Here is a 143099-nt window from a genome sequence, read left to right on the forward strand (position 1 = left end):
GGGTCAGGTGATCATCTTGACAGATGAGGAAACCAAGTCTCAGCAGGGTTAAGTCACTTTCCCAGGGGTATCGTGGAGGTCTATTTTGAGCTTCAAGCACTCTGACTCTAGACTCCACACCTTTACTACCTTGTTTAAACGGACCAAGGATTTAAAGAATAAAGAATGAACAAATGAATAAGTGGATGATTCACCTGAAAATCCTGCAGGCGGAAGAGACTCCAAATCTGCCTATTTCTTACCGTATCTTCTTCTACCTCACTTGGTCCACCATCATCACTCACTATGGCCCACAAGGACCTGCTCAGTCTGGTCCCTGCTAACCTCTCTGACCCCATCTCCTGCCACAAGCCCCCCTTGCTCACTTTGTTTCAGCCACACTGGCACCTCTTTCTAGCACATTCTTTTTTAAAAAAAAAATGCATAGATCACAAAGTGAACATGGCCTTTTGGGAATGAATTGGAGGTCTTGGATTCCTTCATCTGTAAAATGGGTATGTTTCCCACCCCATAGTATTGTTGTAAGGGTTGGATGAAACAATACACCTAAACAGCTTAGTTGGGTGCTGTCAACAAATGATTGTTTTTAAATGGATTCATGCTTTCATTGTAGTCAAGATCTTACAGGAGCTGGCAGGATGGCTTCCACAGCCCCCCTCTGCCTGGACTATAAAGGTCATTTGCTCATGTGGCAAACATTATTTGGCACCTACTGTGTGCATACCCTAGGATGGGTCTGCCTCTGTCTGTGGAAAGTTCTCCGGTGCAGGGGAGACAGCCATGGGCACTGATATCAGGTGGTTATGGTGGGTTTTGGCTTATCCAGGGCAGAGCAATGGGGGCATACAGACTGAGTGTGTGTGTAGGGCCCTGGGGGCGCGGGGGGGGAACGGAGATGGACATACATCAGGTCTGGAGTTCAGGGAATGGGTCTGTGTGGCAGATCTAGGTTTATCATGATCGTCTGTGGGTATGTGATTTGTCTGGGTGTGCATGTTCGTGTGAGTTTCCTTGGGTCTCTGTGTGTAAGTGTGGTGCCTGTGTGTGTATGTGTAGGCATATATGCATGCATGCCCATGTGTGTTACCCTGGGCTTGTGTATGTCTGTATAGATACCTAGATCAGAGTGTTCTCCGTCTGTACGTGCCTCCATGTGTTTCTTTACTTTTGTGTGTGTCTATATGTATCTCCACGTGTGTGTCATTCCTGTGTGCCTCCAGGCCCCAGCAACCCAGGACAAGCGTGTGTACCCCACCCAAGTGTTCAAGTCTGCCTGTCTGATGCCGTCTATGCCACCCCAGCACCCTCTCTCTGCCTAGCTGAGCCCATATAGATATAGGAAATTGATCTCCCCTCACAGGGTACTGCTTGTGACCCCCATCTGTCGCGGTGAGGATGTTATTTCTCCACTTTTGAGTCTCTGCGTGTGCCTCCATTCCCCCCCACCCCCCCACATGCCTTCTGTGGTAAATATCAACACTGGAAACTGAGTATCTGCAGAGAATCCTGCGTGTGGGTGCGACTGGGTGTGAAGACCAGAATGAGGCGGGGTGGGGGTCTTGCCTGACCACTCACCCCGACCCTCCCGACAAGTATCTACCCCGCCCCCACTCCCCAAATTGCGCATCCCCAATCGGACGAGGGGGAGGGGAAATAGGCTGCGGCGTGGCGCGTGCGCACTGCTGCTTTCAGCACCACGGACAGCTCTTTCGCCCCCGCCTGCCGGCGCGTGCCACCGCCTCCCCAGCACTGAAGGCGCGCTGACGTCACTCGCCGTTCCTCCCCAAACTCCCCTTCCCGGTCGCCTTGGTCGCGTCCGCGCCGCCGCCGGCCCAGCTGGACAGCACCACGAAGGGCGTGAGATAGGGGGGTACGGGCGCGACCATCCGCGCTGCGGCGGCGGCGACTCAGCGCTGCCTCAGTCTGCAGCGGGCAACCGAAGAGTCGCGTCGTGCCCGAGAGCGCAGCAGTGCTCCTGGGCCCCGCGCGGTCCGCCCCCGCGGCTCCTGACCCGACTGCTCCTAGGACCCCCTGCCCCGCGCCGCAGCCATGAACTACCTGCGGCGCCGCCTGTCGGACAGCAACTTCATGGCCAATCTGCCAAATGGGTACATGACAGACCTGCAGCGCCCGCAGCCACCCCCGCCGCCGCCTGCTGCCCCCAGCCCCGGAGCCACGCCTGGTCCCGCGACTGCCACTGCCGAGAGGGCCTCCGCGTCCGCCCCTGTGGCCTCTCCGGCTGCCCCTAGTCCCGGGTCTTCGGGGGGGGGTGGCTTCTTCTCGTCGCTGTCCAACGCGGTCAAGCAGACCACGGCGGCCGCGGCGGCCACCTTCAGCGAGCAGGTGGGCGGAGGCTCTGGGGGCGCAGGTCGTGGGGGCGCTGCCGCCAGGGTGCTGCTGGTCATCGACGAGCCCCACACCGACTGGTAAGCCACTGCCGCGGACGTCTTCCCGCGGGCCTGGGTCCCCAGATCGTTCCACGACGAGCACTTACCAAGCACCGCTTGTGCGCCAGGCACCTGGCCCCCTAGCCCAAACCCTTTTCCTTTAAATTATTATGCTGGGTGCTTCCTGTGTGCCCCGCCCTTGCCCCACACCCAGCCTTCTCGATCCATACAGGGAGCAGTTATCGGGCGCCTGCTGTGTACCTCCTTCCCAAAAGCCTTGGCTTCCGTATATCCTGTGAGCATTCGGGAGCCTAATGTGCCTTGCCCCCCCCCCAACCCTCACCCCAAAGGCCTTGTCCTTTAATGGATCTTGTGAGCATTTATCAAGTACCTAAAATGTGCCTTGTCCGGGAGCCCTTCCCCAAAGCCTTTGGCTTCCATGAATTTTGTGAACATTCATTGAGAGCTTGCTATGTGTCTTGTCCCCCTCAAACCTTGTCCTAAGGCCTTCTCTCTAACAGATCTTGTGAACATGTACCCAGGGTGTGGTATGTGCCCCATCCCAACCCTCCCCCAAAAGACCCTTTAAGCTATTCAGAGAACATTGATTGCCTGCTACGTAGCTCTTCTCACTGAAAGTGTTGCCTTTAATGGATCCTGTGAGCCTTTATTGAATGCCTTCTGTGTGTCCCAACTCTAAGTTCCCTCTCCAAGGGCTTATTTCTCTAAAGGATCTAGAAAGCATTTATTAAATGCCTGGCGTATGCCCTACCTCCAAACCCCTTTCCAAACATATTTTGCTCAAATGAGTCCCATGAGCATTTTTTAACCTTCTGTGTGTGACTCATCTTCAGACTCTCCCCAAAATCCTTTTCCTCCAGTGGATCTAGAAAGCATTTATTGACTGCCTCATTTGTCCTCCATTCTCAAGCTACTTCAAAGACCTTTCCTTTGGTAAACCCACCTAGCATTTATCACCTGCCTGCTGTGTGAGCCTTCTCTAAAGCTTCTTTCCTCCAGTGTATTGAGCAAGCATTTATTGTGTGCCTGCTATTTGCCCCATCCCCAAACCCTTTCCCCAGTGGCTTCAGTCTGCATGTGTTGAACACCTTCTGCATGACCCAAGGTGTTCAACACATGCATAGACCTTAGACCTTCTCCATAAAGGCTTGCCTCCAGTTAATACAGTGGTCAAATATCTAACACTTGTTGTGTGCACCATTTCAGTCCTCTTTCCAAAGGCCTTTTCTTTTTAATCACCCCTTGGAGCATTCGTGGAGCACCACCGTGTGACTGATTCTATGCCCTCTCCACAAAAGCCTTTCCTTTCATTGATGGAGAATCAAGCTTACATAGATCAAACTTCTGCATCCCCATTCCCCTTCCCCGAAGACGTTTCCTCCAATGGATCCAATGATTTTATGCCCACCCCTAGCTCCCCCCGCCCCAGAAAGACCTTTCCTTTTAATGGATCCAGTGAGCATTTATTTATGTATTGTATGCCAGGTGCTCAATTCTAATCACCTTCCCCCAAAGGCCTTTTCCTCCAGTGGCTCCTGTGAGCATTTATGGAGTGCCGTCTGTGTGCTCTATGTTCACACCTTCTTCCCAAAGTCTTTTTCTTTTAGTGGATCCGGTAAGCATATATGCAGTGCCTGCTGTGTGGAGGGAGTAGACACCCCTTCCTTACCCCTAGAAGAAACTGTGCTGGTCATAAAGCCTCTCCCTAGGGTCCTTTCTTTTGATAAATCTAGAGCCCAATTTATAAAGATTACCCCTTTTCCACTCCCCTCAGTTTCCCAGGATTCCCTCTCCCAATCTTAAGTCCGTACCCCAAAATGTCTTTCTTCTACTTAAGCCAGTGAACACTTACTGAGTTCCTACTATATAAGAGCCATTCTCAACATCTTCTTTCCAAGTCTGAAAGTTGCTGCCCCGTCTCAAGACCTCTCTCTCCAGGGGTCTATTTCAGCCTAAATTTATTGAGTACCAGCTTTTTACTGGTTAGATCACCCCTCCCCCCAGGAGCCTTTATCCAGCAGCCTTTCTCTATTCAGAGCCATTTATTCATTCTACAGGTATTTATTGCATAGTTTCCATGTGTCAGAGTGTGGGAGGCATCCATTTAGCATTACTATATACTAGGAAGAACCCTCCTTCAGTTCCCCTTCCTTCTAACCCCAACCACCAGCTGGATTCTCTATACATTTTCTCCATTCAACCCCACAATCGTTTAATAAGCAGTTATTGTATACTAAGGACCCCATATTCAATGCCTCTTTCTCTCTCACTCTTGAAGCCCTGATTCCCCTTCGACCATCTCCATCTGACCTTTGACACTACGCAATCTGGAAAGCTCACAATGTGCACCTACTGGATTCTGGCTAGGTCCCCTCCCGTACTTCATAGCCATCTTTCCAACTGCTTCCCCCCCACACACAATTAATCCAAAGAGCATTTATTAATCTCTGACTATATTCTTTTCAAACAACCACATCCCTCTTTTCTCCATCAATCCATAAAGCAGTTCTTGAACACGTACTATAATTCCTCCACCAACACCCACCCACACAGGAGCCATCTTCTTAGCTAAATTTGCTCATTGAAGTCAACAAACCTTAATGGGGCCCCTGCTGTATATTGGTAACCACTCTCCTTTAGACTTCACTTCTCCACTCCTATACTCCAGGAAGTTTCTTTGCTGCGTTTTCCTTTGTTCCATCAAACATTTATTAATCATCTACCAAATACTGACAAGACCCTCCCCCTTTCCATAATTACAACTCCAGTGTTTTCCATTTTTTCTAAGTTGTCCAGCAAACATTTATTGAGCTCCTGTTAAATTCAGTGAAAGATTCTTCCCTTTCCCTTCTGCATCTCAGAAACGCCCCCCCCCCTTATCCCAGCAGCTGCTCTAGTCTTTTCTTCTAGTCAATCTAGCAAATGTTTATTTAGTGTCTACTATAGATGGGGTGGGATGGACAAAGGGAGAGGGCCTGTGTATGCACACTAGGCTCAGCGTGGGGAAGAGAGACCTCTACATCACCTGCCTGCAGATATTGCAAGTACCAGCCGAGCTTTGGGGATTTCAGCCTAGAATAAAGGAGCGTTGTGCAAACTCCGTAATGGACTGTACACCTAGATAGAGTCTGACACCTTTTCCATCAAACTTCACCACTCTCACTCTTTCCTGGGTCTCAAGTCCTCTGTGGCTCACGGTTGCAAACTCTGAGCTGAGAATCATCTCCCCTTTTTAGAGATAATTTAGCCCACTGGGAGGGTGGGTCACCTATAGGCTTGTGACCAGCACTTCATTTTCTTTATGCAGTAGTATAAATTAAAATAGAATCTAACAAGAATATATTACACATAGTAAGTGGAATTATTACTATTTAGTGGAACTGTTACTCCAAGAAATAGAATCAGCAATGTATGCCATATATTATATATGACATATGCTGTATCATGTATTTGCTATATAATAGGTTTATAGTATATAATACATATATATGTGTATGTTTTTCTTCATGAAATGGGATAAAATAGAACAGGAAATATTAGACTCCATTGCACATAGTAAAGGTAATCATTTACTGAAACTTTCATTCCAATTATATATGTATGTTTATATACCTTCTAGGTACATATACACTTAGTATGTAATATGCAATATATGGTATGTTACATAAGCCATACTATATTATATTTGCTGTATAACATTAGAGGTGTCATGTATATATTACATATATAGGGTAGGTTATTGTGTATCTATGTATATAGTGGGTTATATAAACTATATCTCTTCTTGTGGCTTCTTTTCTTAGACTTCCCTGGAAGCAGGCCCTGAGACTCTGAGGTTTGTGTGCAGATTTATTGGGGAGAGCTCTTGGGAACACCACCTGTTGCGGGGGAGGAGTGAGGGAAGCAGGATTTAGCAGAGGGAAAGGTTGAGCTATGATGCAGCCACAACAGAAGCCTCAGCCCATCCTCTGGGGGAGCTCTGGAGCTAGGATGACCCTTCAGAGTTACCTCCATTGAGGCGGGGTATCCAGGCTTCTGTATTCTTACATCAGTCAATCCTTAGGTGCAGGCTACCCCCTGGAAGGAGGCATAGTCTTGGGGAAGGCAAATCCTTGCAGCAGAGGGCAATTCCCAATGAGGGACAGCACCGTGAGCCTTCAGCAGCAAATCTCCCCAGAAGCTGGGAACTAGATGTGAAGGCCTGAAGGTGAGCGGGGGTGGGGGGGGGGGAGGTGAGGATCTGAGGGGAGCACAGAGTCCACTCCTTGTACTGCTCAGATTCACTTACTTCTTAGAGTAAGTTCGCCCCATCTGGGCACAGCATTTCTGGGATTGTAATTGGTCTGGTTTTCCAGGGGAAGCTTGAAAGAGCACGGTTAGTGGGATGGACCGTAGACTCTACTGCTGCCGTTAATAAAAGTGGCAGAAATAAATGAGAAGCATTGTCTCCTTCCTTCTACTATACATTCCAGGTTCCCCTCACCCTCAGCTAGCGCCTCTCTTGGTCTCAGTGGCTTACCTGATGAGTGACTCATTCCCTCATCCTTGAGGGATCCCTGAGCCCTTGGTCCCCATGCCCTTCCCAGGCTGTGGTTGCTGTCCTTGTTCATTTCCCTGCAGAGTTGTGCAAGGAGTACTCACAGACAGCCAAGTGGATCGCCTGGGTGCCAAACTTATCCCCCCCCACCCCCACTCCTGCCTTGTAAGAGCAGCCCCACCTCCTCCTGATGTTCAGGGTCACATACCCCTGCGAAGACAGTGATTCATTCCTCTTCATATCCATCGGCATGTGAAACCTAGGTGTCCAGATGGCATCCGTAGCTTAGAATGTAATAGGATTCTTGCTGTGTTCCCTGGTAGCAGTGTTCCCCCTTGGAGAACCAGGACCTCTAACCTTGCAGAGCCTTAAGGGGATGAGAAGCACACATTCCAAAAGTGGATCACTGGGATTGATGGTAAGCTGGGCCTCTCCTACTTTCACCTCCAAGTTCCCAGACCCATGTGTTCTACCTACTGGGAACACAGCACAAAGAATGGGCCGTCGATGTAGGGTGTTTTGGAGGATGGTGCCCCATTCTTTCATGGTATCATGTCCAAGCTAGGATCTTAGCTGTGGCTAGTTGTTCAAGGCCAGCAGCTTCTGGGTGGTGTGGTATATAACATCATCAGTTGACTCCATGGTCATGGGCCCACTCTGGCACCTCCTTTGCTGTCAAGTGTGTCCTTCCGTTTGATGCAGTGTTATGAGGGATCTCATACTGGTGGGTCAAACATTGTGTAAGCCCTTGGGCAGCGATACTGGCTATGGCCCTGCAGTCAGGAAAGGCAAACCCACATGTAGAATATTCCGGTCAAAATGAGTCATCCGTCTTTCCAGGGTGGAAAGGGCCCAATGGAGTCAGCTTGCCACAAAGTGGCTAGTTGGGCTTCTTAAGGGATGGTGCCATGTCACAGGCTTAATGTTGGTCTCTGCTGCTGGAAGATTGGATATTCAGCAATAATGCCATAGGTTCCACTTAGAGCCTCTTATCTCTGCTCCTCTTGCTACTTCATTCATGTGCCCATCTGCTAGCGCTGGGGTGGCTGACTTGAGAGGCTGGCTGACATCATCGGGCTGACTCATTCTGTCTACCTGGTTGTTTAGTGCCGCTTCCATTGTGGATGCTGTCTGGTGGGTGTTAACACACAATGCACAGATCTTCACTCCTCACTTTTTGCCCACTCCCATGTCCACCCACATTTCTGTGTCCCAGACCTCCTTGTCCTGATCTTCTTTTTTTAAGTTTTTATTTAAATTCCAGCTAGGTCATACACAGTGTAATATTAGTTTCAGGTCTACAATATAGTGATTCAACACTTCCGTACATCACCCGGTGCCCATCACCTATTTCCCCCATCTCCCCGCCCCTCCTCTGGCAATCATCAGTTTGTTCTCTATAGTTAAGATTCTGTTTCTTGGTTTGCCTCTCTCTCTTTTTCATTTTGCTCATTTGTTTTGTTTCTTAAATTCCACATGTGAGTGAAATCACGTGATATTTGTCTTTCTCCGACTGACTTATTTCGCTTAGCATAATACTCCTTGTCCTGATCTCCTAATATTTTTCCTTCAAGGCCTCTGATCAGCCAAGCCACCCATCACTGCCCATCAGTGAGTATATATTCTAATCTTGGGCCATTTCCCTTTCCCTGTTAAGTAAATTACCGGGGGCATAGCCCGAAGCTCTGCCCATTGGGAGCTCTGCCACTGTCTTTCAGGACCACTCCGAGTGGGGCTATAGTACAGCCCCTGTCCCTTTTTTGCTTCTCCCCACATACCAAGCCAGTCCATTTGTGACCCAAGCTTACGCTTTTTCTTCCTTCCTTCATCCACCGATTGTAAGGAGTCCCCTTGGTGAGCTGAGGGAGTCGCTAGGGCACCAGCGTGGATGATACGGGCATCGAGATTACCTGCTCAGGCAGCTTGCTCAGTCTGGCTTGAGCCTGATCCCAGCCGCGGGGCCCATCTGATGTTATTACTTGGTGGGCCCGCAGGACCCAGCTCACGATGGGGCACCTGGAGGTACAGTCACTTGGTGCCCCATAGTCAAGCATTCTGTCTCTTCTGGAGCCCAGGAAGTGTTTCTCAAGAGTCATGTAATTCTCTGCTGCAGATGGCCTGGCCTTGCCCCAGAACCCCAAGGGCCTCCCACTCAATCTTCCCGTAAGCTCCCACACTGCATCTTTTCCCACTACTGACTTATCCGGTATCATAGGATCTGCCAGGTCATATGGCCTAAGTGGAAAGACTGCTGGCACCATAGTCTGGATCTGCTGCTGAGCCCTTTCTGCTCTGGCTCCCATTCAGGGATGGCAGCCTTAGGTTGCACCTGAAAATGAATCAGAGCAGTATCTCCAGGTGTAGAATATGTTGCCTCTAGAACCTGAAGACACCTACCAAGTGTTGTGCGTTTTTTCTCATGGTGGGAGGTGTGAGATGCAATGCTTTGCCCTATTATTTGTGGTGGGGGGTTGTCCTGGGCCTGCATTAGACCACTGTACCCCTAGAACTTTTACTAACGCGGCAGGCCCCTGAGTCTTTGTAGGGTTGATCACCTACCCTCTGGAGTGCATGCGTCTTACCAAGACAATGTGCTACTCATCTCTTGCTCATCTTGCCCAATCAATGTGATGTCACTGATACAGTGGTCCAGTGTGACATTCTGTGGGATGTCCAGATGGCCCAGTGCCTTTGGACCATATGATGACCCAGGGTGAGAAAGACAGCATAGGCCCGTGGCAAGACCATCAACAAATGTTCTTGTCAGTCTCATGTGAACATGAAATGTCGCAGATCCTCTTTTCTGATTAGAACAGAAAAGAGTGCATTCAGGAAGTCAGCGGCCACCTGCCGGACCTGAGGTCTGCTCTGGCAAAGTACAGCTGCTTCCCTCGGGGATACTGCTTGGTCGAGCTTGCAGGAGTCTACAAACATTCTCCAGGAGCCAAACTGGTCAATTCAGTGGGAGATATGATGGGACTAACACCCCTGCAATCCTTTAGATCTTTCAAAGTAGCGCTAGTTTCCACCATCACCCTTGGGACAGATATAATATTAGCTTGGATTTGCTGACTTGATCAGGGGAGGGGTGTGCAGTTCCAGAGACACCCATTTGGACCTCCCCACTACAATAGCTCTTACCCCACAAGACAAGGAACCCACGTAGGGGTTCTGACAACTACAGATATGTCCAGTTTAATTAGGCATTCACGGACTGGGGAAGTGACCACGGGGTGGACCTGTAGACCCAGTGGACTCACTTCAAATAGGACCTGGGACAGGACTTCATTTACCACCTTTCCACTACTGTGCTTCTCAGCATGGCTGGTGCCACTCTTACCAACATATTCCTTATTGATTTTGTAAGTTGGGTAGATCCTCTGGGCCTTCCCATAGAACAGTCAGCTGATGAGTTTCCTAGACTTACATAGTATGTCTTTTCTAACATGTCTGCTTCGTTGAGTCCTTTGATCCTTTTTTCCACAGTCTGCCATGGAAGATCTGGCATTTCCGCCAGTGTGGACCACTGTTTTCTCCAAGCTTCCACAAGTCATCCAACAGTGTATCGGCAACATCTCCTAGAGTCCTTGCCAGGGTTTTAAGTTCTGCGTCCTGGGAGAGTGCTCCAACGTCATGTTCCACCTCTCTGGTCCATTGTCCTTAGGAACCAATTTCATGCATACTTTTACAGCTCTTGTCAGTACATATTGGCCAGATTTTTCAGCTTCTGTGTATTATTTCTTTCCTTCCTTTGCAAGCTTAGAACCTCTCCAATCAGGTGTGCTAGGATTTGACTCTGCTTATTGATCTGGTTGCTAAGAGGGGAAGGGGGTAGGTTCTGAAAGGGGCAAGCATTGTTTTATAAGGCACCTGCTTCATTTAAGGCCTCTGTATTACCTTCAAGCAGAGGAAAGGTCTACATTCTAACAAGGAGGAGGGAGCTGCTTCTGCAGGCCCAGTGGGTTCAGGTGAATCAATAAGTTTGAGATGTTACATGCATCTTCCCGGATATCCCTACCCCAAGTCTAAAGGCTTCACTTGTCCTTTTAGGGCCCTGATCATGGCATAGGAGATGTGCTAGGCCTGAGAACTCAACCTTCTCTGAGGTCTTGCTACACTTATGATTATGCCCTAACCTCCTGGGTCCCCCCCTCTGTCTGCCCTCCAGTTGCAGAAGATTGGGGTTTCCTTAAATGTAGCCAAGGGGGTCCTCTGGCTTTCACATTTTGCTTTGGATTAGCGATTACTCACCCTGAACATGTCACATATTTCTTCAGCTAATCGATGGTGTTTAGCAAATAGTCACTGGAGTCTGCTTACCATTTCCCTCACGCCTCTCAAGTGCCAGGGATATTTCACCAACTGGTGCATTCCCTTCCACCAGTATCTCATTACAGTTCACTCTCAGTAAAAGTTGCTGCTACCCCCAAACCCCAGGGGCCCACCCTGTAATTCTCACACTCATGAGAATGAACTGCGCACTGCCTCTTTTCCCACTACTGACACGTCCAGTATCATGGAATCTGCCAGATCATATGGTGCAAGTGGCATCCTGCCAGCACCACAGCCCAGACCCGCTACAGGGTGCTTTATATTGCTACAGCATGTTAGGGGCTATCCGTGCTCCCCCCTCCCCGACAAATGATGGTTCCTCATTGCCTGCTGGCTGCTGGGTGACCCAATTCCAGAATGGCGTTAGAGTCTTTTTTTTTTGTACTTTGACATCTCTGGCACACTGGTTTAGGTTGGGTTCTCAGGAAACAGATTTTGAGGCAGGCGTTTGTATGCAGGAGGCTTGCTGGGGAGTGCCTTTAGGATCAATGCCTGTAAGGAGGGCAGGGTTGGGCAGAGGGGGACGCTGGTCCACAATGCAGCTGCATCAGAGGCCTCAGCCGATCCTCGGGGGACCTCTGGGGGTGGATGGTCCTTCAGAGTCAGCCTATACTGAGGCAAAGAGGCCAGCCTTTGTACGGACTCATAGACCAGATATAAGACATGGGCGGCCTGAAGTAGGTATAACCTTGGCTAAAGCAGTCCTCTATGAGAGAAGACAGATCCCAGTGGGACATAGCCCTCAGCTGTCAAGAGCTGATATTCAGCGTGCATTGGCCATGAAAAGGACATCTGAGCAGAGCACCACAGTATTCACTACACTTATGGTCAAAAAAGTTTGAAATATGGAGCGCCTGGGTGGCTCAGTCGGTTAAGCGTCTGCCTTCGGCTTAGGTCATGATCCCAGGGTCCTGGGATCGAGTCCTGCACCGGGCTCTCTTCTCAGTGGGGAGTCTGCTTCTCTCTCCCTCTGCCAGCCTTTCCCCCTGCTTGCTCACGTGCTCTCTCCCTCTGTCAAATAAATAAATAAAATCTTTTTTAAAAAGTTTGAAATACAGTGATATAACCTACACTCATCATTATTTTATAAGTGAAAAATGTGCAGGTCTCAGAGAAATTCTCTTCCAACACTTGTGAGAGGACAGTGTCAGTAATGGAGTGTGTGTGTGAGAGAAAGGCGGCGGGGGGGGGGGGTAGGGAGGGAGAGAGAGGGAGAGGAGAAAATGGCTGTGCTTGGGGTCTTTGGGGTTGGTCAGTGAAGTCTCCAGGGCCTGTCTGTGCTGTCTGTGTCAAAGGCAAGCCTGGGAGTGGCTCCTTTCGTCATCCTTCTTGCGTGTGACACCTGACTGGAGATGAGCTTCCGTGTGTAGAGAAGCCTGTTGGGTCGGAATCCTGGGCCTGGGGGAGGATGCCACTGGAAACCAAGCCCAGCCGGTTGGGCCCAGGGAGAGTGACATGGCAGTTCACACTGCATCCGCTGTTGCTCCTACCCGTCTTCCCTCCTGTGGCTTCCCCTCGCCCTCAGCCGCATCCCTCCCCGCGCCCATCATTGCTGGCCGGGGGCTTCCATCCCTAGACCCACCGCCAGCCTGCCCCCCTTGGTCTGCTCCTCCTTTTTTATATAGCTGCCCACCCACAGTTGGGCCCCTCACAGCGCACAGCCACACACGGACAAGTGTGATCCCCCATGGGAAAGGGCCAGAGAGCAGAGAGATGCTTCAGGCCGCACAAGCAGACACAGGCAACTGAGGCATGCCCGGGCACACTTCATATACACATATTCTCTACGGGTTTGTTTTGCCATTTACGAACCTCCATGCAATTCCAAAGTACATTAACGGCTTATGAAGCCCTCCACCTTTGGCAAAGCTTTTCAAAAACATTTCTGGTAGCGGTGTGATGAGCAGACCACGCTCTGGGGAATGCCTGCCTGCCGGCTGTGATTTGAGGACTTAGTTTAGAGTTCACAATGTCCTCTGACATTTACACACCTCCATGAGCGATCACAACAGACTTTATGGTACCCAAAGCACTGTTGAGCTTGGCAAAGTGTTTCAAAAATCACGAAGCACTTTATGGCTCTGAAGGGGCAACAGGGTCAAAGGACTGGCCTGGGTTTTGTCTTCCTGAGATTGACGGCTGCGCTCTGCTTTTCCTCTCCAGGGCAAAATACTTCAAAGGGAAAAAGATCCATGGAGAAATTGACATTAAAGTAGAACAGGTTAGTTGGGGCAGATGGACCTGGGGGTCAGCTGTCCAGACCGAAAACTGGATGGTTGTTTTTGTGTGATGTGGGTGAATCACGGATTTTTTTTTTTCTCCTTCCTAGGCTGAATTCTCTGATCTCAACCTCGTGGCTCACGCCAATGGTGGATTCTCTGTGGACATGGAAGTTCTTCGGAATGGGGTGAAGGTCGTGCGGTAAGTAGAGAAAGGTTAACTTGGTGTTATGGGAGAGGAACAAGGACTCCCTTAGAGCTGAGGGAGAGCCCCCACTTCCCCATCCATCCTTCTGTGAGCAAGAACTTAGGTATTTTACAATAGCCAAGATATGGAAACAATGTAAGTGCCCATTAGTGAATGAATGGATAAAGAAGATGTGGTGTGTATACACTATGAAATATTATTCAGCTACGAGAGAGAAGGAAATCCTGCCATTTGCAACAACATGAATGGACCTTGAGGACATTATGCTAAGTAAGATAAATCAGACAGAGAAAGACAAATACTGTATGATATCTCTTGTCTATGGAATCTAAAAAAGCCAAACTCAAAAACAGAGTGAAATGGTGGTTACCAGGGGCTGAGGGGTGGTAGAATAGAAGAGATATTTAGGGGCGCCTGGGTGGCTCGGTCGGTTAAGCTTCTGCCTTCGGCTCAGGTCATGATCCCAGGGTCCTGGGATTGAGCCCCGCATCGAGCTGCATATCGAGAGTATCGGGCTCTCTGCTCAGCGGGGACTCTGCTTGTCCTTCCCCCTCTCCCTCTGCCCCTCCCCCTGCTCATGATCTCTCTGTCTCTCTCTCAAAATAAAAAATAAAATCTTAAAAAAAAATAGAAGAAATGTTTAAGGGTATAAACTTGCAACTGGTAGATAAGTAAGTCCTGGAGATCTAATGCACAGTATAGTGAATATAGATAACGTTATTGTATCATAATTATCAAACTTACTAAGAGACCAGATCTTAATTATTCCCACCACAAAAAGGAAATGATAATTATGTGACACGATAGAAGTGCTAAATAACGCTACAATGGCAATCCTATTACAATTTATAAGTGTGTCTAATCGATGTGTTTTACGCCTTAAACTTACACAATGTTATATGTCAATTTAAAAAGAAATTGGGGGGGCGCCTTCTTTCTCTCCTTCTGCTGCTCCCCCTGCTTCTGCTCTCTCTCTCTCTCTCCGTCAAATAAATAAAATCTTAAAAAAAAAATAAAATTAGTTACAGAATGTGGGAAAATAGCTTCTCTTCTGCAGAGCCAAGAATCCTAGCAGACCACAAGCCAAACTTTTTTTTTTTAAGATTTTATTTTATTTATTTGAGAGAGAGAATGAAAGAGAGAGAGCACAAGAGGGGGGAGGGTCAGAGGGAGAAGCAGACTCCCCGCTGAGCAGGGAGCCCGATGTGGGACTCGATCCCGGGACTCCAGGATCATGACCTGAGCTGAAGGCAGTCGCTTAACCAACTGAGCCACCCAGGCGCCCTAAACTTTTTTTTTTTTAAGAGCTTTTTGGGTAACTTTTTTTTAAAGATTTTTATTTATTTATTTATTTGTTTGTTTGACAGAGAGAGACACAGCGAGAGAGGGAACACAAGCAGGGGCAGAGGGAGAGGGAGAAGCAGGCTTCCCGCTGAGCAGGGAGTCCGACGCTCGGCTCGATCCCAGGACCCCGGGATCAGGACCTGAGCCGAAGGCTGACGCTTAACGACTGAGCCACCCAGGCGCCCCAAGCCAAACTTTTTAGTTATTAAATCGGCAAATATTTCTTGAGAATCTACTGTATGCCAGGTGCTGCCCTCAGCATTTTATATTCAGCAAATATTTATTGAGCTCCTATTGTGCACCAGGACCTCTTGTATATGCTGAGGACCTGGCAGTTAACAAAACCGACCCCCAAAAAGAGCCCCCACCCCCCCAAAAACCCCTCTTCCCTCATGAAGCTTATATTCTACTGTGGGATACATACAATAAACAAATCAGAAAACATAAAGGTGCTAAGAAAAAATATATAGCAGCAAAAGGATATAGGAATCGTTGGATGGTGGAGGGGTCTACAGTTTGGATGAGGAAGGCCAATATTGTGACAGACATTTTTTTAAAGGTTTTATTTATTTATTTATTTGAGAGAGAGAGAGAGAGAGAGCACAGCAGGGGGAGTGGCAGTGGGAGAGGGAGAAGCAGGCTTCCCGCTGAGCAGGGAGCCCGATGGGGCTCAATGCAGGGCTCGATCCCAGGACCCTGGGATCACCAGATGGGGAAAGTGTGGAAAGGATGCTGGTGTGGGAGGAAACAGCTTGTGTGTGTGTGCTGAGCTGAGCAACCACTTCGCAATTTCTAGGAGCTGCGGAGATTTAGAAACCTGTTTTTTTTTTTTTATTAAGATTTTATTTATTTATTTGACAGAGAGAGAGAGAGGCAGGCAGAGGGAGAGTGAGAAGCAGGCTCCCCACTAAGCAGGGAGCCCGACGTGGGGCTCGATCCCAGGAAGGCAGACGCTTAACTGACTGAGCCACTCAGGTGCCCCCGTAGAAACCTGGTTTTTGTTCTAAGGGTGGTGGGGAGCTCTGGGGGCATATCCTTGACACCTCTTCCCCTGCCACCACAGGTCTCTGAAGCCGGACTTTGTGCTGATCCGCCAGCACGCCTTCAGCATGGCACGGAACGGGGACTACCGCAGTTTGGTCATTGGGCTGCAGTATGCTGGGATACCCAGCGTCAACTCTTTGCATTCTGTCTACAACTTCTGTGACAAGCCCTGGGTGGTAAGTGACAGGAAGGGCGCTGCTGGCGAGGGACTGTCTCGTGCATGCATGCATGTGGGAGCTCAACATCGCTGTGATTTGGGGGAGCTGAGAAAGCCTGAAGCTCGGAATCCCAGCTTGGAGACTCTGTCCCGGTGAAGGGCATGCTGACCCATCTCTCCTGGCTCTCCTAGTTCGCCCAGATGGTTCGACTGCACAAGAAACTGGGGACCGAGGAATTCCCTCTTATCGATCAGACCTTCTACCCCAATCACAAAGAGATGGTGAGTCTGGGGGACGTAGGTTGGGCAGGAGGGAAGAGCATCGTGTGTACTGCGACCTTACTGCGAGTGGATGCGTTAGCAATGGCAACACTGTCAGGGAGTGCAGCCGCTGTGTGCTGTGGAGGGTGAAGTTGCTTCGCGACAGGGTTTATTAATACCATGGATTTACTGATGAGCTTACAGGTGTGATTTCAGTCACTCATCCCGTTTCTTATAGTATCTTTTCTCAGCAGTATTAAAAATCGGCTTCTACTGTAAATAAACAGATGTAATGTAATGAATCAGACTATATTACATATAGAAATCAAGTCATCGTTACTAATATTAGCAAATATTCTTCCTGTAGAAATGTCACCAATGTTGCAAATTAGGACTGGCAATGAAAATCATCAGTAGCGATGTTATAAATTAAATTGCTTACCAATAGCAATTGAATTGTGGGTTACTATTGTAATAAAATATAATCACCAATATTACAACTTCTCACTAATACTACAAATTACTGTTATTGGTGTAAATTATGAGTACCCGTGTTATGAATCAGATTGCAGTTCCTAACAAATTGAATAATCATTACTAGTGTCATTGAAGATTATTAACTATTATTACAAATTATGCTCTAATATAAATTATAAGTCTCTGTTTTGAGTTATATTATACTTAATAGAAGTTGCATTATCATTACTAATATCATCAAATATTATAACTAATATTACAAATTATTGCCAATGTTACAAATTAAGATTACTAAGATAAATTATGAGTAACTATGTTTTGAATTATCTGATAGCTTCTAATAGAAATCATCATTAATATGGTTAACACTCCAGTTTATATTATGAATAATTACTAATATTAAAGTTATGATTACTAATATAAATTATGAGTACCACAGTTATGAATCAAATTTTAGTTGCAAATAGAAATTGAATCACCATTACTGATGTCATCAAATTTTACAACTAATTTTATACATTTTTAACAATGTTATATATTATGTTTGCTTATATAAATGATCATCACCACTTTTGTGAGTTAAATTACAGTTAAATGTCCATATTGACCCAATGTTACCAACTTGGTTAAATAAACATTGATATTAATATTAAAAATTCTTACCAGCATTACAAATTATGGTCACTGATATAAGTTAACAGTGCTATGAATTAAGTTTACTTACAGATGAAGATCAAATCATTAGTTCTTAGGAAACCCAATTTGGTTATCATTATTATTATCCCACATTCTTTGAGAGACAGAATAGCTGATTGTGGTTGAGAGCATGGACTCTAGCCAGAATTTCCATATTCTAGCATATTATATATACTATATTCTATATAGTCCTAGCATATTACTTAATGCTCTGTGCCTCAGTTTATCCACCTGCAAAATGTGGGTAATAATAGTTCCTGCCTCACAGAGTTGGTGTGAGAATTAAATTACTTAATGAATGTAAAGTGGTTAGAACAGTGCATCTGGTATATATTAACTGCTCCCTAAGTGTTAACAAAGTTCCCTTCTGTTCTTAATTTGTTGAGTGTTTTTATCATGAAAGGATGTTGAACTTTGTCAAATGTTTTTTCTATATTTATTGATATGATCATGTGGGTTTTTTTCCTTTATTCTATGAATATGCTGTATTACATTACTTGAGTTCCATGCAAGTTGAGCCGCATTTGCTTAACTGGGCCAACTCTCGCTTGGTCTGGTGTATAATCCCTTTTAGGATTCAGTTTTTAGTATTTTGTTGAGAATTATGGTATCTATCATCAGAAAGGATATTGATCTATTGTTTTCTTATGATGTCTTTGGTTTTGGTATCAGGGTAATAGTAGCCTCACAGAATGAGATGGATAGTGGTCCTTTCTCTTCTATTTTGGGGGAGAGTTGTGAAAGATTAGTGTTAATTCTTTTTAAATACTTGTAGTATGCACTGGTAAAGACATCAACATCTAGTCCTGAGCATTTCTTTTCTTTTTTTAAGATTTTATTTACTTATTTGATAGAGAAAGAGATAGCATAAATAGGACAGAAGGGCAGAGGGAGAGGGAGAAGCAGGCTCCCCGCTGAGCTGAAGGCAGACGCTTAACCGACTGAGCCACCCAGGCACCCCCTTCCTGGGCATTTCTTTGTAGGACATTTATTATTATTATTATTACTAATCTAATGTCTTCATTTATTATAGTATTATTCAGATCTTCTGGTTCTTCTTGAGTCAGTTTTGGTAGTTTGTGTCTTTCTAGGAATTTGTCCCCTTCATCTAGGTTTTCTAATTTATTAACATAACAGTTGTTATAGTAGTCTCTTAAATTTCTTTTCATTTCTGTAAGGTTAGTAGTTAGGTCCCCTCTTTCATTCCTTATTTTAATAATTAGTTTTCTCTCTTTTCTTTCTTAATCTAAAGGTTTATCAATTTTGTTGATCTTTTCAAAGAACCAACTTGTGGTTTTGTTGATTTTCTCTATTGTTTTTCAGTTCTCTATTTCATTTATTTCCACTCTAATCTTTATTACTTATTTTTTATTGAAGTATAATTAACATGCAGTGTTAGATGTTAGTTTCAGATGTGCAGTATAATGATTCAGCAATTCTGTACCTCTCTCAATGCTCATCCAAGATAAGTGTACTCTTCATCCCCTTTATCTATTTCGTCCACCCCCCCACCCATCTCCCCTCTGGCAACCACCAGTTTGTTCTCTGTATTTAAGAGTCTAGGGGTTTGTCTCTTTTATTCTTTTTGTTTCTTATTTTAATTTAAAATCGATTAATGAACATATAGTGTATTACTAGTTTCAGGGGTAGAGCTTAGTGATTCATCAGTTGCATACAACACCCAGTGCTCATCCCATCAAGTGCCCTCCTTAATGCCCATCACCCAGTTCCCCCATCCCCCCACCCCCCTCCCCTCCAGCAACCCTCAGTTTGTTTCCTAGAGTTAAGAGTCTCTTATGGTTTGTCTCCCTCTCTGATTTCGTCTTTTCCCCTATGTTCATCTGTTTTGTTTTTTAAATCCCACATACGAGTGAAATCATATGGTATTTGTCTTTCTCTGACTTATTTCACTTAGCATTAACCTCTCTAGCTCTGTCCATGTCTTTGCAAATGGCAAGATTCCATTCTTTTCTATGGCTGAGTAATATTCCATTGTAAATATATACCACATCTTCTTTATCCATTCATCTATCGATAGACACTTGGGTTGCTTCCATATCTTGGCTATTGTAAATAATGCTGCAGTAAGCATAGGGGTGCATATATCTTTTTGAATTAGTGTTTTTGTTTTCTTTGGGTAAATACCCAGTAGTGGAGTTACTGGATCACATGATAATTCTATTTTTAATTTTTGAAGAGCCTCCATACTATTTTCCACAGTGACTGCACCAATTTGCATTCCCACCAACAGTACATGTGAGTGTTCCTTTTTCTTCACATTCTTGTCAACACTTGTTATTTCTTGTGTTTTTGATTTTAGCCATCCTGACAGGTGTAAAGTGATATCTCATTCTGGTTTTAATTTGCATTTCCCTGATGATTAATGATGTTGAGCATCTTTTCATGTGTCTGTTGGCCATCTGTTATGTTTTCTTTGGAAAAATGTCTATTCAAGTCCTCTGCCCATTTTTAATTGGATTATTTGTGGGCTCTTTAGTGTTGAGTTGTCTGAGTTCTTTGTATATTTTGGATATAAACCCCTTATCAGATTAACCCCTACTGATCTGAAAATATCTTCTCCCATTCAGTAGGTTGCCTTTTTGTTTAATTGGTGGTTTCTTTTGATGTACAAACGCTTTTTATTTTGGTGTAGTCCCAATACTTTAATTTTGCTTTTGTTTCCCTTGCCTGGGGAGACATACCTACAAAAACATTTCTATGGCAGATGTCAAAGAAATTATTGCCAGTGTTTGCTTCTAGGAATTTTATGGTTTCAGGACTCACATTTAGGTCTTTAATCCACTTTGAGTTTATTTTTGTGCATGGTGTAAGAAAGTGATCCAGTTTCATTCTTTTGCATGTAGCTGTCCAGTTTTGCCAATACCATTTGTTGAAGAGATTGTCTTTTCCCATTGTATATTCTTGCCTCCTTTCTCACAGATTAATTGACCGTGTAGGTGTGGGTTTATTTCTGGACTCTCTATTCTTTTCCATTAATCTACATGTCTATTTTTGTGCCGGTACCATACTGTTTGGATTACTACAGCTTTGTAATATATCTTCAAATCTGGGATTGTGATACTATCAGTTTTGTTCTTTTTCAAAATTGCTTTGGCTATTTGGGGTCTTTTGTGGTTCCATAGAAATGTTAGGATTATCTGTTCTAGTTCTGTGAAAAATGCTTTTGGTATTTTGATAGAGATTACATTAAATCTGTAGATTGCTTAGGGTTGTATGGACATTTTAACAATAATTGTTCTCCCAATCCATGAGCATGAAATACCTTTCCATTTGTTTGTGTCATTTTCAATTTCTTTCATTAGTGTTTTATAGTTTTCAGAGTATAGGTCTTCCACTTCCTTGGTTAAGTTTATTCCTAGGTATTTTATTATTTTTGGTGCAATTGTAAATGTGATTGTTTATTTCTCTTAATTAGTTTCTTAGTTTCTCTTTCTGCTACTTCATTTTTAGTGTATAAAAATGCAACAGATTTCTATATATTAATTTTGTATCCTGTGACTTTTCTGAATTCAGCTATCAGTTCTAGTAGTTTTTTTGGTGGAGTCTTTAGGGCTTTTTATATATAGTATCATTTCATCTGCAAACAGTGAAAGTTGTACTTCTTCCCTACTAATTCGGATGCCTTTTATTTCTTTTTCTTGTCTGATTACTGTGGCTAGGACTTCCAGTATGTTGAATAAAAGTGGTGAGAGTGGACATCCCTGTCTTGTTCCTGATCTTAGGGGAAAAACTGAGTATGTTGTTAGCTGTGGGCTTTTCATATATGGCCTTAGTTATGTTGAGGTATGTTCCCTCTAAACCTACTTTGCTGAGAGTTTTTATCATGAATGAGTGTTGTAGTTTGTCAGATACTCTTTCTGCATCTATTGAGATGATCATATGGTTTTTATCCTTTCTCTTGTTAATGTGATGTATCACATTGATCGATTTGGGAATACTGAACCACCTTGCATCCCTGGAATCAATCCCACTTGATTGAGGCACATGATTTTGTTAATGTATTGTTAAATTCGGTCTGCTAATATTTTGTGGAGAATTAATGCATCTATGTTCATCAGAGATACTGGCCTGTAGTTTTCTTTTTTGTTGTGTCTTTATCTGGTTTTGGTATCAGGATAATGCCAGTCTCATAGGATGAATTTGGAAGCTTCCCTTCTTCTATTTTTTGGAATAGCTTGACAAGAATAGGTATTAATCTTTATTCCTTCTTTCCTTCTGCTTGCTCTGGGCTTAATTTGCTCTTCTTTTTCTAATTTCTGAAGATGGAAGAACAGGTTATTGATTTGATATCTCTCTTCTTTTTAAAAATACACATTTATAACTATGAAATTCCCTATAAGCATCACTTCAGCTGCATACCTTATATTTTCATATGTTGTGTTTTTTTAATCATTCATCTCAAAGTATCTTCTAATTTCCCTAGTGGTTTCTTCTTTGACCCATTGGTTATTTATGAACATATTTACTTTCCACGTATTTGTGGAACTCCCCGTTTTTTTTTTTTCTGTTTATACTTTCTAATTTCATTCAGCTGTGGTCAGAGAACATACTTTGTATGATTTCAGTACTTTTACATTTATTGGGACTTGTTTTCTGGCTTTGTGCACTTGAGAAGAATGTGTATTCTGCTGTTGTAGGGTGGACTGTTCTATAGATGTCAGTTAGGTTTAGTTAGTTTATAGTGTTATTCAGGTCTTCTCTTTCTTTGTTGATCCTCTGTCTAGCTGTTTTCTCCATCATTTAAAGTGAGGCATTGAAGTCTCCAACTAGGGGCGCCTGGGTGGCTCAGTTGTTAGGCATTGAAGTCTCCAGCTATTATTGTTGAATTGTTTACTTCTCCCTTCGGTTCTGTCTTTTTGTTTCATTTATTTTGGGGCTCTGTTCTTAGGTACATATGTTTTTATCATTGTTATGTCTCCTTGATAGATTAAACTTTTTATCAATTTAGAATGTCCTACTTTACCTCCAGTAGCAATTTCTGTTTTAAAGTCTATTTTATCTGATGTTGTATGGCTACGTCTCTTTTGGTTACTATTTGCGTGGCAAATCTTTTTCCATCCATTTACTTTCACCTTATTCATGTCTTTGAATCTAAAGTGTGTCTCTTGTAGACAGCATATAATCAAGTGACATTTTTCATCCATTCTGTCTATATCTGCCTTTTATGCTCAATATTTTATTTAGCTGTTCAATATTTTTTATTTTTTTATTTTTATTTTTTTTTAAGATTTTATTTATTTTATTTTGACAGAGAGAGACACAGCGAGAGAGGGAACACAAGCAGGGGGAGTGGGAGAGAGAGAAGCAGGCTTCCTGCTGAGCAGGGAGCCCGATGTGGGGCTCGATCCCAGGACCCCAGGATCATGACCTGAGCCGAAGGCAGACGCTTAATGACTGAGCCACCCAGGTGCCCCTGTTCAATATTTTTTAAAGATTTATTTATTTATGTTAGAGAGAGAGAATATGAACACGGGGCGAGGGGCAGAGGGAGAGGGAGAGAGAATCTCAAGCAGACTCCCCGCTGATCACGGAGACCAACACAGGGCTTGATCTCACAACCCTGAGATCATTGAGCCAAAACCAAGAGTCAGATGCTTAACCCACTGTGCCACCCAGGCACCCTAGATATGGAGTTCTTATATGATGGTCTTTTTCTTTCAGGGCTTTGAATATGTTGTCCCATTGCCTTCTGGCCTCCAAGGTTTCTGATGAGAAATCAGTTATTAATCTTACTGAGGATCACTTGTATGTGATGAGTCACTTTCCTCTTACTACTTTCAAGATTCTCTCTTTGTCTTTGACTTTCATAAGTTTGTTTATGATGTGTCTAGATGTAGCTCTCTATAAGTTTATCCTATTTGAAGTTCAGTGAGTTTCTTGGATGTATAGATTAATATTTTCCATCAAATTTGGGAGATTTTCAGCCATTATTCCTTTCAATATTCTTTATTGCACCTTTCTCTCTACTCTGTCCTTTTGGGACTCCCATTATGTGTGTGTTGATATGTTTGATGGTGTTTCACAGGCCTCTGAAACTCTGTTCATTTGTTTATTTTTTTTTCTTTCAGTTCCTCACAATGGGTTATTTTGGTTGACCTACCTTCAAATTCATTGATTCTTTCCTCTGGTAGCTCAAATCTACTGTTGAGTCCCTCTAGTGAATTTTTAATTTCAGTTATTGTGTTTACAATTCTGGAATTCTATTATTTTATCATTTCTATCTCTTTATTGAAAGTCTTTATTTGTTAGAATACCATTCTCATACTTTCGGTTAGTTCTTTAGACATGATTTCTTTTAGTTTTTTGAAAATATTTTCAATAGCTGACTTATAGTCTGTCTGTTAATCCCAGTATCTGGGCTTCCTCAGGGACAAGTCTATTGGCTACTTCATTTTTCTGTTTGGGTCATACTTTAATATTTCTTTTCATGTCTCATAATTTTTTGTTGAAAACTTAACATTGTAGATAATATTACATGGCAGTTCTGGAAATCAGATTCTCTCCCCCATTCTGGGCTTATTTTTCTTGCTCTTTGTTTTTTTAGTGACATTCCTAAACTAATTCTGTAAAGATTGTATTCTTTGTCCTATATGGCCACTGAGTCTCTGCTTCATTAGATTTGTGGTCAGGTAATGAATGGCAGATATTTCTTTAAACACCTAGAACCATTAAGTCTCCAAGCTTTTGCTGATGGGCCCTGTGCACCTGTTGGAGCATGCCTTCAATGCTCTGGCAGGCTGTTTACAACTTTGACATAGCCTTTACTTCCTGGTTTTGCAGAGCCTCGAGGTCAGCCAGAGATCCTGAGCATGCACACAGCCTTATGCATATTTGTGGTTTTCTAGATTCCTAGGAATTTGTCAGTGCTTTTCAAAGCCTCCTATGAAGATATCCTTACCCAACTTTTCCTGTTAGGTTTTTCGTTCAACTTGTAATGTTTGTCCTAACTATAATCACTGCCTCAAGCACTTGCTATGTTAAACAATTGCTACTGATTGTTTTTGAAAAAAAAACCCCAGGGAAAGCTGTTCACACTAGGTGAACTCTGAGTCAAATCAAATAGACAAGGCCTGTGAATGGAGTTTTCTAGGAAAGTGCCAGACCGGTCAAATAAAGATAGCTCTCCAGGAATGGGACTTTGGAGGAAACTCCAACCCTGTTCTACTTCCCCTTCTGGCTGCTAGGCTGCTGGTTTTCATCAGGATTACAAGGCTGTTGATTTTCAAGGCTGTTGTGGAGGTAGGGAGAAGGGGATGGAAACAGGGAAAGTTCAAATGCCACAAAGCATACTGTTCTTACTGAGATTCAGCCATTTTTCTTGAATAGACGCTTCCTGAATTGTTATAAGCCTTTGGTCAATGTCTAGAGTTCTGAAAAAAGTTAATTTTGACAATTTTTGCCAGTATTCTCATTGCTTTTATGGAAGAGAAGATTTTTAAAGGCCCTTACTCTGGCATTTCCCCTGACATGGCTTCCAGACATATCTTCCTCTTTCCCAGCCCCAGCCCTAAGATAATAGTATTTCAAAGCCAGGGTATGGGAGCTAGATGTACTCATTGATACTAGAATATCTTTACCTCCAGGCCCTCTCGTTATATAAAGCTAAGAAATTTATATATATGGAATTTCATGTGTTCACACTGATACCTCTAATTCTAATCCAACACATCACAGGGTTCTGTCTAGCTTTCCCCCATTCTATACTTCTATTTTTCTTCTATAACAGTGAGAACCCTAGCCTCCAGTATCATCAGTGTGTTTACTCATTTGCTCAGTCCTACAATACATAGAATGTATTTTTAGAATTTCAACCTCCACACTACTATGAAAAACAAACTTAGCAAGGTAGAGCTAGAGATTTGTTTGCCCTTTTTAGGTCTTTAGATGAGGATATTTGGTCAAAGTACTGTATTCAAAAGTTTCTTGGTTTATTTTATTTTTCGTTCAACATGATTACATTATTCATTTTATTTCAAATATAATTAGTTTATCTTTGTATTAAATTTTAGTCTTTTCCCTATCTATGGCTTAATTATATATTTTTTCATGTAAGACATTAGCATGATTCCAGAAGTCAAAACATAAAAAGGCATACACGGATAAAATTTAAAACCTAGATAAAATGGATAATTTCCTAGAGAAACACAGTTTACCAAATTGACCCCATTAGAGCTTAACAGACCTGTTTCCATAAAACAAAAGAGAAAGTGAGTAAGAAACTACCTCATAAAAAAGCACCGGGCCCAGATGGTTTCACAGGAGAATTCTCCAAACTTACAGAGTAGTTAATCCCAATGCCAAATAAATTATTCCAGAGAACAGAAAATGAAAAGAAATTTCCACATGGTTTTTCTAAAGCAATTATAACATTGATTGCACTCAGAAAAGCATGGACTATTTTCACTCATGAATAGCAATGCAATAATCCTAAATGAAATTTTAGCAAATGAATTCAGAACTACATTAAGAAAATGATGTAGCATGACCAAGTAAGTGAGTTTCCTTCTGGGAATAAGGATGGTTCTTTATAGGTAATATGTTAATATAATACAACATAATAATAGATCTAAGGAGAAAATCATATGATCATTTCCATAGATATTATAAAAGACTTTGGCAGAATTCTGATATGATCATTCAAAAATAGAAGTCAACTGATAACTTCTTAACATGATAAAATTTGTATACCTCAATCCTAAAGTTATCATCAACTTAATGGAACACCATGGAAGGTATTTCCACTAAGATCAGAAACAAGGCAATACCCTGTCTCCACTCCTTTCCAACATTGTACTTGGAGGTATTAGGCCAATGCAGTTAGACAAGGAAAAAAAATTATAGATGTAAGATTGGGTAAAGAAGACACAAAAATATCTCTATTTTTTTAAAAGATTTTATTTATTTATTTGAGAGAGAAAGAGAGCACGAGAAGGGGGAGGGTCAGAGGGAGAAGCAGACTCCCCCAAGCAGGGAGCCCAATGTGGGACTTGATCCTGGGACTCCAGGATCATGACTTTTTTTTTTTTAAGATTTTATTTATTTATTTGAGAGAGAGAGAGAATGAGAGATAGAGAGCACGAAAGGGAAGAGGGTCAGAGGGAGAAGCAGACTCCCCGCCGAGCAGGGAGCCCGATGTGGGACTCGATCCCAGGACTCCAGGATCATGACCTGAGCTGAAGGCAGTCGCTTAACCAACTGAGCCACCCAGGCACCCCAGGATCATGACTTAACCGACTGAGCCACCCAGGCGCCCCAAAAATATCTCTATTTAAGACAATATCCATAGTATACCTGGAAATTCCCAAGACAACCAATAACAAAGCTAATTCAAACAGTAAAGTATTCAGTAATCTAGCAGAATATAAAACCAACATATAGAAATTAGTTTTCATACATTCAAAGAACCAGATATAACATATAATAGAAGAGAAAACCCCATTTATGATAACAAAAAAGGATAAGATCCGTCAGGAGAAAGTCAACAAGGGGTAATGCAAACTTATGTGAGGAAAAGTTTAAAACACTCTTGAAAGACACAAAGGTAGACTTACACAAAAACAAAGACATTCCTTGTTCTTGAGTAGGATGAATTAGTATCATAAGGGTGTCAGTTTCCCTTCTCAAGTCTTCATTTGTAAATGCAATGTGATCCCCAAAAATATACCTATAAGCTTTTATCTGCAACTGATAAAAGTTGATAGTGAACTTCACATGAAAATGCAAACGTGGAAGAATATCCATAAAAAAAAGAAAAGCTATAATGGGGGGTGGGATTAGTCCTAAGCCTCTGCCAGCGAACATTTTATGAAGGTTTTCTAATTTAAACAGTATGATGCTGACACATGAATAGGCAGTCTGACAGACTATAGAAAGAAAAATTAAAAGTCCAGATATAGATCCATGTACATATGGAAATTTAGTGGATGGTAAAAGTGGCAAGCTTTGTTTTTGACATTTAAATTCTTCATCTGAAATGGATTTTTTCTCTTTTTTTAGCACTCTTACAGACATCTTTATTACATGTGTTCTTGAACACTTCTCTACATGCATTACAGAATGGCTGTCACATCCATTCACTTATGTAACACTGTGCTTAACATAACCAACAAGTAGCACTCTCACAAATGTCTATTACATGTGTTCTTTGGAATTGATTTTCATCTACAGTGGGAAGTAGGGGGAGACCCAGTTTCATAATTTTCCTTTTCTCCCCACCAATGTGGTCAGTATGCCACCTCTGTCATGTACTAAAATCTCATGTACTTATGGGGGCAAGTTCTGGACTCTGTTCCAGTCCATCGGTCACTTTCTTTATACCTGTACTGAGGCAGTACTAGCTTAATAACTATATTTTCTCATTAACTACTGATATCTAGTAGGGCAGTCACACCTCCTGGCTGTTCTGTAGCTGTAGAGAGGCAGAAAGAACAGGACCGAAGAGGCCGGAAAGAAGACAGAGCTAATGGGAAGCAATGGTGGCAGCTAGATGGCAGAGGCATTAGACTTCCTACAGGTCAGCTTGCCACTCACATTTCCTCTTTTGTCCCCCCACCCCACTGTGCAGCATGGAGGACCATAAGCTAGGCCTGGATTTGTGGAAGTGGTCTTCCCCCACCCTGTACTTTGAAGCTCTGGTGGGAAGGTTGCCCAGCCTCCATCATGTGGTGGGAGGCACATATGGAGACTCTCTGGCTCTGCTACCCTATCTATTCCCATCCAGGCTGCAGGCCACCAGGAATCCTCAAGGCTGCTTGGCTCAGCATGTCTAAATAGTCACCAGTCAGGGATGGGTCACATGGGAGGACTCTGTTAAGCACAATCTGACTTCTTTTCACCCCAACTTCCCTATAACATGGTGATCTGCTTACATCAACCTGATCGTGCAGACCTAGGGGTGGGGGCTGCTGCAGGACTAGGGACTTCCCCTCCCTTGCTTCCTACACTCTAGGCGATTTATGGCTCAGCAAATATTTATAGAGGGTTCACAATGGAGCAGGTGGAGTCTGACTCCAAGGCCTCTCAGGATCCAGTCCCTTCTCCAGAATTCATGGTCCCTGTGCCGTGGGGAAAGAGAGGGTGCTTGGGAGTGAGAATCAACAGAGTTGGGGATGTGGGGATTGTGTGAAAAAAGAGAGGGTGGGAGTAAATAAGGAAGTGAAGGAAGGAGCATAGGAGATGTGTCAACAGGGTGGGGAGTCTTCTTTTGAGGGACCAATTTCATGGAGATATAACAAGTCCAGGAAAGAGGACATATCACAAGTGTGCAGCTCCCTACATTTGCACAAAGTGAACATATTCCTGTTGCTTGCATCCAGATCAAGGAACACAACATGACCAGATAGATCCCCAGCACAGTTAGAAGTTGATGGTCTGGGCGCCTGGGTGGCTCAGTTGGTTAAGCGACTGCCTTCGGCTCAGGTCATGATCCTGGAGTCCCGGGATCGAGTCCCACATTGGGCTCCCTGCTCAGCAGGGAGTCTGCTTCTCCCTCTGACCCTCCCCACTCTCACGTGCTCTCTCTCTCTCAAATAAATAAATAAAGTCTTTAAAAAAAAAAAGAAGTTGATGGTCTTTGGGAGGCTTGAGGGGCCAGTTGTGGGAAGTTGGTGGGCTTGAGGAGACTGAGAAAGGTGGAGAGTCCCCGACTCACTGTGGCTGAGTAGAAGTCCCGGTCCAAGGCAGGAGGCTGTTGTATATGAGGATTCAAGAGCAGATATTGAGTGACCAGGGAAGGCAGCCAAGTTCATGGCTTCGTGTTCTTTTTTTTTTTTAAGATTTTATTTATTTATTTGAGAGAGGGAGAGAGAGAGAGGGAGAGAGAGAGAGAGAGAGCACGAGCAGGGGGAGGGGCAGAGGGAGAGGGAGAAGCAGGCTCCCAGTTGAGCAGGGAGCCCAACGCGGGGCTCGATCCCAGGGTCCTGGGATCGTGATCTGAGCTGAAGGCAGATGCTTAACCGACTGAGCCACCCAGGCGCCCCTCATGGCTTCCTGTTCTCGCCCATGCTCAGATTCAGATAAGCAGGTGTCCCTCCATGGACACTGTGCGAGGTTGGGATTTAGGTATGTGGTTTTGTGGGGGGTGGCAGGAAGGCACTTAGAAGTGGTTGGGCAGAACACCACTCCATATACTTCTCATAGCTTTTGCTCCAAGGAGAGTAGGGTGGCGGGCACTAAGGATGGGCAGAGGGGCCAGGGAAGATTGAAAGGGCATAGCTCATGGTGAGGAAACAGGGAGAAGCAAGGAGCAGGGTGGAAAGAAGGGAGCAAGGAGAGGGAGCAGGAGCAGGGAGAGGGATGGGGAACATGGAGGAAGAGCAGGGGCAGGGGATGGGGAACAGGGCGAAGGAGCGGGGGTTGGGGAGGAAGGAGCAGGGCGCAGAAAGAAGAGGGAAGAGTGGCACTGTGACCACACATACCTGAGAGGCACACTCAACGCCCGGGGCACCTTTTCCTATAGATATTCAGGAAGCCTCCCTGATAGGCTCCTCTCAGAGCCCCTTCCAAGGATACACCACTCATTTCCTGAAGTGCAAGTTCCCATCTCTCAAAAAGCCTAGAGAGGACAGATGCCATGCCTGACTCCTGGAGATCAGTAAAGTGTGACCAGATGTCCCTTGGCTAGGACCGTGATCTGCAAGTGCTCAATCCCAAAGATTCAGAACACTATGGTTTGGGGACAGAATTTGGTGTGATTGGCCTAAACTGGGGGCACAGTATCCTGGGGGGTGGGGCACTTGTAAGAAAATACCCTGGTGAGGGGAGAAGCCTGAGGATGAGGAGTCCGTGCAGGGTAGAGACTCTCCTCATGGATGTCCCCACAGCTGTTCTTGGTGGGCATATAGATAGATAGAACCACATTGCTCTTTATATTTGGGTACTCCTGTGAACCAGAGGTTCAAGATCCCTTTAGGAATCTTGAGTGTCTGTGAAACAAGGAAAGGGAGAGGTACACAGAGGCTGAAGAGCATTTATGGGATGAGGGACTGAGGTCTTAGTATCACATCAAGATTTCCCCCATCCCTAAGACTCCTGAAAAAAGTTTGCAGAGCACCTCCCCTCCAATTTCTACCACCTCAGGGGGCTTTACCTATCCTTCTGGAACCTCACTGTGAGCCCCTGTGTCGGAAGCCTCTCCGAGGTCTGCCCAGACTTATGCATGTCTGAGTTACTACAAATAGCGTGGGTTTGTGGATGGTAACATCCAAAGGCTTGCTCAAGGGTGGTCACGGACAGAGCCAGGAGCAAAGCAAGGACCAGCAGAAAGGTGGGGCTCATGGCGAGGGCCTGAGAGACATGGGTAGTGGGGAGAGTTGAAAAATGGCCTTTCTCTGGCCTAGCTCACCCCTAATCAGGAGAGGATTCAGGGAGCATCTAACACTACTGCTTTCCAGGGGCCTGGGGTCAGGGGGAGGCCCCCATTGTGAGGGGAAAGGACACTGAGTCTGGGCCTCTGGCCAATGACCCCACCTCCATCCATCAGAGCTGTAGCTCTCCACAAAGTTTCAGCAAGAGGCCCAAGCTCAGTGGTAGATAAATAGTCAACAAGAGGGAGGTGCGGTATCAGCATTCCTGCTCATGTGAACCCTCCATTTTATTCTTTCAAGAGCGCATACCTCCAGCCTTCTATGGGACTGGGGATTAGGAGTTGGGCAGTGTATCTGAGGTTCTAATGGCTTCTTTTTTTTTTTCTAACAGCTTCTTATACACACTTTCAACCTATATTCTTTATTTAAAAAAGCTCCACCTTCACTCCCACACTGAAAGACAACTTGTGCCTAATTGTTTCCTTTGGTGGGAGCTCTACAGTGTGATAAGAGTTGGTCCTCAGATTTTCACTACTATTGTATAGGAGGTGTCCAGGGCTGGATAGTGAGACAGAGGTGTCAGCCACTATGGAGAAAAAGAAAGGACTGGTCTTATTAGAGAAATCTGCCTCTTCATCTGGGGCACCTGGCTGGCTCAGTCATGCAGTCAGTGGAGTGTTGTGCGGCTCCTGATCTCGGGGTTGTGAGTTCAAGCCCCAGGTTGGGTGTAGAGATTACTTAAAAAATTTTTTAAAAATCAAAAGAAAAAGAGAAAGAAATCTACTTCTTCATCTGTCATTGATGGGGTGGGGAGAGATGTTTCAACATATATGGTAATATGGTAATACATTGGGAGCTGTTCTAGCAAGGAGGTTTTTCCAACTGGAGATATCTAAGGATGGGGAAATGTCAATGGGGGTCGATCAATAGGGGACTATATGGAAGGCTGGGGTTCAATGAATGGAAAGATTTTCAAACGGACTTATCAATGAGATGGATATCAGTGGTGGGTATTTCTGAATGGGAAGATTTGACGAGGGGGGTTATCAATGGGAGCATTTTGATGGGCATGTCTGAATGAGGAGATATGTCAGTGGGTAGAGATACAGGAATAGGGTGATTTGTCAATAAAGATTGTCAGTGGGGGATGGTGGCTGGCTGGCTCAATAGATGAAACATGCATCATTTGATCTCGGGTTTGTAAGTTCAAGCTCCAGGTTGGGTGTAGAGGCTAATTACTTTTTTAAAAAAAGATTTTATTTAGGGGCACCTGGGTGGCTCATTCGGTTAAGTGTCTGCGTTCGGCTCAGGTCATGATCCCAGGGTCTTGGAATCAAGCCCCCTTTCAGGCTCCTTGCTCCGTAGAGAGCCTGCTTTTCCCTCTCCCTCTGCTGCTCCCCCTGCTTGTGCTCTCTCTGTCAAAAATAAATAAATAAAATCTTTTTTAAATATTTATAAAATATAAATTTTTTATTTTTTATATTTATAAAAATTTTTATATTTCTAAAAATTATTTTTAAATTATTTAAAATTTATAAAAATTATTAATTTTTATATTTATAAAAATTATAAATTTTTTATATTTATAAAATATTTTATAATAAAATAAATAAAATATTTTTGAGAGAGAGAGAAAGAGAGAGCGTGGGCAGGAGCGGAAGGGGAGGGGCAGAGGGAGAAGCAGACTCCCCGCTGAGCAAGGAGCCTGATGTGGGACTTGATCCCAGGACCCTGGGATCATGACCTGAGCCTAAGGCACTTAACTGACTGAGCCACCCAGGCGTCCCAAAATAAAATCTTTTAAAAAAGATTGTCAATGGGAATTATGTCATAAATAGGGAATATCTAATTTATAAATAGATTTGTCACCTGGGTGGTCAGTAGGGGATATGCAAGCGGTGGGTAATTATGAAGAGAGATATTTGTCACTGGGATCCATCAATGGGTGATGGATTGCTGCCAGGTATTTGTAAACGGGGAGATTTGTCAATGGGGGTCATCAATGGGGATATGTCAATGAGATATTTATAAATAAGGCTCAACAGAGGTATTTGTTATGGGGGATTTGTGAAAGAGGGGATTTGTACAGTGATGAGAGGGAACTTTTCCAAGGAGAGATTTACCAAAGACTTAGAAATTTGTCACCTGCAGTCTTGGCAACAGAAGAGATTTGTAAGTGTGGTGATTCGTCATGCACAGTGAGGACTTCATAGTGGGGAACATTATCACTGGGGGGAGGGGTTCCCATAGAAGTCTTTGAAAATGTTGATGTTTTTCAGTTGGGGAGACTTGCACACTGGGAAAAAATATACAAGTTTCAGGATAATAAGAACATCACAAATGAGCATACTAAATATTTGTAACGTCTCTGGGGGTAGCTTATCAGGATCACAAATTAAACCAAGGTTTTCAGAGTGCATTAAATTATTACTACTGATATCATACATTATTTCCTTACTCTAAATAATCGTTACTGATACGAATTATCGCTACTAAAGTTACACATTAAATTATATTTCTCATACTGCTACTAGTCATAGTAACCAATACTTGTAAGTGCTATGTTTCCATGCACTGTTCCAGGCATTAGACATGTATGACCTCATTTATTGCTCACGTTGTCCCTGCGAGTTAGGCATTCTTTTTATCCCTATTTTACAGATGTGGAAACTGAGGCACAAAGAGGTAATGTGATTTCCTCAAGGACACAGAGCTAGTACATGGAAAGGGCAGGACTTGAATGCAAATGACGTTCTCCAGCGTTCATGTTCTTAACCGTTACACGTCGCCTGTCTAGAAATTAAGCCACTGTTAGTAATATTACCCGTGAATTTCTTATTTATGAGCGTTTCGTGTTCTGGCCTGAAAAAATACCCAAGGGACGAACACACCCATTAATCATCCTCCAACCCTAGCACGGACCTCAGAAGGATTCTAGGTAGGGACTGTGAGGCCCAGTTTTAGGGAGAAGTATTGAGACTCAGGTGAGGGAAGGGCCGGCCACTAAGCCACCCATTGAGCTGAACTCCCCTCCCCCCCCCCCCCCCCCCCCGGTGCTGCACACTTCACAGGGCTCTCCCCCCGCATGTGCTTCCTCTCAGCCGGATCACGCAGAGATTCACACCCAGACACATGGAATGCTGGGGCGGGGGAGGGGGGGGCGGTACTCACTTCACTCACTTGAGTAGATTTTCTAGAAGAGCGATGGGGAGAATGTAGTGACCCCAGGATGACAGAAATCCTGCCTGGACCTCCTGCCGGGGTCTGTGGGAGGCGGCCTTGTATGCTGTTCTGGCCTCCATGGGGCCTGGTGGTCAGCCCTGGCCTTGAAGCACTGATGTCTCGAACCAGGGCACCACCTGCTGGTGGGCAGGTCGGCAGGAGCGCGGCCCGCACACTGGGCTCCATCCTTTTCCACTGCCTCGGTCTACCTCCACTTCCTCCTAGGAATTAAAATAGCTGAGGGCTCAGAGAATGGGCCCCGCGGTCAGGCAACAACAGCGTAAGAATGCAGGGAGCTGCTACTAGGGTTTGGTGACCTGTTAGGAGCAGCTGAGCCAAGAGCAACAAGGCCACCAGGGCCCTTATGGTCATACCCATGAGCGAAGGTGGCCATTTTCCCCTTTTAGTGGACGGGGTTTAGATCCTGCCAAGGCATAACCAAGGTCTAGATGTTGACATAGAAATTGTCGCTGCAGGGGCGCCTGGGTGGCTCAGTCGTTCAGCGGCTGCCTGCGGCTCAGGTCATGTTCCCAGGGTCCTGGGATCGAGCCCCGCGTCGGGCTCCCTGCTCAGTGGGAGGCCCTCTCCCTCTCTACCTGCAGCTCCCCCTGCTTCTGCGTGTGTTCTCTCTCTCTCTGTGTAAATAGATAAATAAAATCTTAAAAAAAAAAAAAGAAATTGTCGCTGCAGATTCAGGTCAAGGGGACGCTCAAGTGTTCTGTGGAATGTGTGCACCAGTCTGAGGTTCTGGTTCCCAGGGGTTCACTTGAGTCAGGATCTTTGGGGTGTAAGGGACAGAAGCCAGGGACTGGGAAGGGCCCAGCTGGGGAACAAGAAGGCCTGAGGAAGGGAGTGTTTGGAGGATCTGTCACTCAGGTATTTTTTTTTTAAGATTTTATTTATTTATTTATTTGACAGAGAGAGAGAGACAGTGAGAGAGGGAACACAAGCAGGGGGAGTGGGAGAGGGAGAAGCAGGCTTCCCGCCGAGCAGGGAGCCCGATGCGGGGCTCGATCCCAGGACCCTGGGATCATGACCTGAGCCGAAGGCAGACGCTTAACGACTGAGCCACTCAGGTGCCCCTGTCACTCAGGTTTTATGGGGTAAGATGAACCAGAAAGGTGGGGCTTGGGTCTAGAGGCCCCAGTTTGGGTAAGTGAACAGCTGAATAGGAGGTACATGGGCGGTGTAGGCTGACATACCTGGCTGGTCCTGATTTTGAACCCTACCTACACTTCACTGCTGTATTGCCTTCAGTGTTAGTCAAAGGAGTGAGGGGAGGGCCACCTGGGTGGCTTGGTCGGTTAAGCGTCTGCCCTCCGCTCAGGTCATGATTGGGACGGAGCCCCGCGTTGGTCTCCCTGCTCAGAGGGGAGTCTGCTTTTCCCTCTCCCTCTGCTTCTCCTCCCTGCTCTTGCTCTCTCTCTCTCTCTCTCAAATAAATAAGTAAAGCTTAAAAAAAAAAAAAAAGAGTGAGGGGAGGAGAGGTAGGGGAAGGGGGAGAAGGGCAGAGCTTGGGGATTTCCAGATCACACCTTCCCTTCACCCCTCCTATTCCCCAAATGGCCAGTTCCGAGGAATCTCCCACAGGCCATGGGTGGGGAGCCGGGGCTACCCCTTCTTTCAGAGGCCCTGGCTGGGTTATGTGGTGGGAGGGGAGGGGGGCGCCCTGAGCACCCCCCTCCCCCGAGCTTTCCCTTTTCACTCAAGTCAGACTCGCGGTACAAAAGCTAAGGGTGGGGATGGTAACACCCACAGATGCGGATAGAGCAGGACATGCTCCTGGATGACAGCAGGACAGTGCCCAGGGGAAGAGGGCTGTTTGCCGATCTCGATAAGACATTTATTTGTCAACGAGCTTGTCAGCTGGAGGGATTTGTGAATGGAGGGATTTGCCAGTAGTGGGATCATTTTCTAGAGAGGGCTATGCAAATAGGAATCATCAATTAGTCTGGTAAAAGGTTTTAAAGTATCGGGCAGAGAGATTAGCTGATACGTTGTGGTGGATAATGCAGGTTAAATGGCCCTCGCTGATGTGGCGGATCACCAATGCTAATGCCGACGTGGAGAATGATTACCAATGCCTGAAATTATAGGTGAAATACAAAAAAGCCAACATTTTGCATCCCTCACCCCCCTCGGCCTCGGTCCCCGGGTGTGCCCACCAGGTCAACAGCGACATGGGTTTGTTCCCGGACATGACACAGGGACACTGCCTGCTGGATGGTAGTTCTTTTATTTCATTGTCTCGTGGGATAAAGAAAGACAGGAGCGGGAAGTGGGGTGAACACTGTGCAGGCTTCAGCTTCCGCCGGGGGTAGGATTTAGGCCATCCGGGGCCGCAGGGACTGCCAGGTGCACAGCCCCGGCTCTCTGGGCAGGCAGGCTAGATGGCGGCTCTGGAAACCCTTGTCTGAGCCTGTGAGGAACTGGTCCGTCCACAAGCAATGAGTGTCACTCTGCAGTTTGCAGGGGATGGATGAGCAGGCAAACACCTACGGGAGGGGAGAGAGGCACGTCTCTGAGGGCTTCTCCCCCTGCCCCTACCTCCCCTACACAGTGGAACCTTCCCCTCCTCAGTTTTCAACATGGAGCTGCTGGGGAGACCTGGTGTTGCCCCATCTGGGGAGGGACTCAAGAGCAGCCCCTCCCACTGGAGGAACAGTCACTGGGCTTGGCAAGGTGACCGCAATCCAGCAAACTGTGATCGGTTACCTGGAATGCTGGTTGGGGAACAGTCATGGGGGGGTGGGGGGGCCAGGCAGGCTTCCAGGGGAACTATCCGGAAAGATAGGGAACAAGTAGCAGTAGCGGGGAACAGCTGGTGGGGCGGGGGGCGGGGCGGGGGACGGACTTGGGCATAGGAAAGAGCCATGGGGCTCAGACACAGCCCCTGGGATCAGAGGACATTCAGGGCCATCAGGAGACAGCCTTGAACTAGTCAGAAGGTGTGAGGCAGGCAGAGCAAGAATCGGATGAGCTGGGTTGGGGGAGCAGCACTTTGGGTTCTTGGAGAACATTCTACGGAAGCAAGACACAGTCCCTAGGCGGGGCGGGGTTGGGGGGGGCGGTCAGGAATAGACAGAGGGACTAGAAAATAGTCACAAGGGGGATTTAGAGGGAAAAGAAGCAGCCTGACAGTCCAGGGAACGGCGGAATCAGACACAGAGCTAAGAACAACCAGAATTTCCAGGGAACAGTGTCAGCTTCGGGGGAACAGCAAGAGAGATCAGGGACAGCCCTAGGGTTCGGGGAGCAGCCCTACGTACAGGCAATGGCCAGAGGGAGCAAGAAACAAGCCACGGTTTGGGGAAGAGCCCGAGGACCGCTCCCCAGGCGGCGGGGAGCCCCCCCCCGCACTCACTGTGCACTCCTCACACCCGGCAGCATAGGTCTTGGTGAAGCCCCGGCGCTGGGCGCTACTCAGACTGTTCCAGGGAGCCACGAAACTGCAGGCGTTGATCTGCAAGTGTCCGTTCCGCAGGTTTCCTGGGGCGGGGGTGGGAGGGGGGGCAACAGGCAGCAGCTGATGGGCTGGGCCGGCGTGGCGGGGGGCAGGGCGGCGCCTGATTGGCGTCCCGGGCGCACAGACCCCCACTCTGGGCAAAGCTCCCGGCTTTCCCCTTTCCCGATGGGCTGAAATCAGGGCGGTCCCCCATTTCAACGGGGACCAGCCCCTCGGAGCCTCGCCCGCTCCCGGCTGCCGGGCAGCGGTCGGAGGGACGGGGCGAGGGGGCGGGGCCTCACCGGCAACGAGAAACTCCTCGCTGCGGTTCTGGGACCTGTGCACGTATCCGCAGACGCTCTCCAGGGCGGGGGTGTCGACGAACCGGATGTCAGAGGCATTCCCCAAGGCGTTGAACCCTTTGAACATCTGTCGACGGATGAGGGCAAGAGTCTCGTTTACTGACACAGCCCTCCCACTCCACGCTCTTCCCTGAAGTCCTCTTTAGCATCCTGACATCACAGCTAACTTCCTCGACTTTGACGGGAAGGCAGATGTTAGGCAGTGCTGGGGAAAGGGCAGGAGGGATACCTTGGTCATCTTGATCTCGTAACGCCGGTTTAAGTCAGTCTGGTTGACTTCTGCGGTCCCCACGAACTTGGCCCTGATGACTGCAGGAGGGAGGGGTGGGGGGAAAGACGAGTCAAATGGACTGCACGAGCCAAAAAAATAAAATAATCACCGTACTCACACCGGCGAATCACATATTTCAATAGGGAGCGCCGGAATGCCAGCCGGCTAGCTAAGGGATGGACACACTGGGTAATTGAATAATCTGTACGCTGAGTGACTACTCTTTGTCAGGAGCTGCTTTAAGCCTTTCTCATATACTCATCGTGTGTTCCTTCGCTCAACCAATATTTCAGAGCCCGCTGTGTGCCAGGCACTGTTCTGGGTGTTAGGAACACAACAGTGAACAAAAAACACAGAAGCCCGCCCCCCTGTGGAGCTCACATTCTAGCCAGAAGACTCAATAGAAGCAAAATAAGTAAATGTATGGCTGGTATTCGGTGGGATGAGGAATTTTAGGGCTGGGGATCAGGAGTACTAGGGGATTTCGAACAGGGTGTTCGAGGAAGACCGGCCCGACATCCGAGGCCGCCCCCCATGTGAATACCTGCGGGGAAGGGTGTACCAGGCAGAGGAAGCCGCCGGTACAAAGGCCCTGAGGTGGGACTGGGCCTGGAGTAATCGGGGAAGACTGAGCATGCCAGTGCAGCTAAAAGAGTCAGGGCAGGGCTGAGTGGGACTGTCCTAGAGGTAGGCGCCGCTGTGAACCCCGCGGGACTGAGGGGAAACCAAAGCACAGGGTGCAGGGGGTAGAGTGGGGTACACTCACCCATCTGGGAGCTGCAGAAGGCTGTCTGTGGGTGGGGTGGGGCACAGGTACAGGCCCTGCTGGGGGCTGTCAGCCACAGCAACAACAGGATGCAGGAGGCCAGGGGCGCAAAGGGTGCCATGGTGGGTGCTGCGGGGCGGGGAGGAGGGGTCAGTGGTCCTCTGCGGACGTGGGCAGCGCCCCCCCCCACCGCCGCCGCCAGCTTGGAAGGGGATTAAGCCACTGCACTCTGGGCTTGAGGGGTTGGGGAGTATGGAGATTTTAAAGGGGGGGGTGGGGATTTGGAAGCCCAGAGGAGCTGAGAGGGCTGGGGGTTGGGAGAGTCTGGGAGTTGAGCAATTTCAGGGACTGGGTGAGTGGGGGGCCATGAGACTGTGGTGTTTGAAGAATAAGGGGGCAGAGGGGTTGCGGGATTTAGGGGCGTTGGAAAGTTGGAAGGTCGAGAAGCTGGGGGTGAAGAATTTGGGGTCTGGGGAGCTGGAGGGGTTTGGGGTTTCGGGGTTGTGCATATTGAGATGGGGAGTGGAGAGACGCTGAGGAATTGGGAGGAGCTTGGGGGTTCAGGGAGTTTGGGGACTTAAGGGGGCGGGGTGCCTGAGGGATTTGGGAGCAGAGGAAGTTGTGGAGTTGGGGATTTAGGAGTCTGGAGGGTTGGGGGGCAGAATTTAGGGGAGTTGGCGGCCTGGAAGGCAGCTGTGATATTAGGGGCTCCTGGGTTCAGAGGAGTCGGGCATAGATGTCGGGGTTCCAAGGAGTTTGGAGTGTGGGAATCGGGGGAGCCGGTCCAGCACCCTCCCGCCCTCCTCTCCAGGGTCCTGGAACCCGCCGGCCAGGCTGAGCAGCCAAGGGGTCTGGCAGGAAGGCTCCAGCCCGGCTCCAGGCCCCGCGGGGCCACCCGGGGCCCCAGCCTACCTGCGGTGTATCTCTCGGGGCGCTGGGTCTGCGGCGATGGCGGCAGGGCCTGAGCAGCGGGGGATAAATGTCCACGCGAGGGGCGGGGTGGCAGTGGTGCGGAACCGCAGGCCTCCAGGCTTCCTGGATGCATTACTCATCCGCCCACCCTCGGTGGAGGCCAAGGGGCGGGCCGAGGGCTGCCGAAAAGGAGATGCACCCTCCTCCTCTCCCTCCTTCTGGGCCTCGCCCTGGCCGCCCACCCCCATCTCCACATCAGTCACCAGTCCTTCCAGGCAGCCTCTGTGGAGGGCTTCGAGGCAGGACTACCCCCCCCCCCCCCGCAGGGCAGTTCCCTAAAGTCTCCAAACTTTCTCCAAAGTCTATCCAAAACACCCGCAGCCCCCACCCCCACCCCAGCTCCCCATGGCTGAAGCCCGGATGAGTTCGTCCCTTTAATAAACATTGCTCGTGCACCTAGTGTGTGCCAAGCACACGCAGGAATCCCTCTCCTGGGAGATCTGACAGTCTGGCGAAGGGTGAGCGAGGCAGGGAGGAAACAAACTGAGTAGAAGCAGTGAAGAGAGACAAGGCAGAGAGCCTGGATCTTAACCCCTCTCAAAAACACAGGCAGGGACTCCTGGCTGGCTCAGTCCGTGGAGCTGCCTCTTGATCTCGGGGTGGTGAGTTCCAGCCCCATGGTGGGTGTAGAGATTACTTAGAATAAAATCTTTAAGAAAACACACACACACACACAGGCAAACCGTCAGCATCTATATAGCACCAACTGCGTACCAGGCACTCAGCATAACTTTCTTACTTAAAGCACACAGTTAAACCTCTGAGATGGGTACCGGTATTAGGCCCATTCTACAAACGAGGAAATAGGAGCATAGAGGGATTGAAGAACTTTCCCAGGATCACAGGGCATGGCTGGGATTAGAACGCAGGCTAACTGGTGCCAGGATCTTACCCCAGGCATGGCAGAGCCCTGGCAAGTGGGGAATGTGCCAGTGAATTAGTGAGCACTGGGGTGGGGGGGGCAGTTCACTGGCGGGGAAAGAGGGCAGTGAGTCAGTAGAAAACAGATCTCCTCCCATCCTGCCCTGCCCCTTCCCCACCAAGCCTCCCACTCCTCTGGGGGGAGGGCGGTGGTGAGGCAATCCCTGCCCACCAGCTTCCAGATGCTGCCTGAATCTTCGCTGGGGTCCTGAGAAAGGGCTCTAAGGGCTCATTAACATCCTTTGTTAGTCAGGGAGGGCCGACCAATAATAATAGTGATGGGAGCGACGCTCTAGCAGCCGCTTACTGAGCACTTACTGCCGTGCCCTATATTCTTTGTGTAAATTCTCCCATTCGGGCTTCATTACCCCTCACTCCCGAAGCTTGCTGAACTCAGGGAGGTAAGCTCGGTGAACACCACCAGCAGCAGCTATTATGGGTATCAAATCCTGCTCTAAGATCTTTGTGAGGGCTTTCATCTCTCAGCCAAGCCCAACAGCCTCCTTGTTAATTAACGTTGGCTGCCTGTCCCCCCCCCCCCGCCCCGTACTGATAACGGTGCCGCACACTTTTTGAGGATGGAGACTTCCTGTGTGCCAGATACTCGCTAAGCACCTTCCCTGAAATAACTAACCTGTCCTCCCAACTTCCCTGGTAGCGAGAGACTTGGCGTATCTCCTTATGCAGATGAGGGAACTGCGACACACACCAAGGGGTCAAGAGCCACCAACCCAGGAGTGAGAATGAAGAAATGACCCTGTTGGCCGGGGGGGGGGGGGGGGGGGGGGGGGAGTAAACCAGGTATTTGGGGAAGCCGGTTGTGAAAGCGGGGAGGGAGAGTGAATGAGGCAGGGGCTGAGTAAGTCCACGCTGGGCCGGAGGGAGCCTCGCAGGAAGGGAAAGCCCCTCACGGACCCTGCTTCTGAGGCCAGCAGAGTCCGCAGCCTGAGTCAGCACCGAGTTGGGCGGACGGTCTACACGTGAGGGGTTCTGTGCATCTAGCTTTTAGTGCAGGCTTTGAAACCGGCGGGGCATCGAGGAGGGGTATCCAGGTGTGTGACCACCTGGGGAGCCGGACGGGTGGGGAGCATGCCAAGTGCTTGGGCCTCGTGGTGCCCTTTGTATAGATCAGGAAACTGAGGCCCAGAGAAGGTTAAGCGACCTGCCTGGGGTTCCACGTGGCCTGAGGAACAGGAGAGGCCAAGAGTCAAACCTAGGGCTCTCCAGGGGATCCTAGAGTGCGAAGCTCCCTGCCTGCACACGTGCGCGGGCACAATCCCCCACATACACACGGGGCTGTGTTCAGGCTCAGGTCCAGTGGAAACAAGGAATGTTTATGAAAAGAGGGCCTAGAAACCTGGCGGGGGCGGGGGGAGTTCATGTGCAGCGCACAGCTCTCCCGTGTCTCTGCGTCTGAGAATCGTGCGTGCGCCTGTAGGCGGCATGTGCCCCTCTGCGTGGTGCACGTGTGTACCTGGGGGGTCGGGGTAGCCCTGTGCGTTCTGTGTTGCTTCTGGGAGTTGCATGTCTGCCTCTGCAAAGCGGGTGGAGGTTGCACGTATAATTGTGGATGTGGTCTTCACCTCCGAGCTGCGAGTGCGCCCGAGCCTTGCGTCAAGCGCCCGCCTCTGCACTGTCGCCCTGGAATGCTAACTAGAGGATCCCCCGGAACCCCTGTCCCAACGCCGTGCCTCGCAGGGCCCCGTCGTGACGCCAGTCATTTGGGAAATGAGGAAGGTGGGGGGTGCAGGGAGAGAGGGTGAGGCCTGAAGGTCAGTCGGTCACCCTGAGCCTGCGGGCTTCCTGTGCCTGTCGGGAACTGGGAGCCGCCGCCGCCCCAGCAGCCCCTCCGGGAATGCCGTCTCTCTCGGCCCCGTGGGGCCGCCGGCTGCACTCTCCCCCAGCCGGGGTTGCGGGGCACTCGGGGTACCCCCACACCCGAATGTGTGTGTGTGTGTGTGCGCGCGCGCGCGCGTGTGTCCCTAGATGTACTTTTTGTGTGTCCAGGGGCGTGCTGGTTATGTGAATACCTAGAAGGGTGGGTACCTCTATATGTGGCGTGGGTCCTGTTCATCGTGCGGATGCCTGGGAGTGTTGCCTGTGTGTCTGTGAGTGTTGAGTATGTGTCCAGTTCTGTCTGTCGTGGGTGCCTCTGCGTCCTGTGGCCATGCCTCTGAGGGTCGTCTCTGTATTGCATGGGTAATCCTCCAGGTGGTGTGTGTCCCTCTGTCGTGTGGGTGTGGGTGTGGGCGAGAGGAAGGTGCGTGTGTGCGTGCGCGCGCGTGCGCTGCTGGGCAGTGAGACTGGCCAGGAGCCCCGGCCCCGGCCCACACCGCGAGCACCTGGCCGGCTGACCGGCTGTGTGGGTCTCTGCCTCCGGAGAGCAAGGCGTGCTCTGAGCCTGCGTTGGTCCTGGGTCTTTCCACCGTGTGGGTCTCGACACGCGTGGGAATGTCTGGGTCTGGTTGTGTAGGTCTGAGTTCCGAGGGTTTGTGTGCGGGTCTGCAGGTTGTGTCCGAACCATGCTCACACAGGAGGCCTGGCTGAGGGGTCCGGTTACTGTGTGTTCACCACCACACCCCCACACACACACATGCACACACTCACTTCTCGATCATCCATTCACTGTCAAAACAAACTTTCCCTTTTCCGGAAAAGTCCCCCACCCCTATCCCATGCCTCTGCCCGGGAAAGCAGAGGCGGGATGTCTGGCACTTGGGGGTAGTGGAGGGAGGGACAGGCAGGCAGGGCTCTGAGTTCGATTTCGGGCTCAGAGACGCTGTGTGACCCCACCCCCACCCCCCACCCCCAGCCTGGCGCTGCTATCTCTCTCTGACTCGCCTCTTCTGGGAAATAGCTCCTACTGTGGCTCCCACTGAATGGGCTTCTCTCAGCACCACCCCCACCCCTGGCCATCAGCCCTCCCGCCCTGACCGTGCTCTGCCTTCCCTCCCCCCCCCACCAGCTCAGCAGCACGACGTACCCTGTGGTGGTGAAGATGGGGCATGCGCACTCCGGGATGGGCAAGGTGAGTCCCCAGACGGGGTGTGCGTGTGCGCGTGTGAATGGTGCACGCTCCTAGCATCGTGTGTACGTGTGTCCGTGTATATTGCACATTCAACGCACACCAGTCGTTCTGTAGGATTGTGTGTCCTGGGGTGTCTTCATCGGTGTGTAGTTTCCCTCACATTCTCAGATTCTGTTGGCCCACTTTTCTGTCAGACGTGCAAGCTGTTTTGTGTGTCCTGTTCTTTTGTTCGTGTATCCGGCACCGTGTCTGTGTATATGCATGCCTCTGTGTTGAACACACAGTATGCGATCTTTCATGTTCAAGGGTCTTGGGGTCCTGTATGCTTTCCGTCCCCGAGTCTGGCTCTGGGTACATAGGAAGCCGACTTGGAAGGTGTGTCTGTGCTTCTGTCTGCTTTCTTTTCTTTTTTTTTTAATATATATTTTTTTAAGATTTTATTTGTTTATTCATGAGAGACGGGGAGGGGGAGAGAGAGAGAGAGAGAGAGAGAGAGAGAGAAGCAGAGGGAGAAACAGGCTCCCAAGGAGCAGGGAGCCCGATGCGGGACTCGATCCCAGGACCCCGGGATCGTGACCTGAGCCGAAGGCAGACGCTTAACCATCCGAGCCACCCAGGCGCCCTTCTGTCTGCCTTTTATACCGTGTGTACCACTGACTTTGCACGGACTATATGTACTCACCATTTTCCCACAGCTTTACCGAGATAAAAGTCACCTCCCATACCACTTACCCACTTCAAAGTGGACAACTCAGCCGTTTTCAGTGTGTTCCAAGTTGCATCTCCCCACCTGTGTGTCCTTGTGTCCGTGTGAAGGCCAGGGGACCCCCAATCCTGCATGCTTGAGTGCCACACAAGTGTTATGTCCTCGGCTCCCCTGGGCCATCGGTGCGCACGCCCCCAGCCCGAGGCGCCCCCCTCCACCCCCGCGGCCCACGGCTGCCCTGTCCTCAGCAGGCCCCGCTCCCCACAGGTCAAGGTGGACAACCAGCACGACTTCCAGGACATCGCGAGTGTCGTGGCACTGACCAAGACGTACGCCACCGCCGAGCCCTTCATCGATGCCAAATATGACGTGCGTGTCCAGAAGATTGGGCAGAACTACAAAGCCTACATGTGAGTGCAGAGACCAGGGCCGGGGTCGGGGGCCCCTGCCCCACGCAGCCCAGGCTCCCCTGAGCTTCGGTCCTCTCTCCTCTCGGCACCCCCCCCCCAGGAGGACGTCAGTGTCGGGAAACTGGAAGACCAACACCGGCTCTGCGATGCTCGAGCAGATTGCCATGTCTGACAGGTGGGGGTGGCCCGGGGCCCGGCCGGAGCGGAGGTGGGGGGGCCGGGGAGCGTGGCGCGCCCCAAGGCAAGTGCTGACAGGCTGCCTACCCACCCCCCATCTTGGCAGGTACAAGCTGTGGGTGGATACCTGCTCAGAGATTTTTGGGGGACTGGACATCTGCGCGGTGGAAGCGCTGCACGGCAAGGATGGAAGGGATCACATCATTGAGGTGGGAGCGCCCGGAAAGTGGTGGGGGTACGGAGGGAGGCACATGGCAGTGACACGCCGTGAACTGTACCGTTCCCCATGGCCCAGAAGGTGGCTACTAAAGCACTCTGTAAACTGGAAGGTACCTTACAAAGTATGAAGTGCCGTGTGAACAGCAAAGTGCTTTATAAAACTATTTTTTAATAAAAAGGAGCTCGGGGGGCGCCTGGGTGGCTCAGTCAGTTAAGCGTCTGCCTTCGGCTCGGGTCATGATCCCGGGGTCCTGGGATCGAGCCCCGCGGGGGGCTCCCTGCTCAGCGGGGAGTCTGCTTCTCCCTCTGCCTGCCGCTCCCGCTGCTTGTGCTCTCTCAACGCTCTCTCAAATAAATAAAATCTTTCAAAAAAATAAAAAATAAAATTAAAAAAAGGAGCTCGGTAAACCGGGAGGTCCCTGTTATCGAAGCAAAACGCTTTCAACATTCTAAGGTTCTTTGCAGACAGCGGTACCCCTGGGAAACTGCAAAGCCATTTATAAACTCTAAAGTGCCTTGAAAATGCAGAGTGCTTGGTAAACGGTAGCACTTTATACACGGTAAGGCATTTTGTAAACAGTGGTGCCCTAGCAAAGCACTTTCCAAAGTCTAAACCCACCATATACCCCCCGTAGTCCCTTGAAGAACAAGAGCTTTGTAAACTGTGAAGTACTATATAAGCCACAAAGTTCTTCGTGAACGACAGAGCACCTAGCACACTATAAAGCAAGGATTGGTGAACGTTTTCTGTCAAGGGCCAGACAGTGCACGTTTTGGGCTTTGTGGGCTATAGTCTCTGTTGCAGCTATTCTGCAAAAGCAGCCAAAGACAGTATGTTAAAAAGAAAAAAAAGAAAAAAAGCCGGGCTGTGTCACATCCCCTAAAACTGTATGGACATAGAAATCTAAACTTCATATGTTTTCACATGGCATGAAATCTTCTTTTGGTTTTTTTCCCAACAATTCAGAAGTGCAAAACCCACCCCTTAGCTCAGGGGCCATCCCCAAACAGGGGTTGGGTGGGCGGGATTTGGTCCCACGGGCCCTGATTCTTGGAACTGCGCTCTGAGCTGTAGCCCCCCCCCCCCCCCCGCCCACACACACCCAGCTGTAAGGTACCTGTAACCGACAAGCCTTCCTCACACTGCAAAACTGGTGATTGGCAAACTAAATCTGTTTCCTTGGCAGCAGCCCTGCCGTTCCCCAACTTAAGGCGCTTTGTCACTGTCACCCTCCCAGGCACCTTCCCGCCTCTCTCCTCACTGCGCCCCTTTTCCTCCCCCAGGTGGTGGGCTCCTCCATGCCGCTCATCGGGGACCACCAAGATGAAGACAAGCAGCTCATCGTGGAGCTTGTGGTCAACAAGATGGCCCAGGCCCTGCCCAGGCAGCGGCAGCGGGAGGCCTCCCCCGGCCGGGGCTCCCACAGCCAGGTCAGGCCCCTGGTGCTGGGTGACGGCCAAGTTGGCCTGAGGCGGCTGGTGGCGGGCCAGCCAGCCCGGGGTCATGCCACCGCAGAGCTAAGAAGTGGCCGGCCGAGGGCGCTGGCATGACGCGTGGGAGGTGGCAGTTAGCAGTCATTTTTTTTAAAACTTGATCAAACAGTCGCTGTCCTGATTTCCCTGATTTCCCTGAGTGCCCAGCCCCTGGGAACTAGCCGCCCCCACCCCCGCGCGCACACACACCACACACACACACACCACACACCACACACCACACACCACACACACACACACACACACACACACACACACACACACACACACACACACACACACACACACGCGGCCTGACACCCCCTCAGCTCAGCCACAGCCATGGCAACACCCAGCACAAGGACAGCCCGTGTCGTTTTGATTGGCTGACGCTCAGGCTGGCCCGTGACTATTTTTAACCTCTCCTGCTCCACTCCTCTGCCGCAGACTCCGTCCCCAGGGGCCCTGCCCTTGGGCCGCCAGACCTCCCAGCAGCCCTCGGGGCCTCCGGCTCAGCAACGACCCCCACCCCAGGGTAAGTGAGGGGCCGGCTTCCTGGGCCCCTAACTGGACTGGCAGACCCCCCCCCCACCTCTCACATGTGCACTTTTTCTGTCCCTCAGGTGGCCCTCCACAGCCGGGCCCAGGCCCCCAACGCCAGGGACCCCCGTTGCAGCAGCGCCCGCCCCCGCAGGGCCAGCAGCACCTTTCGGGCCTTGGACCCCCAGCTGGCAGTCCCCTGCCCCAGCGCCTACCAAGTCCCACATCAGCGCCCCAGCAGCCTGTGTCCCAGGCCCCACCGCTGGCCCAGGGTCAAGGCCGCCAATCCCGGCCGGTGGCAGGAGGACCTGGGGCACCTCCAACAGCCCGCCCACCCGCCTCCCCATCTCCCCAGCGCCAGGCGGGCCCCCCACAGGCTACCCGGCAGACATCCGTCTCCGGTCAGGCTCCGCCAAAGCCCTCGGGGGCCCCACCGGGCGGTCAGCAGCGCCAGGGCCCACCCCAGAAACCCCCGGGCCCTGCCGGCCCCACACGCCAGGCCAGCCAGGCGGGTCCCATGCCCCGCACTGGGCCACCCACCACGCAGCAGCCGCGGCCCAGTGGCCCGGGCCCTGCTGGACGACCCGCCAAGCCTCAGCTGGCCCAGAAACCCAGCCAGGATGTGCCGCCACCCGCCACTGCCGGGGGACCCCCGCACCCCCAGCTCAAGTAAGAGGACCCCACGGCAGCCCTTGCCTTGCTGCTCACAAAACAGGCTCCCGAACCAGGAGAGTGGCCCCAGCTCCCAGGCTCCTCGGACCCAGGTCCCACACAGGAGCCCCAAGAGCTCCGTGTCCTGTCCGGGCAGAACCCTCCTCCAAGCTCTCTACCCCTCCACACCACAGATTCGTGCCAGAATCCCAGAGAAACCCCTTTCTAGTTCCGGGTCCTCCAAACAGGCCCCTGGGAAAGCCCCCCCCCCAGCCTCTCTGGGCCCAACCCTGGCGCCTTGCTGACCCTCCCCGTGTACCCCCCTGCCCAGCAGACCTTCCTCCTCGCCCGTCTGGGGCCTTCCCAGCAAAACGCACCCTTCTCCTGCCCAAACTGACTCCTCCCAGCCGAACCCCCAAACTCCTCCCGGCCCAGTTCACTGCCGTCCTGTCGCTTCCTGCTCTTCCCAGCTGCCCTCACGCTCTCCCTACAGCCTAAGCTCCTCTCTGGGCCATCCCAGTCGCCCCCCGAATCATCACGCCACCCTCTCTACCTCTTCTGGTGCACTCCAGACCTCCCCCCACTACTCCCCCTTAGACCTATCCCCCCCCCCCCCCCCGCCAGCCAGTCCTGGGTGCAAACTGGATGCCGCTCCCTCCAGGACACCTCACCCAGACTGGAAAGTGCCCTGCCCATCTTCCCCTGCACTTCCAACTCCTCCCAGTCCAGCCTAGAATGTGAAGAGAAGGTTCAGCCCGGGCCTCTTCCCACTAAGCCCAGACTTCACCTTAGATCCAAGTCCTCCCAGCCTGGCCCAGGGCTCCCCCAGCTCCACCCGAGACTCCGGCAGGGTCCAGGCCTGTGAGGGTGGGTGGGAGGGTCACAGGCAACAGCCCCAGGACTAGAGGGGCAGGGCTGGGCCGGGCCTGGGGTAACATTGTGTTTCTCTCCCCTTCCTCCCTTCCTCCCCTCCCTTCCTCCCATGCCTCCACCTTGTCTCTCTCTAGCAAATCCCAGTCTCTGACCAATGCCTTCAACCTTCCAGAGCCAGCCCCGCCCAGGCCCAGCCTTAGCCAGGACGAGGTGAAAGCTGAGACCATCCGCAGCCTGAGGAAGTCCTTCGCCAGCCTCTTCTCCGACTGACACCCCACCCTGAGAACCCTTAATTCCTCCTGGGCAACCCCCCTCTGGGCCCTGAATCCATTTCTCACTTTTGGAGTCTCCAAATCTCTTGAGAAGCCCTCTCCTGGTCCGCCAAGATCCCTCTTCTCACTCCGCGGAATGCCCAAGTCCCTGGGGAACCCCTCACTCCTGCTTCTAACACCAGTTCTCACTTTTGGAATCCCCAAGTCCTTTTAAAAAACCACTCCCGGCCACCTCAAGACTTACTTTTCAGTTGTAGAACCTCCAAACTCCCAAAGACCTCTACTCCCGGCCGCCCCGGAGTGCACTTTCCTTCCCAGAAGCTCCCAAACACCAGGCAACCCGTTCTGGCCCTGACACCGCTAAGGCCCCTCCTGGAGCCCCGAAATTCTTGGAAAACCGTTCTCCTGGTCCCAGATCTCTCAAGTGCACCGTGTTCCCCATCAGAATTTCCGAAATCCTTAAGAAACCCCTGCCTTGGAGCCCCTTTCTACGGATCTCCCATCTCTGGAGAGCCACCTCGTCAGATGCCCCGCAGGGATTTCTCCTACCCGCCCCCAGCCCCATTCAACACATTGGGAGGCCCTCCCACTGCTAGGACCCTTCTGTTCCCCAGGGACCCATACTCCCACTTTCCTGCCTCTGACAGCTATCTTTAAATATGCAAACTCCACCCATCCTCCCAGAATCCTTTGCACATGGAGGGCCAGTGGTCCTCCGCTTCCCCACCTTTGCTGTGATGTCTGTGTCTGTGACTGACGTGGCCTCCTCTTGTGCCGTGCTTGGCATACGTGGTCTTCGTTCCTCGTGCCGCCTGTGGTGATGCGTGCAGTGGCGCTGTTTGTGTGGTCCGCACTTCGCCCCCAACCACTCCTTGCCTGGACTCACCCCCACCCTTCAGCGGCTCTGAACCCCACGAGAAGAGTCGGGAAGCAAAATAAACAAGCAAAGGCCCAGCAGAATTCTGTGCTTCTTGGTGGACGGGGGGGGGGGGGTCCTTGAATGGTGGGGAAGACACAGAGGGGGCCCCCCCAAATCCAAAGGGGGTGCTGGGAACCCCAAAATCCAGTGGAAGGCACATCAGGCACAAATTCCAGAGAGGTTCTGAGTGGGATCCCTGCCACAAATCCCAGCCATTGGAGATGGAGGAGCTCCCGAATTTAGAAGTATCCCCAAAGCCAAGAGGAAACCAAATCATGGAGGCAGCAGGGGTCTCGGTCTTTGGGGGGGGCCCCCAATTCCAGAGGAACTGGAAAAGCACATGGGGACCCACTCATCTCCTAGGACGGGGATGGGGGATCCTGAGGCAGTGATCGGGGCGGAAACAGAACATTGATTGGTTGGTGGGCAGGGCTCCTTGGCGTGGCAGGCTGAGATTGGCTCCCTGGTGGCTGGGGGCAGGGCCTAAGGCACAAGGCGGGCTGCGCTGAGCAGGCAGGCAGGCAGCTCATCGGCCTGGGTGCGATGCAAGGAGGGTTCAGAGGCACTCCGCTCAATCTTGGGGAGTGACCGCTGCAGCAGCTCAATGGTGGCCAGGATCTGCGGGGCAGGGGCAGGTTAGGGGGGTGTCCGGAGCCACATGGGCACCCCGACACCCACAAAGCCCAGCCTACCGGGGAAGCGCACACACGCACACACGCCGCAATTCCCACCGACACCTCGGGTCCTCCTCCTCAGCACCGACCTCCGCGGTGTACCCAGCCCTCCTGCGAGGCCCACCTGGGGGAAGAGGGGACGCTCCTCCCGCTGGAACTTGAGGCAGTCAGACAGCAGGCGCCGCATGGCCTTGGGGCAGTTGCTGGAGATTTTGCTGAGGTCCGGGGACAGATAGCCACGGCCCACCATAAAGATAATCTGGAGGGACAGGAATGGGGTGATTTGGGGGCCTGGGCTGGGAGGCTGAGGGAATTCTGGGTCTCAAGGGGCTTTGGAGGCTCCTTTTGGGGGCAACTAGGGTACCCTGGGTATTGGCGTCTGGAGGACTGTGGGAATCTTGTGGATCCAAGGACTCTGGGTCTCTGAGGACAGGGATTCTCTGCAGAACAGAGGGACTGAAGCTTGGGAGAAATCCAGAATTACAGGTATCCCTGGCCTCACAGGTTTCTACAGGCCTAGAAAGTACTGACTCAGGGGAAATACGAAGTTCTGGGTCTGGAGGAGCTAAAGGAGTCTAAAACCCAGGGGCTTGTATTTCTGTAGGGGTCTGGTGCCTAGAGAACTATGGGTCCATGTGGCCTGTAGGATGGTGAGAGCTCAGGGCTCGGAGCCTAGAGGATCCCGGGTTTCTGACGGCCTGGAGGCCTTCGGCCTGGAGAACTCGGAGAGCCTGGGGCCCAGAGTATCATGGGTTCCAGGGCCCCCCAAAGCCTGCCAGATACCCAAGGGCTGAATGACTGTGGGTATCTGTGAGTATTCCAGAAGCACAGACGGCTTCTGTCACTCGGAGAAATGGGATTCTGGGCTTTGGGACTCGGGGGATTTTGAGTACCCAGGCCAGAGGACTGTAGATATATAGGGAAGGGAAGATCCTAGGTAGGGAAGACCAGAGGATGCTGAGAGCTCTCAACCCAGAAGATTCTGGGTTTCTGGGGGAAGTGTGGCATGCTTGGTCTTTACAAAGGAGGAAATCTGGGGTCTGGAGGCTGAAGGGAATCCTCTGCCTGGAAGATTATGGGTAAAGGGTGGGGCCCACCTGGTCACGGCTGCCAATGTGGCTGTAAGGCAGCGAGCCGGTCATGAGCTCATAGAGCACGACCCCATAGGCGTAGACATCCGACTGGAAGCTGTAGGGGTTCGGGTCCTGCATACGGATCACCTCAGCTGCCTTCAATAGGGAAGACCAGGCAGGGGGGACCATGGAGGTCAGCAAATGGCCGCCCATTGTCCCAGATCCCACTAGCCACACTGGGTACAACTCAGAGCACCCACGTGAGGTAAAGCATGAGCAGTCTAGACACCCCCATCTGGCACAAGCATCCCCACCCCCACTCAGCTCCCCACATCCCGCCCCAGCCACCCATGCCCCTACCTGGATGGCCCCAGTCCAGCCTGGCCCAACTCACCATCCATAGCACGGAGCCTGAGGGCTGCTCCAAGGGCTGGGCCCCACTCCATCGTGTCTTCACCGTGGCCAGGCCAAAGTCACCGATCTTCACTGTGAGCCCCTCATGTAGGAAGATGTCCACCAGGGTCAAGGGCCACTACAGGAGCTCCCAAGAGCCACATCTCCCATCCTGACTGGGCGGTTCCCATTGATGCCCTCACCACCAGTCGTGCCTCTGACCCTGACCAGAACCCCCCAGTATCACACAAACTAGCTACGATCTTGACTTGGGTGGGGAACTCCAATTAAGGCCCCCTATGCTTGCCCCCGCCCCCGCCGTGGCTCCTAACCAGGAAGCCGCTTGAGTGGCACCCAGACCTGCCATGTCCTCCACAGCTCCCATAGCTTGGACCCTGACCGAAGTCCCCAACGACAGCACCCGAATCAGCCACAACCTTGAGTCCCGACCAAGAGACCCCCCCCATTAGAGCCCCTATTAAGCCACGTGACACGTGTCCCTCCCCATGCATCTCCAGAAGGCCCCCCAACAAGAGCCACCCCCACTAAGCCCCCCGCCAAGCCCGCAGACAGGGACAGGCAGATACTGTTAGACTTGAGATCTCGGTGGATGATGTTCTTGGCATGGAGGTAGCTGTAGGGGTGGAAGTAGAAGGCAAATTGGCCGGGGCGGGGGGTTATCTCATCTCCTCACCCCAAGCCTCCCGGCCCCCTCCCTTCATCCCCCGGCCCAGAGGCTCACTCCATGCCCTGGGCAGTCTGCCGGGCCACGTCAATGAGCTGGACCATGTCGAAGCGCGTGTCGGCCACATGCAGGTGGTGGTAGAGGCTGGAGCCCTCGCACCATTGCGTGATGATGGCGAAGCCCGGCCGCGTCATGAAGCCCATGAACAGCAAGATGTTGACGTGCCGTGTCTTCCTGTAGGCAGGGAGGGTGGTACGAGGGTGGGGAGGAAAGAGAGCAACTGTAACTCCCTTTCGGAGCATCAGGCATGGTGCCGCTCACTGCTGCCTTCTGTCGTCGTTTCCACCGTGTCTGTCAGGAGGCTCAGGGCCAGGCCACGGCCAGACGCACTGCATTTGTGAGGTATGTCAGATGCACTAGGAGTCCGTCCCCGGGGGGCTTGTGTCCCCAGCTGCCCCAGCCGAGTCTCCCAACAAAAGCGGGAGGAAGAGACCACTGCCCCCTGCCTACCCCTCTACCGACCAGTGGCTCTCCATCATTGACATCTGCCAACCTCTGACCCTGACCATGACCTGGGCCTGTGACCGTTTTACAGACAAGAATGTAGGAATGCCAACCTTCTTCCTTGATAACAGCAGCCTAATACTGATACACGCCGGTAAAAATACCAGTGACGCGTGACTATATCCTCCTAATCACCACGAGAGGCTCAGAGGTAAAGAGCTTGGAGTTCGGACTCAGATTAGATCCTGTGTTCCAATCCAGGCTTCCCTGGGGCCTCACTGTGCAACCTCAGGGATGACACTTAACCTCTCATTTTCCTCAACTGCAAAACTGTGACCATTATATTAGCTACCTTATAGGGATGTTGGCAAGAAGAGTTACCAAGTGATCGGCAAGGCACCCGGAACAGCACCTACCACAGGTAAGCACCCTGAACACGTCACTATCCTCGTTACTGCTGCTGGGTACCTGAGTCCACCTCACAGAAACTCCATCACGGATGAACAGACCCCCCCCCCTCTGGTTTAGAAGAAAACCTCCCCTCCTTATAGAAGGAGTAACTGCAGGTGGAACGGTAACACAAATGCAAACAACACTGACAACGCTCTGCAATTCCGCTCACGCCAGAGTGGGTAACAGAAGAGGAGCGTTCTTCACAGTGGTGCAATCATGGTTAAAACATTAACATGATGCAAACTAACAGCATGCTCAAGTAATTTCACAGAGAGGAACAGAGAATAAAAGTTTTCTTACTGCGGTGTCCATAACGAGGATAAATGTTACAATAGCACAAGAAATTATGATAACATCAACCCCGTAACGTAACTGCACCCATTTTTTTGTCAGAGGACAAGTGCACGTCAGCAACCCCAGGAGGGGTAGTAACGAGAGTGGCAGAAAAGGAACACCAGCGTTTCTCAGTGCAAATTAACTAATGTGGTATTAATGACGTATTAAGTAGAGCAACTACAACCATTAACTGAACAAGGACTAAAGTAAGTTAAATAATACTGTTCTTGAAATCACGGCATTACTGTGATCAATAACAGGAATCCACCCCGATGAACCTAATACCAACGATGTAATACAAGCGGAAGGAAGGAGGGACATGAGGCTTCCCGGCACCGTGCTTAACAGCACGCTACTAACGTGAGGGCACGCGAGGACGCCGGAGCCCTACGGCCATACCCACCCCGTGCCCGGCAAATGAGGAGACCCACGTCTTGGAGGCGGAGACATGAATTAACAGCAGTATCAACCCAAACCCAAACAGTAATATCATCAGACGGCCTCGAAACAGAGCCATTTCCCAGAGGGGAAAGGGACATCCCTGATTGAGAAACAGCTTACGCGGATGCTTATAACACAACACAAACACAGCCGATGTGCGGGAAGGGCCCCGAGCGCGGCCTTTCCCGGGGCGGGGGGGGGGCGGCGGGAGGCGCCAAAGCCGCCCCGCCCCCGCCCACACACACACTCGTGCCATCTCACCTGAGCACCTGCATCTCGTTCTTGAAGGCCTGGGCCTGCTCAGCTGTGGGTTGGGCCACCTTGAGCACCTTCACGGCCACATCGCCATGCCACCGCCCGCGAAACACGGTGCCAAACGAGCCTGTCCCGATCCTCTTCAGCAGCTGCACCTCACTGGGCGGCACCTCCCAGTAATAGCCCGAGTCCCGGTACCCCAGATTCTTCTGTGGGCCACATGGGCGGCATCTCAGGGGCCTGCCCACTTCCCTCATCACTCAGCCTGTGGCGTCCCCACCCAAGGCTCCCCCGGAGCTTACCACTTTCTTCTTGTCATCGGCCACGGACTTCCGCTCCCGCTGTTCTGACGGGGACTTGGAATGGGGAGACTTCCTCCCCGAGGACACGCTGGCCGGGCTGGGGCTCCCCCGGGGGGCTCCATCGCCACCACCTCTACTACCGGCAGCTGCACGCATGGAGGGGATGTGAGTAGGGGCCCAGGGGGTGGGGTGAGGGGGCGTGGGAGTGGGGCGGGGGGGGCAGGCTCACCATCGGTGCTGAAACTCGGGGCGGCGAGCTGCAAGAAGAGGGACGGGAGTCAGAGGGGGCACACGGGGGCCAGGAGGAATGGCGCGCCCCCCTGCCCGGTGCCCTCCGGCAATGAGCCCCTCCACACCAACCTGGACAAGGCTGGAGTCCATGGGGGCTGTGGTGCTGACCATGTGGACGTTGGGAGTGGACGTGGAGCGGATGCGCTGGAGAGGGGCGTTGGCAGTGGCGGGGAAGGGAAAGTGCTCAGGCTCGCGGTGCTGGGTGCAGGAGCTATAGCAGGGGACAGGCTGTGAAATGACTGGCGAACGAACGAGAACAAGGAAAGCCGCCCCCCACCCCGGTAAACGTATGTGTAGCTCCGAGTCACCGTCTACCGTGACTAGCGCTCTTCATTTCCTCAAGAAACAACTTACCGAGCGCCTGCCCTGTGGCAGAGACCATCCTAGGTAGTGGAAATAAAACTGAGGGCAAAACGAAAACGAGTTCCTGCCCTCGTGGGGCTAGTGTTCTAGTGAGGAGAGAGTGCCAAAAAACCCCAAAGAATATTTAACACGTCCGCTGGTGACAGGTGCAATAAAGAAAAAGATAAAGCAACACGAGGAGACAGAAAGTGTCACGGATTCTGTCTGGAAAGGCTTCCCTGAGGGGACATCTGAGTAAAGACCTAAAGGAGGAATAGCAAGCCACAGAAGATAGTGGGGGGGAGGGGGGGAAGAGTAATAAATATTATCTTCTGTGTGTACTACTCAAATATATTATTATATGATATACAACATATTATCTGTATTAAGATGCCGATGCTTCTGAATATGCCCATTACAGTAACGTTACACAGTTGACCCTCGAACGATGCAGGGATTAGGGGCACCACTGACCCCCTGCCCAGCTGAACGTCCACGTGTAACTTCGGACTCCCCAAAAACTTAGCTACTAAGAGCCTACTGCTGACCAGAAGCCTTACTGATAACATAAGCAGTCGATTAACACATATTTTGTATGTTCAATGTATCATATACTGTATTCTTACAATAGGGTAAGCTAGAGAAAAGAAAATGTTTCTAAGAAAATCGTTAAGAGAAAATACACTTATAGTACTGCATGTAAAAAAATCCACGTGTGACTGGACCCACGCAGTTCAAGCCCATGGTGTTCAAAGGTCAACTGTATGTTATACACAGATGTACATGTTAATACATAAAGATATATGTTATATATATTTTAATGTCACAAATGTATTTTTAAATGTTCCTTTCACTATCCTGAAATGAAATGCATAGAAATTAATCCACATATACCCATAACTAAAAATGACATAATGCCCTAACTTTACTATTTTATGTTGCATAAACATGTGTTTTATATTATATAAAAATAGTGTACATAGAACACATGATATATTAATATAACGTACCACATACATTTTACAAGAAGTAGACAGAAAAAATGCATATTTTATAAACTTATGCTACCTTAGAGCAATAATATACTTTAATATGGAACTACTACAGTATTGGGACGCCTGGGTGGCTCAGTTGGTTAAGCGTCTGCCTTCAGCTCAGGTCATGATCTCAGGGTCCTGGGATCGAGTCCTACATCAGCCTCTTCGCTCAGCGGGGGAGCCTACTTCTTCCTCTGTCCCTCCCCCTGCTCATGCTCTCTCTCTCTGACAAATCAATACAATCTTAAAAAAAAAAGAAGCGTTTTAAAAAAAAGAAATACTACAGTATTACAATACTTGACGTTAAAGAGAAATAAAAGGGAATTTATGATAGAATAATATGTATTTCAAAATGGAAAGGTTTCAGCATGGTTACAACTGCAAGAATTAACACAACAAATACTTATACATATGTACTTGTAATTAATAAGGACTTCTTATTTTGTACCAGATCTCGTTCTAGGCACTGGACATGCCTTAACACATTTAAATTCTCACCAGAACCCTATACGGTAAAAAGTACTATTATCCCCTCTTCGTAGATGAGAAAACTAAGGCCCAGAGAGATTAGGTGATTTGCCCAAGGTCCCACAGCTCCACACCTATAGGTCCGTAATAAATGTGTGCAAATAAACAAACGAATGAAGTATGGCTTGTGGTCTACAAAGGCCTCCAGATCTTTTTCTCCCGACAATAGGCCTCCAGCTAAGGCATCCCTACCTGGGACCCTGAGGGGTTAACGGCTCGTTCAGGGGGCGGTGTGAGGGAGCTTCGTGCTGTCTGGAGCCTCCGGACAAATCCTGGACACTGTGGTAGAACCTTGAGGGCATTAAGGGGATAGAGCAAGAGGAGAAGGGTCAGCTGTCTGTAAGAACCTTGTGGCTTCTGTCGTCCCCATTCCCCCACCCAGCCCAGGCCAGGCTCACTGTCGGCAGTTGGTGCTCATGTCAACACAGACTGTGGGGACTTTGGAGGAACAATGCTGGTGGAACTTGTAGCCACAGGTTTGGCAGCGGAAGCCGTGGAACAGAAACTTAAGGCAGAAGTCACAGAACGCCAGGCTGAAGAACGTCTTCCGTACCTGCTGCCACAGAGCAGGGAAGGTTGAGGCCTGGTCTAGGACCCTCCCGCCCCATGCCCACAGTCTGCCCCAACTTTCCACCCCACACTCACAAAATTGTGCATGGTCAGTGGGACGTCTTCAAGGACCTCTACGATGAGCTCCTCTCCATCCAGCGGGGCAATGGCCGTGTCCCAGGCGGTGACTGTCTTTCGCCTGTAGGGGGCATGGAAGGGAGTGAGTGAGAGGGTGGACAGGGCTCGTGGGAGGCAGGGAACCCCCAAAAGTCCCTCCACGCCCGTCATCCATGGAGCAACATCTAACGTGTTTAATTTTCATCATGGCAACTCTAGGAACTAATTACTATCCTCGCCCCCATTTTACAGATGAGGAAACTGAGGCTCAGAGGGATAAAGTGACTGGCCCAAGGCCACAAAGGACTGTGAGTGGCTGGCCAGCGTGAAGAGTCCATGCTCTTAACCACAAGGTGAGGAGCAAATGAGACAGTGAATAAACCACGAAATCTCCGAAGCACTCAGCAAGCCCCTGAGAAAGCGGCTAACGCGGCCGAGACGACAAATAAAAAGCCATGTGTGCGTCGAACAAAACAATTAAGGAAGCCCAGGACAGAGTAAATGGAAGGCCTGCGTGGCCCAGCCCGGCAGACCAAGAATGAGGAGGCAGAGGATGCAGAGAGCTGGCAAACAGATGAAATCGTGAAAGAACACCACAGATGAACTCCGGCACGAGGCGCGGGAGCAGGGCGGGGACCTGAGGGCCAAGGAGAGACAAGCTGCTGGCCTCAAAGGCCAATGAATGAATGAAGTTCTGAAACAAAAGCTGCACACACTCATGGAGCCACTGAGCTTAAGGGAAGACTAATGGAAACCGCACAACAGAGGGAAGGAATCGGATGCCTCCGAGGAGGGGACAGGAGGCTGGGTGCCCAGTGGAGGGAGTCGAAGCAGGGAGGGGGACACACTTACCCCTCGATGAGCCGGTAGACCACACAGCAATCCTGATTGAGACCCCGTACCTTGAGGGCCTTGTCTAGAGAGTCGTAGACACTCATGCCATCCCGGACAGTCACCTGCGTGCAGACCGGCGGGTCAGTGCCCAACACGGGCCCCAGCCGACTTTCCCGGGCCTCTGTAGAAGCCTCCCCCGCGCCTCCCCGAGTCACCGTTCTGATCCAAGACTTACAACTGGGTCCATCCCCACCCCCCGCCAGCTGTGCCCGTCAGACTCACCACCGTGCGTTGCTTGTTGGGCAGGTATACTTTGACAGTGCCCACTGCCCGGGATGGCTCGGCCCCGTTGGCAGGGGGGCCCCGTGGCGGCTCCATGGAGCCTAGGACTTTGTCAAGACGGGCTGAGGCGGGGCTGAGCAGGTGCCATGGGGCTCCTAGAACACAGGAGGAATTCAGAGGTCCAGTAATGATAGTCTGGAAGCAAAGTGGCAGGGGCAAAAAAAAAAAAAAAAAAAATTCAATCTCCAGGCTCCACATCACCCCCACCCCCATTGCCCAATCTACACACAATGGCCAAGGGATCTTGTAAACACCTCGAACTCATCCAGTGTCTCCTCTGTTCATCCTCCCCTGTTGTCTGTCTCACTCTTGAGGGCCAAAGTCTAGGATTCATAGGGTGGGGGCAGAGGAGAGGGTAGTAACCACACAAGGAGAGGCAGCACACACTGCCCTGGAGGGCACAGGAGTACCAAGTCTCTGTGCTGGGGGGGGGGGGGGTAACAAGGAAGTCAAACCACAGTGCAATTAGGCGTGTCAGGTACATAAAGGACAAGAACAGGCTGTCCTGGCTTTTTAAAGGAGAAAGGGTGGTTACCAGATACTGTGGTGAGGGAGGAGTCACAGACAGGATGACGGGAAAGAAATGGAAGATCAGATACTGCCCTTAGTTGGGGGGAGATGGGAATTGCACCCAACAGTGTTTTTAAGGGCCTTGCAGGAATCCCTAAGCCCTGGGCTGTAACGATGGCAGCCTCTCAAACACTGTGTTCGGTGGCTAACGGCAGTCACCAGACTGTGACGCGGACTTCATAGGGGCTCAGGAGAAACTGTGCCGAAGGGAATATAATGGGGAGAAGAGTGGATAATGGAGATCACCGGGCATTGTCATGGGGGAATGGAGGTGCATTACCAAGCACCGTCGAGGTGAGATGAACAGGTTTAAAGCGGGGGGTGAAGGGGTCCAAAATCCCCCCTAACTAACGAAGGGGTCACGGACGTATTACTGGTGACAATGGAAGGAGGCTGGGGAGGAATAAAGAGTAATGGGGGAATCCTCAAACATTCTCCTGGTAGGTCGTGACTAGTGAACATTCTCCTGGTGGGTCGTGACTAGTGAACCACAGCTCCACGCACTCCCCATGACCGGCAAGGCAGGTTCATCAAGAGACCTCAAGGAGGTTTAGAGGGAGTCCGGACACCACACCACAGCCCAGGCCCCATTCAACCCGGCCCCGCCTACCGAGGGCCTTCTAGCTCTGCGCAGGCGCACTGCCACACGCGACGGGCGAAACCATCCCCCGCAGCCTTGCACCCCTATTCCTGTCTACCCACCCCACCCCCGCTGTCGACGATGGTCTCGCCCCGGGTCAAACCACTCCTCCGGTTCCGGGCGGGGGGCGCCGGGACCCAGGCGAAGCCATCCTGGGGCTAAGCTTTCCATCCCGGCTCCCTGCCCGTGCCCGGCGGTCGCTCCAGAAACCTAACCCCGCCCGGCCCGCCCTCACCTGTCACGCCGCTACGGCCACCGCCGCCTCCATCTTGGGCCTGTCTTCTTGTTTCCTCGCAGAGTCCGCCTCCACCGCCCCTCGGACTTTCGCCATTGGCTCCGCTGGATTCAGCCCTCCATCCTTATTGGGTTAGGGTCACGCCTGTCAAGGCAAGGCCGGCGGAATGTGGGTCGTGTTCCGGATTAGGAGGGGCTGCCCGAAACGGCAGGGTCTGAGGCAAATTCGCACGTCCTGACTCGCGCAGGCGCAGTCGGGTGGGGACCTGCGTGCGGTGGACTTTAACCCCAATCGTGCCGTGGTGGAATAAAGCAGGGATTTTTTTCAGTCACTTGGGACTGACTTTAGGGGTTCCCGAGTCTGGGCGGGAAATCCGTAAGTGCCCCTTTTTGGGCCAGTGACCCGAAGCCCTAGGTACCCATTTGGGCTTTTCCTGTGTCTCGGTTTTACCGCATTTGAGATGAGTTGCAATCAGACCGCAGAACTGCAACGTTTGCCAGTTCCAAGAAACTTGTAGTCATAGCTTTTGATAACAGCGGGTCTCTGGTTGGGCCAGGGCTGGGGTGTGTGGCCCTAGGAGGAGCAGCCTGCTGTTCTGGGCAGTTTACTATTTAGGAATGGAGTTGGTACGGATTTTGAGAGATTAGTCATAGATGACCACGTTGAAGAGGCGAGGGAGGTGTGGACCTGGAATGGGGCACAGAGCAGGGTAATGTGTGAAGGCGTTGTAGGGTAAAAACAAATTTTTCAAAAGTTGAATTTTCCCTGGTGTCAAAAGTGAACGAGGCTTTCCATCCTCTCTTCTCTTAGAGCATTTCCTTTAGAAAACTTGTAAAATCTTTTCCCCGTCCCTTCCAGATGCATGTAAATCTTGTAAAAAGCTAAATAGGCCTCCTGCCAGTTTCATTACCCAGGAATGTTGTTCTTAAGGGCCTTGGAGCCATCTCTGAAATGTAAACATCAACGAATCTAGCATCCTTATCTCCTCGTCTCCGTAGGAATTTGACCTAGGCTCTTGGCCCCAAGTTGTTATCTGCTTGTCAAAGAGATAGGTGTTTTATTTCTCCTTTGGGTAAGGGCAGATGGCTACCCCGATCTCCAGGTGAATTGGAGATGAACTATGTATAGCAAACGGTGCTGTCAAGTTCTCTTGCTCGAGGACAAATTGTCCTTCTTGAGAACGTGTATCTAACGGGTTATAGCTGCCTGGCTGCATAAAAGATGAGGTTTCTTTCTGTCTTTGAGAGCTCTTTAGGGCATTGCTTGAGTTGCACATTGCAGTCTGGTTTAATGTTTATTCGAAAATAAAACTATTTCATTCTTTTCTACCTTTGTGGAGAGGATTCACAGGCTGGCACGAGATTTTATTATTTATTTCCCCGACAGTGTGAATTGCCTGTGGTGTTTGAACTGGCTACATTCTCCTGTTTGGAGCCTCAGCATCCTTATGTGGTGAAATGGGAAAGAATAGAGAAAAGTCCCTAGGTGCGGAGACGTCAACATGCTTCCACGTGTATTCAAGGTTTCTCTGCCTATAAAGAGAGACGAAAGTTTCGCTTACTAGGCTGTCATATAACCTCCATTTCCCATCGCCCCCATTCTATTTGGATTTTCACCATTCATTGGCAAAAATTAAAAAGACTGACAATAAATACCACATATCGTTGAGAATGTGGAGCAACTGGGACTTTCATGCATTGTCATTAAAGTGGTGAACCACTTTGGAAACAGGTCGGAAGCTTCCTATATAGGTAAACACGTGCAATCCAGCAATCTGACTCCCAAGGTATTCAAAGAAATAAGAACATATGTCCAGTGATGTGCTGGTAAATGTTTAACAACCAGCTCTCCAGGAAAAAAAAAAAACCTCTAATTTGTAGCATTTCCCAATTATGGTGTAAACACTCCCACCATGACTTATTTCAAGCTACTAATATGATATCACTGAACCACAGTTGAGATTTGCAAAATCGACTCTAGTGAGCCATCCACAGCATGCGATTGCAGTATGTTCACACAAAAACTTGCACTCAAATGTTCATATTAGCTTTATTCATGATACCAAAAAACTGGAAGCAGCCCAGGTGTCCACTAACAGAAGAATTGGCAAGAAGCACAAGAATGGGATCATGGAATACGACTCAGCAATGAAAGGAAACAAACTACTTCATATGTCTCTGAATCTCATAGACATAGGGTTGAGTGAAAGAATCCAGACTCAAAGGAGAAATACTGTATTATTCCCTTTGTGTGAAATTCTAAGTCAGGCAAAACTAATCTATAATGAGGGATTTCAGACTAGTTGTTGTCTTACGGGAAAATAACTGGGAAGGGCATGAAGGAACTTTTGGAGGTGACTGGACTGTTCAGTATGCATCTGTCAAAACTCACTGAACTCTGTACGGAAACCGGGGACATTTTATTGTATGTAAACATACCTCATAAATAACGCATGGCAAAAAAAAAAAAATGGCTTCAAACAGAATTCCAAACATCTTGATTTCTTACAAATTCTTATGGGTTAGAGAATTTTTTTTTTAAATTCTCTTTTCTGAAATTGAATCCCATTTCTCAGGGCAAGAGCCCTGGCAGCCACCTCAGCACCACAGGGGGTCAGGAACAACTGTTGGAGCTCGGTGAAGGGCTCAAAAATACTCCAACTAAGAATAATTTCCAGGGTCGGGGGAATACATTTTAAATTTCAATTCATTGAAATATTATTCAGCTATGTCTTTTTTAATGTGTTTAAAAATGTTAATTTCTAGGCAGTATTTAAAGACAGACTTCTGGCTGTGTTGCAGGACCTTTGCAAAAATCCCTCCATAAACTCACTGCGCAGGCGCTGCGGGAAGGTAAGCGGGGGGAAGGGATGGATGGTGGAAAGAGGGCAATCTTTTCTCTCCCAAGGACTCATAGACTCACTTCAAACCCATCCCAACTGGCATGACTTCAGCCAAGTATCCCACAGGTACCTGACAAGCCATGAAGGCCTTTAAAGTGATTTGGGTTTTTATATAACATCACCATCATCATACATTTAAAACCATCAGAAGCACCATGTATTAAAACCAAAATTAAAACTGGAACTAGCTGATAATGATTTTTTCCAAATTATCCACCTAGAAATTTTAAACGATTTTAAAGTGGTTGTTGGTTTTTATTACTGTTGATTTAAAAGTCTTGGTGCGCCTGGGTGGCTCAGTCAGTTAAACATCTGCCTTCAGCTCAGGTCCCGATCCTAGGGTCCTGGGATTGTGCCCGGGGTTGGGCTACCTGCTCAGTCAAGGAGCCTGCTTCTCCCTCTGCCTGCCACTCCCCGTGCTTGTGCTGTCAAATAAATAGGTAAAATCTTAAAAAATAAAAAAAATAATAAAAGTCTTAGAAACGTGTCTACAAACATATTAAACCACAGGGCGCCTGGGTGGCTCAGTCTCTAAGCGTCTGCCTTTGGCTCAGGTCATGATCCCAGGGTCCTGGGATCTAATCCCACATGGGGCTCTCTGCTCAGCAGGGAGTCTGCTTCTCCCTCTCACTTTCCCTCTGTGCTCTCCCCCCCCAAATAAATAAGTAAAATCTTTAGAAAAAATAATATATAAAATCTGAATTGTTCACCGACTGCTGTTGTAATGCTACCCATTTCGCAGCTGAGCAAACTGAGGTTCCGGCTGCCCTAATTGGAAGGAAAGAAAGGAGAGCTCAGTCCAGGAATTCAAGTTTGATAAAAACTGTTCAACAAGGGTGCAGGCCAGGGACACCTCCTTAAGGAATCTTGGATCCACCCCAGCAGTCCTGACTGCCTGAGGCCCGCCTCTAGAACCTGCCACGCCCATTTCCCAACGCCAACGCCCTTGCCCCCCGCTGCCGCCGCCGGGAGAATGCCACCTCTGAGACCCGATCGCAGTGCCTCCCTCTCAGCTACCCATTTCGGAAGAGATGGCTGCCTATATACACATTTCACTGAGGAGGGAGACTTGGCTGGGGGCCCCTCAGGCCTAACTCAGGACCCTCACCTACGGGCTCCGCTAGGCCCCTGGCGGTCTGCAGGGAGCCACTCCGCGCCCCAGGCCCTCGACAGGCGTCGAGATCAGCCACTGGCAATCGAGAGGAGGGTGGGCTTTGGGATGCCGCGGGCATTGATAGGTTCTACCTCAACCCCGGGCGTTTAAGAATGAAAAGAGAGGGGACGTCCGGACGCTGAGGAGCCACGGACAAACCAATAGCTACGCACAGGAGGTGGGCTTTGGGCCATCCCAGCCAATGGGAGGTGATGCAAACCCGACACTTGCTGCAAACCAGCAACTTAACGTTACGTTTAAGTTAATGGCAATGCCCCTGTAATCGATCCATCTAAAGCACAGTGTGGAAGTTTCCACTTCTGAATATTCTTTGAAGAGGTTTTTTTTTTAAGATTTTATTTATTTATTTGAGAGAGAGAGAGAGCACATGAAAGGGGGGAAGGTCAGAGGGAGCAGCAGACTCCCCGCCACGCAGGGAGCCAGATGCGGGACTCGATCCTGAGACTCCAGGATCATGACCTGAGCCGAAGGCAGCCGCCTAACCAACTGAGCCAGCCAGGCGCCCAGAGATTTTTTTTTTTAATATACAACGCAGGGGTAAGAAGTGTGGGGAATTTACATGTGAACCAAAACATTACTTTTAACATAAATTTTCCTCATTAAAAAAAAAAATCTTTCTAAGAAAATGCATTGAGCAGGAATTTGAGTTTGCTATCCCTATGATCCAAATTGATGAAAAACACACCATTAAACCAACACAGGATTCTTTTGTTTAAAAAAATTTTTTTTAAGTTCATTATATGCTACATATGGCATTCCATGCTTTCATAAATAAATGTGCGGGTTTGTATATTTTCAATCTCCAAATCCAAGGATCAGAGGAGTAAAAAAGAAAAAAAGTCAGTTATTTCTCGATAAAGGGGGGAAAATAATTAAACCAAATAACAGTCCTGTAATTGTTATTAAAAATTTACTCTGATGAGGGAATCCTTTGGTCAGTGTGCTTATCTCTTAGAAATAAAACAAGAGTCAAGTATGAGAATATTTAATAGTCTAGCAAAAGGATCAATATAAACCTACAAACTAAGCAATGGAACCACCTTTGAGGTGCCATGGACAGTAACATACACCTCTGGTCCTCCTTGTTAGCTCCCTAGGTAGGAACCACAATTTAATATGGTCAGCAGTTATTTTTAAATTTTTTTTTAAAGATTTTATTTATTTATTCATGAGAGACAGAGAGAGAGAGAGAGAGAGAAGCAGAGGGAGAAGCAGGCTCCCCACCGAGCAGGGAGCCCGATGCGGGACTCGATCTCAGGACTCTGGGATCATGACCTGAGCCGAAGGCAGACGCTTAACCATCTGAGCCACCCAGGCGCCCAGTTATTTTTAAATTTTTTAATTAATTAACTGAACAAACAAACAAAAAGTAATTTCCCCAAAGGAAGTGATTCAGAAGTGTCTACTTTGGATTTCATCAGAAATGCATCTGGTAAAAATTTTCTCAAGATTAACACGTTTATTTCAAGCACATATACAATGACCTACAGGCCCATCGTAGGTGAAAAAAAGTTTAATATCTGTTGGTTTACATCACACATATTTAACAAATTTCTAGTCAACACCTAAAACCGTTGTAAATGAGATTTCACACCAATGTATTCAAGTAAGTTTTCATTATTTCATTCATTAAATGACCCACATGTGGTCTTCACTATATCATTCTTGATATGATACGCATATTATATTTAGTTCTTTGTATATATAATAGAATTCCTCATAGCGTTTATGCCACCTACGTAAATGTTATGTATGGTCATGTGGTCTGAGAAAATCAATTCTAGAATTACCTAGAATGCCTTAGGATTTGACCACTTGTCTTGTTAGAGTGTGCGAGTATCCCCACGTCCTGCTGTGTAACTGTGTGACCTTGGACAAGTTGTTTCCTCTCTCCACATGTCTCAGCCTTATCTTTAATATTTTTTAAGAACTTCTGTCATAGGTTGAAAGACTCTGTGAACTAATCTATATCAAACTTTACACAGTGCCCTCTGCACCGTGACTAAGCAGTAATTATTAGCTACTTCCATTATCACTATCATCACCATCAGTATTATTAAAGTATTAAAGCAGAGGTGCCTGGGAGGCTCAGTCATTAAGCGTCTGCCTTCGGCTCGGGTCATGATCCCAGGGCCCTGGGATCGAGCCCCGCATCAGGCTCCTTGCTCAGCGGGAAGCCTGCTTCTCCCTCTCCCACTCCCGCTGCTTGTGTTCCCTCTCTCGCTGTGTCTCTCTCTGTCAAATAAGTAAAATCTTAAAAAAAAAAAAAGGATTAAAGCAAAGATCTATGTCCCCTGGCAGAACTTGTGTGACCCAAGTTCAAGGACATGACAGGATTACAGAAGATTAAATATCCCAAAGAATCCAATATGAAGGCTAGTTTCATTTCAGAAGGCTCAGCCCCAGCACTGACGATGTTTAAGCCATTCTGGGGGCCTGCAGGTAACCAGCTCAGCCTGTGCTAGGGCCTTGAGAATGTCTGCTCCATTTCTTCTTTCCTTTTCCTTTTCGAAGATACCCTTTAGGAGATTGATAAAGTTCCCTTTTATCCTAATTTTCTGGGAGTTTTTATCAAAATGAGTGTTAGATTTTGTGAAATGCTTTTCCACCATATGGTTTTTTCTTTTAGTTTGTTATTGTGGTTATTGTAGTGCATTCCACTCATTGATTTTCTTTTCTTTTTAAAGATTTTATTTATTTATTTGACAGAGAGAGCACAAGCAGGGGGAGCGGCAGGCAGAGGGAGAGGGAGAAGCAGGCTCCCTGCTGAGCAGGGAGCTGGACATGGGGCTTGATCTGGGATCATGACCTGAGCCACCCAGGCGCCCCCATTCATTGATTTTCAAATGCTAAGCCAATTCTACATTTCTGGGATAAACCCCACTTGGTCGTAATGTATTACCATTTTAATATATTATAGAATTTGATTTGCCAAAGTTTTGTTTAGAATTTTTGCATCTATATTACTGAGGGATATTGCTCTGTAGTTTTTTCTTTTTTCTTTTCTGGTAATGTTTTTGTCTGATTTTGGTATGAGGGTAATGCTGGCCTCGTAGGGTGAGTTGGGAGGTCTTGCCACCTCTCCAATTATGGGGAAGACTTTGTGTAGAATTATTATTTCCTCTTTAATATTTGGTAGATTCACCAGTGAAGCCACCGGCGCCTGGAATTTTCCTTGCAGGAACATTTTCAAGATTTTTTAAAGATTTATTTATTTATTTTAGAGAGTGAGAGCAAGTGAGGGGAGGTCCGGGGACAGATAGCCATGGCCCACCATAAAGATAATCTGGAGGAACCGAAATGGGGTGATCTGGGGGCCTGGGCTGGGAGGCTGAGGGAATTCTGGGTCTCAAGGGGCTTTGGAGACTCCTTTTGGGGGCAACTAGGGTACCCTGGGTATTGGGGTCTGGAGGGCTGTAGGGATCTTGTGGATCCAAGGATTTTGGGTCTCTGAGGACTTGGAACAGGGTCTCTGAGGACAGGGATTCTCTGCTTGCAGAACAGAAGGATTTAAGCTTGGGAGAAGTCAAGAAGTATAGGTATCCTTGGCCTCACAGGTTTCTAGGGGGCTTATAAGCTTAGAAAGTACTGAGTCAGGGGAAACATGAAGTTCTGGGTATGGAGTTTGACTGGGGGGCTCGATCCCATGACCCATGAGATCATGACCTGAGCTGGACGCTTAACCAGCTGTCCCACGTTGAGTATTTTTTTAAAGATTTATTTATTTATTTATTTTAGAGAAAGAGAGAGAGCACGAGCAGGGGGAGGGGCAGACGGTCAGGGAGAGAGAATCCACAAGCAGACTCCCCACTGAGCACGGAGCCTGGTGCGGGGCTTGATCCCAGGACCCTGAGATCATGACCTGAGCCGAAACCAAGAGTTGGCCGCTTAACCGACTGACCCACCCAGGCGCCCCATGAATATTTTTTTTTTAAAGATTTTATTTATTTATTTGACAGAGAGATAGTGAGAGCAGGAACACAAGCAGGGAGAGTGGGAGAGGGAGAAGCAGGCTTCCCGCTGAGCCGGGAGCCCGATGTGGGACTCCATCCCAGGACCCTGGGATCATGACCTGAGCCGAAGGCAGACGCTTAACCGACTGAGCCACCCAGGCGCCCCATGGATTGAGTATTTTTATGATGATTCTGTTTTATCTCCTTTGTGGACTTAGGAACTTATTATTTTTGTGGTTGCTTTAGGCTTTATAATAAACATATTTAACTTATCATAGTCTACCTCTGAGTGACAATATACCGCTTCATATATAGTATAAGAACCTTACAATGGTATACTTCTATCGCTCCCCTCTTGAGATTTATGCTCTTGCTGTCATGCGTTATATTTTTACATATGTTAAAAACCCCGGGGCACCTGGGTGGCTCAGATAGTTAAGCGTCTGCCTCCGGCTCAGGTCATGATCTCCAGGTCCTGGGATCGGGCCCCGCATCGGGCTCCCGGCTCAGCGGGGCATCTGCTTCTCCCTCTCCCTCAGCCTCTCCCCCTGCTCATGCTCTCTCTCTCCCTCTCTCTGTATCTCTCTGTCTCAAATGAATAAATAAAATCTTTAAGAAAAAACCCCATAACACGTTATTAATGATTATTTTTAAACAGGCAATTATCTTTTAAAGAGATTTAAGTAGGGGCGCCTGGGTGGCTCAGTCAGTTAAGCATCTGCCTTTAGGCTCAGGTCATGATCCTGGGGTCCTGGGATCGAGCCCCGCACCCCACATTGGGCTCCCTGCTCAGTGGGGAGCCTGCTTCTCCCTCTCCCCCCGCCGTCAAATAAATAAATAAAATCTTAAAAAAAATAAAATAAAGAGATTTAAGTAACATTTTAAAGAGATTTAACTATATGAAATCTTGTTTATTTACCTATATAGTCATTACTTCTAGTCCTCTTCATTCCTTTGTGTAAGTCCTGATTTCTGTCTGGTATCATTTGCTTTCTGTGTGAAGGACATCCTTTAACATTTCTTGTACTGAAGGTCTGCTGGTGATGCATTCTTTCAGCTTTTGTATACCTGAAAGCAACGTTATTTCTCCTACTTTTTTAGAGATTTTATTTATTTGTTTATTTATTTGAGAGAGAGAGAGAGAGCACAAGCAGGCGGGGTGGCAGAGAGAGAGGCAGACTCCCCCTGAACAGGGAGTCCAGCTCAGCCACCCAGAAACCCCTCTCCTACATTTTTAAAAATATTTTTTAAAGATTTTATTCATTTGTCAGAGAGAGAGAGAGAGAGAGAGAGAGAGAGAGAGCATGCACACACAAGCAGGGAGAGCAGCAAAGAGAGAAGCAGGCTCCCCGCTGAGCCGGGAGCCCGATGCGGGGCTCGATCCCAGGACCCCGGGATCATGACCTGAGCCGAAGGCAGCCGCTTAACCGACTGAGCCACCCAGGTGCCTGTCACCCCTCTCCTACTTTTTAAAACTAAGGTTTTTTTAAGGTTTTCATTTTGAGATAACGGTAGATTCATAGGCAGCTATAAGAAATAATACAGAGAGATCTGTGTTCCCTTTTCCAAATTTTCCCCAATGGTAACATCTTGTGAAACTATAGTATACTATCACAACCAGGAGATCTCCTCAACTCAGGGAGTCCACTGGGCTCCATCTCATTCCCCGGCCCTTTGTGGGGTCTGGAAACTCTCAAGGCAGTAAGCTGGGGCAATCACAGGGCTGACCTTGTTTATCTTCTGTTTCTCAGGGATCACTGCCCTTCATTGCGTGATGTCCAGTATCTTAAAGACCATTGTTTTATTTATATTGTCTGGGATTTTTTGGTTCTTTCAGATAGGAGGTTGTATTTATTCCCTGTTACTTCATCTTGGTTGGAAACAGAAGTGTTTACTCCTTTTCTTAATGACTCCACACGATCTCCAAAACCAAGACCTTGGGTGCTTTTTCCAAAATAATGATCTAACTGGCCAAAGTTTCTTTAAAAGCTGCTGTTTCCCTGAAACTGCCCCCCCCATACACACACACACACACTGGCAGAAGTTTCTCTACCCAGAACATTCTTCCTTTTGAGAAGACCTGTCTGTCATCCCTGGGTTTAATTCTGAGTTCACAGTTAAATGCTTGTTATAGAGATAGTCTAGGAGTACCTGTCTGGTTCAGTCAGTGGAAGCTACAACTCTTGATCTCAGGGTTGTAAATCTGAGCCTCACGTTGAGTGTAGAGATATCTTAAATATAAAATCTTTAAAAAAGAGAAAGAAATTGTCTAGGTGTATAATATGCTTCCACATAATATTTCTGTCCAGCTATTTTGAAATACAAATACCTTTAGGCATAGAATGAATATTCTCTGAACCTTCTTTTTTAAAAAATTTTTAAATTTTTACTTAAAGATTTTATTTATTTATTTGTCAGAGAGAGAGAGAGAGAGAGAGAGAGGGAAAGCACAACTAGGGGGAGCGGGAGCCCGAAGCGGGACTCGATCCCAGGACCCTAGGAACATGACCTAAGCTGAAGGCAGATGCTTAACGACTGAGCCACCCAGGCGTCCCTCTCTGAACCTTCTGAAAAAATTTTCCCATGTTGTAGAATTCCATCATAAGCCTTAATATTTAAAGAGATTTACCAATATATTTATGGAGAACAGGCTCATCTACTACATTCAACTTCTTTATGGAAGAGAATGTGGGCATCCTCACTGTGTGTTATGGACTGAATGTTGTGTCCCCTCAAAATTCCTATGCTGAAACCCTAACCTCCAGTGTGGCTGTATTTGGATATGGGGCCTCTAAGGAAGTAATTAGGGTTAAGTGAGGTCGTAAGAGTGGGGCCCTGATCTGATGGATTAGTGTTCTTCTAGGAAGAAAGAAACACCAGAGAGCACTCATGTATTCTCTTCCCCTCCCCCGACCACCCTTCTCCCTCTGCCTCCCTCCCTTCCTGCCCCCTTCTCTCCCCTTCACAAAGAAGAGGTCCTCTGAGCCCACAATGACATGGTTGCTATCTACAAGCCAAAAGAAGAGGTGTCAGAATGAAACCTACCTTGCCAACACTTTGACCTTGGACTTCCAGCCTTCAGAACTGTGAGACATAAATTTCTGTTGTTTAAGCACCCCCCTCCACAGCCTGTGGTATTTTGTTATGGTGGGCTCCAGAAGACTGATACATCATATTTCTCATCCAAGGATGGCGATCTGGGAACATTTCTTTCCCCTAGATTACACATTTCCGTTTCAGACTCACATTCCCGATATCTACATGAGCAAAGACAGTATTATGAAAAGGCATGGAGGGAAACTATTCAAAAATGCCTTTTTATCAGTGATTCTTTTGGGAAATCACGAACAAAGTAACATGTTCTTGGTACTCACAAATGCACGCTTACTTGAAAATCTTTACAATTTTATCGATGATGCCTATTTTTCTAGTCTAAATCTCATTGTATCTCATGGGTGCCCTTTTCCAATACAGAAGGAACAGAGATGTATTGTGGCCTTAATGTAGTGAGGTGTCCCAACTGGGGACCTGCCCTGGCAAAGATAAGTGAGAAAATCAGACCCCTCTTCTTCCCTCCCTAGTCCCAAGGATGAGGAAGCTGAACTTGCCAGGGACAGAATGAGGGGATCTAGACCTGCCTTTTCCAGCAGGGCCTAGCCTAGGTCTCTAAACGTGTGTTCACTCCTTTATTCCTAGTATTGCTCCTCACATAATGTAATTTGTATTGTAATATTAGAAGAATTTTAACTGATGCTAAAGACAAATGGTGCCAAAACTATGGAGAACGCCTCAGAAGGACGAGTTTCTCTCAAAACTTTCTCTTTAAAAGTTTGAGTTTCCCAATCGTGCACTGTTGGTGGGGATGCAAACTGGCACAGCCACTGTGGAAAACAGTACGGAGGTTCCTCAGAAAGTTAAAAATAGAGCTACCCTACGATCCAGCAATCACTCTACTGGGTATTTACCCAAAGAATACAAAAACACGGGACACCTGGGTGGCTCAGTCATTAAGCGTCTGCCTTCGGCTCAGGTCATGATCCCAGGGTCCTGGGATCGAGTCCCACATCGGGCTCCCTGCTCAGTGAGGAGCCTGCTTCTCTCTCTCCCACTCCCCCTGCTTGTGTTCCCTCTCTCTCTCTCTGAAAAATGAATAAATAAAAATCTTAAAAAAAAAAGAATACAAAAACACTAGTTCAAAGGGATCCATGCACCCCGGTGTTTATAGCAGCATTTTTTACATTAGCCAAGATATGGAAGCAGCCCAAGCATCTATCGACTGATGAATGGATAAAGATGTGGTATATATATATATATAATGGAATATTACTCAGCCATAAAAGAGAATGAAATCTTGCCATTTGTAACAACATGGATGGAGCTAAAGAGTCTAATGCTAAGTGAAATAAGAATGATTTCACTCATATGTGGAATTTAAGAAACAAAACAAATGAGCAAAGGGAAAAAGAGAGAGAGACAAATCGAGAAACAGACTCTTAACTACAGAGAACAAACAGATGGTTACCAGAGGGGAGGTGGGTGGTGGGGATTGGGAAATAGGTGATGGGGATTAAGGAGGGCACTTGTGGTGAGCACTGGGTGATGTATGGAAGTGTTGACTCACTATATTGTACACTTGAAACTAAGACAACACTGTATGTTAACGACACTGGAATTAAAATAAAAACTTATAAAAAATGTAAAAGGTTTCTAAAAAGTACCATTTGAAAAATTCAGAAAGGGGGCACCTGGATGGCTCAGTTGGTTAAGCGTCTGCCTTCGGCTCAGGTCATGATCCCAGGGTCCTGGGATCAAGCCCCGCGTCGGGCTCCCTGCTCAGTGGGGAGTCTGCTTCTCCCTCCCCCTCTGCCCCTCCTCCCCCCCCGCTTGTGCTTTTCTCTCTCTCTCTCTGTCTCAAATAAATAAAATCTTAAGAAAAAGCTTTTAAGGCTCTTAAAACCAACAATTGCTAAACCTGGCAACCTCTATGATACCAAATGTTTTCTGCCGTGCAGGCCCTCTAGTGGCACTATTGAAAGAATTCAACAGAGGCACTAAAAATTTATATTTTCATAAATATATATTTAAATTGCACGAAATCTGTCTTTTATATTGTGTTTATATTGTACTAAAAATACTATTTCAAGAAGACACAAATCTTTTATTTTTTTTAAAGATTTTATTTATTTATTTGAGAGAGAGAGAATGAGAGACAGCATGAGGGGGAGGAGAGTCAGAGGGAGAAGCAGACTCCCTGCTGAGCTGGGAGCCTGATGCGGGACTCGATCCCGGGACTCCAGGATCATGACCTGAGCCGAAGGCAGTCGCTTAACGAACTGAGCCACCCAGGCGCCCTCTTTTTTTAAAAGATTTTATTTATTTATTGACGGAGAGAGACACAGCGAGAGAGGGAACACAAGCAAGGGGAGTGGGAGAGGGAGAAGCAGGCTTCCCACTGAGCAGGGAGCCCGACGTGGGGCTCAATCCTAGGACCTTGGGATCATGACCTGAGCCGAAGGCTGACGCTTAACGACTGAGCCACCCAGGCGCCCCACAAATCTTTTATTCTGATATTAAATGTTTCTATTCAGAGTCCTTTTAAATTTTATGTCATACAAAAGAATAAAACAAAAGAGGCTAAGACGTTGAAAACCATTTTTATCCTCAATATGAGGGTTTTATCTTTTTTTAAAAAGATTTTATTTATGTATTAGAGAGAGAGGGGGACAGAGAGAGAGAGAGAGAGAGAGAGAGAGAGAGAGAGCGTGCACAAGCAGGGGGAATAGCAGAGGGAGAAGAAGCAGACTGCCTGCCGGGCAGGGAGCCCAACCTGGGGCTTGATCCTAATACCCTGGGATCATGACCTGAGCTGAAGGCGGACGTTTAACCGACTGAGCCACCCAGGTGCCTTGAGAGTTTTTTCTTAAAGATTTTGTCAGTAATCTCTACACTCAACGTGGGGCTCGAACTCACGACCCTGAGATCAAGAGTCCCACACTCCACCAACTGAGCCAGCCAGGCGCCCCTCAATATGAGGTTTTAATTCATATAAAAACCCTTACTTTTCTAGAGCACCGATGTTCTTCACAATTAGCAGGCAAATTTTCATGTTTAATCCAAGAGTCTGTGTGCCTTAGTATTTGTACAAACTAATAGAAATCTAAGCTGGGTTAAAGGATTTTTTCCATTTATATCTTCATTCAAAATGTACACATTTCACAGTAGGCTGAAGCTTTGCAGCTTGACGTGCTACCTAGATACACAATATTAACTATATTATATACAGAAGTTTATTGAAACCATATACCTTGAAGCCAAGGACTCGTCCATCTGATCAGGCAGAGTCACAATGCCTGTCATTTCCTTTTAAAATATGACAGCAGAGGCCCCAAGATCGAAAGGTGATCTTGCAAGGTGGGTTTTCTAATAAACAGGCCCTGTGGTGGAGTTTAGTGTGCAGGCTGTTTATTCAGGAATGTTCTTGGCATCAGTGCACATGGAAGCGATGGGAGAGGCCAGATTGGACTGAAGGACGAGTCGAGCTCTTATGGGCAGTCCCTTAGACAGCCTTGGCTGATCACGCCGGAAAGCTCTAGATGGAGGGCGGCCTATCAGAGATTTCCAGAGCTGGGCCGAAGATAGCCAGGCCTTTCTACCCCCTCATTAGTCAGTGACTGGGTGTGGACCGCCCTAGGGAGGGCATGGCCTTGTGCAAGATGGTTCTCCGCAGCCATGAGCACCCTTGCAGGGGCGGATGACTGACAGCCGTGCTCCCAGTGCTCCCAACAGCCGGGGCCATAAGCTCTTGCTTGAAGGGACATCTAGGCGCCACATCAGAGTATCCACCATAGGTGGGTTGGGGACTTTTTCTAGCTTTATTGAGGTATAATTGACCATAAAAATTATATATATTTAAAATGGACAATGTAATGATTTGATATACCTATACATTATGAAATGATTACCACAACTGAGCTATTTGACATATCCATCACCTTCCATAGTTATCATCTTTTTTTGGAGGGGGCCTTTTTTAGAGAGAGAGAGAGCATGAGTGGGGAAGGGCGGGGGCAGAGAGAGAGAGAGAGAGAGAGAGAGAGAGAATCCCAAGCAGGTTCCATCCTCAGCACAGAGCCTGACCCTGAGATCACGACCTGAGCCAAAACCAAGAGTCGGACGCCTAACTGACTGAGCCACCCAGGCGCCCCCTTATTTAGATCTATAATGCCTTATGAGTTGATGTTTGGTAGATAGTGTGAAATAGGGAACAAAGTTCAGGTTTTTTTCTGTATAGATATACAATTGGCCCAGAACCATTTATTGAAAAGGCCCACCTTCCCCCAATGCTCTGTAGTAACACCTTGATCATAGATCAAGGTTTTATGCTGGGCATGTTGCCATGCTTTCCATTCAGCTTCGTTTATTTGCTTGTCTACGCCTGCACCATTACCACACTGCCCTAATTTATATACATTCTGACATCTGGTGGAACAAGTCTTCCAAACTTGCTCTTCTTCAAGAAGAACATCTATACATTCTAAGCCCACTTCTAGCAGGTCCTAAAGCAAAAATGCCAACACAGGCCATATGGATATTTAAAAGTTCTAAGTCAATCAGAGAAAGACAATATCATATGGTTTCACTCATCTGTGGAACATAAAAAACAGGGCAGAGGACTGTAGGGGAAGGGAAGGAAAACAGAAGGGGAAGTCATCAGAGAGGGGGGCAAACCATAAGAGACTCTTAACTCTAGGAAATAAACTGAGGGTTGCTGGAGGGGAGATGGGTGGGGGGGTGGGGGAACTGGGGGATGGGGATTATGGAGGGCACGTGATGAGATGAGCACTGGGTGTGATATGAAACTGATGAATCATTGAACACTACATCTGAAACTAATGATGTACTATATGTTGGCTACTTGAATTTAAATTTAAAAAAGAAAAAAAGTTTTAATGCAAACTAAAAATTTAAATAAATATGCAAGAATAACCAATGAATACTAAATGAGAGGGAGGAGTTTGAGTCTACAAAACATCCTACTCATCATCAAAGTGTCTATGTACTATTCTTGCAAGTTTTCTTTTAAATTTAAAATCATTTCAAAATAAACATTTAAAAATGTAAAATAGAGGCACCCACCTGGGTGGCTCAGTCAGTTAAGCGTCTGCCTTCGGCTTGGGTCATGATCTCAGGGTCCTGGGATCCAGCCCCGCATTGGGCTCCCTGCCCAGTGGGGAATCTGCTTCTCCCTCTCCCTCTGTGCCTCCCCCGGCTTGTTCTCTCTCCTCTCTCTCTCTCAAATAAATAAATAAAATCTTTTTAAAAATGTAAAATAGGGACGCCTGGGTGGCTCAGTCATTAAGCGTCTGCTCTCGGCTCAGGTCATGATCCCAGGGTCCTGGAATCAAGTCCCATGTTGGGCTCCCTGCTCAGCAGGGAACCCTGCTTCTCCCTCTGCCTGCTGCTCCCCCTGCTTGTGCGCACTCTCTCTCTCTGGCATATAAATAAATAAAATCTTTTTTTAAAATGTAAAATAAAATATAGTGGGACAGAGAAGAACTAACCCTATCTTGGAACTAGAGAATGCCTACAAACCTACTTATTCTATAAGTACAGCCCACTTATGCATACGTGGGATTTCCATGTCAGCAGTTTTGGCTCCAGGGTTTCCTGGCCTTCCTTCCTGGTGCTCACAGTTAAGCAGAAGACCCAGTGTCCGCAAGGAGTTTGATGAAGGTACCCATCCAGGGGTACTGAGGAAGCAAATGCCTGAAGGGCAGAAGCCAGCTGGGATGGAGACATGAGAAAGTCTCCCTGAAGAATTGTTGAAGAACTAAGGAATGAAGGGGCCTTAGCCAAGTGACAGCTGGGGTTGGGGAGATAGAAGATCTACCAGAGGGAATGAAAATAGTAACAGTGCTAGTTCCTGAGAAGTAGGGCTTGTGATCTAGATTAGGCAGGCAAATCTTTTTGGGGGGTGGGGGTGGGGAGAGGATTAATGGAATGAAAAGTGCCTGGTACCTAAAAGGCATTTGTAAATATTTGTGGAAAAAAAATAAGTAAATGATCTCCTAATTTAAAACATACTTTAATGATGGAAAGTCACCGGTTTTTTTCCCCTCCTTGAACTCAAGATAAAATTTCTTTCTGGAAAAGTGATCCATTCCTTCTTCACATAAATACATTCTTCCACTTTTTTGTGTCATAAAAATGACCAATTAGGGGCGCCTGGGTGGCTCAATCAGTTAAGTGGCTGACTCTTGGTTTCCGCTCAGGTCATGATCTCAGGGTCGTGAGATGGAGCTGGGTGGGGCTCTGTGCTCAGCACGAAGTCTGCTTGTCCCTCTCCCTCTGCACCCCTCTCTGTCTCTCTCTCTCTCTCTCTCTCTCTCAAATAAATAAATAAATAAAATCTTTGAAATAAATAAATAATAAAAAATAAAAAATAAAGAATGACCAATTAGGTAAAGGCTAAATGAGTCATTCTCATGTACATTATTTTATACTGTTCTAAAAATGCTTTTAAGAAAAATTTTAAAAAGTTGGTCCAAATGTTTTGAATTTTTTAAATGTAATTTAATTTAATTATTATTATTTTTGAAGCAGGCTCCATGCCCAACGTGGGGCTTGAACTCATGACCTTGAGATTAAGGGTCACATGCTCTACTGACTGAGCCAGCCAGGCACCCCTTGAATGTTTTTTTTTTTAAAGATTTTATTTGCTTATTTGACAGAGACAGAGACAGTGAGGGCAGGAACACAAGCAGGGGGAGTGGGAGAGGGAGAAGCCGGCTTCCCCCGCCCCCGCCCCACCCCGAGGAGGGAGCCCGATGCGGGGCTCGATCCCAGGACTCTGGGATCATGACCTGAGCCGAAGGCAGACGCTTAAGGGCTAGAGCCACCCAGGCGCCCCCCCCTTGAATGTTTTTGCTAAGCATGTATTTACTTCCTATCTCTTGCTTTTCCCTTTTGTGTTTTCTCTTTTTTTGAAAATGGAATGTTCAAAACAAAAGACATGTGCTACCTTTAAAATCAGGAAAATAAAAGAATGTGGCAAAATCAGCCACAATCTCTTCAGTAATAACCATCATTTACCGTTGTGATGTCTTCCTTTTTAATGTATTCCTCCTAAGCATTCATATTATGTGTCTATATATCTTTCAAATACATTTTTAAAACGAGGCTAGGAATCTTAGGGGAATGAAAGCTGCAATATAAAATACTCGCATGGTAATTCACATAATGGGGATATTTTCCCAAGCTGCTAGTTATTCTTAGAAACCATTTCTTCTGCCTCCTTGATTAAAAGGAAGCACGGAAGCCATCTGTTGTTAGCCAAACAGCTGTAACTGGAAACTGATAGCCCTGTGGGTGGAGTGTGGGAGGTTAGAAGCCCTCATTCCTGATTTCCTAACTGGTGTCTGCAGTGTCTTAAATAGATGCCTGATGGTGGCCCTCTACTGGGCTATGCGCAAAATCCCGGCCAGGGAATTTTCTGGAAGGAAACAGGACATGACCAGTGTAAGGGGAAAATTCTGAGACCCAAAGAAAACAATTAGTTATTCGTTTGATTTTGTACGCATTTTGAAAACTGCTTCGCGGATACAATATTTAGATCATAAAGTTAGCTCATTTCCCCTCTCTCCTTTTTGTGAGCAACACCTGACATGTATTGATGTGTTGTTTATTTTTTAAAGTTAATAACTAAAATCGTACACTTTTATCATCACCCTGGAAAGCAAAACTATGTTATTTTCCAATAGTCATAACTTTATTGTCTTCAGAATCTTAATTACTATTTTTTTAATATTAAAATTCATATCCACCTGGGGGTGGTGAAAAAAAATATGTTTTGTGACTCAGCATTTCCCCCCCCCCCCCGAATCCCTTATCTCCAGCCACACACTGGAGCAGAGAATGTCACAAAACCAGTGGATTAGGTGCTTTGAAACCCTTTGATAAGACTCTCTAGGCATAAATATTGCTATAGGCTTATCCATTGCTTCTCCTGTAACCAAGTTAGTTAAGATATTAACAAAAGAGAAGAATATGAAAGAGAATACATTCTCGGTCTCAATGTAATGAGATACTTCCACATCCATTAAAACAAAGGCACTAACTTGGAAAGATGCCATTATTCTATTGCCAAGTGAATAAAAATAAGTTGCAAAGCAGTAAGCATTCACTGATCTCATTTTTCTTTTTTCTTTTTTTGCTTTTATTTATTTATTTTTAAAGATTTTATTTATTTATTTGACAGAGAGAGAGACAGCAAGAGAGGGAACACAAGCAGGGGGAGTGGGAGAGGGAGAAGCAGACTCCCCGCTGAGCAGGGAGCCCGATGTGGGGCTCAATCCCAGGACCTTGGGATCATGACCTGAGCCGAAGGCAGACGCGTAATGACTGAGCCACCCAGGCGCCCCTGATCTCATTTTTCTTAAAAAAATTATGTTGGTATAAGAATAGCAAAATGTTCAGAAGCATACACAATTATATTTTTAGGAGGCCTAATTTGGCGATTTTTTTTTCTTTCATGACATCCGATTTGTCAGTTACAAAAATATTCACCTTCGTTTTAATTTAATACTTCCATTGTGTGTTTTTTTCTTTAGGTTTGTCTGGGTCATTTTGTTTTGTTTTGTTTTTAGCCTTTAAAGCTTCTATCCCAACGGAATTTATCTTGGTATGAGGTGTAAGATCTCGAGTTTTCATTTTTTTCCCCCAAATAACTACTAGATACCCTAGAAGGGTTTGAAATTCACTAGAACTTGTCAGAAAAATAGCATATAGGGAAAATAGTGAAAACTTTTAAGCGAAGAAAAATTTCAGAACCCTTTGAATATCTGCTGTTTTACAAGCAGTGAGATGTAGAAGAAGAAATGCCACAGAACAGGCAATTAAACTAATCACCACCCAAAATAGAACCACGTCAGACGTTACTTGAATAGGGAAATGCCACAGCACCTGGAGATACATGCTATTTTGGCATCAAAATCTCCAAGTTGGTAAGGCAGAAAAAGGCTTTCATTGCCTTCATCTTGAGTCTGTTAAGAGAAGAGTCATTTAAAATAATTAATAGTCCAAGTAAGTTTTGCTCTCTCTCTGGCTTTGAGCCAACAGAATGTAAGGCAGCTAACTGTAATATGTGTTTCCTTTACGCATTTGTGAGGCAAACTGCTGGGGAAAAAAAATATTGCTGGACATACACCACTCACAAAAATGAACTCAAAATGGATTAAAGACTTATATTTAAGACCCCAAACCATAAAACTCGCATGAGAAAACACCAGGAAAAACTCCTTGACATTAGTCAGCAGTGATTTCCTGCATATGACACTGAAAGCACAAACAACACAAGGAGAAATAAACAAGTGGAACTACATCAAATTAAAAAGCTTTTGCACAGCAACGGAGACCATCACCAACAAGAAAAGGCAACCTATGAAATGAGAGAACATATTTGCAAATCATGTATTTGATGAGGGGTTAACATTTAAAACATATAACTCAAAAGGGAAAAATGAACAATCCAATTTAAATGTGGGCAGAGGATCTGAATAGACATTTTTCCAGAGAAGACATACAATGGCCAACAGGTACGTGAAAAGATGCTCAACATCACTCATCATCAGGGAAATGCAGATCAAAACCACAATGAGATATTACCTCCCACCTGTTAGAGTGGCTATTAGCAAAAAAAGATGAGAAAGAACAAGTGTTGGCAAGACTGTGGAGACAAGGGAACCCTCGTGCACTGTTGGTGGGAATGTAAATTGGTGCAGCTGTTGTGGAAAACAGAATGGAGGCTCCTCAAAAAATTAAAAATAGAACTAGCATATGATCTATCAATTGCACTTCTGGATATTTATCTTAAGGAAATGAAAGCATTAACTCAAAAAGATTTATGCACCCCATGCTTATTGCAACATTATTTATAATACACAGAAGCAACCTAAGTATCCATCAATGGATGAATAAAGAAACACACACACACACACACACACACACACACACACACACACACACACACACAATGGAGTATTACTCAGCCATAAAAAAGAAGGAAATCCAGCCATTTGCAACAACATGGATGGATCTTGAGGGCATTATGCTAAGTGAAATAAGTCAGACAAAGAAAGACAAATACTGTTGTGATAGCACTTAATGTGGAATCTAAAAAAGAAAGAGAAACGGAGTAGAGTGTTGATTACCAGGGATAGAGAGGCAGGGGAAATGGGGAGATATTGGTCAAAGGGCACAAACTTCCAGTCATAAGATTAACAGTTGGAGGATCTAAGGTACAGCGTAGTGATTCAAACTAATGATACTCTATCACATATTTGAATGTAGCCTAGAGAGTAGATCGTAAATGTTTTCACCACAAAAAAAGAAATGGTAACTATATGATGGGATGGAGGTGGTAGTTAATACTATGGTGATAATCATTTTGCAATTTATAAATGTATTAAATCAACACATCCTACACCTTAAATTTACACAATGTCATGTGTCTATTATATCCCAATATAGCTGGAGAAAATAAATAAAAAGAAAAGATAAACAAAAAAATATTGCTGAACAGGTTTGATTCACTATGAAAATTAAACTATTGTCAGACACTAGCTACATCTACTCATATATGGCATTGATATACTAATTATGAATCATTTTCGTATGTATGATAATAAAATAATCCTTTCTTATTAAGTAGGTTTCATGGTTTTGGAAAATCTTCAGTATTGGACTAATAGGATAATGACTACCAACCTTGGTTCTTTTTTTTTTTAAAGATTTCATTTATTTATTTGAGACAGAGAGTGAGAGAGAGAGAGCACATGAGAGGGGGGAGGGTCAGAGGGAGAAGCAGACTCCCTGCCGAGCAGGGAGCCCGATGCGGGACTCGATCCCAGGACCCCGGGATCATGACCTGAGCCGAAGGCAGTCGCCCAACCAACTGAGCCACCCAGGCGCCCCCCAGCCTTGGTTCTTAATGAGGTTTTATTCTATGAGGCTGAGCAACTTTTATATGATTAGTTGCCTCTCTTGTCAATTGCCTGTTTCAATTTCTTGTTCATTTTTCTATATAGTTGTCCAACTATTTTCTTTTTTTAAGGATTTTATTTATTTATTTTAGAGAGAGGGGGTGCCAGCATGAGCAAGGGAAGGAACAGAGGGGGCAGGGGAAGGAGAAGCTCAAGCAGACTGTGTGCTGAGCACAGAGCCCGACGTGGGGCTAGATCTCATGACCCTGAGATCATGACGGGAGTAGAAACCAAGTGTTGGCTGCTTAACTGACTGAGCCACCCAGGCGCCCCTGTCCATCTATTTTCTTTTTTTTTTTAATATTTTTTTAAAAATGTTTAAAGATTTTATTTATTTATTTATTTATTTATTTATTTATTTGACAAAGAGAGGGAACACAAGCAGGGGGAGCGGCAGGCAAAGGGAGAGGGAGAAGCAGGTTCCCCACTGAGCAGGGAGCCCGATGCGGGGCTCGATCCCAGGACCCCGGGATCATGACCTGAGCCGAAGGTAGCCACTTAACAACTGAGCCACCCAGGCACCCATTAAATATTTTTTAAGAAAGATTTTATTTATTTATTTATTTCAGAGAGAGGGAGAGAGAGAGCTGAGAGGAAAAGTGAGAGGGTGAAGAAAATAGCACCCTATTTTCTTAGTGACATTTTATATTCTGGATATTTTCTAATCCTTTGTTCATTATAGGTGTAGAAAATGCCTCTTCCCAGTCTGTGGCTTTTCACTATTTGATGATGTTTAGATGAATAGATTTTATTTTCTTTGGTTTTAATAGTTTTGATTTGAGGCTATCTGATGCTTATAGAAAGGTTGCAAATTCAATAAAAAATGACTTTTCTCTCAACCCCTTGAAAGTATGCTGCCAATGTGATGCCCAATCATCCTCGAATACTTCAGTATTTTCTACAAACGAGGACCTTCTCCTACGTAACCATAGGACAGCCAGCAAAATTAGGAAATTAACACTCCTACTATCTAATCCTCAGACCCCATCAGGTTTCACCTATTGTTCCAACACTGTCCATTATAGCAAACAAATCCAGTTTAGGATAATGTTTAGCAACGAGTTTTCATGTCTCTTTAGTGTTGTTCAATGAAGCCTAGTTCTCTAGTCTGTCTTTGTCCTTCATAACCTTTTGAAGATCATAGGGCAGTTATTTTGTAGAATGTCCCTCAATCTGGATTTGTCTGATGTTTCCTCAAGGTTAGGTTCAGGTTATGTATCTTTGTCAGGGATAGCACAGAAGTGATGCTGTGTTCTGAGTGCATCCAATCAGGTGGCACATAAGGTCAATTTGTCCCGTTACCAATAATATTCATTGTAATTGTTGGATTAAAGTGGATCTGGCAGGCTTCTCCACTGTAAAGTTACTAATTTCCCCTTTGTAATTAATACATAATTTATGGAGAGTCACTTGGAGATCATGCAGATGTCCTCGTCCTCATCAAATATTTAATTTATTCATGTATTTATATCAGTATGGACTCATAATGCCCTATTTTATTCTATGGGTTTATAAATTACTATTATTATTCATTTTTATTTTAAAAAATTTTAATATTGTTTTTATTATACAAATTAGGATAAAGATGGGGAAGAATGAAGTAATACAAAAAGAAGATAGCAAATCTGAATAGTCATACAAATGGTTACATATAATATATGTTAGTTACCCCCAGAGAATGAATAATGAAATTCTCATAAGTTAAATATTTATGTGATGTGATTTTACGGTACTATTTTAAGATGTCGACCTAGCATTTTTTTTAGTGCGCTGGGGGATCGATGTCAGAAGTTGAGCATTATCCTTCCTAGGTGAAATAATAGAAATAATAAGAAATCCTTGAGTGCTAACTATGTATCAGGTGCTGTTCTAAGTGATTTACACATATTAACTCATCTACATTTTATAGATGGGGAAACTGAGGCACAGAAGAAGGGGGTAACTTAGCCAGGGCTGTGGAACTAGTATGTGGCAGACTCAAGATTCTAGCCCAGGCAATGTGGCTCCTGCCACCACGTGCTTGCTTGTTTTTCTCTGTTGCTACCAAAAGATTCCTGCCTTCCCTACTTTATTCTCACCACCCTCTGGTTACTACTTTGTAGCCATGATCTAAACCAGAGATACACGACCATCAAATGTGAGCTGTGAATTTTTTTAAATTAAACTTATTATGAGATCATTATAGAGTCACCTGCAATTGCAAAAAATAATACAGAGAGATTCTTTATCCAATTTCCTCCAATAGTACCTTCCAAAACTATAGTACAATATCACAACCAGGGAATTGACATTGATGTAATTCACAGGATCTCTCCTGCTGCCCTTTTATAACCACATCTGCTACCTTTTCACCTCCATCCCCTCCTCCATGTCCCTAACCCCTGACATTAATCTGTCCTCTATAATCATTTTGTCATTTTCGAGACTGTTATACAAATGGAATCATACAGTATATGACCATTTGGGTTTGGCTCTTTTCATCCAGCATAATTCCCTGGAGATTTATTCAAGTTGTGTGTTCCTTTTGGAACATTTTGTTCCTTTTTATTGCTCTGTAGTATTCCATAATATGGTCGTACCACAGTTTGTTTAGCCGTTCACTTGTCGAAGGACATCTAAATTGTTTCACGTTTTCACTATTACTAATAGAGCTTTTATGAACATTTGTGTACAATTTTTTTCTGTGAACATAAGTTTTAGTTTCTCTGGAATAAATGCCAAAGAGTATAATTGTTGGGTCATGTGGTAATTACACGTTTAGTTTATAAGACACTGCCCAAATGTTTTTCAGAGTGCTGGTACCATTTTACATTCCCACCTGCAATGTATGAGTTATCCAGTTTCTCTGCATACTTGCTAGCATTTGGTATTACTATTTTTTATTTTAGCCATTCTGTTAGGAGTGTGGGGTGATAGCTCATTCTGCTTTTAATATTCATTTTCCTAATGGATAATGGCATTGAACAATTTCTCATGTGTTTATTTGCCACTTCATACCCCATTCAGTGAAATGTCTTTTCATACTTTTTGCCCAATTTCTAATGGGATTGTTTTTTTACTGTTGAGTTTTGTTTTGTTTTGTTTTGTTTTTTGTAGGCTCCATGCCCAGTGTGGAGCCCAACACAGGGCTCAAACTCATGACCCTGAGACTAAGACCTGAGCTGAGATTAAGAGTCAGACACTTGGGGCACCTGGGTGGCTCATTTGGTGAGGCATCTGACTCTTGATTTTGGCTCAGGTCATGATCTCAGATTGGTAAGATCGAGCCCTGCAATGGGCTCATGCTCAGTGTGGAGTTGGCTTGTCCCTCTCCCTTTCCCTCTGCTCTTCCTCTCGCTTGCTCACACTCTCACACACACTCTCTTTCTCTCTCTCTTTAAAATAAATTTTAAAAATCTTAAAAAAAAGGGGTTGGACACTTAACTGACTGAGCCACCCAGGTGCCCCTTTGTTGTTGAGTTTTGAGAGTTCTTTATATATTCTAGCATGTTATTTAATCATATTTTTAATCCACTCTGCCAATTTCTCTTAATTGATGAATTTAGATCATTTACATGTAAGGTCATTATAGATATATTACAGTTTAAGTCTGCCATGTTAATATGCTTTTTGCTTGTTCTCTGTTTCTTATTTCTTTCTCTTACTTTCCTGTGGGTTATTTGCACATGTTTTAGAATTCCAACTTGATTTATTTATAGTGTTTTGAGTATATCTCTTTGTATAGATTTCTTATTGGTTGCTCTAGGTAACCAGTAGATATGTAACTTATCTATCAGTATCAGCATTTACTACTTTGAATGAAGTATAGAAACCTTATTTCTTTTACCCTTCCCACTTTTTATTTTTTATTTATTTTATTTTATTTATTTATTTGAGAGAGAGTGAGCACAGAGGGAGAGAGAGAAGCAGACTTGCCACTGAGCAGAGAGCCCGATGCGGGGCTTGATCCCAGGACCCTGAGATCATGACTTGAGCAGAAGGCAACCAACTTAACCAACTGAGCCACCCAGGTGCCCTCCCTATAAGTTGTATTTATGTAAAAATATAAAAAATTATATTTTTAAATATAATCGTCTTTTTCTATAAGATTTTATTTACTTATTTGACAGAGAGAGGCACAGTGAGAGAGGGAACACAAGCAGGGGGAGTGAGAGAGGGAGAAGCAGGCTTCCCGCGGAGCAGGGAGCCCAATGTGGGGCTCGATCCCAGAACCCTGGGATCATGACCTGAGCCGAAGGCAGACGCTTAACGACTGAGCCACCCAGGTGCCCCTAAATATAATTGTCTTAAATATTTTCTCTACATACATTGAGCACCACATCAGATATTATCTACAAGAAATTCACCACAAACACAATAACATAGGTAGATTGAAAGTAAAAAGATAGAAAAAGATATGCCATGAAAATGTTAATTTTTTAAAAGGAGTGGCTATATTAATATCAGATTTAAAAAAAACCTTAGTAAAAACGAAGAGGGATATTGCATAATGGTAAAAGGATCAATATACCAGGAAGACATAACCATCCTAAATACGCAAGTACCAAACAAAAGAGCCTCAAAGTACATAGAACAAAAACTGATGCCCACCAGTCAGAATGGCTAGTATCAAAACCACAAGAAATAACTAGTGCTGTACATTGTTGGTGGGAATGTGAATTAGTGCAGCCACTATGGAGAACAGTATGGAGGATTCTTTAAAAATTAAAAATCGAAATACCATATGATCCAGTAATCCCACTACTGGGTATTTACCCAAAGAAAACAAAAACAGTAATTCAAAAAGATATATGTACCCCTATGTTCATTGCAGCATTATTTACAATAGCCAAGATATGGAAGCAACCCTAGTGTCAGTCCATAGATGAATGAATAAAGCAGATGTGATATATATACACACAATGGAATATTACTCAACCATAAAAAAGAATGACATCTTGCCATTCACAACAAGATGGATGGGCCCAAAGGGTATTATGCTAAGTGAAATATGTCAGAGAAAACCAAATACCATAGGATTTCATTTATATGTGGAACCCAAAAAACAAAACAAAACAAACGACAGCAACAAATAGAAACAGACTCATAAATACAAAGAACAAATTGGTGATTCCCAGAGGGGAGGAGGGCTGGGGTGATGACTGAAAGGTGAAGGGGATTAAGAGGTACAAACTTCCAGTTACAAAATAATAAGTCATAGGGTTGAAAAGTATAGCATAGAGAATATAGTCAGTAATATTGTAATAATGTTGTATGCTGACAGATGGTAGCTACACTTTTTGTGCTGAGCACTGCATAATGTATAGAATTGTCAAATCACCATATTGTACACCTGAAACTAATGTAACATTGTATGTCAACTATACGTCAATAATAATTTAAAAAAAAACAATGGAGCTGAAAGGAGAAATAAACAAATGCACTGTTATAGTTGAGGATGTCAACACCCACTCTTATCAACTGATAAAACTACTAGACAAAAACTTAGCAAGTATATGGAAGATGTGACCCACCCAACACCTGCAGAATGCACATTCTTTTCAAGTGCCCAGCGAAGGTGGGGCACTTACACTGCCTCCAAGTAAGTGGGTGCAGGTGCAATGGAAACTCATCTCCTCCCCAGCAGGAAATTTGTCCCCAGCAAAATTAGGGCACAGACACGCACCACCTCCTTATCTCTGTGTGGGATTGTGAGCTCACCTGCCTGCTGGGTCCTGTTGACACCAGAGGTGAAGGAAATGTGGAATCTTGATTAGACCCCTCTCTCATCTGTTCAGATGGGTGGGGACCGAGACTCAGTTCACTTCCTCCTGCGCTAGGGTGGGGTGGAGCATCAGCTCCACGTTCCCCTGATGAAATGATGAAATCTAGCTTTGGCGGCGGGGGGGGGGGGGGGGGAGCGGTGATGTGGATTTTCCATTGTGTTTGGCTGGTGCAGGGCTGGTATTGTCCAAAAAGTTTTCTGTTGTTGGTCCACCTGTTTTCCGGGACCTCTGGCTAAGGGGAACAGGCTTTCCTTGTAGCTTTTCATTTGTTATTTCTCCTCGGTGCCTGTTGGGAGTTGGGAGTTGGAGGCTTCTGGAGCCTCTGTCCAGGATCCACAGGTGGCAATCAGAAGCTGAGGAAATGCACTGCTGTGTTATTTCTCAAGTCCCAGAGCCCCCTAGGAAGTCTGACTTCTTTCCACCTTTCAGAGTCTTCCTATGTTTGTTACAGGGGTTTTTAGTTGTAAGAGGGAGGGCTTGGGAGGAATGGGGTTACTTCAACTCGGTGGGAACTAGAAGTCATATTATTATTTATTTTGGTGCTTAAATGGTCCAGATTTGACCCAGTGAGGGTCCCTTGGAGCTGTCTCCCATATCATTCTGGTATGTGTCCATCATTCCTGAGCATTCCCTTACTTTCTGGCACAAGATGTTGCAAGCTCATCTTGTACTTCCCTTGCTCAGCCCTAGAATAAGTGATTTCTCCAAAGAGCCCTGTATCCTTCTGCAGAGAGTGGCATTTAGAAGCCACTAATGAGGGGGGCCAAGCAGATACCCTCTTCATCCCCCTGGGGCCCCATCACGGCTTTTCCAGATATAAGATGTGCAAAGGCCAAGGTTAGGGGCACCTCCTATCACAGTAAATACTCCTCTTGCAGCACCTGAGGCCCCCACCGGCTCTCCATCTCCATTCGCCCTGGCATTGCTCGCTAAGAAGGTATGGCTTTGGCTCTGGGGGTGAACTTGCGCTTGGCCAACCCCAGACTTAGCTGGAGGGTTCTGGAAAGATCTAAGGGCTGAACGAATGAACGCCTTAGTTTGCTGAGAGGGGGAGGGGGGTGGGGTTAGGTGACACGATGAGCAAGGAGGCTGCTTGATCTAGCAACTGGTGCATTCCTGTTTCGCCCAGTGGGGAGCTGTGTAGTCATGCAGTCTTTGTCTTTCTGTGACTCGCTTCTTTCACTTAGCATAATGTCCTCTAGGTTCATCCATGTGGTCGAAAATAGGATTTTCTTCTTTCCAAAGGCTGTGTAATATTCCATTGTATATATATATACCACATTTCTTATTCTTTTTTGTAAAGATTTTATTTATTTATTTATTTGACAGAGAGAGAGAGCACAAGCAGGGGGAGCAGCAGAGAGAGAGGGAGAAGCAGGCTCTCCACTGAGCAAAGACTCCATGCAGGGCTTGATCCCGGGACCCTGGGATCATGACCGAGCCGAAGGCAGACGCCTAATGACTGAGCCACCCAGGCGTCCCACTTTCTTTTTTTTTTTTTTTAAGAAGCCAGACACCAAAGAGGGCATATTGTCTGACTCTTTTTAATTTTTTTTAAAGATTTTATTTATTTATTTGACCGAGAGAGAGAGAGAGCACAAGCAGGGGGAGCAGCAGAGAGAGAGGGAGAAGCAGGCTCTCCACTGAGCAGGGAGCCCGATGTGGGGCTCCATCCCAAGACCCTGGGATCATGACCAGAGCCAAAGGCAGATGCTTAACTGACTGAGCCACCCAGGTGCCCCAAAACTACCCACTTATACCACATTTTCTTTATGCACTCATCTGTCCATGGACATTTAGGTTGTATCCATAACTTGGCTATTGTGAATAATGCTGCAATGAATATGGGAGTGCAGAAATGTCTTCAAGATCCTGATTTCCATTCTTTTGGATAAATATCCAGAAGTGGGATTGCTGGATCATATGGTAGTTCTATTTTTAATACTTTTAATTTTTTGAGGAGCCTCCATACTGGTTTCCAGAGTGGCTACACCAATTTACATTCCCACCAACAGTGCACAAGGGTTCCAACTTCTCCACATCCTCACTAATACTTGTTATTTTTTTTATAACAGTCATCCTGACAATTGTGAAGTGATATCTTATTGCAGTTTTGATTTGCATTTCCCTGATGATTAGTGATGTTGAGCATCTTTTTGTGCACCCGTTGGCCATTTGTATGTCTTTAGACAAATGTCTGTTCAAGTCCTGCCCATTTTTACATTGGGTTATTTGGATTTTTTGCTATTGAATTGTAGGAAATTCTTTTTTTTTAAATTCTTTTATTTTTTAAGATTTTGTTCATTTATTTGAGAGGGAGCGAGAGCGAGAGAGAGAGGCACACACACACGAGCATGAACTGGGGGGGGGGCGGCAAGGGGCAGAGAGGGAGAAGCAGACTCCCTGATGAGCCCAACATGGGACTCGATCCCAGGACCCTGAGATCATGACCTGAGACAAAAGCAGGCGCTTAACCGACTGAGCCACCCAGGTGCCCCCCTTTCTTTAAATTCTTACATATTTTGGATATGAACCCCTTATGAAATAGATGGTTTGCAAATATTTTCTCCCGTTCCATAGGCTGCCTTTTCACTCTGCCGATTGTTTCCTTTGCTGTGCAGAAGCTTTTTAGTCTGATGCAGTCTCACTTGTTTATTTTTCCTTTTGTTGCCTGTGCTTCTGGTGTCGAATCTAGGAAATCGTTACCAACACCAATGTCAAGGAGCCTCTCCTCTACATCTTCTTTGAGGAATTTTACAGTTTCACGTCTTCTGTTTAAGTCTTTAATCCATTTTGAGTTGGTTTTCATGGATGGTGTAAGATAGGGGCCTAATTCCATTCTTTTACGTGTGGCATTTATTTCAAAATGAAGAGACCAGCTCAAGGATTTGGCCAAAGTCCTGCAGCTCCTGGGGAAGCCCGGATCAGGAGAGGGTGCCCCAAAGATGCAGCAAGTGGTTCTCCCGGGTTGGATGGGGAGAGAATGGGGGAGGACAGAAAGGAGCAAAGCATAGGCTGGGGTCACCCAGGCCCCTTTGCTCCCAGTGAGGTCAATGTGGCTCCACATTGTCTATCTCTGGGCCTTCCTGGGCAGCCCATAACAAAAACCCTAAGGAACCTGGGGCTGCCAGGGCTGGGGGTTCACAAGGGGCTGACTCCATTGGAGATTGCCATACCCCTTCCTGGACATCTGCCTGAGGAGCACATTCCGAAGAACAGACTTAACTCACATAGTTGCTGCTTTTCTGCATTCCTTTTTTTTTTTTTTTAACATTTTTACAAAATATGTATGAATCCTTGAACTCGTGACGCCTGGGTGGCTCAGTCGTTAAGTGTCTGCTTTCGGCTCAGGTCATGATCCCCGGGTCCTGGGATCGAGCCCTGCATCGGGCTCCCTGCTCCGTGGGAAGCCTGCTTCTCCCTCTCCCGCTCCCCCTGCTTGTGTTCCCTCTCTCGCTGTGTCTCTCTCTGTCAAATAAATAAATAAAATCTTAAAAAAAAAAAAAGGAGTCTGCCTTCGGCTCAGGTCATGATCCCGGGGTCCTGGGATCAAGCCCCACATCGGGCTCTCTGTTCAGCAGGGAGCCTGCTTCTCCCTCTGCCTCTGTCCCTTCCCCCCATTCATGCTCTCTCTCTGGCTCACGCTCTCTCAAATAAATAAATAAATAATCTTTAAGAAAAATCTCTGAACTTAGAGTATTTCTGCAAGTATTTAAACTTTATGTAAATGATGTCTGTGCATGCATTCTTAGACAGTGTGCCTTATTCCTCTCAACATATTTCCTGGAGATTACGCCTTTCATGGTTTTAGTACAAATAAAACCCCACAGGTTGTATTATTCATTTCTTAAAGATTTTATTTATTTATGTGAGAGAGAGAGAGCATGAGCGCGGGGGGGGCATGGGGGGAGGGGCAGAGGGAGAAGCAGACTCCCCACTGAGCAGGGAACCCAACTCGGGGCTCGATCCCAGGACCCTAGGATCATGCCCCTGTATTATTCATTTTTTAATTGCATGTGTTGATTTTTTTAAAGATTTTTAAAAAGATTTTATTTATTTATTTGACAGAGAGAGAGAGACAGCGAGAGAGGGAACACAAGCAGGGGGAGTGGGAGAGGGAGAAGCAGGCTTCCCGCTGAGCAGGGAGCCCGATGCGGGGCTCGGTCCCAGGACCCTGGGATCATGACCTGAGTCGAAGGCAGACACTTAACGACTGAGCCACCCAGGCGCCCAAAGATTTATTTATTTATTTGAGAGAGAGAGAGAGAGAGAGAGAGAGAGAGAGCATGAACGGGAGAGGCAGAGGGAGAGGGAGAGAAGCAGACTCCATGTGGAGCTCAGAGCCCAAGGTGGGGCTTGATCTCAGGACCCTGAGATCACAACTTGAGTCGAAGTCAGATGCTTAATTTACTGAGTCACCCAGGCACCCCAATGGTATGTATTGACTAACAGACATTTTTAAATTGAAAATAGAAGAATCAAATGATCTTTCCTGTGTAGTTTGTACGTTTATATCTAACTTAAGAAATTCTTTTTTCAGGGCGCCTGGGTGGCTCAGTCAGTTAAGCGTCTGCCTTGGCCTCAGGTCATGATCCCAGGGTCCTGGGATCTGCAGGTCGGGTTCCTTGCTCAGCAGGGAGTCTGCTTCTCCCTCTGCCTCTCCCTCTTGCCCTGCCCCACCCTCGTGGTCTCTCTTTCTCTCTCTCAAATAGTCTTTTTTAAAAAGATTTTATTTATTTATTTGACAGAGAGAGAGAGAGAGAGAGCACAAGCAAGAAGACAGAGGGAGAAGCAGGCTCCCCACTGAGCAGAGAGCCCGATGTGGGGCTTGATCCCAGGACCCTGGGATCATGACCTGAGCCGAAGGCAGACTCCTTTTTTTTTTTAAGATTTTATTTATTTGACAGAGAGAGACACAGCAAGAGAAAGAACACAAGCAGGGGGAGCGGGAGAGGGAGAAGCAGGCTTCCCGCGGAGCAGGGAGCCCGATGTGGGACTCGATCCCAGGACCCTGGGATCATGACCTGAGCCGAAGGCAGACACTTAACTGACTGAGCCACCCAGGCACCCCGCTATATACATTTTTAATAGACTTTATTTTTTTAACAAAGTTTTAGGTTCACAGTAAAACTGGGGAGAAAGCACAGAGAATTCCCATATATCCTCCTGCCCCCCCAACACACACAGCCTCTCTCACTGTCAACATGCCCCCACTGGAGTGGTATATGTTCCAATCAATGAACCTACATGAATACATCATTATCACCCCAAGTCCATCGTTTATATTAGGGCTCACTATTGGCGTTGTACATTCTATGTGTTTAGAGAAATGTATAATGACATATATCCACCACTGAATTGAATAACTGTCTTTCAGAGCGGCTGTCCCATTTTGCATTCCTACCAGCAAAGAATGAAAGTTCCCATTGTTCCACATCCTCGTCAGCATTTCGTGTTGTCAGTGTTCTGGATTTTCAGCATTCTAATAAGTGTGCACTGGGATCTCGTTGTCTTCATTTGCAATTCTCTCATGACGCGTGATGTGGAGCATCTTTTCATACACTGATTGGCCATGTATGTCTTCACTGGTGAGATGTCTGTTCAGATCTTTTGCCCATGTTTTAATCAGGATGTTCATTTTCTTATTGTTGAGATTGTTTACTTTGGACAGCAGTCCTTTATCAGACATGTTTTTTGCAAATATTTTCTCCCAGTCTGTTGGGGAAGGTCATGGAAGAGACACGACTGCCAGTTGACCCATCTGCAGGACCTGGGCAGTTGGAGGCTCCTTACCCCCTCCCCCTGTCCTTGGAATGCGGGCTCTGCTTACCTTTCCTTCTCCCAGAGGCTGCTCCAAGGACACAGCCTTGAGATAGTGATTGAGATAGTTGAGACTACCTGCAATGGCATATATGACTGAACCTACGTAAGGCCTCTGTATAAACTTTTAAGATTTGGTGGGTGGGGGTGCCTGAGTGGTTCAGTCGGTTAAGTGTCTGTTTACAGCCCGGGGTCCTGGGATCGAGCCCTGCGTAGGGCTCTCTGCTCAGCGGGGAGTCTGCTTCACCCTCTCTGCCCCTTCCCACCACTTCTGTTCTCTCTCTCAAATAAATAAATAAAATCTTAAAGAAAAGATTTGGTGAGTGGGTGCAGGGATCCACTCATTTGCTGCCGCCCAAGACAAGCCTGATATGTAAGCTCCTATTGCTTATTAAACCTGCCACTTACCAGTCTGGAGTGGCCTACCTCTTTCTTCCGTCTCTCCCTGCCCTACCCCTTTGGGGGCCAGTTTCAGATTAAACCTGGAAACCTCCCAAGGAGCTTATAAACCAACAGTTAGTGAGCCATCCAGGAAACCAAAGAAATGGGCCTTGGGAATGGGACATCCGTGGGAGAAATCCTGAGTTGGCCATTGACCTCTAAGTGAAGAGGGGTGGTCCATATGTCAGATGCTGTAGACCACTGCGTGAATACAAGGTCACCCCGAAAATGCTGACTGCTTTAAGGGGTTTGTTTGAGGAACTGCGCAGAGCACACAGCAGCAAAGAAGGGAAATGCATGGTTGCCACAGTGGGCTGGCCTCTCCTGTGGGCAGTTCCGTTGGCCACCGATGCCCAGCTAAAGGCGGAAACTCAGGTTAGAGAGTTAGAAGAGCTGAGGTTAGAGAAGGACGTATGGTTGTGTGCAACTCTACTACCTTCAGGGCTGGCAGACCAGGTGGGGGAACAGAATAATTGAGTCTGAGGTCTTTTTTTTTTTTCTTTAAGTAATCTTTGCACTCAACATGGGGCTCGAACTCACAACCCCAAGATCGAGAGTCACTCGCTCCACTGACTGAGCCAGCCAGGTGTCCCAAGTGAGAGGTCTTTTTGCGTGCTGTTTGGCAAAGGTAGGAGAGCCTAACATGCCTCAGATAATGATCCGGGTACTTACGACAAAGCCTGATGAGGATGCTGAGAAGTGGATTCTGAGAAAGTTAGGAAAGAGAAGCAGAGGGTGTGGGGGTGATTGATGCAGAAAATGCATGAAATGCCCAATGCCTTTTGACCCCTCATACTAAGGAAAATGTTAAATAGCAATTACCCCAACACTCCTAGGAGAAAACTTGCATTTTTTCTCTGTCCCAGGAAGTTGTAAATTGTATCGTGTCTTTGAAACAGAAACACCCCAGGAGATAACCAAAACACTGACCACAGAGACCAAAGAAAAGAAAAGGCGGGGCGGGGGGGGGGGAGGCTTTTTAAAATACAGGCTGCTGGGGCGCCTGCGTGGCTCAGTCGTTAAGCGTCTGCCTTCGGTTCAGGTCATGTTCCCAGGGTCCTGGGATCGAGCCCCGCATCGGGCTCCCTGCTCGGCGGGAAGCCTGCTTCTCCCTCTCCCACTCCTCCTGCTTGTGTTCCCTCTCTCACTGCCTCTGTCTCTATCAAAAAAAAAAAAAAACTTTTAAAAGACAGATTGCTGCAGGAGTTCCCTTGCCCCAAATCTAGTCCACAGCTTCCATAAGATCACAAATATCAATAAAAAGCTTTAGCCGTGTGAGCAGGTACCTGATTCGTGGTTAGAGTTTTGGGGTGAAAGCTGAATAGGTAGAAAGCTGCAGAAGGTCTGCGGAAAAGGGACATAGAGAAAGGAATTTCATGTGTAGTCAAGCTAAGAGATTAGAATCGACTTATGTAAATTAAAAAGAAAAATAAGGAGAGTTTTAATATCAAAATACACTGGTGCCAGATTAGAATTTGATTTTCTCCTGTTAAGAGGACAAAGTTTAGATTATTGGCCTGTTCTTTTTTTTTTAAAGATTTTTTTTATTTATTTATTCATGAGAGATGGAGAGAGAGAGGGAGAGAGAGAGGCAGAGGGAGAAGCAGGCTCCCAAGCAGCAGGGAGCCCGATGAGGGACTTGATCCCAGGACCCTGGGATCATGACCTGAGCTGAAGGTAGACGCTTAACGACTGAGCCACCCAGGCGCCCTGGCCTGTTCTTAATAAGAAATTGTAGGGGCACCAGGTGGCTCAGTTGGTTAAGCATCTGACTCTTGGTTTCAGCTCAGGTCATGATCTCAGGGTCATGGGATCAAGCCCCACGTGGGGCTCTGTGCTCAGTGACGAGTCTGCTTGAAATTCTTTCCCTCTGCAACCCCCCTCCCCGCTTGCGTGCTCTCTCCAAAATAGTATAAATAAATAAAATCATTTAAAAAAAAAAGAAACTGTAAACACGGTTTTTCTTTATCTTTAATGTAATCTGCCTAAACAACAAAGATTCTGTTTTGTCTTTATCGGCTCTTTGATTACTTAAAACACCGAGTCATCTCTTTTCAAAGAGCTAAGTTTTTTGGGTTTTTTTTAAGATTTTATTTATTTGTCAGAGAGAGACAGAACACAAGCAGTGGGAGAGGCAGGCAGAGGGAGAAGCAGGCTCCCCGCTGAGCAAGGAGCCCGATGTGGGAATCGATCCCAGGACCCTGGGATCATGACCTGAGCCGAAGGCAGCGGCTTAACCGACTGAGCCACCCAGGTGCCCCTCAAAGAGCTAAGTTTTTACAACTATGCAACTTTTTGTATATGTTATATTTCATGGGAAGCATGTCAAAAAAGAATGCTGAACCTTATTTTAAGGATATATTTGTATGAAATTCCTAAAATCGGATATGTCCTAATATAATGTTATCAGTCATAATTTTAAATGTATGTCACAGAAATACCCAAATTCCTTTGTCAGTTGCGTTATCATGAACTCTCATCAGATCTTTGACCGTGGCCATGTTAAGTCTTTTGTCACTTGCAGATAGTTATTGTTTTACTCTGATGCTTTGGCAGAAAGCATTTTTGCAAAAGTGCTTCATCTTTAAGGAGTTCATGGAAAAGACTTTGACAAGTTTCTGATAACTAGGCTCAGTGTGCCTTCATGTGGGAAGGATAATAATGAACCTTCCAAGTGCTTCCCCAAGGTTACCTGCACAGCCCACAACATGTCGTGAGACGGTCGCTCGACCCTACATCAGTAAAATGGGTCCATTACATTACATTGATGATATCGTGTTAGCATGTGAAGATTTGCTTCTGCTGCAGGACACCCTGAAGGCTTTGCTGGAGCATCTCTGAGGGAGAGGATGGGCAGTGAACCCACAGAAAATTCAAGGCGCAGACACTGCTGTAAGGTTTTGGGTGTCGCCTGGTCAAGTAAAACTCATGTTGTCCCTAAAGCTATGATTGATAAGGTGTAAGTCTTTGTAGGGATTTGGGGGTCTGGGAATATTTTCATTCCACACCTGGCATAGTGCCCCCATCCTTTATGCCTCCTGGTAAAGAAAGGGCACATGTGGGACTGGGGATCAGAGCAGTAAGCTACCTTTGAGAAGGCAAAAATACCAGTGAAAGAGATTAAAGCTTTGGGCATCTCCCAAGCAGGGCAACCATTTGAATTAGATGTGTCTGTGACTCCAGAAGGTTTGGGTCAGGCACTATGGCATAGGCAGAAGCAGGGGAGAGTACCCCTAGGATTTTGGTCCCAGCTCTAGAAGGGGGCAGAAACGCCATATACCCCACAGAGCAGCAGCTCCTAGCGGGGTACACAGTGCTCCTGAAGGTAGAGCCCCTCACACGGCCGCCAGGGCGACAGCCAATGGGTTGGGCTCGGAGCAGTTTGGCTGGCGAACACTCATGACCTCTGCCCGTTAACTCTTTGCCCTGACAGTTGGGCTCTTCTAAAGGGATTAATTCTATGGCTTGGACAATAGAAAGCCAAGGGGTAAATAATCATAAATAAGCCCTTGTGGGGTCAGGATGTATGTGAAAAGACATCTGAGTTTGCCGGCAAGAGCCTAAAACAGCCCTCCTTTTTTCATGGCTCAGCTCATAAGGCACAGACACCCCACTGGCAATGAGAAAGCTGGGGTCCTAAGTGTGGGTATGAACGCTAGCTACTGACCCTTCAGTGGATATGGCAGATCAGGAGCATAGAAAGAGTGGCCACCACAGTGCCCGAGTAGGATGGCACATTGCCAAGGATGCCAGATTGCCCTTGAAGTACGGTGACTTGGTTAATGCAGCAATATGTCCCGTGTGCTCTAAATAACACCCAAGGCAACTGCCAAAAGAATGTGGGGCCATCGACTGGAGTTCCCAACCAGTGAGGGATTGGTAAATTGATTATATTGGCCACCCCCACCTCTGAGTAAGGGCTCTAAATATGCCTTGGTTTGTGTGGACACTGCAACTGGCCCAACCCACGTTTTCCCCTTTTGCCAGGCAAACCAGACTACCGCCATTAGGGGATTTAAAAAAAAAACAAAAAAACTATGTAAAGATACCATCATTGACTAAACAGTGATCGGGGGTCCTATTTCAAATGTCATGACATGCAAGACTGGGCATTGAACATGACATCGAGGGACGCCTGGGTGGCTCAGTGGGTTAAACATCCAATTCTTGATTTCAACTCAGGGTCATGAGATGGAGCCCCACATTGGGCTCCACACTGGGCGTGGAGCCTGCTTAAGATTCTCTCTCTCCCTTTCCCTCTGCCCCTCCCCCTTCACATGCACCTGATCCTTCTCTAAAAAAGAAAAAAAAGAAAAAGAACACGACACTGAGCAGAGGTTCCATCTCTCCTGTAACCAACAAACAGCAGGGTCGGTAGAAAGGAAGAATGAAATATTAAAACAACAGATTAAATCATTAACAGGTAAAACCACCTTGACCAGGTGGATTAAAGTACTGATGCAGGCTTTAACACATTTAAATGACCAACCATTAGGACCTGTTGCCCCATATGCCAGACTGGGGACCCCTGACGAAGCACCCAACACCGTAAAGTCTCGGAGAACAGCCATTACCTTGACTCTCACCGTGGATCAACGTGCTGTGCTGCTGAGAACACTAAGTCCCATCAAACCTGGGAAAGGCATTATCTACTGGGATTTACAATGGGACATCCCACCAGAACGGGTGAGTTACTCTGCAGCCCTGGGTGAGGGGGAGCTTCTCAATCTCCACTGGGATCCCATTGTCTCGCTGCAAGCCAGAACCACTGAAACAGACTATACCTGAAATGGAGCATGCGCCATTGAATGAGGAGAGAAGGTGAGGGTCCTAGTCTGACATACCCCGTCCTCAGTCCATCTCCTCACACCTGACAGTGCTGCCTCCCCCAGCCAATGGGTATGGTATGCACAACCTGGTCAAATTCTTAAAGTTGCCAGCCTCTCTCTCCTTAAGGCCAGATGGGCACATTCTGTTTTCCACGGGTCCCTTGGGCCACCTTCTTTGTCCCCGCCATTGGCATGGCGGATATTACAGCACACAGAAACCTTCACCCAGCCAGCCTTAAATCATAGCCTACAAAGCCTGTCCTTACTGAACACTTCAAATGTGTCTGATGACAAAAGCTGTCCTCCAAAACAGGATGGCCTTGGACATTATTACTGCCTTGCAAACAGAACGTTGTGTGTTCATACCTGATGAGTCTGCTAATGTATCATCCTTATTAAATCTCACGAGGCCACAAGTGAACGTCTTGAGTGATCCAGTCCCCAGCCTAAGGGACTTAATAAAGCAGTGGTTCAGATCATGGAGCTCTCATGGAAAAGACTGATTTTGGAATCAGTCTTTTTTTTTAAGATTTTTATTCATTTATCCGAGGAAGAGAGAGAGAGCACGAGCAGGGGGAGCGGCAGGCAGAGGGAGAAGCAGGCTCTCCACTGAGCAGGGAGCCCGGTGCGGGGCTCGATCCCAGGATCCTGGGATCATGACCTGAGCCGAAGGCGGACGCTTAACCAACTGAGCCACCCAGGTGCCCCTGGAATCAATGTCTTAATCGGTGTTTTCTCTTACATTTACTTATATTGTTGTCATGGCATCCGCCTCTAATGCAGCCAGAGAGTTGCCAAAGGAGCCGCCTCCATGCTAGTGAAACCCCTTGCTGGCCACGCAGGGCACGTTGCAGAAGAGAGAGGGTGTGTGAGATTGTAAGAGCCAGTCGTGATGGGTAGAGTGTTGGGAAAGGTCATGGACAAGACATGATTGCTGATTGACCCGTGAGCTGGACCTGGGCACTCAAGGGCTCCTCGCCCCTTCCCCAGTCCCTGGAACATGGGTTCTGCTTGCTTTTCCCTCTCCCAGAGGCTGCTCCAAGGACAGAGCCTTGAGATAGTGATGTGGTGTTGTGAACACCTGCATGGTATATATGACTGAACCCAGTGAAGCCCTTTATCTATATAAACTTTTCATATTTGGCATGTGGGTATAAGGATCCACTTGTCTTGCTGCTGCCCAAGACCTAGGGCGCCTGGGTGGCTGTCTGCTAAGCATCTGCCTTTGGCTGAGGTCATGATCCCAGGGTCCTGGGATGGAGCCCCAGATCTGGCTCCCTGCTCAGTGGGGAGTGTGCTTCTCCCTCTCCCCAGAGGCAGACCCGTCCCTCCCTGTTTGGGGGCCAGTTTCAGGTTACACCTGGAAAGCTCCCTAGGAGCTTACAGACCAAAACAGTCTGTGGCTTGCTTATCCTCTCATTCTCTTGAGATGCTACCTATTTTTCTTTTTTTAAAGATTTTATTTATTTGACAGAGACAGACACAGTGAGAGAGGGAACACAAGCCAGGGGAGTGGGAGAGGGAGAAGCAGGCCTCCCACGGAGCAGGGAGCCCGATGCGAGGCTTGATCCCAGGACCCGGGGGGTCATGACCTGAGCAGAAGGTAGATGCCTAACAACTGAGCCACCCAGGCACCCCGTCTTGGGTTTTTTGTATAAACAACGTATCTTCTGATAATGACAGTACTTTTTACTTTTTCTTCGTTCTTACACACACATCTATTTTTTTAGTAATCTCTACACTCAACTCGGGGCTTGAACTCATGACCCCGAGATCAAGAGTTGCATGCTTTACCAACTGAGCCAGCCAGGCACCCAGTTCTCACACATATTATGTCCCCCTTTTTTCTCCCTGCCCTAGTTAAGACCTCCAGTAGAATATTGGATAGAAGCAGGTGGTAACGGTTACCCACATGTGTGCCGATTTCTTGTTCTTCATTCTTCCTTTCATCTCCGACCTTTCTTGTGGTATTATTGTCACTCCTCTTCACCACTTAGAAAGTAGTTTAGTGATAGTCTGTTGGTAATAAACTTGCTCTGACTTTATTTTCTGAAGTGTCTTTATTTTGCCTGCATTTTTAGTTAGGTAAGCACCTTTTAAAAATAACATCTTGGGGTGCCCGGGTGACTCAGTCATTAAGCGTCTGCCTTGGGCTCAGGTCATGATCCCGGGGTCCTGGGATCGAGCCCCGCATCGGGCTCCCTGCTCTGCGGGAAGCCTGCTTCTCCCTCTCCCACTCCCCCTGCTTGTGTTCCCTCTCTCGCTTTGTCTGTCTCTGTCAAATAAATAAATAAAATCTTTAAAAAATAAATAAAAAAATAAAAATAACATCTTTATTGAGATAGACTTGGCACATAGTAAGTTGCACTATTTAAGGTATGTAATTTGATAGGTTTGATGTATACATTAGTGAAACCATCACCACAGTCAAGAGAGTGAACATATCATCACTCCCAAGAGTTTCCTCTTGCCCCTTATTTATTTGTTAATTTAAAGATTTTATTTTTAAGTAATCTCTACACCCAACATGGGTCTCAAACTCACAACCGTGAGATCAAGAGTTGTGTGCTCAGGGCGCCTGGGTGACTCAGTCCATTAAGCGTCTGCCTTCAGCTCAGGTCTTGATCCCAGGGTCCTGGGATCGAGAGCCCGGAGTCAGCTCCCTGCTCAGCGGGGAGTCTGCTTCTCCCCCTGCCTCTCCCCCTGGCTCATGCTCTCTCTCTCTCTCTCTCAAATAAATAAATAAAATCTTAAAAAAAAAAAAAAAGAGTTGCGTGCTCTCCTGACTGAACCAGCCAGGTGCCTCTTGCTCGTTTTTAATCACTCCCTTCTGCCCCTCCCTGTCCCCACAACCACCACCCTTAACCGGGCAACCACTAATCTGATTTCTGCCACCACAGATTAACTTGCGTTTTCTAGAATTTTATATACATGGAATCATACAATACATATCTTTCTTGTGTACTTCTTTCATGCAGCAGTATTATCAATGTCATTGAGTGTACCAATATTCATTCTACGTACTGCTGAGTACTGTTCCATTATATGACTACTCCACAGTTTGTTTATTCATTCATCTGTTGATGGGCATTTGGGTCATTTCCAGTTTTTGTCTGTTACAAATAAAGCTGCTATGAACATTTGTATACCAAAGAGTATATAACTGTTTTATTACTCTGGTCATTCAAGTAAGACTTTGCATTTGAAGGACGATATCTGGGTTATTTATACCATCTATGCCAACACCGTGCACAGATATTTTCTGTTGAAGTTTTTTATGATGTTACAGATCAAGTTTAGAAACCTTTTACAAATAGCTTGGGGTCCCTGGCTGGCTCAGTTGGAAGAGCATGTGACTCTTGATCTCTGGTCGTTGAGTTCAACACTCTCATGGCGTGTAGTGATTACTTAAATAAGTAAAACTAAAAAAAAGAAACCTTTTACAAATAGCTCATATTTGAAAGTCACTGAAGTAAAAAACATATGAGTATTTTTGGTTTTGGTTTTTTTAATTTTTTTTAAGATTTTATTTATTTATTTGAGAGACAGAGAGAGAGAGAGAGGGAGTGCACGAACAGGGGGAGGGGCATAGGGAGAGGGAGAAGCAGGCTCCCCGCTGAGCCTGGAGCCTGACACGTGGCTCGATCCCAGGACCCTGAGATCATGACCTGAGCCTAAGGCAGACGCTTAACTCACTGAGCCACCCAGGTGCCCCATAAGAGTATTTTTTTTTTAAAGATTTTATTTATTTATTCAGAAGAGACAGAGAGAGAGAGGCAGAGGGAGAAGCAGGCTCCTTGCTGAGCAGGGAGCCTGATGCGGGACTCGATCCCAGGAAGCTGGGATCATGACCTGAGGTGAAGGCAGAAGCTTAACCATCTGAGCCACCCAGGCGCCCCCCATAAGAGTATTTTTGAAGTTAGGTCTGGTAGAGGTGATAGAATCACTCCCAAGGCTCTGGGGCACTGAACTCTTGATTTTTTCATACATCTCCTAGTACCTCATTCAAAACTTTATTCATCAAATAATTATTGGAAACCTACTCTGTATCAGGCACTGTTCTAGGTAGTTAAATACATAGCAGCAAGCAAGTCAGATAGAGTTCATTTTCTCATGGAGCCAACATTCCCATGGAAGGTAGCTTTCCTTGGAATTTTTGATAAATTTATACTAATCCTTATACCTGTGGGTTCCCGAGCCTTTGGTTCTTGACCCTGTTTCTTTTTCTCTACCTGCTTTCCTCGGGCAATCACATCCTTGCTCATTGTTTTGAACTTCAACCTACATGCATCTCACTACCAAATGTAGTCTCCAGCTCTGATCTCTCTCCTGCTTGACCTATGGGAATGTCCCAGAGATCTTTCAAGCCCAATAGATCTAGAATGATCTTGTCACCTTACAGCCCAACCCCCTCTACTCCCTTCCCCATCCTCCTCCAATACTAACACCCAAATAACCCTGAAATGGAAGTATTCTAAATCTGGAAGCTGAATTCTCCTTCCTTCACATTTCAAAAATCAACAAGACTTGTGGATCTTACATCCCAGGTGAATTTTGTTCTAGTCCCTCCTTTTTTGTCTGTCTCTCCATGGCTCTAGTTCAAGTCCTAGGCTACTAATCTAGCTCCCCCTTTGTTATGGGCTGAATTGTGTTCCTGGAAAATTCACATGTTGAAGCCCTAACCCCAGTACCTCAGAATGTGACAGTATTTGGAGATAGGGTCTTTATAGAGATAATCAAGTTTATTTATTTATTTATTTGAAGTTTATTTTTTTTAGTAATCTCTACACCCAACATGGGGCTTGAACTCGTGACCCCGAGATCAAGGGTCTCATGTTCTTCTGACTAAGCTGGCCAGGCGCCCCTGGGGGTAATCAAGTTTAAATGAGGTCATTAGGGGGTGCCTGGGTGGCTCAGTGGGTTGAGCATCTGCCTTCAACTCAAGTCATGATCTCAGAGGGTCCTGGGGTCAGCAGGGAGCCTGCTTCTCCCTCTCCCTCTGCCCCCCCCACTTGGGCTCTCTCTCTCTCTGTCTCTCTCTCCTCTCTCTCTGTCTCTCTCAAATAAATAAAATCTAAAAAAAATAAATGAGATCATTAGGGTAGACTCTAATCCAATATGATGTCCTTATAAAAAGAGAACATTTGGACACAGAGACACTCATACAGGGAGAACACCATGTGAAGATATTTGGGGTGATGCTTCCACAAAACAAGGAACACCAAAGATTGCCAGCAAGCCACCAGAAGTTGGGCAAGAGGCGTGGAATAGATTCTTCCTCACAACCTCAGAAGGCACCAACCCTGCTGACACCTTGATCTTGGACTTCCAGTCTCCAGAAGTGAGACAATACATTTCTGTTGCTAGGCCACCTAGTTTGTGGTACTCTGTTATAGCAGCCCTAGCAAACTAATAGGCCCTTCTATTTGGGGTCCCTCTCCTATTTATGCTCAACACTGCCGCCAGGGGAATCGGATCTCAAGACAAATATTCCCATATTGTTCTCCTGCTAAAAGTCATCCAAAAGCTCTTCCTCCTCTCCAAAAAGTGGTCCAAGCTCCTTTAAGTAGAGCTCAAGGCCATTTATGTTCTGCCCCCTCCTGGCCCCAACTGCCTCATCTTTCAAGCCCTCCTGCCCTCCCACCTCAACCCTCAGCTGGTGGGCTCTTCTCTACCTAGTGCTGCTTTGTGCCCCTGGGCCTTTATTCCTGCTATTCTTTCTGTCTATGAATTCCTCTGTGTTTTCTTCTATTGGTTCATTCTTTTTTTTTTTTTAAGATTTTATTTATCTATTTGACAGAATGAGAGAGAGAGAGAGAGAGAGAGAGAGAGAGAGAGAGAGCACAAGCAGGGGGAGCGGCAGGCAGAGGGAAAAGCAGGCTCTCCAGCAGGAGCCTGACCTGGGGCTCGATCCCAGGACCCTGGGATCATGACCTGAGCCAAAGACAGACACTTAACCCACTGAGCCACCCAGGCATCCCTAGTTCATTCTTATTTTGTCAATACCTGGCTCCAGTACTTTCTTTCAGGGGAACGTGCTCCCCTTCCCTGTGCCTGATGCAAACCTTTATCTTCTTACAGTATTAAAATGATCTCATTAGGAGCCCTGCTCTCCAATGAAGAATGTCATCTGAAGGGTCAGGCATGTGTTGGCTTCATCTGCATACCATACTGGTCCTGCCCCGTTCCTGGATGACACAAAGCAGGAAGTCATTAAAAGTTAATTTAACAGGGGCACCTGGGTGGCTCAGTCGGTTAAGCGTCTGCCTTCGGCTCAGGTCATGATCTCCAGGTCCTGGGATCGAGCCCTGCATCGGGCTCCCTGCTCAGCGGGGAGTCTGCTTCTCCCTCTCCCTCCGCCTCTCCCCATTGCTCCTACTCTCTCTCTCTCTCTTTGTATCTCTCTGTCTCAAATGAATAAATAAAAAATTCTTTTAAAAAAAGTTAATTTAACAGAACTAAAAAAAAAACCAAACCAACCAGTAGATACCCCAAATGTAAAGGGCCAAAGGGCTTGAGCAAAGAAAGAAGTATTGGGCCATGAGAAAATATTCATCTTACGAGTGAAAAAAGAAATGAAAATGAACACCACCAGAAAACAATGGTTTTCAAATGTCAAAGTAGCATAAATTAGAAATAATGATGTTCGGGGCTGAAGATGGAGTATGATGCAGGTTGGGAGTATAAAACAACTCCCTTAGAAAGAAATGAATATTCTCTTGGCAGGTAAATAAGAAACCTTCAAGGGAGGTTATGCCCTTGGGCCCGGTAATCCTTCTGTGGCCATTGAGCTAAGGGAAAAATGGAAACACAGGAAAATCTTTCCATGTGCCAGCAGCTCCCTTCACAGCAACATCAGAGCTCCCGGCCTGGCCTGGCCCTGGGCCACCCTGACCCCGGGGGCCTCAGGCACGGAGAAACTGAGCTCTTCCCTGTGATTCTGAGAGCTGGAGGGCGGAGCCCCGGAGGCAGGTATGGGACCGAGCTCAGGGACAGGAAGAGCCTGACCCAGGGGGCAAAGGAGGGGAGTGACCCAGAGCCGGTGACCCAGAGACAGACTGCCTTGTCCGTGGGCCATGAGGAGAGCACCTGGAATGGGAGTCACACCGTAGGTTGTCTCAGCCTTCCCTGGCAGGCAGTGGGCCAGGGAATTTATGTGGGGTAGTGGGGGGAGCAGTAGTGGAGGAAACTTTCTGTTGGGTTGTGGGGGGCTGAGTAGGGAAGAACTGAGGAGAGAGGCCCAGGATGAAGCGGCTCGTGTTGCCACACCAAGCCAACTGCTCCGGAGCTAGGGAAGGGCCCCAAGCACCAGCCTGTGGGGGCCCTGGCCACTCACAGGGTGGGCAAGAAGGCCTGGAGCTAGCTACGATGGACGGGTTTCTGGCAGACACAGGGGGTCAGATCCAAGTCTCCTCCAAGTTATGCTGAGCTATGAGCTCTGGGTAGAGCAGCGCCAGAAGCTTCCAGGTGGAAGGACTTGCCATCCTTCCAGCCCGGGGCGATCTGCTCGACGATGGGAGAAGGAAGCCACTGATTTATGGGGACTCTCCTCCTCCTTGTAGAGACACCTGCCTTCTTTGGGGCCTTAGTCCCCCGGCTGCCCCAGACAAGACCAGACTGTTCCCAGGCAGTTCTCACTCATGTTCTCCTCACAGGCCGTGGCTGCCTGGAGCATGAGACACTGACGCCATCTGACCGTCAGCGGGAGGACTGCCAGCCCCTTGAAGATCGGACTGCTCTTTTTGCTGGAGGAGCCTTCTGGAACAAGTCACAGTGACCTGCACAAAGTAAACACTGAGTACATGATGTTAAAGAAATGTCTGCGGTCCCAGAATGTTTTTAAATGTAATAAAATCACATTAAATAATATTTCAGTACCAAAAAAAAAAAAATGTGTGGCATCATTTTTCAGTGGAAGTTGCCCTAGACCGGAAAGTGCGTGTGGTGGGGGTGGGGGGGGGCAGGTGGATTACGGCAGGTCTCAGATGATCTCTGTTACTCCCTGTACTTACACTTCACTGAAGAGCTGCTGAGGTCACTGAGGTGTCATGGGTGAATCCAGAAGGAGAGCTGGGCTAAAGGCCCAAGAACCTCGCTCGCTCTGCCTCCCTCTGAAGACCCCCTGAAAGATCACCCCTCCCTTTGTCTTCCCTCCTCCTCCTCCGGTTCCTCCTCTCCCTCTGTCTTTCTCTTTCTTTTCCTCCCTCCCTCCCTCCCTCCTTCCCTCTCTTTCTCCTCCCTCGCTCTCCCCCACCTTTCTTCATTCCTTCCACACTTGGTCTCTAGATCTCATTCTTTCTCCTCTATCCCTTCCTCTTATCCGTCCATCCATCCATCCATCCATCCATCCATCCATCCATCCATCCACGCATCCTCCTTCCTTCCCTTTCTAAGTGAAAGGATACAGCACCCCTTATGCCCCACAGATAGCTCTAGGCTGCATTGCTGTGTGAAAGGCCACGGTCGGGTCGAGATGACAACACTTGAGTCGTGGGGTATTACAGCCTTTGCTTCCTGTTTCTCGGCATCCCCATCGCTCCCTGTCAAGCCCAAGTGAGACTTTTTCTGGGAAGAGTAGGTGGCTGCTTGGTTGAATTTGAGATGGGCAGGTGGTTGGTTAGGAGGCTGCGAGGGGACGGTGTGGGGCCACTGTGGCAGGATGATGGGAATCTGAGAAGGTCCCAGAGAGCAGGCAGAGCCCCCCATGGCAACGCCCACCCTTGGATGGAGCCCTGAATGGCAGAAGGCAAATCACGTCACTAGCTTGGAAGGAAGGCTGCTTGGGAAGGGGGTGTGCGCCTGGCTAACTGGGTCATCTCCTGCACGACTTCACTTCCAGAAGTCCTCCCCAGAGCTAAAAAGAACATGGCTTCCCTCTGGAACCTCGCGTTGTCAGGAGCCAGAACAAGACCTTCCTCCTGGCCTACACCCACAGAAAGCACCCACGGTGCCTGCTTTCTGACAGAACTCATCCCACGGAGAGGGAGGGCGGCAACCCGGCCCTTATTTGATATATCTATTGTACGCCAGGCACCATGCTGGCTACTTTTCTCTTCGCCCTACCTGATTTCAAGCTCACAGGAAGCTTGCAAGGGGAGTATGTGTGTCTGTTTCCCCACACTTCCTGTCTTAATTCCTTCACCCCTCCTCACCTGGATTATGATTTGTATTTCCCAAACTCTTCTCTTTGCTTCCAGACTTTGGTTTTGTTCTGTGTATTTGTCTTTATAGACCAAGTTACATTTCAGACTTTTTTCAGACACACCAATGGTAGCCAAGAGTGCTGACAAATGACAGGCATGGTACCCAATGCCTGGACCCAAGACCATGAGGGAGCCCGTGAGCACCTATCAGTCCCTGCCCCTTCCGTATTGCTACTCCTTCCTCTCTGACACCTGTTGTCACCTTTGAGATTGATGGAACATGTACAGGAAACCAAGTCGCTTGGTTTCAAGGAGCTTGGGCTGCACCCCATGACCGAGAAGCACCTCAGGTTCTGAGAAAAAGCAGCAACTGGAGATGCCAACTTGCTTCCTTCCGGCATCTGGCCTGCTTCATCCCCAGCCCCACGGTTACGCAGGTCCTGGCTGGGGCTGGGACTCGAACAGAGGAAAAGACGGGAAGACACACTCCACTCAGCGGCACTAGGAAGCTGGAGAGACTGTGTCACGGATTAAGATGATACTCCCAAACCTACAGTCAGAACTCTGGGTAGTTCCCAGCCTTTTCTGGGGGAGGAAATCCTTAATTTATATTTTAAAAGTAAACTCTATGCCCAACCTAGGGCTCGAACTAATGACCCCAAAATCAAGAGTCACATGCTCTACCAACTGAGTCAGCCAGACGCCTCTTTCTGGTGGGGGGTGGATGGGGTGGGAAGGGAGGAAATCTTTAAAGAGAGAATGCCAACTTTATTCACAAATGACTTGGGTCAAATACTTTCACAGGAATCCTAGCAAATGACTCATCGGCAGATTCCCGGTGCATTGGAATATTTAAAGGTTGTCATTGGTGATTTTTTTTTTCACCAAGTGTTAATGTTTGCTTTTTCCCTTCAAAGAGTATTAAAACCGTTGACTGTGTTATCAGAATGATAGCTGACTACCCGCAAAAAAGAATCCGCATAAACCCACCTGTAATCTGTAAGTCGCCTCTGGACAGAACCAATAAAGAGTTTGTAATGCCCTGAAACCTAAAATAATAAAATAAAATAAAATAAAACAAACAAAAGTTGTCATTGGGGGTGGCAGCAAGAGGGGAAACTTGGTGAAAACCAGTCCTCTAGAGGCAGAAGGATGATCTATGTCTGTTCGTCAGGATGCTGAGTTCAAGCCCAACACCAGTCCTAGCCCCCCCACCCTGTGTCCAATCTTGCTCCCCCAGACGCCCCCACCACACCGCCACTGGTCAACCTGCCCAACCCAAGTCCAACGCCCTTCCTCTACTCCTCACGCTGTCCTCCATGTTCGGGCTACTGCCCGCCTTGCCCACCTCCCCTGCTCTGGGGCAGCCTTGGTCATGTGAGCAGGAACCTGGGGCCACAGGATCCCTGCTTCCTAATGCCAAGAGACGCCAGCCTTTCTTTGTCTACGTGGCAAATCTCTGCTCACTGCTGCTCACAGCTTAGTTCTGAGGTGACTTCTTGGGAGCCGCATTTTCTGGCCCCCTCCTGACTTGGTCTGGACTGACCAGGCCTTCCCAACTTCCCCTGCACAAGCTCCCTGACGGCATTTGACTATAATAGCATCTTTCCTCCTTCTCCCTTTGAGCTCCTTCTTACTCCGCTTTGCCTCTCAAGCAGATGGGAGCTCTACAAATACTTGGTGAATGTGTGGATAGAAGAATATACGGGGGTGGGGGGAAGATGTGGCGATCCGGAGTCTTTGTAAGGCTGGGTCCCGTGTCTAAGCTCCGAGCCCTAAGCTGAGTGAGTGAATCGGTGTGCAGGCAGGAATCACTGGCCTCTAGTGTTTGCAACCCTGCCTCCACCAAGCAGCCCTCCTGGTGAACTGGCTCTGCTTGGGAGGTCTGTGGGGTCCCTGGGGTTGGCAGCTGGGTGGGTTCTGGAATCAAGCTTCATGTCTGACTGCTGGGAATCATCCTCTGCCTGCAAACCATGCTTAGGTGGCTTGAGCCGGGCCATCCAATCCCTGGTCTGGAACAGCAGGAGGGATAACCCCGGTCCAAACACAGGAGGCAGGGAGAGGCACATAAATGGGGATTTCAGGTGAGATGGTATGCTAGTTGAACCTCATTTGGGGAGACTTGACCCTGGGTTTGTGGAGGGTCACTAAGGTACCTTCTGGCCCCACGTGGATTAACTCAGCCTGGAGGCTGGACCATGAGAAATCCCTCAGGCCAGGAGCCCCGCTGGAATTGGCTTTTCTGAATCAAGGATAGAGAAGTATCAATCCCTGGCAGTCTGAGCTCTCCGAGATCTACTAAAGGGGTGAAGAGGTGGCTGCCTCCTGTCCCCCAAAAGCCCCTCCACCCGTTCCTGAACAGTTGTCCTGCTGTCTGAAAGTGCCTGGAAATGGGGCATTTCCTGGGTCCTGGGCCAAGAAGTGGTGACAAAAATTCTCTCTTTGACCAAACTCTACTTAGCCTTCCCTGAACTTTTCAACTAGGTCTCAATCTTTTGACTTCTGTGTTCATCTCTGTGTTGTCCAGTTTTAGCAAGACTCCTGCTAAGTCAGTGTAGCCAGAAGCCCCCATATCTGATCGCCCTCAATATATGATCAGGCTCCTTATCCCCCACCAGCCCTGCCCAGTGATGCGTCATCACCCCAGCCCGCCCTCAGCAAGAATCCTCATACGTCAGTTTAGCCAGAAGCCCCCGACCCCTGACATTTCTTCTCAGTAATGTTCCATCCACAGATACACCCCTTCCTTGCTCCTTGCCATACATTCCCACTTGCCCAAGCTGTATTCAGAATTGAGGCCGGTTCTACACTGGAGTTTCTTTTCCCCTATTGCAATAGTCCTGAATAAAATCTGTTTTCACCATTCTAACTACTGTCCGGCTCTAGTGTTTCTTTGACAATGGCAGGTCCCGGGCCCCCCCCCCCCCCCCCCCCGAGACCCCAGGCCTCTGGCTTTCCTGTCCGATTTCCTCCACCCGAAGAGGGGCCGGGGGAGGGGCGGGGGGTGAGCGAGGCTGTGCAGTCCCCACCGCAGCCGGGTTCCGTCCCTTCCAGCACCCCCACCCGGGACCACAGAGATTGAGAGACCAGGATCTGCAAGGAGGGGCGCCTCGCGGCTAGGGGCGACAGCTCAAGATCAGCCGCAACGCCGGGAGGGGACCTGGACCCTGGCCGAGTGGCCAGCCGGCGCATCCGGGGCCCCCTCTCGGCCTGCTCCTTCCCCTGGGCCTAACGACAGCAGCCAGGTCCGCAAGGGGCTCCCCGAGCTGGGACCCCCACATTAACAAGCGGACGGCTGGAGAGAGACACGGGAGGGAGGACTGCAGCAAAATGGAGGAGGCGGCGGCGAGAAGGAGAGGAGGAAGAGCCCCCGCCCTTTCCAGCTTTACGGAGAGAACGGCAGGGGGCGCCAGAGACCGCTGAGGCTGAGGCCAAGGCCAAGTGCCACTGCGGCAAAGGCGCCCGCCGCGCTCTCCGCAGTGTGGAGGGCTGGCCTCCGCCTTCGGAGTCTGGCCGCTCCGCCCCGTTCCGCAGCCTCGGCCCGGCGACCGTCGTGCGCACTCCGGGCTCCTAACCCGGGGCCAGGGTTCCTAACGTGAAGCAGTAGCCCTCCTCCCTTCGTCGGCCCTCTCCTCCCCCGCCTCCTCCATCTTCTCCTCCATCTTCTCGTCCATCTTCTCCTCCTCCATCTTCTCGTCCGTATTCACCTGCCTCCCATAGATAGATGGTAGATAAATAGATAGGGGTGTGTGTGTGTGTGTGTGTGTGTGTGTGTGTGTGTGTGTGTGTGTGTGTGTGTGTGTGTGTACAGGTATCTAGCAGGCTTTATTTGTAAAAAGGGAAACATTTGAAATCACAGTTGGAGAGTAATAAATTACTGTAGATGGTCTCTCTAAAGATACTATGAAACCATTTAAAATATTGTTTCTCAAGACTATGTAACATCACCGGAAAATGATTTTTCATGTAATATTAAGGCAAAAAATGCAAAAATATACGTGGATCCCCATGTAAAAACAAAACCAAAAACAAAACAAACGTTAACTACACGAAGAAAAAGAATGACAACAAATACTCCCCCCAAATATGAATAATGGTTTTCTGGAGGTACAGTTATGCTTTTCCAGACCTTTCACGCTTATTGAGTATGTATGAATTTGCACTAAAATAAAAGGAAGCCTTTTCTCTCTGCAAATAGAGGAAGCAAGCTGCATCAGGGCTGTGGCTGGGCAGGAGGGGGAGCCTGGGCAGGGCGTGAGTTCGACACAGGGTCTCCTGAGCAAAACCATGGCTGGGTGGTCCTCCAGACCCTGGGGACCACCGCTACACATCTCTGAAACCACGCAGTTCTTTGCCCCCCTTCCTCTGTGCCCAGGTATCTCATCCTTAAGATTCCCCCCCCACCACACACACACACACACACACACACACACACACACACACACACCCAAACCCACCCCCACAAACACAGAATCTTACTCTCCAGGCTTCTGGAAGTAATCTCCCGCTAACATTTCTCTGCTGAAAATATTTTTAAAATCTTTTCATTGGTCAAATGAATTGAAGACACCTATCCACGTCTGGCATTAGAAGCACGCACATTTTGGCCCTGATTTACAGTTTCCCGGTAACTGCAATTTTCCCCATAGGTACGTGTATCAGACAAAGGAGGCAGTTGGCCCTTCCCAAATCCTCCTCACCTTGCTGATGGTGCTCAGGACCATCCATGCCCCTGAGCCCTGGGCCCAGAGCCCTAATGGGGAGTTCCCTAAATGGCCCCAGGGAACTTTTAGTGTAACGGATGGGATTGAAGTAAAAAGACATACAGGTGACATGTGCTGGTGCTCAACAACTCTTTGTGGAATAAAAAATGCATTCAATGTCCACCGGTATAAGTTACAACAGTGGCAAACAGAGAAGCAAGATTTTTAAAATACGCATTTAATTTCCAAGTGTATAATACACTTTATACTCATTTTCAGGCCCTACCCAGGCCCCGAAAAGTAATTTTCACTCGAGTATATTGGGCCCGGGATGGCAGGTAAGGAATTTGAAAGCAGCCGTGGCCTACTGCTTCCCACGCAGGTGCAGGAGGACAAACTTGGCATCTTCTGTCTGGATATGAAGGCGCTCTGTGTCTTCCACCTTCCTAACTCACTGGGACAGGCAAAGAGCGGTTTCGCGCTGTGCTGGGGATCCGACTTACAGCCCTGGCTACGGTGGAGCTGAGATACAGCTCCTGACCGAGCTGCTGCCACAGCCGCCTTTTTGCCCAAAGCACACCTGCGTGCTAGGCGGGGGCTCCCCGGGGGATGGGGCAGAAGGGGCTGCGAAAGAAACTGGGGAAAGTAGCTTGAGAAATGGGAGCCACTCCTATTCAATGCCCCCCACTCCCCTTCTCCCTAGTCACACCCTCTCTTCCTGTGTTCTCTGCACCTGACGTGTCCCTTCCCTCCCAGCTTGTCACCATGACTGGAATAAATGGAGGGATGAGTCAGGGCCTGGCAGCGATGGAGGAGCTGGAGAGGAGGGGCTGGGCCTCTGGCTCTAACACTTCCTGTTACAAATCGGGCCGTGCCTTCAGCCGCTAGACAGGTGGCTGGGAGGAGGGGCCCGCTGCGGCAAGAGGGGCACTGGTCACTTTTTTCTCCTCCTCCCAGCTTTCTTTGGCTGTTATTTCTGCTTTATGTCCCGGATCAACCTGACCTTCAGCCCCACTGCCTCAGCCACCCTTTCAGGACCTCTGCCCCCACCCCATTCACTGTACATCAAATTCTGATCCACAGTATCAGTATTATGTATATCAGAATATATATATATATATTATGTATATCGGAATATATATTATATATATATATATCAGAAACAAGAACAAATGGTGTTTCTCTAATTGTCAAAATTAAGGTTGGAATGGCATTTTTGAGGGGCGCCTGGGTGGTTCAGTCGGTTAAGCATCCGACTCGATTTTGGCTCAGGTCCTGAGATGGAGCCCCGTGCTGGGCTCTGCGCTGGGCGTGGAGTCTGCTTAGGATTCTCCCTTTACCTCTCCCTCTGCCCCTACCCCCTCTCCCTCTCTGAAAAAAAAAAAAAAGAAAGAAAGAAAGAAAGAAAGAGAAAGAAATGGCAGTTTTGAGTCCCATCTATTTAAGAGAAGGAATCTAACATGCATCTGATCATTGTTATACCCTTCTCCATTCTTGTTTTTTATTGTTTTTAATTAATCTAGGGGTTATGGCTCACATAGTTATCAATGTGCTATTTTATATAATAATCTTTTAAAAATATTTTTTTACAGGTGCCTGGGTGGCTCAGTCATTAAGCATCTGCCTTCGGCTCAGGTCATGATCCCAGGGTCCTGGGATCGAGCCCCACATCGGGCTCCCTGCTCCGCGGGAAGCCTGCTTCTCCCTCTCCCGCTCCCCCTGCTTGTGTTCCTGCTCTCTCTGTGTCTCTCTGTGTCAAATAAATTAAAGATTTTATTTATTTGAGAGAGAGTGAGTGAGAGAGAGATCACAAGCGGGGGGAAGGGGTGCAGAGGGGCAGAGGGAGAGGGAGAAGCAGACTCCCCTCCGAGCGGGGACCCCGATGCAGGGCTCGATCCCAGGATCCTGGGATCCTGACCTGAGCCGAAGGCAGATGTTTAACCGACTGAGCCACCCAGGCACCCCTATATAATAATCTTTTGATCATATTTTGACATTTATAACTGGATTTGGAATTTTATAAACCATGATTATGTCTAACCAGCCTGAAGCTTCACTGGCCAAGCACTGCCAGGACCAACACTTTGTCCAATAGGAATATAATGCAAGTCACATAAGTAACTTTAAATTTTCTTGCAGCCACTTTGTAAAATGTAAAAGGATATAAGTGAAATCAATTTAAAGAATATATCTCATTTAACCCAAAATATCCTAAGTCATATCATTTTGACATGCAGTTGGTATGAGAATATTAATGAGATATTGTACATTCTTTTTCATACTAAATCATTGAAATCCCACATGTATTTTACACATCTCAGTCCTTGTGGCTAGCGGCTACTGTATTGGACAGTGCGAGTCTATGAATTCTCCATCCCTGTGTAGGCAGGATGAGGAATCAAATGAATTTAATTGGAAGATGAAATTCTAACCTGTCATTTTCAACTATGTCATGTTAGGGAATAAGCACAGCCAGTCACAGTCAAAATACTTGCAATTTTTTTTATTTCATAGATTCAACGTGTTGAAACAGAAAGAATTGTAGCAGAGATTTACGAACTATGTCAACTATACCTGATTGTTTTATTACTCATTTTAATAACGATGACCATTTATTAAGCACTCACCTCATGCCAACTCATGTGTGTTTTATGGGCCTTCTGGAAGCACCCTGTTAAGCACATGGGGCTCTGGAGGCAGACTGCCTATGGATTAATCTTGATTTGATCCTTTATTAGCTGTGTTCCTTTGAATAAGGACATTGAATAAGGGCAATCCTGTTTTCTCAGGATTTTCTCAGGATAATAATGCCAAATGCATGGATGCCGTGAGGATTACATGAGGTAATTCTTGTTAAGACCTTACTCCATTGGGGCGCCTGGGTGGCTCAGTCAGTTACGCGTCTGCCTTCGGCTTAGGTCATGATCCCAGGGTCCTAGGATCGAGCCCCATGTCGGGCTCCCTGCTTAGCACAAAGCCTGCTTCTCCTTCTCCCTCTGCCCTCCCCTGCAGCTCACGCTCGCGCTCTCTTTCAAATAAATAAGTGAATAGGATCTTAAAAAAAAAAAATAGACCTTACCCCATTGCCTGGCTCATAGGAGCTCCTCAATGAATGTTCACCTGTTGCTATTAGTGTCCTACTCAACCCTTATGACAATCATGTCTATTTGAGAGGTAAGGAAACTGGGGTTAAGTGGCTTTCCTGGGGTTATGGGAGCTGTTAGACAATGATGGAACCGGTCTTTAAGGCTTTGTTACCCCGCCCCAGAATCCAGGGTTTTAACTCCCACGATACTCCCTTCCCTGTCTCCACTCTCATCATCAGCTTCATAAGTAGAGGAATCGGTTGCATATGATTTGGAATCTATTCAATACAGAGGCTTCTTATGGGATTTTAAGGCAACAATGAAGACAAATAATTGCAGAACCTTTCGGGAGTAACTTACTCCAGAAATTAAATAGAACAATTACATACAAGTCATTTTTATTGGCAGGACTTTGGGGTACATTTTTTTTTCTAAATGTGGACAGCCATATAAATTTTGCTATTCATAGATCATTGTCCGTTAATTACAAACATTCAGAGTAAACAGAGCAACAGAAAGCATTTTTAAATGGAATCTGTATTCCCATCACCACCATAAAATTACCAAGCTTCTTTTTTCTGTGTATTTGTTAAGCCAACAGCAGAGAAACAGACCAACGGTACAGGTACTTATAGAGATCGAACTGGAGAGTTGAAGCCTGTGTGAAGGTCAGCACATGGCACTGACCTCATCGGGTTTGGAGTTATATTAAGCAGCAGGGGATGCTGAAAGCTAGAGGGTTAGCTTGGGATGGGCAGCTGTTGGGAATGGGAGGGCAAGACCATTTGGGTCTGGCTGGGGAGCAAGTGGTGCTTGAGATCCCCATGTGCACTTTGCTATCTGGGGACATCAGGCCCCTGGGGAGTGACCCGTGCTTCATGTGTTCACATTCCCAGTCCCTGGCAGGCCGCCCTTGGCTCTAACTGTCTCTCTCCCCTCCCCACCAATCCATCAGCTGGTCCTTCATGGTTCCGGGTTTTCAGATCCAGGGTACATACACACTCTTGTGGCTTCTAACCCCTGCCCACACTTTTGCCATTTTCCTAGACCCTTTAAATCATCCAGTCTGAGGGTGGTGTCTGTTTTCTGCCAGGACCCTGACTGGCAGGATAGAAATAGCCTAGAAATATTTTTCTTACTTATATTCTCTTCCCATTTGCATTTCACATACTTATTTTGGTATATTGTGTTGTCGTGATATAACTGTTCTTTTTTTTTTTTTCAGGTTCTACATGTTCTACTGTGTTGTCTAATGTATGTGTTCTGAAAGTGTGCCGTGTGTCAATACGTCCCCCACTGTCTAGAGAGTGCCATCTTCATGGCCTTGGCCTTTGAGGAAGTATTTGAGTCCTGGCATGTGAGAACAACTGGCCGGGGTCCAGGGCCTTTTGCTGGGACATCTCGTAGGAGAACCACCAGATTATGGCCTCTTGCGGCACCTGGGTGGCTCAGTCGACTAAGTGGCTGCCTTTGGCTCAAGTCCTGATCTCAGGGTCCTGGGATCTGCTTCTCCCTCCTCCCTCCGCTGCTCCCCCTGCTTGTGCGCTCGCACTCTCTCTCTCTCTCTCTGTCAAATAAATAAATAAAATCTTTAAAAAAAAAAAAGATCATGGCCTCTTGTGTTCAGAGCAGCTTTGGGCCGATAGTTGAGAATTTTGCAAGAAAATGAGGTGATGTCATCTCCTTCCATGTTTTAATTGGCATCTTTATACCAGCCATCACAAGATTTATGTTTGCAGCCCAGACCTTTCTTCTCAGCTTCAGTCTCCTTGGCATTGTTATTTGAATATTTTGCTGTTTTTACAGATACCTAAAAACTCAATATTAACCTCATCTAGCTCCTAGGATGTAAGCCTCAGAAGGCAGGGACTTTGTTTTTGTTTATTTGTTGTTTTACTCCTGTATAGTCAATACTATATGTTGGTTGCTCAATAAAAACTTGTTGAGTTCTGGAAAAATAAATATATTGTTCTTTTTATTTAAAGATTTATTTAAAGATTTTATTTATTTATTTTGAGAAAGAGAACACGAGCGGGGCTGGTGGGGGAAGAGGCAGAGGCAGAAGGAGAGGGAGAAGCAGGTTCCCTGTTAAGCAGGGAGCCTGACAGGGAGCCTGGTGTGGGGCTCGATCTCAGGACTCTGGGATCATGACCTGAGCCGAAGGCAGACACTTAACCAACTGAGCCACCCAGGTACCCCTGTATTGTTCCTTTCAGCCAAACTGTATCAGAGCATATTGCCATAACACGATTTACTTACAAAGATATATAGAGGGTTTTCCATATTTCAAGGTCTTTTGTGAATAATATTTCCCTAAGTTTTTTTAAGATTTTATTTATTTATTTGAGAGAGAGGGAATGAGAGAGAGAGCATGAGAGGGCGGAGGGTCAGAGGGAGAAGCAAGCTCCCCATTGAGCTGGGAGCCTGATGCGGGACTCGATTTTGGGACTCCAGGATCATGACCTGAGCCAAAGGCAGTCGCTTAACCAACTGAGCTACCCAGGCGCCCCAACACAGGTGATTTTTAAAATATGTTTTAAAAATATCCCCATTAATAGAATCAGCATACCATCTTCTTTGCTTCCTTTTTTCTTTTCTTTTCTTTCTTTCTTCTTTCTTTCTCTCTTTCTCTCTTTCTTTCTTTCTCTCTCTCTCTTTCTTTCTTTCTTTCTTTCTTTCTTTCTTTCTTCTTTCTTTCTGTCTTTTTTTTTTTTTTAGAAGAAGGCTGGCTGCTCAGGTATTTGAGACGTCAGAGTAAATGTCCAACTACTCTGGAACCACACGATAGACTACACACAAAACACTACAATTGAATACTTATGCTGAGATGTCTAAAATGCCTAAGATCTTTCCAAAGTGAATTTCAGACAGGTCATCCTTGAATATGTAAATAACTTGTGTCTCAGAGATTTGAGAAAACAAATTCATGTAACTGTGAAATTTATGGGTAGTAGGGAACAGTCACAGAAATGTGCAAGCTCTTGTTACAAACAGCAACTATACCAGCAGTTTGTACTAGATAAGGATCCAGAGGAGAACTCCAGTATGTCTCCCTTACAGACTGGATTAGCTGGTAGATTCTAACATTGAAAGGTATCTACATTATATTGATGAGCAAAGCAAAACAAAACAAAAAAAAAAAGTTTCAATACCCAAGGCCACTGGTCTATATTGGTATTACGAAAAGAAAAACAACGTCATATCATGTGTGTATAAATAAGTGCAATAAAAAATGCACACCATCTCCTATGAAGTATTCTTATCAAAATACAACACGTGAATCTGATCAGGCTTCTACCATCTGTTCACAGGAACTTCAGGGGATGGAGGTACAAATTATAGGCCACAATGAAGATGCAGTGAGCTAAATTCAGAATGTGAAAAATTCTAGGCCAAGAGATCAGGATGCTTTGACAATTAAAAGACAAGAATAAAAGAGAAGGAGGGAATGTGTTATTGATTAAAAGACACTTAAGAGGTGTATTAACTGCATGCAATGTGGACATTCATCCTTCTTTGAACAACCCAGTTGTAAATAAGAGACATATGAGACAATCAGGGAAATTTGAACACTGATGATATTAAGAGATTTTTAGTAAATTTTTGAGCATGTTAATGGTATTGTGGTGATGTTATTAAAACAAAGAGTCCTTATGCTTTAGAGACACATAATATAGTATTTATTTATTTATTTATTATTTTTCACAATATAGTATTTATTGACAAAATGGTATAGTGTCTAGGACTTACTCCTCAATAGTTAATTGTGGAGTTGAAATACAGGTAAAATAAATTACATGTCAATAGTTGTTGAAGCTGAGTGATAGATAAATGAGAGATTATTTTACTAACATTTTCTCTTTTTTGAATTAAAAAAAATTTTTTAAAGTAGGCTCCACACCCAATGTGGAGATTAAGAGTCACATGTTCTACCAACTGAGCTAGCCAGGTACCCCTAGCATTTTCTCTTTTATATAAGTTTGAAGGTATCTATAATAAAAAATAATAAACACTTTTGGGGTGCCTGGGTGGCTCAGTCGGTTGAATGTCTGACTTTTGATTTTGAACCCCGAGTCCGAGTCTGGCTCCATGCTCAGTGGGGAGTCTGCTTGAGATTCTTTCCCTCTGCCCCCTTCTCTCAAATAAATAAAGAAGTAAATAAATCTCTATAAAAATAAATAAACAAATTTTTTAAAGATTTTATTTATTTGACAGAGAGAGACACAGCGAGAGAGGGAACACAAGCAGGGAGAGTGGGAGAGGGAGAAGCAGGCTTCCTACAGAGTGGGGAGCCCGATGCTGGGCTCGATGTGGGGCTCGATCCCAGGACCCTGCGATCATGACCTGAGCCGAAGGCAGACGCTTAACGACTGAGGCACCCAGGTGCCCCCAATAAACACTTTTTTTAAAGTAGGTTTCAAAATAATGCATAATATTAGAGATTTTTGGAATAATGTTGGGCTATTTAGGCAAAAGACAGGCTGGGAAGATACATGCAAAAACAATAACAGGGGGCGCCTGGGTGGCTCAGTCAGTTAACCATCTGACTCTTGATCTCAGCTCAGGTCATGATTTCAGGGTTGTGAGATCAAGCCCTGCCTTGGGCTCCACCCTGGGTGTGGAGCCTGCTTAAGATTCTCTCCCTCCCCCTTTTCCTTTGCCCCTCTTCCCCTCTAAAAATTTTTTTAAAAATAAAAAATACACCAGCCAGGAGAAAAAAAAAGAAAAAGAAATAAAAGGCATCCAAATAGGAAGAAGTAAAATTGTCTTTGTTTGCAGAAGATATGATCTTATATAGAGAAAATCCTAAAGACTTCACACACACATACACAAACCTGCTAGAACTAATCAATGAATTCAGTAAAGTTGCAGGATACAAAATCAACATACAGAAAACAGTCGTGTTTCTATACGCTAATAACGAAACACCTGAAAAAGAAATGAAGAAAACAATTTTATTCACGATAGCATCAAAAACAACAAAATACTTAGGAATAAATCTAACCAAGGAAGTACAAGATCTGTACACTGAAAACTATCAAACTTTGATGAAAGAAATGGAAGAAGACACAAATAGGAAGATATGTTCATGGATCAGAAGAATTAATATTGTTAAAATGTCCATATTACCCAAAGCAATCTACAAATTCAGTGTAATCCCTATCCAAATTCCAATGGCATTTTTCACAGAATTAGAACAAACAATCCTAAAATTTGTATGGAGTCATAAGAGACTCCAAATAGCCAAAGTAATCTTGAGAAAGAAGAACAAAGCTGGAGGCATCACACTTCCTGATTTCAAACTATACTACAAGGCTGTAGTAATCAAAACAGTATGGTAGTGGCATAAAAATAGACACATAGACCAATGGAACAGAATAGAGAGCCCGGAAATAAACCCGTGCATAAACCATCAACTAGTATTCATCAAGGGAACTGAGAATACTCAAGGGGGAAGGAGTGTCTCTTTAATAAATGGTGCCATGAAAACTGGATACCCACATGCAGAAGAATGAAAGTGGACCCCTGTCTTCCACTGTCACAATAATTAACTAGAAATGGATTGAAGACTTAAATTTAAGACCTGAAACAGTAAAACTCCTAGAAGAAAACATAGGGAAAAAAACTCCTTAACTTTGGTCTCAGCAAGAATTTTTTGGATATAACAGCAAAAGCATGAGCAACAAAAGCAAAAATGAAGAAATGGCACTATTTCACACTAAAAATCTTCTGCACAGCAAAGTAAGCGATCAAACAACATGAAAAGGCAACCTCAGAAATGGAAGAAAATGTTTGTAAATGATATATCTCATAAGGGGTTGTATCCAAACTTTATATAGAACTCAAACAACGTAATACCAAACAAAAACAAAAACAAACAAACAAAAAAAAACCCCCAACATCCCAATTACAAAGTGGACAGAAGAACTGAGTAGACAGTTTTCCACAGAAGATACACAGATGGCCAGCAGGTACATGAAAAGGTGCTTGACTCATCATCAGAGAAATGCAAATCAAAACCACAATGAGATATCACCTCCCACTAGTTAGAATGGCTGTCATCAAGAAAACAAGGGATAAGAGTGGGTGAGGGTGTGCCAAAAAGAGCACCCTCGTGCACTGTCAGTGGGAATGTAAACTGGTACAGCCTGTAGCAAACAGCATAGAGGTTCCTCAAAAAATAAAAAATAGAAATACCATATGAGCTAGCAATCCCCCTTCTGTGTATATAGCCAGAGGAACTGAAATCAGAATCTTGTAGAGAGACATCTGCTCCCCCACGTGCACTGCAACATTATTCACCACAGCCATGATATGGAAACAACCTAAGTGTCCACCAGTGGATGAATGGTTAGAGAAAGCGTGATATATATATGATATATAATGGAATATTATTCAGCCATGAGAAAGAAGGACATCTTGCCATCTGCAACAACATGGATGAAATTTAAGGGCATTATGCTAAGACAGAAGACAGCTAGTGTATGATCTTACTTGTTTGAGGACTCTAAAAAAGCCAAACTCATAGAACCAAAGAGTAGAATGGTGGTTACCAGAGGCTGGAGGGGTGAGGGAAATGGGGTGGTATTGGTCAAAAGGTACAAACTCCCAGTTAGAAGATGAACAATTTCTGGGGATCCAATGTACGGCATGGTGATTCTAGCTAACGATCCGGTATCATATACTGTAATGTTGCTAAGACCATAGACCTTAAGTGTTCTCACTCCAAAAAAGAAATGGTAACTATGTGATGGGATGGAGGTAGTAGCTCCTGCTATGGTGGTAACCATTTTGCAACATATAAATGTATCAAGTCAACATGTTCTACACTTACCCTAAAACGGACACAGTGTTATGTATCAATTATATCAAAGCTGGGGGTAAAAACCTACTTAGAATGGGTATAGTATTTCTTAAAGAAAATCACAAAAGTACAGTCTATAAGACAAAAATTTGGTAAATATCATCTATTTCAGAAGAATTTCTGCTCAATTAAGGGGCCCGTAGACAAAGTTAATAAACATATGAAAAATCAGGAGTAGATATTTTAAATGTCTAACACCAACCGAGGCCAATATCTAGTATATACGAGGAACTTCTGCAAATCAGTAGCCACAACGAAAAGGTAGGAACTCCAATTGAAAAATAGGCAAAGCATATGACAGGCAGTTCATAAGCAAGGTGCCAAGAAACATATGAAGAGATATTTGAGCTTTTTAATGGTTAGAGAAGTGTAAGTTAAAACAACTGTGATATAGGGGCGCCTGGGTGGCTCAGTCGGTTAAGCGTCTGCCTTCGGCTCAGGTCATGATCTCAGGGTCCTGGGATCGAGCCCCGCATCGGGCTCCCTGCTCAGCGAGGAGTCTGCTTCTCCCTCTCCCTCTGCCCCTCCCCCTGCTTGTTCTCTCTCTCAAATAAATAAATAAAATCTTTTTTAAAAAAGCTATGATGTGAGAGCTGGATCATGCCACATTTTGGCAGGGATGAGGGGACAGACTCGATCCACGCCCAGGGGGTGACAGCAGCCCTTTGAGAATGCCATCTGGCACTGCTTATTTAAGTATAGCTAAGTCCTGTGACTTAGAAATCTGAGACCTAGGCAGATATCCCCGGGCAAATCCTGTCCTCACAGTGGACACAGATGAGGACATAGATTGTTTGCTCAGGGGCAGTGTGGCTGTCTGACACTGGTGGATAAACACCACGAGGGACTAAGTAACATCGGTGAATCTTGGCAACACATGCTTCACAAAACAGAAATAATCCAACTAACTGCATGACTGATACCAACAGCATTCATTTTTAACTGGAATAAACTTTATTTTTTTAGAGTAGTTTTGGGTTTGCATAAAATTGGTCAGATAGGGCAGAGTTCCCATATCCCCCCTCTCTCCATGGTTCACAGGTTCTCTTGTTAGTGAGACCTTGCATTTGTGCTATGCGTTTGTTACAATTCCTAAGTTAATGTTGATACGTGATTATTAACTGAAGTCCATGGTTTACATTATGGCTGACTCTTGGTTTTGTACGGTTCTAGGAGTTTTGACAAATGTATAATGACATGTATCCAGAATTACAGTATCGTACAGAATAATTTCATAGCTCTAAAGCTCCCCTTGTTCCATCTGTCCACCCTTCCCCCCTCTCCCCATGAAACTCTGGCAACCACTGATCTTTTTACTGTTTCTATCATTTTTTAAAATGTTTTTTATTGTGGGGCGCCTGGGTGGCTCAGTCGGTTAGGCGTCTGCCTTCGGCTCAGGTCATGGTCATGGGGTCCTGGGATCGAGCCCTGCATCAGGCTCCCTGCTCAGTGGGGAGCCAGCTTTCCCCTCTCCCTCTGCCCCTCCCCCTGCTTGTGCTCTCTCACTCTCTCTCAAATAAATAAATAAAACCTTAAAGAAAATAAAATAAAGTGTTTCTTATTGTGGTAAAAAAAAAAAACACATCACAGGGGCGTCTGGGTGGCTCAGATGGTTAAGCATCTGCCTTCAGCTCAGGTCATGATCCCAGGGTCCTGGGATTGAGCCCCACGTCTGGCTCCTGGCTCAGCGGGGAGCCTGCTTCTCCATCTGCCTCTCCCCCTGCTCGTGCTCTCTCTCTCTCTCTCTCTCTCTGTTTCTCTGTGTCTCGAATGAATAAATAAAATCTTTGAAAAAAGAACTACATCTAAAATTTACCGTTGTAACCATTTCAGGTGCACAGTTCAGTGGTGCTAAGTATATACACACTGTAGGGCAACAGAGCTCAAGAACTTTTTCACCTAGCAAAACGGAGACTCAGCCCTCATTAGACAAGAGCTCCTCATCGCCTCCTCCCCCTGCTTCCGGTAACCACCCTTCTACTTTCTGTTTCTATGAATTTGACTACTTTAGATCCCTCATGAAAGTGGAGTCATCCAGGATTTGCATTTTTGTGACTGATTTATTTCACTTAGCATAATGTCCTCAAGGTTCACCCACGTTGTAGCCCGTGCCACAATTTGCTTCCTTTTTTAAAGCTGAATAATATCCCATTATATGTATGTACCACATTCTGTTTATCCACTCATCCATCCGTGGGCATCTGGGTTTCTTCTACCGCATAGCGATTGTGAATAGTGCTGCTACGAACATGGGTATACATGTCTCTATTGTTTTGCCTTTTCCAGAATGTCATATAGTTGGAACCATACAGCATGTAGCCTTTGCAGATTGGTTTCTTTCACTAAGAAATATGTATTTAAAGTTTGCCCCGTGTAGGGGCGCCTGGGTGGCTCAGTGGGCGGCTCAGTCGGTTAAGCGTCTGCCTTTTTTTTTTTTTAAAGATTTTATTTATTTATTTGTCAGAGAGAGAGAGAGAGCACAAGCAGGAGAAGGCAGAGGGAGAAGCAGGCTGCCCGCTGAGCAAGGACCCTGGGATCATGACCCGAGATAAGGCAGCCGCTTAACCCACTGAGCTACCCAGGCGTCCCTAAGTGTCTGACTCTTGATTTCAACTCAGGTCATGATCTCAGGGTCTTGAGATCAAGCCCCACATTAAGCCCCACATCAGGCTCTGCACTGGGCTGAAGCCTACTTGGGATTATCTCTCTCTCAGTCTCCCTCTGCCCCTTCCCCCACCTCTAAAAAAATAAAATAAAATAAAAAATAAATTTTAAAATTTTTTAAAAAAGAAAGTTCCTCCATGTCTCTTCATGGCTCGATAGCTCATTTGTTTTTTTTTTTTTAATAATTGAATAATATTCCATTGTGTGGATGTGCCATGGTTTGTTTTTTTCATTCACCCTTTGAAGGACATTTTGGTTGCTTCCAGTTTTCAGCAATTGTGATTAAAGCTACTATAAACATTCCTGTCTAGGTTTTAGTATGGACATAAGTTTTCAACTCATTGGGGTTAATACCTGGGAGCACAATGCCTAGATCATATGGTAAGGTTATATTTAGCTTTGTAAGAAAGTGCCAAATTCTTCCAATAAGGTTATACTATTTTGCATCCCTACCAGCAATGAATGAGAGCTCCCATTCTGGTGAAGCTTCCATATCTTTGCCAGAATTTGGTGCTGTCAGTTTTTGGATTTTAGCCATTCTAATAGGTATGTAATGGAATTTCACTGTGGTTTCAATTTGCAATTCCCTGAGGACATATGACATTGAACATCTTTTCATGTGCTTATTTGCCAACTGTATATCTTCCTTCGTGGTTAATTTTCTGTGGGGGATCAGTGATAGGAATCTGTGGCTGTCAGTGATCAGTGGACTTCAGCTATTCTTACTGTGTAAGAATCTATGCGGCAATTTGCTGTCTGTTGAGTCCAAGGAAGAAGTCCCTGGATGTCAGTTTAGTTGTCTCTTGGGTCAGTGATTTGGGATCTGTTGATGTCAAGTGATGAAGGTCTGTGAGGGTCAAGAAAATGGAGCTCTGTTGCTTAAAGCAACTGAGGGCCTACAAGAGAGTTGTTGATTGGGGAGTGGGGAATGTGTAGGTGAATGATTGGGAGGTCTATGGGTTAGTGATTGTGGTTGTCTGCAAGGTAGTGTGATTAGGGGGCATCTGGGGTGTGGGTGCCCTCGAGGTCGGCTATATCACCAGTCACTATGGGTGGCTTATGTTTTGTGGGGTCTGTGTGGGCCTTAGTCTTATGAAATCTATGTCTCTTAGTGATTAAGAGTCAGTAATTAAGAGGCTTGGGAGTCACACAAGTGGATTTCCTAGGGTACCTAGATGGAGGCAACTCTAGATCAGTAGTTTTCAACCAACACCAGATTCTGGGGTCAGCAATGCGGAGCATATGATGCAGTGATGAGGAGGCTTTGGATGTCAGCAGATGGAGCATTCTTGGAGGTCATTTCCTGGATGTGTAATGGATCAGTGAGTGACTCACAGCCCAGCAATGGCAATGACTACATCCCTACGATATAGTTACTGAGAAATCAAATATATAATCCCCCAAAACATTCAGAACAACTTCTTTGTTGTGGGGGACCCTACTGTGTGCTTTGTAGGCTCTTTAGCAGCATCCCTGGACTCTACCCTTTAACTACCAGTAGCACCATCACTACCTCATTGTAAAAACTAAAGTGTCTCCAGACATTGCCAGATGTCCTTGGCGGGGTGTGTATGGCAAAACTGCCCCCTGTTGAGAATTACGGGTCTAGAAATAAAGTCAAAGAATCACACTGAATATAAATGGTTAACCTCACCCTTAATAATGATAGAGAATCTCAGAATGGGTATACGAATGAAATACGGCTATATTGAGAGAGGAAACACTTAATATGAAAGGATAAAATGGATGAAGTGTTTTGTAAGCATGTTGGGTCTGGTTACATAGCTCGCTGTTGGCCTGCCCTTTCCAATTTGGGGAAATGACTGGCTTTCTAGAGGTTAAAGGTCATGGAAATTCAGTTCCTAAATTCCGAGGAAGGTGATGGTGGGTGTAGTTGTATTCAGAAGAAGCGTGTGGTTGATGGGAAAGTGTGGAGTCCTAAGCACTAGACATTTTGTTGTGAGGATGTCCGCGAAAAGACAAGCTTCCTGCCCCCCTGTGGACTGTCTTGATTCTAATTTGAGGTTTTGATCTGGGTGGCAGGCATGCTGCTTTCTTCTATTATTTTTGCTTGTATAAAACTTAAGGGAGATGTCTGCTTCTGGCAGGATCGAGCTGGTGCATTCTCTCCCCAGAAAGCAACTCTAAAAGCTGGAGGGGAAAAAAACGGTAAAAAAAAAAAAAACAACCACTTGGGTCCCCCCAGAATTAGACTAAACGCATCCTACACATTTAGAAGTGTTTTATTCATCAAAACGGTTCAACTGTGGCTCAGAGCAGCGTAGCTTGTGGTGTTTTGTTTTTTGTTTTTTATCCAGTGGGGGTCCCGTCCCTCCTCTGGCCCTGTTGATACAGTCGTTCAAGCAGGGCCGAGCAGAGCAGGAAAACAAGTCTCACTGCAGCTGCTAGTGATTTGGAGCATGGCCAGCTTAAGTGACTCTCTCAGCAGCAAGCAAAGGGAGGGCGCGCAGCAGTGCCGTTAGCCAGACCTGACAGCCTGTTGGGGGCAAGCAATGCACCGATCTCCTGGGAATTGAACCTGGAGGTGAGACATCCGTAGGAGACCTGATAAACTAACTCCCTATGTCTTGGGCAGACTGGGGCCCGTACCCATGTGTAGCAGAGCTCAGAGCAGACCCAAATCACCCACGTAGCTCTGGCTCACTGAGCCTGTGTGTGCACAGAAGACACGAGCAAGCCCCGTAAAAAAAATAAAAGCCAGGGCCGACTTGTCAAGGGCCTGAGGTTTGCGTGTACTCTCCAGCCATAAAGCAAAGTCAAACATGGCTTGACCTGTTTTCACACAGACAGGGGGTGACCCCTCGAAAGCCACCTTAAGGACAGACAAACAAACAAAAACCCAGCAGAATCATCAGTGGCTGCACATTGCCGGGGAGACAGACTTCACAGATTTAGCTTGGCTATAAAGCCTGAGCAAAATGCATGGACCAGCTATTTGAAAGTTCTGAAGAGTAACCAGAGGAGGAACCCCGAGTTCGAGGTACTGTTGAGATGGCGGTGAGTTTACCACTTTTTTTCTCCTCCAGGATGCTCCAGCTTGAAGTAAATGCAGTTGAAATGGGAAGTGAAGACTGTGGTATAGAAAGAGTTCCGGGAGAAGCCCTTTAGTTGTGGCGCGAGCAATAGAAAAGAGAATGCCTAAGGCTCAGAGAGAGTGTGGAAATCCCCCACCATTTTATTTTTACTTCCTCTGGTCTTCTGTGCCCAGGGCTCTAAGCAATGTTGTGGTGACACCAGCAGTGGCCAAAGGACACATACCCAGAACCCGGAGGGAGGGAAACCTTCCTTTCCAGAAGGTGGGGCTGTGGGCCCGGGAGGGAGAGACCTCCCCCGCTCCCTCCCTAGAGTGAAGAACTTGGTAAAGCAACCCCATAAAACGATTTATGAACTCCAAAGGTCAGTAAACTTGTTTTGTAAAGGGCCAAGCAGCAAATATTTTAGCCTTTGTGCACCATACACACTACCCAACTCGGCCATTATTCCAGAAAAGCTACCAATACATGAACAAATGAGTGTGTCTGGTTCCAATAAAATTTTATTTACAAAAACAGGCAGCAGCCTGGTTTTGGCTCACAGGCTATAGTTTGCTGGCCTCTGCCATAGAAGCATGAAAACTTACGTGCACACTGAACATGAATGTTGACCACAGCCCTATCCATACTTGCCCCAAACTGGAAACAACCCAAATGTCCTTCAATGAGTAAATGTGTAAACAAACCGATACCTTCATACAATAGAACATACAACTATGCTAAGTATATTCAACAATAAAAAGAAATGAACCGGGGCGCCTGGGTGGCTCAGTTGGCTAAACATCTGCCTTCGGCTTGGGTCATGATCCCAGGGTCCTGGGATTGAGCCCCGCATCGGGCTTCCTGCTCAGTGGGGAGCCTGCTTCTCCCTCTCCTCTCCCCCTGCTTGGGCTCTCTCTCTCTCTCTCTCTCTCTCTGTCAGATAAATAAAATCTAAGAAAAAAATGAACCATTGATACATGCATAAACATGGATGAATTTTAAAGTATTATGCTGAGTGAAAGAAACCAGGCTTAAAACGTTAGGTACTGTAACCTGAACGAATGTTCCTGATGATTCCATTTATATGGCATTCTAGTAAAAACAAAACTATTGGGATGGAGACAGATCAGTGGTTGCCAAGGGTTGGGATGAGAGAGAGGTTTGATTATAAAGGAGAAGCGTGAGGGAATTTTTTAAGATAGGAAACTCGTGTATACCGATTTCGGTGGTGGTTACGTGAATCAATATATGTGTTAAAACTCATTGAACTGTACACTAAAACAAGTAGTTTTACTGTATGCAAATTTTAAAATAATAATATCCTTGCATAAGAAAAATTAAAATACACTCCAGGTGGACAAAATGCTGGCTATAAAAATGTTGGATGCCAATATAGAATATTACTAAATAATCTCAGCTTGTAGAAGGCTTTTTACAGTAAGATATAAAATGCAAAAGCCAGAAGGAAAAATATTGACAAATATTACCCACATCTAAGTTCAAAATTCTTTTTTTCTTTATCTTTTATTGTGTAAGTTCAAAATTCTTGCACAATAGATCATGAATAACATTGAAAGATAAGTCACAAAAGTATAATGAAGTTAAATATCCAAAATCAAGAATTCCAACCAACCAATGGGAAAAAGATTTTTTTAAACCCAGTAGAAAAACCGGTAAGTTATATGAATAGGCGATTTATAGAAAAAGAAATACAATTGTCCAATCAACTTAGGAAATTCTGCTCAACACAAGAGAAGTACAAGGGTATTCAGCGACATGCAAATTAAAACAAATATAAGATTTAGTTTTGTTTGACTTAAAGAGTGATAGTATCCAACATTGGAGAGAGAGCATATAATTGGCAGAATCATCCACTCATAAACATGCTCTGGTTCCGTCTTTTGGAGGATAATTTGGCAGTTTTTTAAAATAAAGATTTATTTATTTTAGAGATGGGGAAGGGCAGAGGGAGAGAAGACTCTCCAGCAGACTCCCCACTGAGCACGGAGCTCCACGCGTGGCGCTCGATCTCACGACCCTAAGATCATGACCTGAGCCAAAATCAAGAGTCAGACGCTCAACCGACTGAGCCACCCAGGTGTCCCTAATTTGGCAGTTTTATTAAAATTAGTACTGCCCATCTTTGTCCTAGGAATTCTATTTCTAGATATCCATTCTTCTAATAAAAGATTCACATGGATACCCAGAGAATCATGTACCACGGAATCTGCTGAGCATTCCAATGAGCATTCCAATGAAAACTTACAAGTGACCTAAAAGGGGCGCCTGAATGGCTCAGTTGGTTAAGCAACTGCCTTCGGCTCAGGTCATGATCCTGGAGTCCCGGGATCGAGTCTTGCATCAAGGCTCCCAGCTCAATGGGGAGCCTGCTTCTCCCTCTGACCCTCCACCCTCTTATGCTCTCTCTCTCTCTCTCTCTCATTCCCTCTCTCTCAAATAAATAAATAAAATCTTTAAAAAAACTTAGGGAAATAAATAAATAAAATCTTTAAAAAAAAGTGACCTAAAAGTTCACTGATAGGGAAATGGCTGAACAATGGCATTCCCCTACTATGGAGTACTGACAATGTAGCAGTTAAAAATGATGAGGTAGTGAGTATATTCACTTCCTTTTGCTGCTGTAACAAATTACCACAGAGTTTGTGGTTTACAACAGCACGAAGTTACTATCTTACAGTTTTGGAGGTTGAACGTTCTAAATGGGTCTCACTGGGCTAAAATCAAAGTACTCACCAGGCTGCAAATCAACGTATTCACCAGGCTGCATTCCTTCTACGGGCTCTAGGGAAAATTCATTTTCTTGCCCTTTCTATCTTCTAGAGGTCACCTACATTCCTTGGCTTACGACTCCATTTTTCATCTTCAAAAGAGCAGCATAGAAATCTCCCCCCCCCCACCCTTCTACTTCTCTCTCTTAAAAAAAAAAAAATTCTATTTCTCTGCCGAGAATGCCTGTTTTTTGGGTTTTTTTCTTAAGTTTACTTATTTTTTTCAGTAATCTCTATGCCCAATGAGGGGCTTGAACTCACGACCCCGAGATCAAGGGCTGCATGCTCTACCAACTGAGCCAGCCTGGTGCCCCTGCTTCTCTCTTATAAGGACCCTTGTGATTATATTGGGACCACTCACATAAGCCAGAATAATCTCCTTGTTATAAGATAATTAATCTAATCATATCTGCAAATCCCTTTTGCCAGGTAAGGTCACATATTCCTAAAGTCCAGGGATTTCGATATGAATATCTTTGAAGGAGTCATTATTCTGAATACCACAGGTAGCTTTATATGTATCAATATGGAAATCTCCCAGATCCATATTAAACCTATATTTTTAATTGGAAAAGCAATTGGCAGAAAAATAAGAATATTCCCATTAAAGGAAAAAACACAAACTATGCATTTTTCTATGTACAATATATACGTAAATGCACAGAAAATGGTCTGGAAGGTTATCCAGTAAGCTGACCCACAGCAGTGACCTCACTGTATTCTAGGATTGGAGTGGGTGGTTTAGTGTAGGACAATGAGTTCAGATTGGGGCAGGTCAGAAAGCCGCAGAAGATATTTTTTTTTCAAGATTCCTTCAAGAGATCTCTTCAAGCAGATGGAATCTTCAAGAGATTGCATCAAGCAGATGGAATGAATAACCTATGTTTATTATTTACAAGCATGGACTCGAGGCCAGATTACCTGGATTTGAATCCCAGCACTGACTCTTTCTAGTCTGTGATTTGGGGTGATATGAGATAATAGAAAAAATACAGTTTGGTTTCTGCTCCCAGTTCCTGGCACAGAGCTTCAAAACCCCTTGTCATTTCCTTGGTGATAAGAGCACTAGAAGCACATTTTGTTCTAATATTTGTTCTTTGACCCTGCTTCCTGACACAGGGCTCCTGAAACTCTTGTAATTTCCTGGGTGATGGGAGTGTCTTTAGTTCTAATGAGGCAACTGTGGGTGGTCTCCCAGATGAGGACTGGTCACTGGAAAGACCAAGCCGTGATTAGATGCTTGGGATTTTTCAGCCCCACCCCCATTCTCTCCAAAAGGGAGAAGGGCTGGAAATGGAGTTAATGAGCAGCCATGCCTAGATGATAAAGCCTCCATAAAATCCCAAGAGGATAGGGTTCAGAGAGCTTCTGGGTTGGTGAACACGTGGAGGTGCTGGGAGAGTGGCCCCTGGAAGACAGCACGGAAGCTCCGCCTCCTTTCCCCATACCTAACCCTACCAGTCTCTTTCAGATGGCTGTTCATCTGTATCTTTTATCATATTCTTTTATAATAAACCAGTAAATGTAAATAAGCTGTTTTCCTGGGGCGCCTGGTGGCTCAGTTGGTTAGACAACTGACTCTTGATTTCAGCTCAGGTAATGATCTCAGGGTCGTGAGATCGAGCCCTGCGTGGGGCTCCGAGCTCAGCCGGAAGTCTATTTGGGATTCCCTGCCTCTCCCTCTGCCTCTCCCCCTGCTCACTCTCTTTCTGTCCCTCAAACAAACAAATAAATAAATAAATAAAATCTTAAAAATAAAATAAACCATTTTCCTGAGTTCTGTAAGCCACTCTAGCAAATTAATTAAACCCAAAGAGGGCATCATGGGAACCTCTGATTTATAGCCCATCTGTCAGAAGCAGGGTGACAACCTGGAACTTGGGATTAGCATCTGACAAAAGGGAAGGGGGCAGTCTTGTGGGACTGAGCCCTTAACCTGTGGGATCTGACATTCTCTCCAGGTAGATCATGTCAGAATGAGTTAAATTGTAGGATGCCCCCTCTGGTGTCACAGAGAATCACTTGGTGTGGGGAAAACCCTCCATGCATTTGATGACCAGAAGTGTCAGAAGTGAAGTGTTCTGCAGAGCGCCTTCGTGTCTCAGTCGGTTAAGCGTCTGCCTTCAGCTCAGGTCATGATCCCATAGTCCTGGGATCGAGTCCTGCATCAGGCTCCCTGCTCAGCAGGGAGTCTACTTCTCCCTCCCCCTCTCCCTCTGCCGCTCCCCTGCTTGTGCTCTCTCTCTCTCAAATAAATTAAAAAAAAAATCATAAAAAAAGAAGTGAAGTGTTTTGTGCGTGAGTAAAGGAGACTCACAGGAGGGAGAACTGTAGGTCCTACCTACACAGGTACTTACTTAAACTTTCTGTGCTTCAGTCTCCTCAACTAATAAAATAGAGAAAACTCAGATTACGTTTCTCATCAGGTGGTTGTGGGATATATGTGAGGTGCCTACAGCAGTACCTGTTACATAAGTGTTTGCTGCTAGTATCATTACTATTAACCTAACATGTGGAATATGTTGATAACATTTATACCGCTAAGAAGAATTCCAAGTTCAATTACTGGTAAGCATAGAGAAAATTAAATAAACCGCTAAACCAGACAATCATTAGCTGTAGGAAAAGCGAAAAGGTGAGCAGGAAAGGAAAAATAATCAAACCACAACATGGCTCAGCAGTGAATAGCTTACATGGTCGAAAAAATAAATACTGACCTTAGATCTAGTTAAGTTACACAGTCATGTTAGGAGGATGGAGCTCGGGAAGTGAGGGTGTGAATGCTGGAAAGCGGGGTGGCATGCATGGGAGAGAGATGAATCCTTATCTCCTGTGCTGGAAAGACAAAATACCATGCCTGCAAACGAATGAACGAGCAATATACCTATGTAATTTACAGATGGGAGGTAAGAGCAAAAGAATCAATTAAATGAATTCGAAGTAGTTTCCCCTTTGAGAAGCTGGTAAAGGGGTGGAGGAGTCAAGGAAATGCTTTTTTCTTTTCTTTTCTTTCTTTCTTTTTCTTTTTTTGTAACAGGCTTTGGAGAAATTTGCCAATTTTTACTGTAAAGCCGGCGTAATGTTGTTTTATTTGTTTGTTTATTGAAGTATAATTAACACACCGTGGTGCAGCCACTGTGGAAAATAGTATGGGGGTGTCTCCTGGGTGGCTCAGATGGTTAAGCATCTGCCATCGGCTCAGGTCACGATCCCGGGGTCCTGGGATCGAGCCCCACATCGAGCTCCTGGCTCAGCGGGGAGCCTGCTTCTCCCTCTCCCTCTGCCTCTCCCCCTGCTCATGCTCTCTCTCTCTCTCTCTCTGTATCTCTGTCAAATGAATACATTTTTAAAAATCTTTAAAAAATAGTATGGGGGTTCCCCAAAAGATTGAAAATAGAACTACCATAAGATTCAGTAATTCCACTACTGGGTATTTACCCAAAGAATATGAAAACAGTAATTCAAAAAGACATATACACCACTGTGTTTATTGCAGTATTATTTACAATAGCCAATATACGGAAGCAACCCAAGTGTCCATCGACTGATGAATGGATAAAGAAGGGGTAGATATATACATTGGGACAGTACTCAGCCATGAAAAAGGATGAGATCTTGCCATTTGCAACAACATGGGTGGACCTAGAGGGTATAATGCTAAGTGAAATAAGTCCGTGAGAGGTGTAACCTTGATATAACCTAATTTCTGTAATTAGTAACCTTATCTGTCATTTCTGTCATTTCTGTAACCTAATCTGTTTCTAATTTTCTGATGTCATTTTGTTTCTTGCTATGCCTTCTGGTTAGAGACAAATTTACAGTTCAAACTGTCCTGGTGTTGATATTCTTCTCTCTCTCTCTCTCTCTCTCTCTCTCTCTCTCTTTTCCCTGATCCTAAATTTTACCAGTTTATTTGGCCATTTTGTTACAGGGCATCTTAGAAAAATCCTAAAATTCAATGGAAAACAAAGGAGGCAATAATAAACTGAAGATGAAGTGATAAACCACCAGGAACTTGTTCATTTCTGTCCGTGTCACAGGACACCAGCCATGTGGTGCTCACTCTCAGCAGAAAGATAGTGATCTGTCTCAGGGGCATTGAGTCTGCCCTCTGTGCTCCTATGACCCACCTGCCCCTCCCCTGAGGCCCTGGTGACAGGTCAGGGCTGTCTCCTCACTGAGTGAATTCCTGCCCTTCGAGTCCTCTCCCTCCTCACCTCACACAAGTTGACACATCCCTCTGCAGCCAGGACCGAGGGCCACTGGGGAGAACTCCGGTTAGCTGGCATGTTCCCGCTGGGCCTCAGCTCAAGGGCTCTCTTGCTGATGACTCTGCTCTTCCCAGGAGCTCAAAGCCAGCCGGGCAGCCGAGGACTCAATCAGGGCTGCTGGGGGCAGCCTACCTCCAGGAGGTAGGTCCTGCAGCCTCCGCTTCGGGGTCTGCCCCAGGGTCTCCGCAGAGACTCCAAGAAACCCTGGAGAGCCAGTGTGCACGTGATCAGTCACCATTCACCCCACAAAATTTTAACATGTACTGGATAAGAGGTGGTATCAAGGGATTGTTACCTTTGTGAGGTGTATAAGGGTCTTGTGGTTACATTCAGACAAGCAGTATTTGTTTATTAAAGATATACACTGAAGTATTTATAGGTGAAATAACATCTGGGATTTTCCTTGAAAATGCTCCAGCAAGGGCAAGGTACACTGATGTCTGCAACTTATTTCGCAATGCATCGGTAAACGTGGTAGATTGAGCCACGCAACAGCAAAAGGCAGCAAAGTGGTGATGACCAGGGGCCTCTGCTCATTCTCAGCTTCAGGGAGGAGCAGAGGGAGTACCCGACAGGTGTCCACAAGCGGAAGTTGGAGCAGAAGAAGGAGGCTGTTATCCTTAAGGCAGTAGCAGTTCAAGGCGCCGAAGCTCTGGGAGGAGTGCCCCTGGGAATTCTTGCAGGTGCTGGCAGTGAGAGGAGGCTCTGGGAGAGGCAGATGAGCCACAGGGGCTGGTGACCACAAACACAGAGTTGGTGCAGTATAACCACCCCAACCACAAAGCCACTGTGAGCACCATCAGCGGCCGGGACCGCTCTGGGACCTGCCTGAGCAAGGGGCCAGGCTGGGGTCCATGGAGGCAGCATCATCCATGGAGAAGCCAACCAGAGCCATACTCAGGAAGTCCAGAGCCACCCCCCCCAGCTAGCTACCCCAGTGGCTCTCTTCTCTCCCACTATTGCTGCATGTACAGTCACACGAAGGTCAAGAGCAAACACCCTGGACTGATGGAGGACTCCACCAAGAAGCATCTCAGTAACAACCAGTAAGACCCAACCCCACTGGCTGATAAGCAAAGCCCGGCAGAGCCGGGAGGGAGCCCCTGGAACCAGGCCATGCTCCCAGCCTAGGCTGCAAGGACCTGTCCTGTTCAGGTGTGTGGCTATTCCTGTGACCCAACCCAAACTGGGATGATCACTCCACAGCCCCAAGTTGGAATGCCAGCACCTCTCCAGCCTGGGGCCTGGACCCCAGAAGGAGCAGGTAGCTGAGAGCTGGTCTCCCCAGGCAAAAGCCTTCGGAGCCAAGTTTGAGGCACTCAGCCTTCATCAGATTTGTGAAACTAAGTGCACTGGTGGTTGGTTTGCCCTTGGCCCGATTCTGCGCCAAGGGCAGGTTTCTGGGGTATGGAAACAGGTGGGGGGAGTGGGTCCGTCCTTACTCTCCAGTAGTTTTCCCTGTGGGTATGAAGAGATAGTGTTAGATCTGGGCCCCTAACCAGGAGTGGAAGCAGCTGAATTCCCCACCCCCAAACTTGGGCAGCGCCCTGAGGCTTCCAGCAGCTTTCAGACAGAGCCCAACAAAGAAAGAGTGATTAAGGCCTTTTGAGGAAAGTGCATCTTGACTCGCCTGAAAGCCTGGCCTTCTGCAAGGGCTGCCGTTTCTTCACACTCCTTCCAGATGGAGCGATGAAAACCAGCCTTGTCCCTTCTTGTCCCAGCTTCGGAGTGGCACGCCTCACTTACACACAGCACTGTTTTCCGGACCAAGCAGGGCCATTGGCAGAATCCAGGTCCACCTGCGCCAGGGAGATGTGGTGCCAGTGAGGACTACCTGAGCCCTTGTTGGACCCCACCTGCCACTTGCCGGTTCCTCTTATTCTGGGGCCAGAGCACAGGAATCTTGGGTTATAAACCCCAGACGGGGGAGCTATGTTGGGTCCTAACACTAGGATTGCAAAAGGGAGTAAGATGTGCCCTCAGCTGCCCGCAAAGTTCATGAAGCAGTGAGAGAGATGGTCAAGATGACAGGATGGTGCTGTCATGGGGGCACAGTTGTAGGGTCTCCCCAGACCCGGGATGTGGCAGGCTTGGGAATGGTGGCTCAGTTATGCTGTACCTGGGGGCGGACAGGTGCTCTCCCATGTCACTATCAAAACCCACCATCTGGTGATGCCTGCTGATGGCAGGTGAGGGGCCACACTTGGGCACGGGAATGCAAAGCTCAGCTTTGGGTGGCTTAGTGGGTTAAGCATCTGCCCTCAGCTCAGGTCATGATCCCAGGGTCCTGGGATCGAGTGCCGCATCAGGCTCCCTGCAAAGCGGGGAGTCTGCTTCTCCCTCTACCCCTTCCCCCTGCTTGTGATCCCTCTCTCTCTCAAAAAAATACATAAGATCTTTAAAAAATAAAATAAATAAAAATTTAAAATAGACAAATACTGCACGATTCCACATATAGGAGGTCCCTAGGGTAGTCGAAATCATAGAGACAGAAAGTAGAATGGTGGGTGCCAGAGGCTGATGTGGGGCAGGGAAGGTGGGGAGTTAGCGTTTCATGGGTCCAGAGTTTCAGTTTTGCAAGATGAAAAGTTCTGGAGGTTGACTGCACAGCAGTGTGAAAATACTTCACACTACCAAACTGTACACTTAAAAACAGTTAAGACGGCATATTTTATGTTATGCGTATTTTACCACAATTCTGTTGTTGTAATTTTTAAATTTACTGGGCAAATGCATCGTGGAGGCACTTGAGAGAGGCCACAGTGCTGGATACAGTATACAAAGTGCAGTAAAAATCGACTCTAGATTTTAGTCATGCTGAAATACTGGAACTACCACAAAACTCTGAGCAAAATTAATGAGTTTCTATTTCAGTTCTTCCTCTTTTTAGATGTGAAAATAGAAAGAAGGTAATTTTCACTTGCTTTGTCTTAAAGATGTGTATGAAAATTCCTGTCGGTCAATGCAAAGGTATTTTCAGACCAAGAGTACAGAGAATTTACCATCAATGTTCTGGGCTTGAGAAAAATATTTCACAAAATTCTCTAACCTTAAAACAGAAATCTCGAAATGAGGAAAACAGTAGCAAGAAATGACTCTGATAATACACGCATAAAATGAAATCTAAATGGATGATGACTGGGCATTTAAGATAAATATTCTCTGCTGTAAGAGGAAAAGAAAAGCAATAATAGCCCAGGGCCTGAATATTTTTATTAAAAAAAAAAATACTGGGGCACCTGGGTGGCTCAGTCGTTAAGCACCTGCCTTCGGCTCAGGTCATGATCCCGGGGTCCTGGGATCGAGTCCCACATTGGGCTCCTTGCTCAGCGGGGAGGCTGCTTCTCCCTCTCCCACTCCCCCTGCTTATGTTCCCTCTCTCGCTGTGTCTCTCTCTGTCAAATAAATAAATAAAAATCTTTTAAAAATTAAAAAATATAGATTGAGAAAGCCATGTATCACAAAAAGTATAAGCTTACGGGGTTTATGATAAGGCAAACAACTTCCTTGTCACCACTACCAAATTCAAGAAAGAGCTTTGCCACTCATCCCAGAAACCTCATCCAAATTCAACCCATGAACCATTACACTGACTCTATAGCGATTTTTTCCTTGCATTTTTTAAATTGTTTTATTGCCCAACTGTACATCCCAAACATTGTAGTTTAGTCTTCTCCATTAAAAAAAAAAAAGTTGTTAGGTTTTTGGGGCTCCTGGCTGGTTCAGTCAGAAGAGCATTCAACTCTTGATCTTGGGGTCATGAGTTCAAGCTGCATGTTGGGTGTAGAGATGATTTAAATAAATAAATTTTGAAAAATTGTTAGGGGGGCACCTGGGTGGCTCAGTCGTTAAGTGTCTGCCTTCGGCTCAGGTCATGATCCCAGCGTCCTGGGATCGAGCCCCGCATTGGGCTTCCTGCTCCGCAGGGAAGCCTGCTTCTCCCTCTCCCACTCCCCCTGCTTGTGTTCCTGCTCTCACTAACTCTCTCTCTCTCTGTCAAATAAATAAATAAAATCTTTTAAAAAATAAAAATAAAAATAAAAAAATTGTTAGGTTTTTAAGTCTCTTACTTTTCCAAGTTCTTGCTCAGGTCTGGATTTGAGCGATTGCATACATGCGGTGCAGTGTCTAGAAAACCTACACTCCTCTTCCTATGTGTTTCTCCTCTCGTGTCACATGACTGCCATGCTCCCAACCCTTCTGACACCAGACGTGCGGGCGTCTTCCCCATGCCAAGCAATTCTGTGACACCAGCTGAGTGTCCTTCAATTTAACTTAATTCTGACACTACCTGAAGATAGGGGTCAGATCCCACAAGGTAAGGGCTCAGCCCCACAAGACTGCCCCCTCCTCTCCAATTCAGATGCCAATCCCAAGACCAGGTTGTCACCTGTGCCTCTGACTCGTGGGCTATAAATCAGAGGTTCCCATGACAGCACCTTTGGTTTCCATTGATTTGCCAGAGAGGCTCACAGGAAACCAGTTTACTTACTGTTTACCAGTTTATTACAGAAGGATATGATAAGGGATACGGATGAACAGCCAGATGGAAGAGTTGCATAAGACAAGGTATGCGAAGGGGTGGGGGAGCGTCCATATCCTCTCCGGTGCATCACATTCCCAGCAGCCCCACATGTTCACCAACCTGGAAGCGCTCCAAACCATGTACTTTTGGGTTGTTATGAAAGCTTCATCATGTAGGCATGATCGATGGTTAACTGTTTCCAGTCCCAGGGCGGTGCTGAAAATCCCAATCTTCTAATCATGGCTTAGTCTTTCTGGTGACCAGCCTCCATCCAGGACTCACCTAGAGTCATCTCATTAGAACAGAAGACATTACTGTCACCCAGGAAATTCCAAAGGACTTGTGAACTCTGTGCCAGGAACCAGGCTCAAAGACCAAATATTAGAACAGAAGATGCTCCTCGTGCTCTTAATGCTTTGGAAATTAGAAGGATTTTAGGAGCTCCGTGCCAGGAACCAAGAGACAGAGACCAATATAGATTTTTTCTATTATGTCCCATGCAGGTCAACGTATTTCTCTGTACTCTTGTTTCCTGCAAATTGGCAACTGGATGCAGAGGCCAGATCTGGTTCAGGTTTGATCTCTTTGGTAATATTACAGATAGGGACGTGTCTTCTCATCAGGGGGCACATATTGTCTGATTGTCATTCTTTTTGTGATGTTAGAAGCTGAGATTCTCAATGCCTAGATCTGCTCATTAGTGATTGCAAAATAATGATATTCAAATTTTAACAATTTGTTTTCATTTGTTAATTGCAATACTTTTATAGAGATGCTTTCAGCCATCTGTTGTTTGGTTACCAAAGCTATAGGTCACATAGGAAGGGCAGGATAAATGCTTTCTTCTTTCCCCCTTTGTTTGCCAGTTTTCAAGAGAATGGATTGGTTCTCTATCATCTTCCAAAGTCATGACTTGATTAAACATCATTGTGAAGTCATTAATGTAAACATGTTAGATGGGTTTCAATCAAATTGCAGTTATTATCTTCTTGAAGCTCAAATGATCTCATCTGTGGCCAATGGGAGACTCCTGAAGCTGGCCCCGGGGTCCTTTGACCATGACCCTAGGAGGTTTTGACAGCTTCCTCACAATCTGTTACGATGACAAGATTCTAGGGTCATCTTGAACATTTCCAATCCCAGACCTGGAATCAGCCATTTCCCCAAGAAACACTGATTTCTTTTCATGGGAAATGGTATTTCAAGGCTACAGTCTGGGTGCCAGGATTGCTAGCGAATGAGTTGGTCATTATTTCTAGGCCTCTTCAGCAGATAGAACTAGAAAATACATGCACACACACACACACACACACACTCTCTCTCTCTCCTTTTTTTAAATGCACTATCTTATGAGATCATACTGATATTTCCGATTCAAATTCAAGAATACAGATTTTTGGTTTTTTAACCTCTTGTGTATTGTATCCATATTTCCTTTTTCCACACCCAAAACACAGGTTCTCGAAGATAACAGGGGATGATAGAATATCTCATAATTATTCATTGACTCTATCCCACTGTGTTAGGGGTTCCCAAGATCACCTCACATTCGGTGACTCGCTAGAAAAACTCATAGGATATAGTCGTATTCACAGCTGAGGTTTATTACAGCAGCAGGATTTGTAACAGAAAAAGTAAGGGAAAAAGACATAAATAGGCAGAGTCTAAAGGATGCCATGCACAGGCTTTCTTATGCTGTCTCCCTCCCACGATGGGTCACGCAGAGCTCAATGTTCCCTAGCAACTAAAATGCAGTGACTCACGCGTGATGCTTCTACCCAGGGAAACCATTATAAACTCAATGCCCAGTTACTGGGGGGCTGGTCACTAGGCGTTCTCTGCCTAGTACATACCAAAAGTCCAGACCCTTTTTTTTTTTTTTAGGATTTTATTTATTTATTTGAGAGAGAGAAACAGAGATAGCGACAGAGCACAAGCCAGGAGGAGAGGGAGAAGCAGGCTTCCCGCTGAGCGGGGAGCCCTCCCCAGGGGGCTCAATCCCAGGATCCTGGGATCATGACCTGAGCCAAAGGCAGACGCTTAACGACTGAGCCACCCAGGCACCCCAAAAGTCCAGACTCTTAGGAGGAAAGCGGATGAGCAGCATAAACCACACTGTTTGCACAAATAGTCTGGGTACAGTGAGCCATTCTGACCAGTTAAGGAATAGCGGGACCACCCCCCAAATGCAAGTTCCCAGCCGAGTGTCAACCTTGCAAGCAGATCTTTCAAAGTTTAGCATTTCTGGCCTGCTTTATT

At 46.7% G+C, this 143099-nt stretch overlaps 3 protein-coding genes across 5 annotated transcripts; 1 reads left to right on the top strand and 2 right to left on the bottom strand.

The window, feature by feature from the left end:
- The first annotated feature begins 2049 nt into the window (after nucleotides 1-2049).
- On the top strand, nucleotides 2050-50276 carry SYN1 (synapsin I). Of its 2 annotated transcripts, none has more exons than XM_028113471.2 (13): nucleotides 2050-2426; nucleotides 13441-13498; nucleotides 13607-13698; nucleotides 16112-16268; nucleotides 16442-16531; nucleotides 43933-43995; nucleotides 44969-45111; nucleotides 45212-45286; nucleotides 45395-45497; nucleotides 46792-46938; nucleotides 47428-47515; nucleotides 47604-48189; nucleotides 49179-50276. In XM_028113471.2, exons 1-13 carry the CDS (start codon nucleotides 2050-2052, stop codon nucleotides 49312-49314), a joined length of 2115 nt encoding a protein of 704 aa, XP_027969272.1. In that variant the 3' UTR covers nucleotides 49315-50276. The 2 variants fall into 2 exon arrangements, with proteins under 2 accessions (XP_027969272.1, XP_027969273.1); XM_028113472.2 differs by having other exon boundaries at nucleotides 49217-49329.
- On the bottom strand, nucleotides 36448-40140 carry TIMP1 (TIMP metallopeptidase inhibitor 1). Its single transcript, XM_028113486.2, has 6 exons — nucleotides 39987-40140; nucleotides 39075-39203; nucleotides 38267-38346; nucleotides 37978-38104; nucleotides 37595-37719; nucleotides 36448-36725 (listed from the first exon to the last, which is right to left on the bottom strand). Exons 1-6 carry the CDS (start codon nucleotides 40117-40119, stop codon nucleotides 36555-36557), a joined length of 765 nt encoding a protein of 254 aa, XP_027969287.2. The 5' UTR covers nucleotides 40120-40140; the 3' UTR covers nucleotides 36448-36554.
- Nucleotides 50272-61041, bottom strand: ARAF (A-Raf proto-oncogene, serine/threonine kinase). 2 transcript variants are annotated; one of them, XM_028113478.2, is made up of 16 exons: nucleotides 60837-61041; nucleotides 59332-59486; nucleotides 59068-59171; nucleotides 58195-58297; nucleotides 57948-58102; nucleotides 57742-57840; nucleotides 55712-55853; nucleotides 55581-55608; nucleotides 55352-55497; nucleotides 55056-55258; nucleotides 53118-53294; nucleotides 52963-53009; nucleotides 52377-52495; nucleotides 52007-52138; nucleotides 51034-51168; nucleotides 50272-50853 (listed from the first exon to the last, which is right to left on the bottom strand). In XM_028113478.2, the coding sequence occupies exons 2-16, from the start codon at nucleotides 59425-59427 to the stop codon at nucleotides 50719-50721; spliced, it is 1821 nt and encodes a 606-aa protein (XP_027969279.1). In that variant the 5' UTR covers nucleotides 59428-59486; nucleotides 60837-61041; the 3' UTR covers nucleotides 50272-50718. The 2 variants fall into 2 exon arrangements, with proteins under 2 accessions (XP_027969279.1, XP_027969277.1); XM_028113476.2 differs by having other exon boundaries at nucleotides 59332-59526.
- Between the last annotated feature and the right edge of the window lie 82058 nt (nucleotides 61042-143099).

Source organism: Eumetopias jubatus, unplaced genomic scaffold (assembly GCF_037043125.1).
Source record: "Eumetopias jubatus isolate StellerSeaLion01/CBP00866 unplaced genomic scaffold, mEumJub1_p1.0 scaffold_11, whole genome shotgun sequence".
Lineage (NCBI taxonomy): Eukaryota > Metazoa > Chordata > Mammalia > Carnivora > Otariidae > Eumetopias > Eumetopias jubatus.

Bases quoted from the DNA above. Each gene is read 5' to 3' on its own strand.
- ARAF (XM_028113478.2), bottom strand. From the start codon at position 59,427: ATGGAGCCGCCACGGGGCCCCCCTGCCAACGGGGCCGAGCCATCCCGG. The intron at 59,172-59,331 runs GTGAGTCTGACG...GTCTGCACGCAG, and splicing joins CCAACAAGCAACGCACGGTG to GTGACTGTCCGGGATGGCAT. The intron at 55,498-55,580 runs GTGAGCCTGCCC...CCATGCGTGCAG, and splicing joins CCCGAGTTTCAGCACCGATG to CTGCCGGTAGTAGAGGTGGT.
- SYN1 (XM_028113471.2), top strand. From the start codon at position 2,050: ATGAACTACCTGCGGCGCCGCCTGTCGGACAGCAACTTCATGGCCAAT. The intron at 45,287-45,394 runs GTGGGGGTGGCC...CCATCTTGGCAG, and splicing joins CAGATTGCCATGTCTGACAG to GTACAAGCTGTGGGTGGATA. The intron at 48,190-49,178 runs GTAAGAGGACCC...GTCTCTCTCTAG, and splicing joins CCCCCGCACCCCCAGCTCAA to CAAATCCCAGTCTCTGACCA.
- TIMP1 (XM_028113486.2), bottom strand. From the start codon at position 40,119: ATGCATCCAGGAAGCCTGGAGGCCTGCGGTTCCGCACCACTGCCACCC. The intron at 39,204-39,986 runs GTAGGCTGGGGC...CCCGCCCCGCAG, and splicing joins CCCCGAGAGATACACCGCAG to CACCCACCATGGCACCCTTT. The intron at 38,347-39,074 runs GTGAGTGTACCC...TCCCTCCTGCAG, and splicing joins CTTCTGCAGCTCCCAGATGG to TCATCAGGGCCAAGTTCGTG.